At 33.0% G+C, this 144,179-nt stretch overlaps 7 protein-coding genes and 1 long non-coding RNA gene across 8 annotated transcripts in view; 4 read left to right on the plus strand and 4 right to left on the minus strand.

Annotated features, from left to right (window-relative positions):
* The window catches only part of LOC133171926 (serine/threonine-protein kinase TAO1-like), a 22,751-nt gene extending 17,856 nt beyond the window's left edge, over positions 1 to 4,895 (minus strand). Inside the window, exons 1-4 of the mRNA XM_061306718.1 lie at positions 4,785 to 4,895; positions 2,374 to 2,593; positions 1,780 to 1,851; positions 136 to 237 (exon numbers count right to left, since the gene is read on the minus strand). Coding sequence (XP_061162702.1) covers positions 136 to 237; positions 1,780 to 1,851; positions 2,374 to 2,505 — 306 coding nt within the window. The 5' untranslated portion in view covers positions 2,506 to 2,593; positions 4,785 to 4,895. The remainder of the gene's footprint in view (positions 1 to 135; positions 238 to 1,779; positions 1,852 to 2,373; positions 2,594 to 4,784) is intronic.
* Positions 4,896 to 15,623: 10,728 nt separating this feature from the next.
* On the minus strand, positions 15,624 to 33,672 carry LOC133171809 (myotubularin-related protein 3-like). The gene is made up of 16 exons (XM_061306609.1): positions 33,513 to 33,672; positions 29,731 to 29,841; positions 28,914 to 29,206; positions 26,855 to 27,027; positions 24,501 to 24,603; positions 23,778 to 23,891; positions 23,079 to 23,272; positions 22,808 to 22,909; positions 22,582 to 22,693; positions 22,274 to 22,469; positions 21,891 to 22,076; positions 21,513 to 21,686; positions 20,274 to 21,212; positions 19,636 to 19,869; positions 18,561 to 18,745; positions 15,624 to 18,090 (listed from the first exon to the last, which is right to left on the minus strand). Exons 2-16 carry the CDS (start codon positions 29,743 to 29,745, stop codon positions 17,904 to 17,906), a joined length of 3,207 nt encoding a protein of 1,068 aa, XP_061162593.1. The 5' UTR covers positions 29,746 to 29,841; positions 33,513 to 33,672; the 3' UTR covers positions 15,624 to 17,903.
* A 1,519-nt stretch (positions 33,673 to 35,191) lies between these two features.
* On the plus strand, positions 35,192 to 70,305 carry LOC133171769 (centrosomal protein of 192 kDa-like). The gene is made up of 46 exons (XM_061306567.1): positions 35,192 to 35,321; positions 36,767 to 36,903; positions 37,725 to 37,835; positions 37,964 to 38,043; positions 38,444 to 38,547; positions 38,679 to 38,919; positions 39,189 to 39,359; positions 40,043 to 40,134; positions 41,790 to 41,886; positions 42,037 to 42,169; positions 42,784 to 42,901; positions 43,351 to 43,422; positions 43,680 to 43,889; positions 45,572 to 45,835; positions 46,106 to 46,283; positions 48,521 to 48,691; positions 48,959 to 49,023; positions 49,369 to 49,554; positions 49,719 to 49,857; positions 50,391 to 50,558; positions 50,762 to 52,393; positions 53,435 to 53,694; positions 54,844 to 54,990; positions 55,140 to 55,271; positions 58,099 to 58,318; positions 58,448 to 58,808; positions 59,141 to 59,287; positions 59,464 to 59,548; positions 59,707 to 59,871; positions 60,704 to 60,884; positions 61,012 to 61,094; positions 62,461 to 62,582; positions 62,714 to 62,829; positions 62,986 to 63,193; positions 64,485 to 64,600; positions 64,764 to 64,824; positions 65,890 to 65,955; positions 66,077 to 66,182; positions 66,282 to 66,471; positions 66,620 to 66,699; positions 67,119 to 67,214; positions 67,424 to 67,525; positions 67,639 to 67,736; positions 67,924 to 68,044; positions 68,413 to 68,471; positions 68,828 to 70,305. Exons 2-46 carry the CDS (start codon positions 36,767 to 36,769, stop codon positions 68,958 to 68,960), a joined length of 7,824 nt encoding a protein of 2,607 aa, XP_061162551.1. The 5' UTR covers positions 35,192 to 35,321; the 3' UTR covers positions 68,961 to 70,305.
* LOC133172502 (uncharacterized) lies at positions 64,975 to 65,324 on the minus strand. Its single transcript, XR_009718945.1, has 2 exons — positions 65,284 to 65,324; positions 64,975 to 65,012 (listed from the first exon to the last, which is right to left on the minus strand). It is a non-coding gene; the product is annotated as an uncharacterized LOC133172502 (long non-coding RNA).
* Positions 70,306 to 72,944: 2,639 nt separating the features above from the next.
* LOC133205724 (voltage-gated hydrogen channel 1-like) lies at positions 72,945 to 78,826 on the minus strand. The gene is made up of 3 exons (XM_061341585.1): positions 78,675 to 78,826; positions 75,801 to 76,308; positions 72,945 to 75,671 (listed from the first exon to the last, which is right to left on the minus strand). The coding sequence occupies exons 1-3, from the start codon at positions 78,678 to 78,680 to the stop codon at positions 75,361 to 75,363; spliced, it is 825 nt and encodes a 274-aa protein (XP_061197569.1). The 5' UTR covers positions 78,681 to 78,826; the 3' UTR covers positions 72,945 to 75,360.
* Positions 78,827 to 109,513: 30,687 nt separating this feature from the next.
* LOC133205342 (uncharacterized) lies at positions 109,514 to 126,314 on the plus strand. The gene is made up of 9 exons (XM_061341132.1): positions 109,514 to 109,753; positions 110,028 to 110,576; positions 111,109 to 111,411; positions 112,324 to 113,919; positions 119,895 to 120,050; positions 120,625 to 120,971; positions 121,254 to 121,344; positions 125,228 to 125,310; positions 126,228 to 126,314. Exons 1-9 carry the CDS (start codon positions 109,705 to 109,707, stop codon positions 126,270 to 126,272), a joined length of 3,219 nt encoding a protein of 1,072 aa, XP_061197116.1. The 5' UTR covers positions 109,514 to 109,704; the 3' UTR covers positions 126,273 to 126,314.
* Positions 126,315 to 130,586: 4,272 nt separating this feature from the next.
* On the plus strand, positions 130,587 to 134,805 carry LOC133204773 (neuferricin-like). The gene is made up of 4 exons (XM_061340518.1): positions 130,587 to 131,045; positions 131,495 to 131,635; positions 133,664 to 133,850; positions 134,587 to 134,805. The coding sequence occupies exons 1-4, from the start codon at positions 130,739 to 130,741 to the stop codon at positions 134,789 to 134,791; spliced, it is 840 nt and encodes a 279-aa protein (XP_061196502.1). The 5' UTR covers positions 130,587 to 130,738; the 3' UTR covers positions 134,792 to 134,805.
* A 3,065-nt stretch (positions 134,806 to 137,870) lies between these two features.
* On the plus strand, positions 137,871 to 144,101 carry LOC133204900 (B-cell CLL/lymphoma 9-like protein). The gene is made up of 8 exons (XM_061340643.1): positions 137,871 to 137,931; positions 138,133 to 138,798; positions 138,838 to 139,116; positions 139,229 to 139,255; positions 141,264 to 141,560; positions 141,687 to 142,322; positions 142,374 to 143,726; positions 143,861 to 144,101. Exons 1-8 carry the CDS (start codon positions 137,871 to 137,873, stop codon positions 143,866 to 143,868), a joined length of 3,327 nt encoding a protein of 1,108 aa, XP_061196627.1. The 3' UTR covers positions 143,869 to 144,101.
* Positions 144,102 to 144,179: the final 78 nt, after the last annotated feature.

Here is a 144,179-nt window from a genome sequence, read left to right on the forward strand (position 1 = left end):
AATACAACTTCAGATCAATAAATATAATCATGATAATGAAACATTACTTCTGTATCAGTATTGATCTTAATGGGATGTTTCCTATATTAACAGTGACAATGCTCCATTAATGTAAACATAAACATCTCCCCTTACCCAGGCTGTGTGCTCCCTCAGGTAGCAGCCCTTGTAACTGATTGTGTGGTCATTTTTGGTTGAACACAGAAATGTCACCTCCTTGATAATATCTTGCCATTTCTGTTGGAATTAATGAAACAGAATAAGGATGTAATATATATGCAAGAATTAAACATTTATAACATATTACATATCAATCATGGAATTAACTTACTCAAATATTTATGAACTAAAACCTAATTAAATATACTGGAGTAAATTTTTGCATTAATTTAAAGAATAAAAATATTTGTTTCAAATACATATCTTCTTGCACGAATGTTCGACAGTACAATTTTTTATGATGAAATTCTCTACTTGTCAAACTGATGGAGGTATAAAAGATTTCCTTTTATCATTATCCATTACTTTGAATGCTGTAAAATAAACATTTAAGGAATATTCCAGCATAAAACCAACTAATAAGCTATATCAAAAACTTTTGTAACCCTGTGAAGTTAAATAATATATACTTGTGCCAGTTTATTGGCCAAAAAATGTGGGCATGATAATTCAATTTCATTCTACATGTTCTACTTTTGATCAATTTATTTTTTTTTTAAAAGGAACACTGGATAAAGACTGTTTCTCTCTATAAAGTGTATACATGTATAAAATTTGCATTAAACTCTTTTAGTCAATACCAGGGATTCCATATAAAAACTTTTTTTTTTTAAATGTTGGAATAAAATGAATTTTTTATCAATAAATATCTGTTTCATCATGCTGATACTGATGTTGAATGAATAATATCAATGGCATGCCATCTCTATTTATCATGAACGGATGAAGGATATTAAGTAGGAAGTGGGTGTCAGTACAAACGAACTTAAATCTTAATTCCTATTTACCATGTTTACTTTGTTTTACTAAAGTTCTTAAAAATAACTTGCAATATCCATCCAGTAATCTGTAAATTCCATTTTGTCAACAATATATTATTCATTGACAAGCATATTAAGATTCAGTTACTTTAGTATAGAATATGTAACCTTGACCTTAAATTATGTGGATGTGCAGAGTGCTATCCATACCAATAACCACATCACAATAAATTACAATATTCTATTCCTACACTGTGACAATGGTAAATATGTAAGATTCATGTTCATATACAAGAATTATATCAAATGTACTTGAATCAACATACTGTACTTGTAAAGTATTTGAAATTTTCTAGTTAATACTCTAAATTTGGTATTGCATAATAAACAAGGGACACAAGGGCAACATTGCTCACCTGAGCACTTTGGTTAGAGAAAATAAATCAGTTCAGTACTGAAAAGTTACCTTAAACATATAGATATATATATATATATATATATATATATATATATATATATATATATATATATATATATATATATATATGTGGTCCCACCCTATACCAAGGAGGGGGGAGGATAATTTGACAAACTTGTTTCCATATTAATATGACTAATAATCATGGCTTGGGTGTTCTTAAATAAAAAAAAAATTCCTATATATTCCCATGTAAGGCTTTGATTGCCTAATGTGGACCCACCCTACCCCTACCGGTTATTTTCATCATAGGTACATACCATAATAACAAAGGAAACATACATCTATTATGAGATTTAGATTCTTGCTTATAAAGTTTACCTCAGCAGCTTGCTTTCCACTGTAGGACATCTTTTTGATGGCCACAATTTCTTTTGTGATCTTATTTTTAGCCTGCAATTAAAAAGATATTGCTTATTATTATTTACTTAAAATTTTCATATATACATAAACTGTACCACTAACACTGCAAAAATCATATTAAACCACTGTCAAACCAAATACAAAACTTTGTTTCAATCTATTTGGCAAATCTATACTTTTTATGTTTCTAATCAATGGTCCACTGGCTCTAATCAAAATTAAAAAAAAACAATTAAGAATGTTTAAAATTTAAATTGGCAAGGACAGTGGTATACATTTATGTACAAACGTAGCCTTGAAACTCTGGTAGCTCAACTTGCAAAATAGACAGTAGTGTACTTGGTCACACTTTTTCTTATCATAGCATTTAAAGTAATACATTTTAATTTCTTCTTTCTTAATTTTGGACAAGTTTTGCATTTGGACAAGTCAAAATCACTTGCCCATAGTCTATCATGTCTTATCTTTGTCATGTAAAATAAAATACTCGCTGATCAAGTGCTGTATGGAAAACTATGTTCATGACAATGAAAACATCCTTCTTCTACTTACATAGTAAACTGCTCCAAAGCTGCCATGGCCGATTTCTCTAAGGTCATAAAATATACGTTCTGGGTCTTCTTGAGAAAACAATGCAGCAACCTCTGGGTCCTTGAGCTGACCAGGGCGTGGTAAAGACGGCATGGTTCTCTGTTATTTTTTCTACATATCTTACATATTTTCCAGCTTCCACATGATATTATTATATGGCAAGAGATTTATAGGGTTTACACTAAAAATGAATAAAAATTAAAATATTAATAACATGAATTTTAACAAATTAATTGCAAAGAATGGTAGGGTGCTATAAGTTCTTACAATAAAAACAAAATGGCAAATAATTGTATATCAAAGAATAACAGTCAGGGGTGAGACTGAAATCCGTCATTTCTGAAAAATGATGGATAATCGTCATATTTACTAACTACGTATTTTCTTCATTTTTGTCAATATGACTTACTATCGTCATATTTTCTTTTTCAACTTAATTCTTCTAACCTGGTTACATAAAAGCAAAATTTGAATTTACCGCTGAAAGAAGAGTGTTTACGCAAGTTTCATTTCATCCAGGTCACTAATTACTGCTGACCACGTGCGTTAGAACATCAACATGGAAGGTGAAAGTTATTATTTAGCGGTAAAATGTCGAATTTTGGTAGAACTAATTTGCCATTTTTACATGGCTTTTAGCCCTATAAAAACATATAGTACGCCGTCTGGAAGAAAAACGTACTTGTAGAGAAAAGTCTCGACAAAAAGTTAAAGCCATAAAAAAGAAGTGCACCCCGTAAAAAATGCGAGATATTTCAGTGCACCCAGACCCTCCATTTTGAAAAAAGATGGAATATTGTCATTTTTGTCTTCTTTCCTATTTAATGCAAATAAATTGACAAATAACTCTTCCACTCTTATTTTTGCTTGGGAAATTTGTACTGTCAACATAACCAGTATTGTAGTCACCTGTATTAGAGAAATGAAGTTTGTTTACAATGTTTTTTGTCCTTTTTTCGGTTGGTGGATCTAACATTTTTCAAAGAGAGGTAACTCGGTATTCTAGAAACACTCTAAATTTTTATGACTGTTTTTCATCATTTTCTTAAAAATGACGAATTTAAATCATAATAAAAATTTTATTTTATGACTAAAAATTGTCATTTTAAAAATGACGGATTTCAGTCTCACCCCTGACTGAATAAGGCATGTTATTTTCATCCGTTTACTAAACTAAGGATGAAATTATTCATTTGCAAATAGTACAATAATACAAGTGATTCACAAAAGTTCAAAATTCAAGGGACCCCTAAAGAACTTTGTGACACTGATAGTCCAACAGATCAAGAAGTCAAAATCTGCATCTTTATTCTGCTGGTTATCAATTGATATATCTGATTTTCATTAGGCTATTTATATTTCCTTTGTCAATTTTTCAGAAATATTAATTTCAATAAATATACAGATTCTTATAAAAAATAATTATTATATAAACAAAAGTGCTTCCTTCATGATTTATAGATAAGGATTCACACATCAATAATTATGACTAAAACACTCAGAATAAAAAAAAAAGATATATAATTACCTGAAGATTTGAGTGATCAAGAGTGAAAATAAGGCATTTTACAGAAGAGGACTTGGAAAATACTTTGAGAGATTATGGGTTTCAAGACAAAAGAACTGACGAGATCTAGAGTAAATTTGCTTAACTTTTCAATGGGAGAAAAGCTGAACTGGGACCCTAAATTCATTGCGATCTTTGTGAGATCAAAGATGATATCCAAAAATGAACTTGTTTTTTTTTTTTTCAAAATATGATCAAATTGTGTAAAATTCCTAACATGGGGTTTTCTTAAACTTTTTCTTATCAAGATGCAACATAAATTTGAACAAGTTTAATATTACTGGCTAAGAAATCTACCTATTCAGTCTTTCTTTCACACAGTTCACAACATACCAATACTAGTACCTCAAAAAAACATCATATGTTAACTTTATGATTAAGGCAAGAAGAAACATGTAATCATCTGCATTATAAATAAAGTTGACAGTAGGAGAAAAAAATGACATGTGTAGATCTGACTGCACCAAGCTCAATAAACCCGACAACATGCAGAGGTTACACTTCCTTAGGGCAAGCTTTCCCTCTGGGTTGGGAGAGGTTGATGTGTGTATTTATAGTAACAATTAGCATTTCAAATGATCTGTTTACGTATCCCATTGTCCTTTCTAATCATAATAGCATGACCAACATCCGTTAAAATATCCACACCTCTGCCTAAGCAAATAAACACATAAAATACACACAGGAGTGGACATCATCCAAAATTAGACGGGTCCCTATTCTGTCTATTCATCATATTCAAATCAGTAAATCCATGTGATGCACTATAAAGTTATGACATTTTGACACAATTGCTCATAATTACTTTTTATGGATAATTCTCACTTTCCTAGTCCAATGTTTTGGTCAACCCTCAAATTCTTTCGTTTTTCTTTTTTCCCTACTTCTAATATGGCCACACTTACGCATGCGCTAAACAGGCCGGGGAACTTGGGCAAAATATTAGTCAATAGTTCGCTCTATTTCAAGGATGCCATGCTTTACCTTTTATTCACAGCAATACCAATCTTCATAAGATAATATCACAACCGTGGAAATTTGCCGAAATGTGTGTAGACTGCCGGAAACACCAAATAGCAGGTCCGCACTGAAAAATATCATTATATTGGTGGTGGATCAAACATTTTTCATGTCATATGGAAATTTTGGCAACTCTACTAACTACTTGAGCTCCTGTTAAAATGTCAGATGCAATTAATCAGGAACAAATACGTAGCATAGTTTTAACGGAGATAGGGTCAGCCAGAAAACCTTGCAAAGAAAAAGATGCCTACAAATAAATAAATAAAGTAAAAATAATAATAAAATAAATACAATAATAATAATAGTAATAATTTAATGAAAGAAAAAATAAGAGAATAAATTAAAAAATAAGCTCGAAAAGAAACTTTATTTCGACCCACAAAAATGCAAGAGGATTTGATCGCACTCATACCAAAAAGTTGAGGGAGGGGGGGGGGGGAACTGCCTTTCAGTTGAAATTTTCGTATTAAAGAACAGTAAAAGATTACTTTAATAAAAGTGCAACAATATTTTCAGTGATATATTCTAATATTTAGAGGAAACGTTATTTAATATAGCGAAAACTATTATGCCTACTGTTTCATACAATTTAAAAGACAAATCAGTGGTATTTTCATATTAAAAATCCTATTGTCGAATTTCCCCCAATTTCTAATTCAAAATCATCGAAAATGACATTGAGAATGTAGATTATTAGTGTTAATATATGCAACAAAATGCCATCCAACAAGCATGTTATATACACAACTGTATGCATGGTATTATACATTTAATAACTATCCGTAGACGCGTATTATGCAACCTTGTAGCACTATACCAGCCCTGCAGGATCTGTATCAGTCCTGGAAGCTGAAACGACTATATTGTGATATCAGACATATCGCATATGACAACTTTGGAAGAAGCATCCTTGTTTATCATAATCCTGCACTTAGTTTGTTTACGTAATACCCGTGAGCAGAGAAGGGGATTTTCCAAAATAATTAATGCATTTTTACTAAATATATCAATAGACTCCCGCCCTAACACCAGAACCCCTGACCCAGGGGCCACGAAATTCAAAATTTTGGATCATAACTATGCATTTAATTTGTTTGTCTAATACCCAAGGGTACAGAAGAAGATTTTCAAAGAAATCATGCACCAACACTATGTGATCTATAATAGCACCGCTCTAGCACTAGAACCCATGAAACTGGGGCCATGAAATTTACAATTTGGGTAGATGGCTAAATGCTCATTACAATCATTAATCTATATACAATCGTAAGATTTCAAGATTTTTTCTTTGTATTCCTTTTTAAAACTTCGATTGCCCATAGTGGCCCCACCCTACCCCTGGGGGTCACGATTTGGAGAAAATTGAATCCACACAACCTGAGGATGTTTCCTTATAAATATGACTAATCATGACTTTACTGTTCTTTAGAAGAAGAATTTTAAAGATTTTTCCGAAGTATTTCTTTTTAAAACTTTGATCTCCCAAAGTGGCCCCACCCTACCCCGGGGGTCATGATTTGAACAAACTTGAATTTACACTACCCCAAAAGCTCTCACATAAGTTACGTCATTTCTGGCCCAGTGGTTCTCGAGAAAAAGATTTTTAAATTACCCCCACTTAATTTTCACTATTTCTTCATTATCTCCCGTTGGAAGAGGGTGTGGCCCTTCATTTGAACAAATTTGAATCCCCTTCACCCACGGATACTGCATGTCAAGCACCAAAAAGGAAATAAAAAGGGGGGATATGAAATATGTGGAAGCAAATAACTGTGAAATATTTCATTCCCATGAAATACAATAAAATATTTACCGAGATCGATTAATAATTTCCTAATAATTAAAAGCCATTCATTTATGCAATTATTATTTAATACCTCCTTTTGTACTTTAAACAGCAAAAGTGCAATACACGTTCATGCACAAAGCGGAAACAGATTATATGACTAACATAAAGCACGTTAGAATTTTCTTTACATTTATGATAGTATGAAATATACATGCAAACAGAAAGTGAATTTCTAAGCATTTACAAAAAACAAAAACAAAATCAAAAAAACATAAAAACATAAAGAGTAGTTTACAGCGATCATCAAGAGTGAAGTTTATTGTGACACTTCTGAAAAATAATAAAATATGACCTGAACAATACGTACCAATGTTAAAATAACATTCCGATTTAATCACTTTTAAAATTGATTTTTTTTTAATTCATCGTACGTGACGTTACACTGACGGCTGTTCACGCGCTATTGCGACGTCCGTGTGACGACAGGATGAAGGGTCTAAAATCTATCGTACAATATACATGTACGTTTACTTACATTTATGGATTTCATGGCAGGTACCTAACATCTTTTTTTTCAAAGGGGGGGGGGCAGAAAAGTTGCCTTAGAAGACTTTGAACCCTCCCCCCCCCCCAAAAAAAAACAGCAACAAACAATCAAAAAGCAAACAAACTATGTTGTCCAAAAGCAAGAGAAGTAGGATGATCAGGGATCAACAAAATAATTAGTTTGGTACTCAGTAACAATTAAATCTTAATGTAGATCTATTAACTTGCCTGATTTGCTCCCATTTATCACTATCACCATGTAAAAAAACTATAACTTTTGACCAATTTTAATTTAATGTACAAAGGAAAGGTAAATTTGTCTCGTTTTTTTTTTTATTTATCTAATTTATCTAATTAACAAGTTTATCTAACCATTAAAACTATGAAATTATTATTTTTTTTTAATATATTATAAAAATTCTTGTATAATTCTCTTCTTCAATTGACCTTTCAGTGATTAATTATCATAATGGGAATAATTTTCTCAGTAGAATACAAAATGGATCTCTCCCCAGCACCAGAAGGCTTCACCGAGTGGTTCAGAATTTCAAAAATCTGGTAAAATTATCCTTGCTTTTTACAACTCTGTGCTCTGTTTGCCCCCTAGATGCCAAGGAGCAACGAGTGAGATTTTCAAAGAAATAATGCATTTTCACTATCACCATGTAAAATACAGTCCCACTCCTACAATAGAACCCCTGACCCTGGGGCCATGGAAGTCACAATTTTGGAAAACATTTAGTTTAACTGATTAAAACCAGGAGTATACTGAAAAAAAAATCAAAGAAATAAGGCATTTTCACTATAGATTCAATACATTCCCATTCTTACAATAGAACCCCTGGCCCCGGGGACATGGAATTCGCAGTTATGGACGAGGCACACTTGCTTATCATAACCTATATTTAATTTAACTATTTAATACCCAGGAGTATAGAGAAAACAAAAAGAAATGATGCATTTTCACTACGTAATCATTAGAACCCCTAACACCTGAACCCCTGACCCAGGGACCACAAATTTCACAATCTTGAAAGAAGCATCCTTGTTCATCATAACTATGCACTTAGTTTATCTGCAAGGAACAGAGAAGAGGATTTTCAAAGAATGGATGCATTTTCACTATATAATCAATAGAATCCCATGTAACACCAGAACCCCTGACCCAGGGTCCAAGAAATTCACAATTTTGGAAGAGGCACCCTTGCTCATCATGACTCTACACTTAGTTTGATTATTTAATACCAGGAGCAGAGAAAAAGATTTTCAAAAAATTGCTTCATTTTCATCATATAATCAATAGACCCCCCACCCCACCACCACCAAAACCCCTGTCCCTTCACAATTATCATGCAAGAGGCACCCTTGCATTTTATAAACTTGCATCCATTTTATTTGCTAAATAAACAGGGGGAGAAAAGAAGATTTAAAAAATATATGCATTTTCACTCTATGTCATTATAACCCTTACCTAACTTAAGAACTCCTGATTCTAGGGCCATGAATTTCACGGTTTTGGTAGAGGGATAAATGCTTATTACAAGCATGCGAACAGTTTGGCTGCTAGATGTTTAGGAGTAAAACAAACGATTTTTAAAGATAGCAATTATTTTTATGGCTTTAGTCCCACCCCTCAGGCCCCAGGGGGACAGGGACCACGAAATTCACATTTTTTTTCACCCCTTCACCCATTGATGACATATGCCAAAAATTTATTGAAATTGTTTCAGTGGTTCAAGAAAAGAAAAGAAGCTGAAAATGTTCAAAAGTTTACGACCGTCGAACGACACACAATGTACCTCGCAAGACGGTGGACGAAAACAGATAGCAGCAGGTCACCTGAAAAAAGGAAAATTTTCCAGAATCGGACCAACTTTTTTTGTAGGAGGGGGGGGGGGGGGATGAAAAATTTTGTGCAAACAATAACGAGAGGACATGGCCTTATACTTTAACAAAAAGTGATGGTGGAGGTTATATGAGAATTCCCATACTAAATTAACAGCAAAAACTTTAACTCCGAAGGGGGGGGGGTTAGCCCCTCCCCCATACTATATGTGCCTGCATGGTAAACTGATAGAATACCTGTTTAACATGGGCTTATTTCTGCAAAACAGGATTCGTCCGTTATGCAAATTATCCCACATTTCCAACTGTCGTTATCCAACAAACTAGCAAGTGATTCCTTAAATACTTTATGTATAAACACACAGGACGTTTACTGGTGTTTTTTTTTTAATTTAGTTAGTGGGATCTGCTTACCGACTAGGTGCTATAAAGAATACAAAGTCAAATGTAATACGTTTATAGTAATTTCCCAAGATGCTGGCAACCCGTCATACCCTTTATTATGACACTGGAGTATATGGTAATTGCTTCTTAACAGCAAATAATTGTCGATATTATATAAACAAACATTTAAACAGTAAAATACTTTCTTTGTTTATACGGGGATATTACGAATATAACGATAGATTAAAGATGTTCTGGTCGCGCTTAATTCTAATTAAAATATTTTTGTGACGTCATTTTTTTGTTTCTACAGTCTCATATTTCAAAGAATGGATTAGACATAGTCCAATATTATTTTCAAGAGTACAGTATTAAATCTATTATTATATGATTGAATAATTCCCATCTCTCTGATTGGCTGAGATCCAACAATGTTAGAAAAATACTACGCTATATTGAACTGCACGTGACATTCCAGGTCAATATAAGGAATTATTCCAGGTCAATCTAAGGAATTATTTATTCTACATTGGACCAAAAATAGATAATCATATAATAAAACAGTTATTGCTGTTTCTGAGGTCAACACGATGATTTAGACACCTTCGAAGTACAATATTCACCTCGCCCTTCGGGCTCGGTGAATATTGTACTCCCCAGGTGTCTAAATCATCGCATTGACCTCAAAAAACAGCAATAATTGTATAATATTGTACTCCAAAATAATACTGGACTGTGTGAAACAAAGGCTGACGTCACCCAACTTTTTCACAAGGAATAAATAAGGCAACAAAAAAATATGCATTTTATATCTGTAGAAATCGACATTTCGTAATCCAATTCAAGCTATAAAGAAATCAACATTACGTAATCCAATTCAAGCAAAGAAACTTCCACAGTAGGAATATCCCAGAAATCCCTTAGAATTTACACTCAGCTCACTGATTGTGAAACTACCGGTATTGTAGCACATTATATGGTCGAGTTAACACTTAATATTAAAGTTATGATTTTTTTCCGAAAACACATCCAAATATTTACATTTCCAAATATTTTTCCTTAAGATTCTTTTAGAAAAAAATCACGTTCACATGAACTGCTATGGGATGAGTAAGAATATTTCCATTGTGATGTGATTGAAGTCAAAAAATGGTGCAAACTTTTTTTTTCTCCAAAAATGATCGTTGAATGACAAAGATATGTGGCAAATCATCAGAAAAAATAATCTAAATACATGTATAAGAGATGAATTTAATTTTTGAGAATTCATGAGGTACATGAACTACAGTAACTACGCTTCACGCCTGCATATTTATCACGAAGCGCTAACGCACGTCATGAATTTTGCCGGCGTCAAGCGTCGTAGTTCACGTCCTCATGAATTCTCAAAAATGAAATTCATCTCTTAAATAAATCTACGTAAAGTTGTTCATTTAAGGATGTTAGCATTCAGGGGAAGAAAAAGAGAAATGAAGACAAGTTTACACTCGGTGCTTCGCGCCTCATCCCAGTCCCTGACATATTAGACTATCTTTGTCTTATATCCCTTATAGAGATTTTAAATTTCTCTTTCAAAATGAGAGTGTGGCTATTCCAATCCCGATGCTTTGTGGCAAGTTTGATTGAAACTGATGGCCCAAATAATTTTTGAGAAGGTTCAAAAATGTGAAAAGTGTACAATATATACATGTTCCTTGATTTAAATAAAAACAATTTCAACACCAAAAACATACATGAAAGCACAATAAATAAGCATCAATAGAAGAGTAGATAATAAATGTATGGAATTAAATTCCAAATTATAATTCGTGTGGATCTGATGACTGGTTGCCAACTCTTCTTTGGGAAGTTTCACGTGTAATTTCTCCACTGGAAATTGAACGTATTTCTGACTTGTCAGCTCCCCAAACTTTTCAGGGTGCCTGGCACTGAATTCAACAGGGAAAAACGAGGTCCTTGAAATCCAGACAGAGAGTTGAAGGTCATCTATCCCCAGAAACTCCACATTAAAGATCCCATCAATCATTGCTACATCCAGACTCCCCGGATCAGATAAAATATTTTGATTCTGTTCGATTCTTCTGTCGATATCACGCAGTGTATTCTTACACAAGCGTATTTAATTCTGAAGAAAGTTCAAACGACACTGTTTCATACTGTCCAGTTTATCTTTCATTTCCTCAAGTAGCTTCTGCAGGCAGTCTTTTCTTCCACATCCTCCAGATAATCCAATCGTCTTTCACCTCTTTCTATTATTTCCTCCAACCTCGTTTTACACGATCTTTCATATTCATTTATTTCCTCCTGGTATAAATCGATTAAGGACGAATACAGAGGCTTCCTTCCTATCAGATATTTTGTTTGGCTCTCAAAATTCACTCTATTCTCCTTTACAAAATCTTGTAAATGCTGCACTGTTCCTTGAGTGTTGGAGAGGGATTCGTACATTATTTTTAAAAGAAAATAGAATATTTTTAAATGTATATTTCTACTTCCCTTTTTAGTATAGAATGTTCAGCAGGTACGGTATACGACTTTCGGTTTACTTTTGTGACGTTGTCTCTAAACCTTCGTTTGATTTCATCGGAAACCAAAATGGCAGATGTTATAAAAAAATTAACGTTATAGTACTAATTTATAAGGAAATAAAATCTAACTAGTAATTAATTCATCTTTTCCTCGTGAATTGCAGTTAAAGTAAAATGATGCTTTATTATAAATGGAGGAAATTATCCATGGTGAAATACATACGATGTTGACAAGCTCATTTTTAATGTGTGTGCGGCGTGCCAGAGAGAGAGAGAGAGAGAGATTCGTAGACACAAAAACTTAAAATAATCATGTCATTTTTAGTTCACCCGAGCAGTCGGCTCAAGTGAGCTGTTCTGATCAAAGAGTGCCCGGCGTCCGTCTGTCGTCCGACGTCTGTAAATTTTTCACATTTTCGACTTCTTCTCAAGAACCACTGGACCAATTTCAACCAAACTTGCCACAAAGCATCCTTTGGTGAAGGGGATCTAAGTTTGTTCACAGGAAGTGCCAAGTCCTCTTTCAAGGGAGATAATTAAGAATTCGTGAAAATTTGGTGGCATCTTTTAAAGATCTTCACAAGAACCACTGGGTAAGAAAAGATGAAAATGTGAAAGCTTCATTACACACTCTAGATTCAAGTTTCTTCATATATCGTTAAACTGGAGTTAGGGTGGGGCCACAAGAGGGGGTCGAAGTTTTACATAGGAATATATAGGAAATGTCTTTAAAAACCTTCTTCTCGAGAACAGCAAAGCCATGATTAGTCATATTATAACAGAAGTATCCTAAAGGTAGTGTAGATTCAAGTTTGTTCAAATCATGACCCTTGGGGGTAGGGCAGGGCCACAACAGGGGGTCAAAGTTTACCATAAGAATATATAGGAAATACCTTTAAAAAAACAGAGGGTCAAAGTTTTACATAAGAATATATAGGAATCATCTTGAAAAAATCTTCTGCTCAAGAACAGCAAAGCCACGATTAGTCATATTATTATAAAAGCATGCTTTGTTAGTGTAGATTCAAATTTGTTCAAATTTAGGGTGGTTAGGGTAGGGTCACAATGAGTGATCAGAGTTTTACATAGGTATACATATGGGAAAAATCTTTAAAATTCTTCTGTTTGCTTCTGAACAGCAAAGCCATGATTGGTAATATTGATATGGAAGCATGCTGAGGACAATAGTGTAAATTTAAGTTTGTCCCTCCTCCCTCATTGTTCAATGCTGAACTGATTTCTTCTTCTTTCTGCATCTTCCTAGCCAATGTGCTCAGGAGAGCGATGTTGCCCATGCCCCTCTTATTCAGATTGTCTGCTCAATGCCAGGAATAAAGTACAGAACTTCTTCAAAGAAACAATGTCCATTTGATTTCTGAGTAGATAGACTCCATCGTAAAGACCAGGAGGGCAGGAATTTCAATGTTGGTAGCTCATAGAGTATACTTGAAATATCACCATGCTTGCAATTAACTTGATTAATATAACTTAATAGAACTTCACAATCACGGTTCAGGCTCAGATCCCATTCATATTCTTTGTATGCATGCAGTGTCTTCTAAATGTCCACAAGATTTTTAATATAATGAATTTTCAATACACACTGTATATAACCAACTTGAACACGAGTTTGGTAAGAATTGTGAAGACTGCATTTCTAGCTCACCTGATCCGAAGGCTCAAGTGAGCTTTTCTGATCAAAGAGTGTCTGGCATCCGTCTGTAAACTTTTCACATTTTTGACTTCTCAAGAACCACTTTGCCAATTACAACCAAACTTGCCACGAGGCATCCTTAGGTGAAGGAGATTTAAGTTTATTCACAGGAAGTGTCCTGCCCTCTTTCAAGGGGAGATAATTAAAAATTCGTGAAAATTTGGTGGCATCTTTTAAAATCTTCTTTTCAAGAACCACTGGGCAAGAGATGAAACTTATGTGAAAGCTTCATTACATACTCTAGATTCAAGTTTCTTCATATCATAACCCCCTGGGGTAGGGCAGGGCCACAACAGGGGTTCAAAGTTTACCATAGGAATATATAGGACCCCCCCCCCCCCCATTAGGGGCACAACAGAGGGTCAAAGTTTTGCATAAGAATATATAGGAATCATCTTTAAAAAATCTTCTGCTCAAGAACAGCAGAGTCATGATTAATCAAATTATTATAGAAGCACACTCAGGTAATGTAGATTCAAATCTGTTCAAATTTACGGTGGGTAGGGTAGGGCCACAATAAGCAATCAGAGATTTACAATCTTTAAAATTCTTCTGTTTAAGAACAGCAAAGCCATGATAAGTACTATTGATATAGAAGTATCATAAGGAAATGCTTGTCTCCCCCCTAAAATCTTTTCAATACTGAACTGATTTCTGCTTCTTCCGAGCCAGTGTGCTCAGGTAAGCAATGTGGCCCATGGGCCTCTTGTAATGCTTCTGGCACCACTCTTCAGGCCTTAAGGGGAAGACATCTTGTCTCCCTTCATCCACATCATGCTACACACCAAAATTATTGGAACTGGTTTTGCCTTTTAAAGATGAACCTAAAGTGTTCAACAGTTGAGAAAAGGCATCAGGTTCAAATGAAAATAGTGACAGATGGCCTATTATTAAGGTCTCGCAGGACCTAATATCCTTTAAACCCATTAAAACATTCTTTTAACAATGAGTTCACATCTTTTGCATAGTTTCATATGCCAGGCAATGTAACCAACAGAATTCATTCTGTACAGTTATGACAACCACAACGGGCCAAGCCCCAAATCTTGTACTTACGCATCTATGTTATTTTGACAAAGGAAAAATTCCTTTCCCTCAATAAAACAAACAATATTTTCCCTTTAAATGTTTATGACAGTTTGCTTTATGCAGAAAATACAATTGAGAGAATCATACATAGCTTTGAAAAGGATCTTTAGCAAATCAAGCACCAAAAAAAAAAAGTCAGAAAATGTGTTAAAGCAAAATTTTACAGTGTGCATCTTACAAATCGTAAATGATCTCCCTCCTTATCTTTTTCACAGGAGAAATTGATGTTACCTGCCATTAAATCTAAAACGAATATTCTCAAGAACAGGTGAGTATACCAAAATATACAAATATTTTATGAATCCTTTTCATGAAATACATACACAGGTATATATTATACAAATTATATCAGAGATGTTTTAGTTACAAGATTTAGGATCTCATACTTAGTTTCTTATTTATGGACATTATTATTTTCCTTTTGCACTTTGAGCAACCATTGTACAAAACATGCAAATGTAAACAGTGGAAACATTATTATTTGACTTACACAAAATATGTATTATTTTACTTTTGAACAAATGATGGGTTTCATTTCTGTTGTATAAAGTGCAAATTTTTAATACTTACACAATGACAAAGAAGTATTTAAAGGGATTTTTAAATATCATTTTTTTGTTACTTTACTGAAAAATAAATGAACAAAAACATGAAATATGACTTTTAACAATATAACTGTATAGTAATAATAACAATTCAATGTAGAAAAAATAATTATATAATATCTAAATTAACATTACATTTATTACTTTACATGTACATAATACTTGATGAAATGTTCTCCTTAAAGTTCAACAATAAAAATGGCATATATTTATCTGGTCTCATCCAGAAATTAATAAATATATCTAGAAAATCTAGGTTCTAAACTTTAACAAATGTCTCATTATTTTCAATATTCCTGCAGATATTCTTTAGTTTTAGTCTTTCCTAATTTACCTTAATTCAGAGGGAAACGCTGTTAAATTCTTCAAATTTTGTTGTTTGGAAAAGTTATTTGGAAATATTTAATAGATTAAAAAAAAAAAAAAAACTCTCTGTTTAATTTGAGAAATACATGCTACACTCAATGGTATGTTAAGAAACCAAATCCTATCCTATTAACCGGTATACCACTAGCTTGAACGTCCTACTTCAAAATCCTCTAAGAAAATTTTGTAGATCTTTGGAATTATTACAATGAATTTGTTCCTAAATTTCACGATGAGAATCACATTCCCTTCATAATGAAATAAAATGGGACAAAATGTAACAGATGACCTAATCCAAATTTCAATGGTGTCATGAAAATGAAATGTAGCACTATAAACCAAACAAAAAAAAAAAAAATCAACTATAAACATATGTACACAAAGGGATAAAGAATTGTTATTCTGAATAATCAAAGAAATTATATCTGAATGGAAGGAAAAAATCCTTTTAGTATATTGGTGTCAAATGAGTCAAGAATGAAGAGAAAAACTGGGCATCTATAAGTTTACTGACAATATAGAAACTTTGATGATTGCACTTGGATTCTTTGTTCTTAGTAACTATACCAAAATACATGTCCTGGGTAAAACATCTTTCCTATTTATCCATTACGTTTGACTTCATTATACCCCTTTTCTATCTTTTTTAGTCTCTTACGGAAAAAGACTGACTTGGAAATATATGCATGTGAATAAGAAAATGTAACAAATAGTTTTGTTTTCTACATAAAGTGGATACTTTTTCAATCCTGACAAAGACAACCCTGGCTTCAAATTATGTTTTATCTCCATTATAATGTACATGGAATGCTCTGCTGGCCTAAACCTGCATCAGTAAAATAATTTTAAGCCCATTTTTGTTTCATGATAATTTTTTAATGTACTGCTAGTTTCTCTTTGTTGATTTTGTTTTCATTTAGATTTGCCTATTTAAGATGATAGTGAATATCTAGATAAATGCAGAAAGCATTGCAGTTAGTAAACATTCTCCACATACAATGTACCATTAAGTGATGTTTGTAGTGCATAACCCCCTTACAAGAAAAAAAAATGCTCCCAATTAACAGCCCCCCCCCCCCCAAAAAAAAACAACAAATAAACTGTGGGTATTTCTGAACCTGAATTCTGATCTATAGACTTGAGACCAAAAGAAAATAATCAAAATTTCTTGGCAGTAATATTACATATTGGAAAATTCCTATCAACATATTGTGTAAACTGAAGTCCAATTGAAGATTCACACATAGTCCAGCAAGATTATTGTATGTGGTATAAACTTCAAGCAGTCATTTTAAAGTGATAGAAAATGAACAATGATAACAAAGTTCTAGAGGGAACATTCTGATAAAAATTAATTTCAAATCTTTTTTTTTTTTTAATATCTCTTTTTTTTGTTGTGTGCAGGGTGCACCCAAAATTGAAGAGAAAAGAAAATATCTTGATTTGATTGATAGAAAGTATAGAATGTTTACTGCACACATCATAATTTATGTATCAAGTGTACATCAATACCTAACAGCTTAACATGACAAGATTGCTTTTCCACATGAGTATTTATTATTAACAGAAATCAACAGTACTTGAGATCATTTCTGAGCTTCAATCAATCAAAACAATGTTTGAATCAAACAAAATATCCTCCCTTAATTTTTGTCAACAATAGTATGCCATATGTAACTGTTAAATACACAAAGTTATAATAGCTTTAAAGGCAATTCATGGGTCTTACAGTTGTTTTTGTATAGTTTATTGTTCCCAAATAAACCATGTCTCCACTTACATGAAAAAAAATCTGTACCAAAATAGTCAGAGATGGCAAAGAATGGTAAGAAAAATACAGAATGAAAAAAGATTGACAAATGAAAAATGATAATGACCTATAAACACAGACAAATGTACACAAAATCAGACTCGCATAATTAGCATTAAATAACAAAGAATTCATTCAGCAAGAGAAAACATGTATGTTTGACATAACAATTTTCACCATACATTTATGCACACATTTAACAGAAAATAAAGAAATGTTGAAGCCCTAGTTTGAAGCCGCATAAGCCAGTGGCCTTTCATCAACAACTCCATTGGCCGTCCATGCATGTTTCGAAATCATTTGCAGGTGACTGAAGCAGCGATTACACACTCGTTCTGGTGTCATCAAATTTTGTTGAGGGATTGTGATGAAATTTTCTGAGCAATTCCCACAAAAGATATTTCCACAGTTCCTAGAAAGATTAAACATACATTATCACCAAAAAAATTTATTCCCAAGACTAAAAGTCAGTCACAGTTGGATGCTAAATGCTTACAGGAAAGGCATTGTTTTAAAAATTTGGATTTTTTTCATATCTTTATGTAAATTATTACTTTGTGCATTACCTACACCAAACTACATGTATTAATCAATAAATTTGTTATGAATTTTGCAGTCTCTAAAATCAGGCATTCAAACACTCCAACTTCAACATGATCCATAACAATTCAACAATTGATAAATTTATTAAAGCAAATCAGGTTAAGTTTGCATTGATCTTTAACACTATTACTTCAGTTAATCTTACTTCATCAGATTCATGTCAACTGCAATATATAAGTAAAATGCTCTAATCATTTACAAGATTAAACACCATAAGTATAAGTACAACTACAATAATTTTAACTCAGTTAAGCAAACAGTGATCAGTTGAAAACCCACCTGCAGTGATGTTTTCTGACTAGTAAGCTGAAGCCTGTCTCACATTCAGCACAGTGAGTGACGGCATGATCTGGTACCCAGCGAATCATCTTAGACTCGCTCTCATCAATGTTTTCCCAGCTGACATCTGATGCCGCATTACTTCCTAAAGAGTTGAAATCCCCATTCAAGTCTGGTGAGAGAAGCTGCAGAAATTTGAAACATGCTGTGAATGTTACTTTCTCAAAATTTAAAACAGAGGTATTGTATTCCCCACAAATCTTTAATGACACATATACTCAGTATTACAAGTAGCCCTCTAGACTTTAGTGTTCTAAGGAAATTACTAACGTTTTTAAAGGGATGAACTAATAGTAGCACAAACATATTATGATTAACACTTTTGTATCATATCTATCCAATGAGATTTTATGTAAATTATCATTTGGCAAGCATTTCAAGTCAAGAGGCCACGAATAGCAGGGATGGGGTAATTGAAATGAGTAATTGTAATTTACTGTATTTAAATACATTTTTTCAAAGTAATTGAAAGTATTTGTAATTGAGTTTGCTTTCAATCACTAGTAATTGAATGTATTTAAATACATTCCAAAAATGTCATGTATTTTTCAATTACATTTCAATTAAATTTCAAATACTTTATTTTTCAAGTTACATATTAAAAAAGGTGTTTTACCATGAAGCATACCAGTGCTGTTTGGCATGAGTTTTATGTTTACTAGTATTCAATAATTGAATGCCTAATAATGTTTATGTACAGCATAAACACACTGCCCAGGGCAAAAAGAAAGGTCAATTTAATAATAATGCTGCTTCAAAATATTCATGTACTTGTTCTTCAAAATTTTCGGAAATGAAACAAAGTAATTGATACGTATTTAATTACATTCTTCAAAGTAATTGAGAGTATTTAATTACATTTGTTAAAATAAATGTAATTGTATTTGCAAGTAATTGACAAAATTATTAATGTATTTGAAAGTATATAATTACATTTCAAAGTAATTGACCCCAACCCTGACGAATAGTCCAATTCTTCAATATATATTTCTTTAGTATGAAGTTTATAAATTACCATTTCTTCTTTTTCTAAAATGCACCTAGCTCCACCACTGCAAGCAGATGCATGTTGAAGAAGAGCTGCATTTGCCACAGCCAGGTGAGATCTGATCAACTTAATTTCTCGTTCATAATCTTCCTTTATTTTCTGGATGCCTTGTTGGACTGGATCACTAAAGGTTGTGAGTCCATCTGCGTCTAAATGCCGACTAAGACGCCCCATCTTGTTACCAAACTGGGATTCAATGGACTGCAAAATAAACATGGAACTTTGCAATACTCAACACATATTGGAGAATTTTACATTCCACTGGGTAATTTCTACAGCTCAAATTTGGAAAAAGATCATAAAAAATGGCATTTTATCATGTTTCATACTATATTCTTGCAATTTTTGAACTTTTAGATTTTGAAGTTGCAACTAAGAAGCCAAAGATAGGAAAGTGAAATACTCTGTGGCTTAGATTAGCAAAATAACTAAAATAACAAAAATAACAATTGAGCTTCTATAAAAATATAACCACAAACATCTCTATTAATTACCGGTACATAATACAATTTTTCAAATTTTAACAATCAAAATACTTTGGCATTGTAATGCATGCTCTCAATTTTTCAGTATATGTAATATTAATGAGTGTATAAAAATCTAACCTTGTCAGTTGCTGGTGTTGGAGGGCAAGTAGAACTCTGTGAATTTGCTGGAGTGGTTGGTGAAGTCTTGTATGTACTTCTGGACTGAATTGATCCATTGGAATTGCAGCTCAATCTAAGAGGAGTTGAACGATAAAGATATCGATGAATACTGTAAACGTTGTCCACTGGAAGTTTCAAATCCACACTAGAATTGGATATGTCACTAGTGCTGGTGCTGATACTTGCACTCTTTTCTAGTGTTTTAATTTGTTCCAGACTTAATTTGTGTTCAAGTTTTGAACCATTTATTTGAAGTTCACATTTTTCACCAGGTTTGCCTTCAGCATCAGTAAGGGTATCTGTTGAACATTCAATAGTTTGACTTGTTGATGGAATATCTACCTCGTGATGGAAGTGAGAATTTCCATTACACTGTTCACTCACCATACCATTATCTTCAGTATTTTCTGCATCGTTTTTACTCTGATTTTCATTTTGTCCATTTGTTAAATTTTCTTCTAAATCACTACAGTGGCCATTTAATCCATTAGAAACTAATCCATTCACAGATATGTCTCCATTCTGACCATTTTCCTTCAATGTTTCACTGTTCTTTTCATTACTGATATGGGTATCCTCTGAAGGAACAGTTCCATTGGAAACACAAGTATTGCTAGAAGTTTTATCACAGTCTTTTGTCAGATGAGAAGGGTCAAAATTATCTAAAGTAATGCTGGGGTCACTCTTCCGTCGACTGGGACTACTGATGGCTTCTTGTGTAGAGCCTGCCAGATTCTCACAGGACCGTGTTTTTTGTAAATTACTGCAAGTCGTTTCCTGTTGGATCTCTGGCTGATCACATCCCAAGTCTTTAAGGTCAGTTGAACATGTATAATTGGAAAAGTAAACTGATGTCCACAAAGTCAAACTTCGTACATCAAATTTTGGCCTCAACACCTGAAAAATAATGCCAGGATGTCTTCATTCAAGTGGCCCAAGTTATGTGTTAGCATCATGTTCAGGCAAACAACAGACCTATCTCTTGTTAAATGATTGTTACTGAAAACTTAGATTAGATTTTTGTACCTTATATTTTTCTTTAAAAAATATTTTGTCACAAGATCTGTATCAGTTATTTTATGATAATATGCATTACAGATTTCACCTAATGACTTGCTGTATAACCTCTAAAAATAAGAATGTGATACTCGTTAAGTCATTACTGTATACAATATTGGATACAATTTCCTTCCTTACCTGTTGCTCTGGATTAGGTGTATACAGGTGATTGTAGAAGTGGGTGTTACTGGGATGAAGAAGAGACCACACAGAAGAGGTCTGTATAGATAATTCTCCTTTCAATCTCTCCTGGACTGTGTTGCACAAGAATGTTCCAAACAAGTGGGAATAGGTATGCTGCACCATTTTGATCTATTTCAAAATAGGAGTTATCTACCATGATAATGGATGTGTGTGGGTTTTTTTTATGTGCTAGACAAAAACTTACCGGTACACTGAATTTTGATTTCAGAATTTCCACACATGGATATCATTATGGAGCAGAATTTAAGTTTCCTTATATTTTTAATAAAAAAAGCATAAGGACTAATCAGATTACAAGTGTGTATCAATTACCAGATATGCTTCATTGAACTGGAATGCACATGGGAACTGTTTATAAAGCTGAAACACACAGTCAAGCCACTGTAGGAAAACTGGTGATCGTTCATTAGGATCTTCACAGTTTACACCATTACCACATCTGTCTCCAAACTTGTGGCCAAATTCTAACCACTCCCTCTCCACCAGTACTTGAAAGCCCTGCAAAATAATCAAATTTTATTAAAAATTAAAAAACAATTCATTACCTATATTCAAGTTACCTAATGGCCATAAAATATAAATTTTCAAACCAGAAAAATAAAATCTGTCAATTTATTCACAAATGGACAAAAAACACCCCCTCATATTTAAACTTTTACAAGAGAAAAGACATTTCACATTGGATATACATGTACCTCAATTGTTCTGTAATATGGATCCATCATCAGCTCTGCTAGTGCCACAATCTGAGAAGTTCTATCCCATCCATCTGAGCAATGCACCACCACTGACTTGCCCTCCTTACTCATCACATTGACTACCAGGCTAGCCGTCCTCAAGAGGTTAGACAGGTAGGTCATCCATTTTGTTCCCTCTAATCCTGACAGCCAGCTATAAAAAAGGTGTCAAAAAAATTTCATAAAGAAATACAATCAACAGTCATTAATATTCCCTTTGAGATTTATCATCATTTGTATTCAAAAAATGCTAAATGAAAGCTTACTTGAGCTGATCAGAAGCTGTACTGCAGTGTTGTCGTAACTGTGTGAATGCTTTTCTTATGGCATGGATGTTGTCTAGATTCATAAACTGGATCTCACAGGATGTGTAATACTCTAAATAAAATAAATATAAGGCATGAAGAAAATATCCAGCAAAATGAACTAGTAGAGTAGGCCCCTCAGACTACCAGTTTAAGATGTAAAACTTTACAGACTTTGATCACTAACCTACACACTCTACACCTCCCCCTTTCAGTCTGTTTGCCATGGATGCTCGGTAAGATCTACAGTCAATTATCACAACTTTCTTATCTGCTTCATCTACGTCATCTAAATACAGTAAAATATATACATGTATATATATAATGCAAATTCAACATTGTTGAAACATTTTAGCCTGAAATTACCAAAAGCAATTTATGGCATTCAAATTTTTAACATTATCAGTGACACAGAATCAAAAATATATGGCATAAATTAATGAATGTATAATCCTTACCCCCGCTCTGTGACCCAGATTCTGAGCCACTGGAATCTTCACTGACTGGCAGTTTCTTCTGACCCTTCCCTGGATTCTGTTGACAAGCATCAGAGAAAGCTTTCATTAGATTCTCATCCTGAGTATTTCTCCAGTTAAAGAATCCGCTCTCTGGCTGACTACACCTTACAAGGACTGCACCATTTCTTTGGTTTCTATAAATTTTAAGTACCAGTATATACATGTATATATCTATTTTTAAAAGAAAGCTCAAATGAACATCATTTTTTTTTTGCACTTTACCAACTTCAAACATCTCTAATACTGTATAGCGGGTATTTTTAGCGGGGTGCTAACTTTGGCTTATTTTAGCAGTTTTGTAGGAAGCCGCTAAAATTTTAACCACCAAATTTGCACTCTTCTTTATCACTACTGAATACAAGGAAAATAACTTTGATTAGTCTATTATATAAGCAATATAACTTTCATTTGGTGTTTGATTTACTCAAACTTTTATGTAAATTTGTATTCAAACATATTTAAATGTATTAAACTACTGAAGCTTATCTAAAAGATGAATTTCCTCTCTTTTGCAATGTCACAGAACTCTGTCCGCCAAAATTATTGGCATATCTTTGAGCAAGCAAAATGCCAAATTTTACACCCACTAAAGAAACCTGCTATACGGTAGCTTCCTTTTCAAGTCTTTATTTTGTTTACCTCCACACTACAGAAGGAAATCTCTTGAGAGCACGGAACCCAGCTGAACTTTTGATGTCATCGTCTGTAATATCAGCTGGCACTATGTGATTCTTAGGGTATGTTGGACAGAGACTGTAGAAGAATTAGGAGTTTTACTGTCTGGCTTAAATTTCAGGATATTTTAAAAACAGCTACCTAGAACTACTTTGATCAGGTTGGAGCTACTGACACAGAAAAGCAATAAACATGCACTATATAATATATATATATATATACCGGTATATATATATCATACAATTGTAATAAAAGTACACTTTCAAAAAAATGCATAGAAGTACCGTATATACTCGCCTATAAGTCGGTCCGCCTATAAGTCGGTTGTATATTTCAAGCTTACATTAAATAGATTGACCCGCTATAATGCCAATATTCTTTATAACTCGCCTATAAGTCGGATAAGGACTTTTGGACCAAAGTTTAACTCCCAAAAAACCGACTTATAGGCGAGTATATACGGTAAACTGTTATCATGCATCAAAACAAAAAAAGTGCAATTTTAATTAAATATCTGGAGTGTTCTGAATCATGAAAAAAGATAAATTGCAAGTTAATGGGTTGTATGAAGGATATAAAACCAAACAGAACCAAGAGAGGTCATTTTCATTTGCGTCACTGATCACCTTTAACAGTGACAATGCAATGAGTTAGCTTCTTTGACATGTGGTTCATCATTCCACATACCTGAAATCTTCATTGACGTAAGTGATTCTCCAAGCTTTACCACTTTTTAAATCAAATTTTTGTCTCTCTACCTCCTTTCCAAAGCTATACGTGCAGTTCTCATCTGCAAAGAAAATGCAAGACCAATATCATTTACTACTTCTTTCCTTGTATCACTGATAAATTAAATTTTTTAAACCCAAAAATTTTAATTCTTGCAATTTTTTTTGTTTTATGGTACTTGATACAAATAATAAACACACATTTGTGTTCTCATTCAATTAAAGTAACATAAGATTAACATTTTATTATGCTTTCAGGAGAAATTAACAATTTATGGATCATAAAGTATGCAGAAGTCAGTTTGCAAATACAGTACTTTAATTTCTGAGTAACAAGTAGGAACTTAAGTGTATAGAAAAAAGATCTCAAGAGATGAGGTAAAATTTATGACAACCTGCCCTTTTGTTTACAGAGAATGAATGCCGATACAGGTAGACTAGAGTGACACAATTATTCCACAACTTACTACACATCAGTCATGCATAAGGAGGCCAACACAACTGGCTTAAACTGCCTGAACAAAAACAAATAACATATGCAGATTTGTTTCACTCATTGCAGGGCTCTTACATACTTTTTGGGACTAGGGCCAGGGCCACAAATTTGGGAAAATTAGTGACCTCTTGGAGAATTTTTTTGACAGATCATTATACATTAAAATTTTATAAGTTGGGTTTTTGGTGTCAATTTAACTTCTGTTTTTGCAATTTAGAGGAATATGAGCAGTAAGTTTAGTTATAATATATCCAACGATATTTTCTTTAAATTTTGGGGGAAATCATTACTGCAAAAAATTAACACATTCAATTGGAAAAAAAGTATCTTATCTGAATTGGGACTGGGGCCTCTGAATGGCCCTCAATTATAGACAATCAAGAGCCAGTTCATATTTAATTATAAAATTGCACAGATGAAATGCAACATGTATAACGTAAGATAAAATGTCTTCTAGCATCTTTAATTTCAATACCTGAATCTCCAGTTGCAAAACTACATAGATAGTTTACTGATTATCAAACCTTATACATATGGATGCATGCAGTTTAACAGGCCTTAAACTCTAACAGTGCACATTCAAGGTTGGACAGTTTGAAGAACCTTGAGTCCTTGACCATGCTGACAATACTATAATGACCTTCCCTCTTATGAACAAATAAAAACTCTGTCAGACTTCTTCAATCATCAAACAAAAAAATTATGGCCTTGTCGCAGATTTTATAATGATGCATATTATATCAAAATGAGCTGATTGGTAACAATTCTGGATGTAAATTTACTGTTCAGTAAACAAGGATTTCTAGAATTTATGTCTTACAATTCTTTGATTTATCTAGTGTGGCATTCACATCAAAATTAACTCAACTATGGTGCTAAGTACATGCTTAACATTTAAGGTCTACACAATCACTTAATAATTACAATTGACAATTCTGATAAACATTCAAAGATTACAAGATCACCTCAACAAGGATTATCTTTAAGTAAGTCGAAGTCTCACACAAAATGAATGTTCTGGTAGCGTGCATTGCAACATCCATACAAGTTTGGTCCAAATGGGCTTAATAGTAATTTGGCAATGGACTTGCTCCAAAACTTTGACTTGGTCACTAATGTAGAAAATTTAGGTCAGACCCAGCATCCAAAGCAAGTCTAGCAGTGTGCATCCCTAGTAACATTAGTCGTACAAGTTAAGTCACCATTGGGCTTAAAGTTATTTGGGAACGGACATGATCTAAAAACATTTACCTGTTCAATTATTCGGAAAATGTATATCCAAAGCAAGTCTAGTGGTGTATCACTAGTTGCTTCATCCATGCAAGTTTAGTCATGATGGGGCTTTTAAAACTTTAGTTAGAAATTGACTTTAACCATGATGCTGAATCCAGTGGTATAGAATAATCTCATACCAACTTTATCAAGGAGCTAAAAATAGCTTTCAGAGCCTGCAAGATACTATTCAACATGACCCTTCACTTGTCCAAATGATCTTGCCACATTACTTCGTTATAAGTGTGTCAAATATAAGGTTCTAATGACTTCTCCCTTACAACAAAATGGCCTAAATAGTGAGACACACAAACAGATGGATGTTGTTATTCTTCTAGCCAACACTACAACTATTTTTAAAACTACAAATTAATTCAGCATGCAAGTACACTGTATAAACAAACTACCTACCATATTATGATTATTTTAAAGGACATTGAAATTTCAAGGAAATGAAAATGCACCAATTCAACACAGTATTTTTTCAGAGAGTAATTCACACTTAATTTTTCTTCATCCACAAAAGACTTGTCAACTGTATTTACCTTTTTGGCACAGCTGAAAGCAGTTTTCTGGTTCTGTTGATCCAGGGTTACGGTCTTGGCACCAAGCATGAAAAGTAAAGGCGAAGAACTCATTGAGTTGTTTGGGAGCGTTCAGTTTGGCCATTATACGGAGAAACCAGGCCTGACAAGCATCATTGTCACTGAAGCCACATCTGAAAATTTGAAAGGTTGTTCAATCTAGTAACTTTTTGTTTTGTTTTTTTTTTTAACAAGAAATATAATTTTAACATCATTTAAACCTAATATAATAATGTACAATTATTGCATAACCTTTTTCATGCTAGGCTATTATACAATATCAATTTTGTTTATATCAAAATGTGATTTGTATTTACTTCATGATTAAACATAAATACCAACAAGCAGAATTTTTTATCTGTAAAATATATATTTTACAGCCATTTTAGGACACCAACATGCAGTTATAAAATCTTCAATTACAGTTGATAATAAATTAATTGTACATCAATGTATATACTGTGATAATATAATAAGAAAACATCCTTATATTTGATAGGGCAAGAGCCTTAATATTATTTAATTTCCTTATTAGATAAGTAATTTTATATATATATATATATATATATATATATATATATATATATATATATATATATATATATATATATATATATATATGACATTAAAAAGCAAAACTGTTTTTTTAAAAAAGAAGTTATAGCAGATAAGGAAGAAACATATCATATGTTAACAGATGGGATAATTTTTCAATAAATGAAAATATATAATTGAGAGAAAGTCAATATATTTATTTCCCTTAAAAATATAACTTTTGAAACCCATTAATTTCCATGAATTGCTTGCATATATGGCTAGTTATTTCATTAGAATTTTCTCTAGTTGTCTTGCTAAATTTAATTCCAGCTACAGTCTTCCATTTACAGGGTAAGAATCAATTTGAATTACATGACAGTTTTATAGTTAGTAACACAAGACTGTGTAGACAGACATATTGATTTCTCCTTGGTACAACGATCACTTCAGGAGCACTATTCCTTATACAGTATACTGCCTACAAGTATCTTATGAATAGGGGAAAAAACCCACAGTTTAAAAACTCTGACTAGTTAAAGCATTCGGCATGACACAGAATTTTAATTACCCTGTCAGAATGCATGAACTGGAAAATAATGTTCTGGAAAAATTTGTCAATGAAAGCCTGCAGGTTTTTATCTTGATGACACTCTTATAACAAGATTGAGATACTAGGTGGACTTGTATTTTTCAAGGCACTCGCAACCTAATGACCCTCAAGTCTAAGCCACACAAAACATATTTTATTTCTGCTCAACAACTGTAAAATAAAGAAATGAGTCCCTGTTTTGTCATTATATATGTATAATCTTATCTTTCAAGATCTCACAGACCATCTGTTGCCTTCAGCACAATATACCCACACCGTCCCCTGTCTAGGTTAGATATTGTTGACAAGCTATTACATCATCCTATCGATCAGTTTTACAAAACTCCTTACACTTCTATATAAAGTAAGTATGACTATGATGACTCAGCCTACTGATTTTTTTTCACCTGAAATTACGTAATTTCTGTCTATTGTCAATGGACGACATTTTTCTACTTTGGGACACATAAACAGAAATTGAAACTAAAATGATATCCATAAGATAACCTAAATAGGTTTTATTCTTTATATGCCTCTCCATTACAGGCTAGACGATGTCAAGTGTTTCCCCATTACATGTATAGATAGATATTACATGCTGTATTGCCCAGGATGTTTGTTTACTTTCGATGGAGATGTGTGTGTATTACCTAAATACAGAACAGAAATTGGCAAGATTTCCTTTATCTGTTTACAATTTAATCCTTTTCCCTTTTATACATATTGACTTATTCTTCACAATATAATCAGACTTTAAAATTCAATAACATAAATATGTGAGGGTAAAGTCACATCTTTATCCTTGTTACATTGATTAAATATAAGCCTGGCTACCACTAAAATGGATCTAACTAATTATGTTTTTAATTTGTAATAGATTCTCATATGCCTAACCTTGCCACTGTAGCATCTTTACAGTAGATGTTAAGGAAAAAGATGTCCGTCCTTTCCACAGAATCAATCATTCCAACTGGAACATTGACGAATGACGCCTTGAAAGTTATCAGGAGCCGATAATTGGAGAGGGCAATGACCCCATCTGTTGTTTTCCCCAAGAACTCAGGGGCTTCTCCAGGAAGAAGAGATATGGGGATTTGGAGGGAGTCATCCTCTCTTACCAGTTTCTTTTTGGGGAACAAGTCCGACTTGTTGATACACTCCAGACTAGTCGGTTCATCAGCATATGCCTGTATACACAGAGATAAAAGTTTCATCAGTTTCTTCACAAAATTACAATGAAAAGATTTTGTAATTCATGCATGTACTTCAAAATCTCCTTTACAAATGAAACATATTTCTTAAAGATAATCAATTGGTTTCTTTTGTACAAAAAACAAAAAACACAGTTCTTTAAGCATGGCAGGGATCAAGCTTCTGTTTAATTAGATCCCTTTATCCCCCCCCCCCCCCCTTTTATCAATTTCATTAATCTAATTACAAATACATCAAAACACCCACTACACCTAATGTTAATAAAGTGTATTGCAGACACCTGTTTCTACCAATAACCAAAAGATAGATAGCTATGAAGTACTTTACTGACACTAATAAGTGTGTATTTATGACAGAAGGCAGTAGGCCGTCACAACAGTGGTCTTGAATTGCTTTTCAAGTTATACTCTTACTCATAATGACAAGGTGTCAGAAATATGTCTTGCTATTAAATCTGGGATAAAAAAAAAGGTCAAAAAAGAGTACATGTATTACTCACCATTTTAAGATGCATTTGGCATATATATTGCTGATGGCACCGTCCAATCAAACAAAATCAGCACCCAAGATCTTCTCTTATGGACTCAACTAATTTCTGATGTTTTTGTTCCTGTTATAAAGCAATAAAACAGTTATTTACGAGCAATATGTCAATTTGTGAAAAATAGCTGAACTTAAAAATCCCAACAAGAATTATATTTGTACTGAAATGTCAAACCTATTAACATTTCTCCATTACGCCAGTCTTAGTAGATATAAACCTCAAACAATATGGTTGCCTATTTTGAAATTCGCTGCAATTTTGAATAGTATAATTATGAAGAGGTGAGAAACCTAAACGAAAGATTTTGTTGATACAGCACAATTTCTACCTGTCATTTACCATGTTTAAATCCTCTACTCCTTGCTGAAATTCATTCATAGCTACTAGGTAAATCAATATCTACACGTAAAGTCTACACAGAAAGTTATATCTAGACACGTTCTCCAAGGCCGAATAAGCAGTGTTGACCGAAATACAATATTTACATTTGGTGACAAACAATATTCAAGTTCCTTTTTTGGCAGATAAGCTGATGCAGGAAAAAATTGATATCACACGTCAAAATACATATACTGATGTGCAAAGCACACTTATCTGGTAATGACCTTGACAAGATAGATAAATATATATGTACTTTAAGTATACCTATTGTCTGTGGTGTTATTTATGTGCAAATTAAATTCCAGCGGCGTATATTCTGGAACATTACATATAGATAAATATGCTGTATATTAACCAATTCCATGAATGTATGTCCATTCCATAAATTAAAAAAAAACAGCACACAGAATCTATGGATGTTTTAAAGGAAAAAGAAAATTTAATCAACAATCAAGGTATTAGAGATACAATTTCATGAAATATAATTGATTTTTTTTATTTACTATCAGTTGTATGAACTCACTCTCTTACCTTTGGAACATAATACCAATCAAGTACTGTAATAAGATATTTTCCTTTGTATCAGAAAATATAACTATGAAAGGTTTACAAGAGGGTTTTCCAATAAGTGATCTGTTTTCTATTCAGGAAGTTCAAATTCTTATATCTGTATAATTGTGCATATATTTATTCTGTATATGATAAGAGTCAGAATGCATGTGAAATCCCGTGACACCTCTACTACTTTCATTTTGCCTAACAAATTGACAAGCCATATTACACTGTGTCTTACTTACCAACACACATTATTCTTACTCATTTTTCAAGTACTTGTGTATATCTAGGACACAGTTTTGTTGACCAGAAAAACAATACAAGTTCTCATGTCAAAGGAAATGCTGACACAAGCACACTTATAACATGATGAAAATCATAAGCATACAATCTGAGACTGATTCAGCAATTTGTTTTTTTCCCTTTCTCTCTAATTCAAACAGCTCAATGCATTAAATAACATTCTTCATCTATGATGTTGCCCAAATTAATGCAACAGAAACATGCATCTGGCATGTGCGCTGTCATTTTTGGATGCTCTGGAATTATTTCATGCTTAAAAATCCTACATTAAAGTTATATTTTTACTTGATAATTGTAATCTAAACTCTAAAGCACAAATCCTCTGCATGTCATTCTAAACAATTTAATAGACCTGATGAATTTAAGTTTTGCATGTCTGAAAATCCTTTTACATGTAAAAACTTTGCTCAACATGCCCAAAAACTACACTCTTGCATGAATATCAACAGCTACTTCCTAAAATACAAATTATACTGAGTACTTATTTGATTTTAAAAATATGATTTTGTTCATAATAACCATTTTGATATCCATAATTTGGTTGGCTTTGCTATTTGCAAAGCTTGGGATGACCGATTCCAAAAAGCTGGAAATCTGAACAATGTGATGTGTTGACTGCTGAGGTAACAGTTTTTAAAATAAAATGGGATGCAAAAAACATCTGAGTAAACTATGTAAAATTCATCAGAACACCAGTGGCTACCATGATTCACCTTACAGTGAACTTTTTCAATAGGCCTATCAAATTATCTTCTCATCTGTGGACACTATCATTACCTAGCAAATATCATCTTTATGGAAATAACATAGTATCAAGTTACTTAATCAATTAATTTAAAGTTTTTAAGTAGCAGTATTGTAAAACACTGGAACCAAGTTCTCATAAGACTAACTTTCTAAACAAAATGTTTCCTTACCTTAATGCATATATCTTTTTTTAAAAAAACCATCCTCAGAATTTACATATACATCAACTTACATGACTGACTTATTTGTCAATTGTAATCATAGTTTATTTGGATGAGACTAGTGAAGTATACATGCATAAACTACTTATCAGAAGTAGATTATATGTGGACAATCACATACCGGTATTTGTCTGAAATTTTTCACTGTGCAACATGAATGTTAGTTTTCATAATACAGTCATATACTAAAAAAAACCCCACTGCTATCAACATTTATGTCTCTCTAAAAAAATAGACTTAGCATATTTTTTATACACAAGACCTTGTCATACTAACTTGTAAAATGATGTGTTTATGCTTCAATACCCAGATATTCTTACTCCAGCATGCTAGAGGTTCAGGGCAAGATACTTTTCACTTGGGACTACATAACCTCTAGCATCCATTGAAAAATTCTCTGAAACTTGAATTGGAAATAAATTGTTTAATGGAAAATTAAGGCTTTGGACATTTATGAAAGACACAAAGCAATGAAATATTCATCATCTGCACTAAAACTTATAAATACAAAACAATGTTAACCTTTTGTATTAGCAATCAATCCATTATTTTAAAATCAAAGGAAAAATCAAAACAGACGGTCTATTTAAAATTAGGGAATGGAATGAAACAGTGTTGTGCTTTGCATGTAATAATTAGTGTCTAGGCACTCGCCTAGAAAAATTGACAAAATGAAACTAGTGTACCACTATGAAATAAGTAAAATTTTCATTTTCTGAATAGCAAAATAAATGTGAACCCAGTCAAATAAAAAATAATTTTTGTTAAAAATTGAAAAAAAATGACGATTTTGATTAATGAACACTGAAGAATACTGATTAAAGTAGATTTTATGACTTCTTGTGACTGTTATACCTAATGCAAATATGTAGGTACATGTACCTGAGAATTACTTATTTACAGTTTATTAAATCAAGATACTTCTGACTTTTCAGTCAGAACTACAGAAGCTCGTAAAAATGGCTTTCAGGGGTAAGAATCTGAGGTATATAAGGAGCATTGGAACGTTAACTGAGGCTCTTACTTGTAGGAGTACAGATACTCTAAACTCTTTTACTCCCTAGCCTACCCATGCAGGTAAATGACAGAATGAACATTTTAAAAGTTTGCCACCCCCCCCCCCCCCACCACCACACACACATCATGAAATGAAACAGAAAATTAAATTGAGATCTTCACCCTCCCTGTAACTTTTTTTTTTAAGTTGAGAAGCAGTCGCATAAGCTAAAAAACGTGCAAATATATAAAGTTAAATGTTTCTCATCACCAGTGACACATCCAATGCTGAAGCATTTTTGATGCATCAACAAAACAATATTGCCATTATGTATTCAATCGATACACACACTTCAATATTCAGTGAACATGGTGGGTGTGATTATTATTAGATAATATTGCTGCATGTTTATGTTGATGATAAACACAAACATAATCCATTTACACTTTGTCAAGTGTTTGTCATTCGTTGTCAAAATGAAAACTAGGCCACAACATGTTTCACAGAAAACGCCTCCATGCAAAATTGCTTACCTTTAAAGAATTAATGACCTATCTTCTGTGGAAATCCACAGACCCTGCTCTGGGAAACCCTTGGATAAATACTCTTTCAGTAAACCATCCAGACGTATTATTTCTTGCCCGGTGATCGTCATAAAAATGGCGGAGCAAAATGTCAACAACTAGTGACGTCACTTTCTTGGTCATATGATAAAGGTCAATGCTTTTCCATGCTCGCACTATTTACCTCGAAAAGTGCTTGCGGTTTAAAATACTTGTGATTTAAGTATAATTTATTTATATTACAACAATCACGCAAATTATCACGATTGTTGGCTATTTTTATGCGAAGCCAAAGATGTAGGCTCATATATTCCAGCTTAGATATTCCAGCATAAAACCAAGCATAGGCGTCGGAAGCAAATTGAAAAGGGGGGGGGGGTAATTGAAAGGGGGGCTAAACTAACAAAAAAAGGTAAGCCCTATATTTCTATCTTTGCAAAAAAAGATGGGGGGCTAAGCCCCCTTAGCCCCCCTAGCCCCCCCCCCCGGTTCCGACGACTATATATATGTAAAAAGTAACTCATTGTTTAAAGCACATATAATTAATGCTAACATAAAAAGTTAAAAACTGTATTACTGAAACTTTAAGTCAATTGGTTATCTATATCATAGATGAAAAAGCTGAATTATGCGATAATTTAAAATTCATTCTGGATGATTGAGAGAGAGAAAGATTGTGTCCGACTTCTTTTAACTCTCACGTGCAGCCGGGGGAAATTAACAGGCTTGGATTTTTTCCAGACAAATATTTGGAAATGAAATTTATATAAAGCTTTTTAAAGTTAATAAAATTATACATGTTTTAAGAATACAGCCAGTAATAACATCAAATGCTTAAAATGTTTTCATCAATTAAAAAAAAAAAAAAAAAAATATTGCAATTTTCATAGATCCCAGTACTTATATATATATATATATATATATATATATATATATATATATATATATATATATATATATATATATATATATATATATATATATATTCTATTTCAAATTATTTTCCAAACTTTAAAAGTTTAAAGGAATTTTAATTTTTCTATCTCCATTACATCATATAAATCAATAAAGTAAGTTTTGCTTCTGATAAAAATGTCAGTCAACAATATAAGTAAAACTGCATGCATGGTAATTCAATGTAAAAAAAAAAAAAAAAAAAAAGGGTGCATGATGAAGTGCACGGTCTATTGTAATGAAATTTATATATATATATATATATATATATATATATATATATATATATATATATATATATATATATATATATATATATATATATATATATATATATATATATATATATATATATATATGTTTATGAATGTAGCAGAAAGTGAAGGCAATAATACCATACAGGGACTGAGAATTTCCATACTTTATCAACTGAATAAAACAATGGTTAAAATACGATTTTGTTTCTTTCTAATTTTTTGCAAATAAATTTACACAAGTGCCGCGAGCAAGCAGTTTTAAACACTTGGATCTATTATATATAAAAACAGAATATTGATCTATATTTTGTTTTACAGAACTGATAACTAGTTCCAACAGGAGCAAGAGATTATCATTAAATGTCAATATAACTTTCCCGCCAACCCATGTTGATAAATTTTACGCATCAATGATCATATTTTTGTCCAATCGGAAAAGAGAATTTTAGTGTATCCTGGACGTGTGGAATGGCGGATTCACTTGAAAATGACCCAAAATTTTAAAACAATGCCTTATTTATCGTAATGTATTTACAAAAAGAATCAAACTGGACATTTCTTGTAACAGGTAAGACATTTATCAAGTTTTTCAGCACTTAATCAAGAGCATATGTGCAGTTGTAATGGTCAAGATTACAAGGAAATTTGTTTTGTTTACAACCTTTTGTGCATGATTTGAAATAATCTCAGTATTATTTGCCGGTTGTAAAGTTGAAATACCATATAAACTAATTTGAATATAAAGAAAAATTCTTTTCTTATTAAAAAAACGGCATTTTTACAAATGTTCAGATGTTGACGTTTGAAGTAGGTGGCATTTATTGTTTTCAAATTTCTTCTGTATTTCTTTTATTTTCACAATCACAGGGGCTTGCTCCCGGCGTGTAATAATGATTTATTAAAAAAATCATATGCATAATACTAAAACAACACGTTGTTTAAGTATAATGTATATGATTTTTTAATAAATCATTAATATGTTGAAGGTGCGACCGTTGGGGCGAGCGCATTGTTCACTTAATTTTAAGATCTGCCTCTTCAAACCGCACGAGACATTTGGAACGTCTAGACAGGACGTCACATGATGTTGTATGTTGTCAGCATTTCCATAAACAAAGTTTGAGAAGTGCAAAAATTTTAACAAAGAACGTTTAATCTACTTTTTGTATGCAATATCCATTAAATTAAGGTGAGTTTATTTTTTGTGAATTTTTAGTTGTTGTTACCGCATGACGAAGTTACAGCGAGAGCAACAAGCGATGCATTGTGGGTCCGGAATTACCGCGGAAAAAAATTCTATTGAATGAATGTGCAGTAGTCTGAATTTTCTCTTCGCCCAGGCGTTGTCATTACAGCTCGCAATGACGAGCGGCACTTTGCGCCACTTGCTGCGCTCGCTATTAAACGCCAGGAGCAAGCCCCTGTGATCACAATATATAAAAGTATTAAAATAAAAAAAATATACTGTTTCATGATGACTTTAAGAAGGGCAAATTGATATAGTTTGGTGAAATACAACAGCAATTGTTTAATAAATTCCATTTAATTATCTGCTAACAAAATACTTTTCCAAACTTTATTAATTTGCACAGCAACCCCCCCCCCCCCAAAAAAAAAAAAAAAAAAAAAAAAAACCAGTACTGCAGTTATTGTAAAAGGTGTAATTGAAAACAAGTTCATTTAGGCCTTTTCTCACTAGTAAAATATTTTATGTTGGAATCGATATGCTTTTTTTGCAAGGGGATACCCTGCTTTGGGGTGTCCTTGCTATTGTTGAATTTTCTTTGGTTATCACTAGAAAGTGGGCTAAAGAGCAGTACTGCAGTTATGAAAAAAACTGTGTAATTGCATTGCATTGTTGTTCCAGAGATTACTGCAAAAAAAATCATTCATCATTTGGATCAATGTGCACAGTTAAAATTTTCTCTTCACCTAGGCTAGATGTTGATGTAATCTAAACTTTAGATTTATTTATTATCTATTAAAAACTATAGTTCTGATGCCGTCTTGTAGATGTCTGGCATGGACTTGCGAGAATCTTTAGATTTTAAGGAGGACTCAACAGTTGCTGCAGATGGACTTCGAGAAAGTATAGAAAATGCTTCATTCTTTAAAAGTAGAGAACCACTTGCTGCTTCAACAGTTTCAAGGTATAATTTTCCAATCTTATTCAAATAAGAACGTCCATGCTCCTATCATTTGATAGATCATGCCTAAGGTCAACAGACTTGGGGAGCATGCAAGGATTTTATTAAATTGAAATTCTTCATGCTGTTTTTTTTTTTTTTTTTTTTTTTTTCATAGAATTTAGCAGTGATTATGGATAGTATATTGAGTATATTCATAAAAATAGAGGTAGTGCTAAGAAATTAAAAAAAAGTCTTTGAAAAATTATTCTGAGAATACAAGTAAAAAGACAAAGGGCTCAAAGACTGAAAAATGGGGAAAAAGGTTTCAAGATCTTTTGGAATTAAAGATTCACTTGAATGCTCTTAGTTATGTAGTCATGTTGGAAACTAAATTGCTAGTCAAAACTTATTCAAACTAGTAGCTGTGTTTTAGTAGTCTAACTGGACTTTACTAGAGAGTTTTTCTCTCACTGTGTAAGGTACAAAGTATTTGTACAATCTATGTGTAAATATGATATCTAACTTTAATGTGAACTGCTAACACAAAAATTTGAAGCTGTAACTAGAACCAGTTTAACAAAAGCTGTACTAAATGATGGTCAGAAAAAAAACTGAATATTTAAGATATTAAAACTGAATTTGAATGTAAGATCAATTCAAAAAGAAAAAATGAATCCTGAACCAATATTTCATAACTAATCTGAATCCTGAAATGATATTAAAAAAATTAACAGGAAAAAGGTCTTGTTGATCATGTATGTGAAAGGGTCTCTTAATTTATTTGAAATAGTCAACTTGTATAATAAATCATCTTAACATGCAAATTGATATCAAATATGCAGGCCACAGAGACCAAATACTAACCGACAAGACAAGGGGAACTGGAGAGAAAATGGATCATTTTTAGAAGATTTTAGTACTCCAAAGAGAGGGCAAGATAATGAATATGACAGGTATAGATACTACAGTAAAATTAATAAAAGTAATACAGACTTTCTATTAAATTTTTTTGTTGTTGCCTGAAATGTAATATTTTAAAGCCGGAAAAATGTCCACCTTGTGAGTTATGATTTTATTACAGACTTGGTGCTGAGTGTCTGGGGTTCAGGGGACAAAGTCGGGATTCCTCCCTGGGCCTGATTCCAGTAGAAGCAATGGATGGTATGAACTTATAAAGATATATATATATATATATATATATATATATATATATATATATATATATATATATATATATATATATATATATATATATATATATATCATATAAAGATATTTTTTCACATTATGTAGATTTTATATAATAATCAAAATATCTGGAGAGAGAGAAGGAAGGGGGGGGGGGAGATGATTGGACTATAACAATTAGCAAATGTTTAATATTTTAATAAAGATCCTGTTTTAATTTTACGTATACACATTCCTCATTAGGACATTACATCTTTAATTAATATGGAATACTAATCAAATGTAAAAATCATTAAATTATGTAATGTTTAAGAAGAATTTTGACAATGTTTTGTAAATAATTAATTCTTGTATGTGTTTGACTGCTTTTCAGATTTATCTGCTAGTGTTCTGCAGTTGTCAGAAGAAAAGTTCTTTAATTCAGAAACTGCCACTGTGAAAAAGAGACCATCTTCTCCAAAATCAAGAGAACCAACTGTAATATTTAACTCCAATTCAAGTTATTATGTTAAAAGTGATATTTTTCTGAAAATTAAAATCAGTAATGGAGTATTGAACAAAAATAATAGGACCTGTATTTCAATCTTCTCCGTAAAATAACTTTTCAGGGGGTCTTAAAACAGAGTTTGTTTCCCACCATGTCAACTGGACAAATCCCGGGGATCATTGCAGAGGAGGAGGGGGATGTGACAATTCCAGATATCCAGTTTCAGGAGGGAGAGCTGGAGCAGCTGGACGAAGACTTTGACCTTGATATGACAACCAATGAGAGTGCTCTGGAGTATGCTGGGATACCTAATCCAGAGGAATCGGAGATGATGCTCCATACTACCAATGATAACACAGCAGGTCACTGGTATTCTAATTAATTGACATTATGTGACCTTAGCTGAAACATTTGTAACAAGCTATTAAAAGAAGAGTATTTTTGTATAATAACAAACAGAAACAAACTTTATATTGTCACATTATATTAAGTTTTGTTGATTTTACTCTGTTTTAAGTTTTATTCTATCCTCTAACATAGATAAAAGATAATAAAAAATTCTCAGTGTTTTCCATTTTCTGATATTGCAAGTTAAATGTTTCATTTCCTAATTGAATGCTTTATTTAACAGGTGATGACATTTGGAACTCTGTATATTTGAAATCTGGCTCCACATTTTCTCGATTTGTCACAGCAGAAGAGGCAGAAACGTCAGATAAACAGGACACTTCTAACTTACAGGGGGCAGCAGGCAATTCTGAGAGAAGATACCCCAGTCTCAGCAAAGTCACGCTCTTTGATGGTACATTTAGTTAAGATCTAAAGAAAAGTTATTTTAATGATCAATTTCAGTGCCTTGCTGAACTGACTGAATGCATGTCGTAATTGACTTGTCTGCCTGGATTTATTGGTCCCAGTGAAGTGAAAGTACTAGGTGTTTAAATGTTAATATCAGGAGACACATTTAGCTCAGTTTCAAAGCAACTATTCAAGATATTTTTATCAAACCTTACATGCTGATACATATTGGTGAGAGCTATTAAACTGCATCAAAATTGGTTTACCATGACATTTTCTTTGACCTTACTGTTCTTAAATTTGTGTTAGCTCAATTTCAAAGATTTTTATCTAAGCACATATACTGATACATATTGGTGAGACCTTATCAAGTGTGTCCATTTTTTTTTACCTTGACCTTCTCTATGACCTTTGATTTTGCTAATTGGTGTATTTAAATATCAGTTTTAAAGAAATTCAAGATATTTTCACCAAAGTTTTTATCCTGATACAAATTGGTTAGAGCTATTCAATGGTATCATTATTTTCTGACCTTAACCTTCTATGTGACCTCACTATTCCACATTTACCCCAATCTTAAACAAAGAAGCAAGGTACATTTCTTTTCATGGTGCATAACTAGTGAACCCTGGGTGGGGCACTCATGACACCGTTCTTGATTTTATTGATGCTGAGTATATGTTGTAGATGCTGGAAGCTCTGAGGATGTTAGCCAGCCTTTATCAGCCAGGACAAGAGCTCAGTATCCCAACTTAGCAGCTGTAAGAATGGACAGTGAGGTAAAATTGGGCTGCTTGCTCATTCTGTTGTTTAATTTGAGGCAACAAGTTATAGTGATGGGAATCGGTAAGAATTTCATGATCGATGATCAGGCTACTGTAACTAACTAATTATCAATTATAATCGGACATTTACACAGTGATTCATTTTGGTGTGCGTCCTGCGTAAATTACGCACAAATTTTGCTCAGGACGCATTATTTCAATAAATGTGCATCCCAATGGACGCAATAAATTTATAGAAGGACCTGTACTATTTAAAAATTATTTCGGTATAATCTGATTCAAAACTTGACCGATTGCATCATATCCACGTGCTAAGTGATATGCATGAACGATCTTAACATGTATAAGGTTGCCAACAACAGGTCAGATTTCACAACTGCAGTTAAATGCAATTATCAGAAAATATTTGAAGGTTAGATGGCATAGTTCGATTATCACTGATTATGTCTATACCGTGGAATGTTTCTGAAGCGAATCACTATACCTTTGTATTTAAGCTGTAACTTGTATCATTGTTTTTTTTCTTTTCGTTTTTCCTTACAAGCTAAGAAGTATAAAATTTAATCATTTTTATTTCTGACTATTTTTCATTTCTTCTTAAACTTTTTTTTTTTTACTTCATTCTGCTTCAGTGTATTTTATGACTGATACAATGTGTGAGATCGTATGTTCGATCTAAAAATAGAACCAAGGTGCACAGTGGACAATATATTATTTTTATGACACAAAATCATGTGCTCTTACTTGGACAATTAATAGTAAAAGTATAAATCACTTACAGCTACAATAAAACATTTGCACTTTTGTGCAATACCCTTTTTTTATTTCACCAGAATTTCCTCTGTAACATCTAATATACGGTACCCTAGCTTGGATTTGGACGCATTGATTTTGGCACGGGACTCATTCCTGTCATTAAGAGGGGTCCTTTGGACCCATGATAACCATTTTCAAAATGAATCACTGTTTACAAAGTCTGTCAATTTTACTTTATTAAATGGTAAGAATGGTTGAATACTGTAACTACTTTCTGTGGTGGTCCAGCTGTAGTTGGAATAACTGTGTCTCGGAACAACCCCTAGTCCTTAGGACAATATCATTTTAACGATAGAATGTTCTATCTAGTCAAGCTGGTTCTACGCTCATTTTGTAGAATCCAAAGTACGTCCATACCCCAGAATGAGCGTTGTTACCCGGGTATGAATACAATGTCTCTTCGTCTACACCATTACAATACACAAATAAGTTAATAGAAAAGTTGCGGCTGGAATATTTGGCTTAAAAACTATTACGCTTTTAAAATAAAATAAATAATTCGATTAATCAGAATAAAAAAATTGTAATCGAGTGCTTGGATTATGCCAACAATCGACTGATTTTCGATTATAATCGATGACTGGAACACCACTAACAAGTTAGCTTACATTTTTTTGTATACAAAGTGATATGATTACTGTAGATTCCTAAATATACGCGAGGAATAAATTATCGCATGATAACGCGGGAAGCACCACTCTTGAAATAAAATTACTCGCTTTATTTTTTTTTTTGTGCTTTAATGTATGTAAAATCACTAAAAGAATCACCCATTTAGTGAGATAATACAGGTAATTCAGATTTTGACATGTTTGATATAATTTCTTTTTCAGGTGTTTGATCAGTCTGTAGATGTGGACAAAAGCATTTCAAAAAGAGGCTCAGGAGCAGGTCAAAGTGCAGACTTGGAAGTTAACCCACCAAAGAGAGGTTTTTCTATCCCTCATTAACCCTCTCTGTTCTTTGAAACATTTATACACATATGATTGGAAATTATAGAAATGAAAATGGGATACAAATATCATTCAAGTTATGATTATTATTGTGTATATCATGTCATTTCTTTAATTATTGTCACAGATTTGGCGTCAGTGAATGGAGGAACTGACAATGTTTCTATGTCTATGAGGTACTCAGCTGAGGGTGATGTGGTTAACTCACCTGACAGGACAGGTGCAAAAAGTTTTCCACAGAATGACTCTGATTCAGAAGAGTAAGTAAAGTGCATCAGTAAACATGTACAGTAAATCTCAATTATAGGGAGCTCCTAGGGACCTGTGAATTTACTTCATTATATCCGTTATTCATTATATCCATATAACAAATTCGTTAAAATAAACTTAGCAAATTCGCATTATACATATTTTCCTTCAAGATGACTACTAAATATGTTTGAGGAAATATTAAATTCGAAACACCTTAGAGTACAAAAGTTTTCAAATGATTTAAATTTCAAACAAAACTTACCAAAAATAATGTCAGTTAGATATTTTAAATTTTGAGAACTTAAAAATTTGCCATAAAAGATGTAAATTTAATTATTTTTAACCTCTACAGGACACAGAATTAGTTTGCTGTATCTGTAAATTTGTTATATCAAAGTTTGTTATGACTGTAAAACTTTACCAAGTGTTGTTAAGAATTTTGCGGGGATCCTCAATCGTTGCTATATCCATTATTCGTTATTTGTCTGTAAATTTGCTATGTCCATGTTCATATTAAACATGTTTTACTGTATAGGTGGAATTCTCACTATGAATACTTCTTTCATTGAGATCATTATTTTTTAGAACAGCTGTTGAAAATGTGCTCATTTTATTTTGTAAGGGAAAAAACTGTTCCCATACAGTCAAAAAGTTCTCCAGCAAAGGAATTCCTCAATACCTTTAAAGAGAGTTTTAAATCTCCAACCCACAAAAGCAGAAACCTGGGAGTGGAACCAGAGGTACATCTATTATATTTTAGTTGAATGTTTAATTAAGGACAGACGATACGTTCCTCAATAATATATAATTTTTTCTATTAAAGATTTTTTCATTGAAGTATTACTACTTTCATATGTTTACTCGCAAAATATTGAGGTACCTTACCAGGCATTTGTGCAAGATACCGGAGGATGTTGTTTCCTATAAAATCCTTTTGGAAAAAACTTAATTTGCCAATATCACGTTTTTTTAGTGTTTCAATTTTCAAAGACAAATAGAAATCAGTTTAGAAATCTGAAAGTATTTAAGATTTTGAGTATTTTCCGTACAATACGAAGATATACAGAACAGATATTTGAGGAACGTATCGTCTGACCTTAATAGAGTTGTGTTTTGAAGGGTTGAATACTTATGATGATACTTAATGTGTGTGTATAAGTGATATCTAATGAACTGTATGTGATTTCAGGAACAGAGAGTAAAACCAATGGGGGATGATCTGCTGACAGAAAAGGGACCCAATAGATATCAGGAACAACAGGTGTTTATTTCTTGGGACCTGAGTTTGTATTGAACAATTTATTTAATACTTTTGTCTCCCTTTGGCTTTTTTTGACACTGAATCTTAATTTTTTTATGTACTACAAAGAATTCTTTTTCAAGGTCTATAATCCTTTGAGTAACATTGTGTGATTAAAACATACAGATTTGATAAGGAATTATGAGTGTTATTTATTGTTTTTTTTTAGTAAATACTGTACATGTGATGAGAAATTTATGAATGTTGAATATTATTAGGGAGAAAAATGTGAAGGTGACATGCCCTCTCAGCTGAATTCCATGTACTTCAAGCCTTCATTCCCAGACGCCTCCCTGCTTCCCCAGGGACAGAGGATGGACATTACAGATGACATTTTTGGGGGGACAGTTAACCCAGAGACCATGGAGGTGTTTGAATCTCCAGGTGATAGACTGGAGGCCTCGGGCTGCAATGTTGATGATGTTCAGGTTTGTAAATCTTTGTTTTATATAGGACTTTTTAGCTCACCTGAGCTGAAGCTCAAGTGAGCTTTTCTGATCACCCGTTGTCCGTCCGTCCGTCTGTCCCTCCGTCTGTAAACTTGTCACATTTTTAACATCTTCTCAAGAACCACTGGGCCAATTTTAACCAAACTTGATACAAAGTGTCCTTGGGTGAAGGGGAGTTCAAATTTATAAAATAAAGGGCCAAGTCCCCTTACAAGGGGAGATAATTAAGAAAAGACGAAAATAGGGTGGGGTCATTAAAAAATCTTCTTCTCAAGAACCACTGGGCCAGAAAAGCTGAAACTTATGTGGAAGCATCCAGGGGTAGCGTAGATTCTAAATTGTTCAAATCAGGACCCCTGGGGGTAGGGCAGGGCCACAATATGGAATCTTAAGTTTTACATTGAAATATATAGGAAAAATCTTTTGAAATCTTCTTCTCAAGAACCACTGAACCAGAAAAGCTGAAACTTATGTGGAAGCATTCTGGGGTAGTGTAGATTCTAAATTGTTCAAATCATGACCCCCGGGGGTAGGTCGGGGCCACAGTAGGGAATTCAAGTTTTACATTGAAATATCTAGGAAAAATCTTTTTAAAAAAATCTTCTTCTCAAGAACCACTGGGTCAGAAAAGCTGAAACTTATGTGGAAGCATCCTGAGGTAGTGTAGATTCTAAATTGTTCAAACCAGGACCTCCAGAGTAGGGCAGAGCCACAATATGGAATCCAAGTTTTACATTGAAATATATCGAAAAAATCTTTTAAAATCTTCTTCTCAAGAACCACTGGACCAGAAAAGCTGAAACTTATGTGGAAGCATTCTGGGGTAATGTAGATTCTAAATTGTTCAAATCATGACCCCTGGGGTTAGGTCGGGGCCACAATAGGGAATCCAAGTTTTACATTGAAATACAGTATATAGGAAAAATCTTTAATAAGCTGAAACTTATGTGGAAGCATCCTAGGTTAGTGTAGATTCTAAATTGTTAAAATCATAACCCCCAGGGGTAGGGCGGGGCCACAATAGGGAATCCAAGTTTTACATTGAAATATATAGGAAAAAATCTTTAAAAATTTTCTTCTCAAGAGCCACTGGGCCAGAAAAGCTGAAACTTATGTGGAAACATTCTGGGGTACTTTAGATTCTAAATTGTACAAATCATGACCCCCGGGGGTAGGACGGGGCCACATAAGGTATTACAAAGGGGGAAATCTGGTAAAGAACAGCATGGCCAAAGTTACTCAGGTGAGGGATGTGGCCCATGGGCTTCTTGTTGTATTTACTCTGTGTGACCATTCACCAAAGGCTATATGATCAGTATATAGATTGGAGAATGTATGGTTGTTGATAAAACTGGAATACAGTCAAACCTCATTATCTAGAACTCCTGAGAAAAAACTTCGAGATATCCAAGGATTCGAGATATCAAGTGTAAAATACTAAAGGAATATATCATTGGGACTTCCAGATCACTTCCACATATCCATGATATTCGAGATACATATGTACCTGTGTTTGAGATACCGAAGTTCAACTGGGGAATTAAGTATACCAAGTATTGATGAATTAATAATGATATGAAGATGTATCTTTTGTAATGTCAGAAAAAATTAAATTTACTACTTAGTTACCAGAGGTTCATGTATATACTTTGTTTCAGCAGGCATTAAGCAATCCATTTGATGGTCTGGAATCATCTTTTGGATCTTTTGGACTGAAAAAGGAGTCTAACACGGATGAGTCGCACAGCAATGTCAACCAGTGGTTGCAACTCAATGCCAGCCCTATGAGCACACGAACTCGAAATAGTGCTCAGTCTCAAGCAAGTCAGAGACTCAGTTCTCAGTCAGGACAGAGTCCAAAAATAAGTCAGGAATCTAGTAAATCTTTACATCAGGAAAAGCAACCACCCAGAGACATGGAAGGGGTTAGCAAATATTTGTCAACCTTTTGAGATGAGTTATGGATATCAATCTTTTTGGGGCAATGTTCTGAACTAATAAAAGCAATAAAGCACGGAATTATAATAGATTTTTATGATGCTGATTACTAACAGTAAAAAATATGACAATATGCATGTTCCTTTATGATTAAAATGATGAGTTCTTAAACTCATTGGCTGATGACTTACTGTACATTGGCAGATGACTTACTCTATGGGCAGTGCATTATGAATCAAGGCTAAGTTTCTTTTCAGAGTGAACACCCCAGCCTGCCTCAGAGATTTCCAGATTCTGATAGTTATGTGTTTATGGAGCCCAGACTGAGTCAGTACTATGGGGCAGACAAATCATCTGTTAGGAGAAGCTTTCCAGAAGTTTCTGTGTCACAACCAATCAAAGCTCAATACTCACCCAGGCTTTCCAAAAGTCAAGGTAAATGTAAATTGAAAGTAAATGAATAGTTAACTAAAGGACTCTGATAAGCGTTAATGAGATATTGGTCTAAAAAGTATGGAATATCAGAACTCCAGATAAGGTGTGTATTTGCAGAAATACGCATTGAATTTTACAAAATACGCATTGAAAATTAAAACTGGACGTACAGTTACGCATTAGTAATCGTAAATAAGCACTACACTACGAAAGTACTGCGTACGACGGATTGAATAATACAAATACGACTTAGCTAATGATATGGATTGAGGTTAGTTCAGTGTTTGTTTTTTTTCAAAACGAAATGATAATTTAAAAGTGTTTTAATAACCAGGAAAATGCTAGTTATGGTGACGACGATTTCCAGTTCGGGAGAAAGAATTCAATGATTTAGATTAAAATCGTTTTCTTTATAAAAGAAAGACTACGCACTAGGCATAGTTACTTTTAAGCACACAAAAGCTTGTGTCGTCTATGTGAGATGACATTGTTCTGTAACAAATGTAATACATAAGTAATAGAAAACAATGTTACCTAGAAAACAATGGATAGTTGGAGGAAAAGAAAGAGTCCTAGCCGGAGAAAAAAAGTTTATATTGCAATATATCAAAGAGTACATATTGTGTAAAAAAGCAGTGAAGACCATATTGAAACCATATCGAAAAAAAAAGCTCTGTTTTTAATTCAAGACCAATTAAATAAACTGCTGTACAGAGACATTACGCATAATATGTATTTGTATTTAACGATAAAGAGTTTTCCTAGATTCTCTAGAGTTCTCTATGGTTCTCTGTTTAGTAGGACGGTTACCCATGGTTTGTACATAACGTTTTTTAAGATGAGTTCATTGACAATTTCTGATTTCTCTCGTTCTTTTTTTTCTCGGTTTACTCTTCCTACGATATCATCTTAAATAGAGAAAAAATTATATGTGCCTATGGTTACTTTACCTACTGTATGCTCTTCCTTGTCAAAGAAAAAAAATGTTTCTCAGGTTATCAAAAATCTTGTTGGCATTCTTAAAAAAATATTTAAATAAATACAGGAACTGTCCTTTGTAGTTTTTTTCTTTCCTTTTTAAAAATACTTTTATTTGGATAACAAGCTCAAAATTACAACAGATGTCAAAACATTAATATATTAACAAAATACTGTTAAATCATTGTGCTGAATATCAAAATCTGCATTGATTTGAAAATCAGGGAGTAAATACACTTTGGGCTAAAAAATTATCTGGAGCTCTGGAATACAGGTAACTCTTGATGGCTCGAACTTCGATCTCTCGAAGTTCTTGATCGCTCGAAGTGAGTCTCCGGTCCCGAATTTTTCCCCTATATAAGTAAGCAAATTTACTCTTGATTTCTCGAACTCTTGATCTCTCGAAACCCTTGATCCCTCGAAGTCAAAATGCAGTCCCGCTATGCATATTCTATTAGAATTTACCCTCGATACCTCGAAGTGGCTATGTGTACACAAGGTTATATAATTAGCACCTTTACCTGGACATTTAAATGGCCCCAGGCAGAAGACGCAGGTTTCGAGGAACGGGATGTTTATTCAGTTGACATTTATGCTGCAAGGTGATAACTGATTTATAATTAATCATATTTTGCCTATATGCTATTAAAATAATTATCAGCAACCGTCTTGCGATAATTTAGAGACGCAGTGTCAGTGAAAAGTAGTAATTGATTAAAAGACAAAACACTAATTTAATTATTTTGAGTCAGTGTCAAAGTTAAACGAAATGTGAAAAAGCAGAAACAGCCTCAATGTCAATATGACGACTATTATTGGACAAATACTTACAGAACTGCGTTCAATTATCATGTTTGGAATAGTCAATGCTATGTACGACGCTGTAAAATGTTTTCATGTAACGAATGCGTAGTATGATGTCCGTATTACAAAGATTAAATAAATATACATGAAATGACGATATACACTTTTGCTTCACTCAGTTTAATGAAATATTCATCTAAATTAGGAAAAAATATCGTTGTCTTATAAAAACCACGTGTAAAAGGTTAGCACTGCATGAAAATCATTACATCCGGTAAGACTAATATTAAAACCTGTCAACAAACCCGGAAAATTCCGGACTCTTGAAAACTCGAACTCTTGATCTCTCAAAGTTTTTCCTCAGTCCCGCGGACTTCGAGGTATCGAGAGTTACCTGTATGTTGAGAATTTTCATGTACAGCTATCATCAGAATATTTATGGTTTCTCTTTTCAGATACAGTTGTTGTATATAAGGATGGTACTGGGGAAATGGTGACAGATTTAGCTTTCCAGACAGATTTTACAGACATGGTTTCAAGTCAACATGCAAAACTGCAGGAACAGTTTGCCAAGGGAAGTCTAGATTTTGATGTCACCATGGCTGATGATGAATTTAAGTCTGCAGGTACCCAAGGAGTTAGACTAGCTAGCATTTTTCTTGAAAAAGTACATTTTTATTTGTACAGTCAACAATACAAACAAATTTTTATCAGTCAAAGGGAGGAATCAAAATGATTAAGAGAATAATAGCACCAGTAAAAAGGCCTTGCTTAAAGTTACAGCCATAAATATTAATACATCAGATGTACACATAAGAAGTACATGTTTATACATGTACATGTTGGTGTGAACAAAGTGTATAGTTGCTGTACAAATGGAATCACTATTGTAGATGCAGCTAAAGCAATGCTGGATGAGGATGAAGAACAGTTTGAGAAGGAGCATGTGTTTAGAGAGGTATAATTTAAACCAAATTTCTTTCATGAAGAAGGGAAGGTTTGTCACTGTAAACCTGTAAACATCTTAACATCTACACAATGAAAAATTGGGATATTGAAAACAAATATTGACTTGTAAACTGTTTATTCGTAAAAGAACTATGTGTCAGAATTGTTTGTCCCATCAAAGCATGTTTTAGTGTACTTGCAAGTTTGAGTGACAAGACCTCATCAGAAAAAAGTAGTGAAGGAAAGCTGAATTATAACATGTATAGTTTTGACTTTTCCATGCATTAAAAATGAAATAAAACATTCCTTTTCTTTATTTTGAATTGTCTCTAGGATTTAAAAAATTTTACTTCAGGATGCAAAGATTGTGACCCCTGTTGGTTCTCCAGATTCGTGGGGATATTCCAGCAAAATGTCCATCTCTTGTCCCTCATTCCTTAAACCTGAAAATGGAGAAGACCTTAGGATTTCCATTGGAACTTTCATGAAGAGTCGCTCAGGTGCATTAGGGTGTCTAGGAGGAGAAGGCGAACAGGAGAGGGTGAGTAGTTCTCAGAATTCTGAGTCATAACCATTTAAATAATCCTAACAAATCGGTTGTTTGTTTCAGTGATACTTAGTAATGTACATGTATACTGGAAAATAGTTACAAAGCAAATTTTATAGCAGTATTGTATGCATCATATCAAGTACATCTACTTTCAGCCTGAATTTGGAATGAAAATCAAAACACCACCCCAGAATAGAAAACCAATGGCATTGATTGAAGCTTCAGGAGAATATGAATCTGAGAGAAGTCCTCAAGCCACAAAGTGTAGGACTGAGGGTGTCGGCAATGAAGATGGTATGTACCTGTACCTGTTTGTATGAGATGTTCCAATTAAATGTACTTCAAAGAAAAAAAAATGGGGGAATACATACATGTATTTTAGTGCAAATACACTTGTGACAAAACAATTCAAAGATAACTGAAAGTGTAGAAAAACATGCTAGGGGGCACCAATTCCTCACAAATACTTAAATACAAATAATAGAGGAACAAATATAGTACATGTACAGTATGTTATAGTTACATAATACAAAATGTACACAGAAAAAAAATCAAAGCTGGAAAAAATGAATACACATTATGTGCAGTGGGTATTGCCAAAGGCAGTGAATTGTGCACCAAGTACTGCATTTTCATTTACAAAATTTGGATCAAAATGTTTCATTTCACTTTTCTACAGTAAAATGGTTGTGTGTTGATTTTAAAATCTAAAGGACATGACAATTTTTTGCATCAGTCTGTCCCACACAAAATTTCAAAATGTTGTTTCTCATTTTTAATAGAATCAGTCTTTTTTTGTGTCATGATACATTCCATTATTTATTCAGAGGACAAAACTCTGTTGGACGATGCAGTGACCCTGGCTGATCTAGAGCCATCCCCGGCATACCAGGAGAGCAGGGACTCCCAGTCTCAGCCTCCAAGGAGTAAAACCCCAGTGATGCACTTATCAGCTGAGCTGTCTAAGCTACAGGACTCCCTTAGGGATTCTGATGGTACAAAAAATGTTCAAGTACTAAATTACAGGATCTCAAGAAGCTATTTGTTTTAAATTAATGAAAGTATAATTTCAACAAAATTTATTACAAAAAAAAATTGCACTGAACATGCTGAATGGGAACAAGGATCTGATTTAGTAAAAAAATATATACAAGTAGCTTTAGGAGTACATTTACATGTATAAAAAAATCTTTTTCAGATTCTCTTAGTATTACTCTGCTACATTCCTTGCTACAATCTGTGCCAAAGGACACAAGACCAACAGAACTGTCTAAAATGGTCATGGCATTGTCTCAGAAATCTTCCAAATCCATTCATCATCCTGTCAATAAATCAACCAAACTTCCCATCAGAAGAGGGTCAGATGTGATCAATAAGATCAAAGGGTCGTCTCCAAGGAAATCATCCCAAGACTCGCCTGAACATGACAGGAGTCAGAATTCAAACTCCTTTACTTCCAAAGGGTCAGATCCTCAGAGAGAAGATGATACAGAGCTGAAGAACATTCTGCATAAAACTAGGCCTGATGGAGAAGAATCAGATGTGTCGCTGTCTCCCATCAGTAGGAGTAACAATGTGACGCCCTCAGATGTAATGTTAAAAACTTCATGTCATAGTGATACTGTAGAGGCCATTGATAGAGGGGCTGTACATGCTAGCCATCAGATGGATAGAGGTCAACAGTATAATGTATCGACCTCTTTACATAGTCATGGAGGAAGCCATAGATCATCTCAAGAAAACATTCGCCAGCCTTCAAGTGCGTCAGTCAATATCTCAGATTACAGGGAGAGGTCCAGACACAGCAGCGCTAATAGTGAATCCAGAGAGAACCGGATTAGGTCTCCACATGGTAGCACTAAAGAAGACTTAACAGGTCATCATATTCCAGATGGCACAGACTACAGTCTTAAAGCAGACTATCCACATCAAATAAATATGGGAATGTCAAGAGAAGATTTGGTAGGCACTGAGGATATTCAACTTGCAGATTCAAGGGGTTTTGATCTCATTGCCAGTGATATGGGACTTGAGACTGATTCCAAATACCAATACCATAGGGTCAATAGAGACTCCAGTGACCAAAGAAGCAGGGAAAGAAATAAAAGTAATTATCACTCAAGAAATGATGATGACATTGATTGCAGTGAGAGATATCATGATGTTAATGAGAATTTTAACAGTGGTAGGACTTCTAATGCAGCTAAGAAGTATGAAGTGCAAGAAGAACTCGCTGAAGGTGCACACAACAAAGAAAATGTATCTAATGTTCAGAAAACTCAGGAAGACAGGGACTTAATGCCACCTCCACCTGTTCCAAGTTTTCACCATAATCTTGTTCCACATCACAAAACTTCAGATCCACCCATGTTACTTACAAGACAGTCTCTGTTAAAAAGCAGCTTTGCTCAACAGTATCTACCACCTCCTGCCACCAGGAAAATTTTATCCTCTAAACACTTTTCTCAGTCCCATGGGAATATTTTCACAATGAGGCAAGACCACCCTCCCACCCAAGACCATGCAATGAATAAGAAATTATCTCACTCACAAAGTGACATTCAAGAACATAGTATAGCTGATCTTAGTCAGCACAGTTTGGTAACACCAGACCAGTCAAGACATCGGAGGATTTTGTCTGAACCAATGACTGATGGGAGAAGACTGGCAGATGAGGCCAGTATGTTCAGACAACCCCCTGCATACCACAGCACACCATTCCAAAGGGATGCCACTAATATGTCAGAGACACAATTTTATGAATTAAATCACTCCATGCTGTCTGTTGTGGATGGAGAAAGGTCTATTGTTGATAAAGATTTCAAACCAGGTAATATTCTATGATACTGTCAATTTTGACAAATCTTTTATGGTATGTCACTCGTCAGCCTTTTAGAAAAGTTCATTCAGAACCTCTTACTTAAAAACTATTTATTACAATTCAATCTTTATAACATATTTAAATTAAACAATGTAAAATGTTCAACATTCAATTAAAAAAACTGCTCAAAAATTCATAAAGAAGCAAGATTTATAAGGGACTATTTCTTGTGGTGGAAGGATATTTAGCAGAAAATTCTGCAAATCTACACATTTATTGAATTTAATATCTTGGAACTTTAGCCTCACATACTTTTACTCGGAGAATATTTTCTGTTATGATATGCCTGGAATATTAAATATAGATCTCAATTTATATTTTTATAACAAAATTTACATCTTCGCCAACAAACTTTGCCAAGAAATGAAGATAAAGAAGTCAAGATAAAATTTACACAGTTTTTTGCCAGAAAATGGCATATTTTGACAAATATTTCAAAATTTACATCACTGACCCTTTTTCTTTCATTATTTTAAACTACTTTTCTACTACTACTACTACTTTCACCAATCAGCACTTAAGTCGTAAAAAGTTTGATACAAGAAAATATTCTATTGCCTATTTAGATTTTTAATACCCCAAATATGAGACTTTTTTAGTGCAAAAAGGTCACAATAATTTACGCGCATTAATTTGCATGATTTGTTCAATGATAAATATTATTCAAACTATTTTACGTAAAATAAGATTATGTTTATTGCCATGGTTACATCTGATAAAATATGATAACGGTTAAAGTGATTAACCAAAGAGTTACAATTTAAGTTCAAAATGGTCAACTTAATTGTACCGTAGCTCAGTTAGATGCACACTGAACCCCCCCCCCCCCCCCCCCCATTATCTTTGCGATTTTGAGTCATACTATACGAGTACTTATCCAAAATATACATGTACTTCTCAAAAAATCCTTGATATAACAAATTTCACGAGTGACATACCTTAATATAGAAATTCTTCAGTACCATAGATTTTTTTCCTTTAATTTTCAAGCCAAAACCACCATACCAGAATACACAGGACTAGCTGCCATTAAGGCCCCTGAGATTCTGGCCTTCCCTGATGTTTGTTGTGTGGGAATCTCTGTAAAGACTACCCTCCCACTGACCAATCCGACCAATCGCTGGCTAGAGTGTATCCTTCAGATCCGACAACTCTCAATGGATGGACAGGCAGTGGGCAGCAGCATTACAGTGCCATTTGAGATGAAGCAGAAGGTTATCATTGAACCTAACACCATGGAAAAGATAGAGGTTTGTTGTATTATTTGATAGCTTCATCAGTATTTCATCACACTGTTCAGTTAGGAAGTAAGACATTATAATAGGATTAAAAAGAAAAAATTTATTTCACTCTGGCATTTACAAGAAATACATATACGAGTATGTATATCAGAGATGCAGTTTTATGAACTTAGATACTATTTTTGAATTGACCACTTTATGCAGTTTATGATGAAGGAGAAAGGTCTTCTATTGAAAAGGATTTCAAACCAGGTAATACTCCAGAGTATTAATTGCATCCATCTTGCATTGTTGCAGATGTCTTGAGTCTGGCAAAGCTAGAGAGGGCAATGTCTATTTACTGATACAAATTTGGCCTGAGGCCATAAGTTTGTCAACAGCTATTGGAATTTAATTCTTTACTCTCTGTTTATTATACACCTATTTACTGGGTATGAGGACAATAGCAAGTTTATTGTCCCCTAAGACAGCAACTATTTCCCGAGGCACAGCTGAGTTGTCCGAATAGTCAGTAAATAGATGCTTTATCATACCAGAGCAGACTTTGTGTCATGTCATGATCTGGATAAAACCAGAAAAATTCCGAGATAAAAAGCTCGGGAAATTGAATGCTGCTGGTGAATAGTTCAACAACTATTTCACAATGGGCAAATAGAACAAAAAGTGTTTCATGGTAGAGGCCATTTAGAAAAAATAGCAAGTATATTAGTGATATTTTACATAGAAAAAAAAAATACACAGAGGTATAGTAGTAAAAACAATCATAGATCTTACCTGTTGTCCTTTTTACTAGGCCATCTTTACAGGGAAGAAAGGTGTCAGATGGACTAAAGCTTTGTATCAGAGAAATACTGTCGATTCCTAAATATACGTGAGGAATTAATTATCACGTAATTTCGCGAGTAGCTCCATGCGCAAAATAAAATTACTCGCATTTATTTTTATGGAGCTGAAATCCGTATAAAATCTATTGATCAACCGTCCACCCGCGATTTAATATTCTTGCGATTTGACGTCTAAGAGTCATTTCGCAATACATGTATTAAGTTCTCGCGTAAAATAAAGAATCTACAGTAGTCCAAGCTTATACCTAACCCAAATGTTGCATATGACTGTTGATACATGTACATGTATTACAAAATAATTTTTGCATTGTAGGTAATCTTTATTCCTAAATTGGCTGGTGCATATGTAGCTGAACTGTTGATCCATTCCCACAGATTTACCCAGGATAGGGCAACTGGATCTACATCTTATCCCACAGTGGTCACAATCCAGGCAATAGCAGAAAAACCCAAGATTGAGGTAACTTAGGACAATGTTTTAACCATACTGGTCAACTTTCTAGACCTAGAGAAATGTCTTAGAAGATAATCTCATTCATGTATGAATTTCTACATGTCAATTTCATTTGAGGTCGCTATAAGCAGGTAACACAATTCTAATTTGGACAGGTCCATGGCTATGGTTTGGAGAATCGAGTGCTGAACTTTGGCCAGGTGACCTGGGGGAGTTGTAAATCCCTGACCCTGGGGATTGTTAATTATGGACAAGCCTCTCTCCCACTCAGGCTCTCCATCTCATGTGTAAGTATATGTTCATGTATAAAATTAAAAAAAAATTACTGTATAGGGGGATTAAATTTGTAGGTGTATAATTTTACATACTTGTCTAATATTATCCTTTGACACCTATAATCATGGGTGTTTGAATTCAAGCAAATATAAAGTATGTTTTTAATGTTGAACATTTTTTCTTCTTCTTAAATTCTCCACATTATTAGGAGCACAAAGATACATGTAGTTAAAATTAATACAATGTGTTATTTCCCCCCTGTGTAGTATAAATCATATTCATGGGGGGAAAAAACTAAATATTGTTTACCAAAAATGTTATGTCTTGTTACTCAGTGCATGAGTCCTATGCATGTACTTCTTATGTAAATTTGTCTGTATCCCTTCATACATTGTAACTTCAATTTACTGTCAGATGACATAACGAATGTTTTTAATATCTTTCTGTTTCAAGATGTTAAAATACTGGACTGTTAATAAAATTCTAGTGGATCAAAGATAGATTCATATTACATTTTGTGTATTGAATGCTTTTTGCTTCAGCAAATTACTTTATTTTTAGAACCGTATGATTTATCTAATTAACAAAGAATGAGGTAGACCAAGTGTGCTTATTGTTCCTATTTGAAAAATGACTCAAAGAACAATACATTAGTTCATAATTAAACACTGATAATTGTGCATGTTAATATTTAAGACTCAAATCTTTTAAAAAAATGAAGGAAAAAAATTGATAGTATACTTAAAGGTTAGTTGAAGGCTGGAAATTTGCTACTTAAGGATTTCCTCAGTTTCATTGATTTTCCATGGATTTAGAGCTACATGTACATGTACATTTCGCTGTAGTGCACCAATTATAAAATTTACAGCATTCTCTGAACAAGTATTCATGACATGTACAAGGGCTTATAAAGTTCTTGGACTGGTGTCATAAAAAGTACATCAATGAAGTTTTACACATTTATTCAGCATCATCTTTTCTGTCTACAGATTGAACTTTAAGACATATGGTTATCTTAAGTTCAATTGTCAGTGTTTTTATAATTGATATTAAGACCAACCTCAAAATACAAAGGATTTCTACCATGAGTGTAATGGAAACAAATATTTTTACATGTATAAGCATTTGTTGTCCAAAAATGTTCATTCACTCGTGTGATGTGACGCAAATCTGAAATTTTACAACTTTTACCTTATTTTTTAAGTTTTTGACATCGTTAATTAAATAGATAATGCTTAAAAAAATTATTGGTTAAAAATGACTGCAAGGGGGGTTTGTGTGTGTCTTTTTGCAGAAATTTTATTTTCACTTTGGAAAAAAACTCCCATAGACCTTGGAAATGTTTGAAAATGCCAGAGAAAAGAAGTCTTAGATTACCTGTTTTTAAATGGCACAAAAGATTCAGAGAGAGGAGAGACACATTAAATGCTGATTTGGGGTCAGGTTGTCTTTAAGTCAGTCATATCAAAAAGTAACTCTGCTCGTGTGTGGTAAAAATTGAACAACAAGTGGATTAAGCTGACAAAGTCAAGATATTTATCTTTTGTATAGATCTATTTACAATTTTGAATTTTGATATCAGCTGTTCTTGAAATTTTAAAGTCAAGATGAATTAATACCAGAGTAGCCAAACAATAAAAGTGTACTAAGGCAGAGGAGCAGAAATTGAAAAAGCAATGATATTGTCGAACACCACAAAGGTCAACATGACAGCGTCTGGTGATCAATTTATGTCTCAGATGGACATTTTTAAACATATCAAACTAAATTTTAAACACTTCTCTGGTTTTTTGTTGTTGTTTGCCTTCATAGTATTCATTTTATTGCATCAGTCCACAAACTTTTTGAAAACCCCCTTGTACACCTTGTATATGTCAGCAAAGATATGCTCACTTGTGCTCAGAAATATTCCCATATCAGAAAGATTCTAAAATTCTAATCATAACAAAATTAGGAAAGTTGTCCTATTTTGTCACCTTCTTATAACCTTTGTGTATGCTGTTAATTCAATTCAGTATTGATTTTAATGCAGGTATCACTTTTTGTTCAGAAATACAAACTGTGATAATTTTAGCTGTTTTGATTTTTTTGTCAAAAAGAGAGTCTTTACTATACCTTGTTATTAATGGTACCAGTTAATGTAAGACAGACAATTTCTTCTATCATTGTTTTTGATACCTCTGATCTGTTTGCCTTTATGATTATATGAATTCTATTAAATCTGATACTATTGCTGGTGATTTTCAGACTAAGAACCTTGGCGTTGTAGGTATCTTTAGTGGGTGCTGCACTTCTCTATATTGTGCACTCGTCATATTTACCTAGCATTTCATTGTATACTTCCCTTCCCTTGTCATATTGTGTGATTTATAACAGAATTTTGAGATTCATGTATTCTAAGATTTGACCAAAGTAACTGCTTCAGCAGCTTTGTTGTTTATTTCTCTGTACTTTTCCTGATAAACTGTCTACTGCTTTTCAAGCAAAAAAAATTGTTAGTAATTCTTGTACAACTTTTACATATAAGTAGCAGTTCGTTAATTTATTTGTATTCATGGAACATTTCATGATCCTGAATTTCCTTCATCACATTTTTCTATCATTTGAAGGTTTTCTAATCCAACACAAACTTGAGAAGTACTAAAAAATAAATAAGCAAATTTTCAAATAAAGAATTGACTAATAACACACAGACTAACAATTTCTGTATATTTATCATTATGGAGAATGTAAATTTTCTTCTTAGTCTTTGAATATGTAGTTATTGTATGTCAATTTAAACTGATTGTACATGATTTAGCAAGTAATTAATAATAAATTTGTGTGCATCTCTGGCAGAATAACATCCCTTGGCATTGCTTCTCCTTTGATCGTAATGGACAGAATTCCACACTGGGAGATATCTCCATCATCTCTAGGAGTAGCCGCCCACAATCTCCTGCATTAGGAAAGACGGTCGTCACACTATGCATCCCGGGACGGTCAGCAAAGGATTCTGGGATCACTGAACAGGAAGTAAGAGTCTGGTGTCGACCACCAGACAAGAGAATAGACAGAGGTATTTTGTACTTATAGTACATTCCTGAAAGTAAATTCTGTTTCATGTCTCATTTTGCTTTGCTGTTTAAATAAGAGGCTTTTATGTTAGCCTTAGTTGTAAATTGAGAACTATCGATTTTATTCACAGCATTGGCTCAGAATCCTCCTGATGAGATGACAGCTCGGATTGACATTGATGTGGACACACCCACAGCTAATATCCCTCCCCTTAGAACAATAGACTTACAAGCCATAGTGGGGGTAGCTAGACTTCACATCCCTAAATACCTTGAAATGCTCAAGTTGGAATCCACAGTGAGACAGGCTGCTAGGGATTCTATAGCATTGAAGAACTATGGGAATATAGATCTAAATGTGTCCTTAAGTATTCCAGATCATGAGGATTTATTCAGAGTCCGTCCAAAACAAATAACAATCCCTCCAGGACAGGAAAATGAGGTAGTGGTGGAGTTCTTCCCCTTGGAATCTGGGATAAAATCACTAGAAAGGTAATCTTGCAATAAATTTTCCCATTAAACATGAACCTACTCTTATTAAGTAGAAAAAAAAATCTGTTGAATGAATATGATGTGATCAGAGAGCTTTCATTAAAGGAAGGATATATTTCAAACTAACATAACAGTGTTTCTAAAAGATAGTGAAAGGATACATGTATATGATACATGTACATATCAGAAAAAAATTTGCAATAAAAGCAGAACAGCAATTTATGTTTATTTACCTATCAATGTATTAGTTATTTCATTATCAATTGTCTTCATTTAATGAGCATGAGCTTATTCTTTGTCTTTATACTATATATTTGTTGATTGTGTTTCAGTGTTCTGTTGATGAATGTGGAGCCTGATGGACCTCTGTATGAGCTCCCAGTTCTGGGTAGTGTGGTGGCCAAGAGGCAGTCTACTCCTATAGTCCTCAGTGATAGGTGTTTCATCTACTTTGGTGGTGTGGGTATTGGAAAATCTATGTAAGCATCACTTTGTAAATGTTTTCTGTTATGCAAATCCGTGTACTTAAAGTTCATAAATCTAAGCACATGTATGTGCAGTCCCCCCCCCCCCCCCCCATTTAATATTTTTATACATTTACTTGTTCAATATACATCATTGGTTTCTTAATACCTTAAAGTGTTTATCATTCTAGGGAAAATAAGTTCCGGTTGAAAAATCAAACACAGTATCCTCTGAAATTAAAATTGGAAGTTAGAGATGAAGCACATGTTTTCAAGGTAAAATATTCCTTCTATTGAATCAGATGTCACTCCTTTGATTTCCTGTTCCATACAAATGAAAAAAAAAATTCTAGCATTTTTAGGTACTTGTATGGATGAAATGTACATACAATGTATTTTATATATAGCATTTAAACTTTTCTTTGGTATTTCAGCTGAGAACATCATCTATTCAGTCTAACAGTTTAACAGAGATAAGAGATGTCATTATCCAACCTCTAGAGACCTACCCTGTATATGTTACCTACTCCCCTCTCTCGGCAGCACTGAACTCGGGGAAAATTGTCATCAAACCATACGATACAGCTTACAAGTTCTCTGTAGGTGATTTAAGCTCTTAAAAGCAAAATATGTAACAGTAACCCACTGTGCCCAATAGAAATACTGTAAACCAATGATTATCATGATTATTTATCACAACTTTTATTCACAATTTGTAAGTTAAAATCTATAATTTTTGTGATTGAAGAAATATTCTACATGAATAAAAAGTGAAATAAGTAGTTCATGGAGAGAAATATTTGTGAGTAAGGGAATGTCGCGAAACTCGACAAAATTTTTCGTGAATGATGGTGGTTTACAGTAATTAATGTGCATTTGCTTTTTAAGTTTGAATACTGTATACAGAGAAATTTTTGGCCTTTCCGCCTCGTTTTAAGTAGGCAAATTTAAAACAGGGTGAATTCAAGAAAGACAGCATTATTTCTTAAACACAACAGAGTCTGAGCAAATTTAAAATGGGGCAAAATCGTTTTCAAGTGCAAAAATAACCAGGGGGGGGGGGGGGATAAACCTGTTTACAGTATTTATTGAAATAACAGTATTCTAAGCTGATATATACATAAATAATTGTATCAAAGTAGAGACAAATTGAGTGTTTTAAATATTGTAGCTGAATTTTTCCCCCCCTTTAGAGACATTAAGAGGTGTATTAATGTTCATTTATCTTTTAAAAATTACAAAGCTACATTACTTTTTATGAAATATTCAAAATTGATATATATCTCTGACATTGCCTGTCAGGTCATTGATAATTTCTAGGATGACATGTTATTTGTACTACACAGATGTATGTAATCAAAGATACATGTACCTATCATGGTTTATTTATTGCATGTGTAAGATGACATGTTGTTTATATAATTACCATAGATACCTGTGACTGGTTATGGAGGAGTTGGTAAGCTGGTTGTAGAGGGAGCCAGCATTGCTGACATGAATAGATACTGTCTGGACATGGGGGATATTTCACTGGGACAGGAGACTGGAGAAAAAATTATTGTACGGAATGTCGGGTCAAGACCAGTCTTTGTCAAACTAATGGCCTACACAGGTTTGTATGATTAAAAATGTTTGATATTCATCTTTTTCTATGGGATTGGGGACACAGTTCTCAAAATAAGAACTGTAGATATAATCACAGTGTGGCTTACATTTAGTTCACCTCTGTGTCATTTCAGGGTCACAGTGTAGAAAGGATAATATCTCTAGTAAAGTGTTGGTGGAACCCAGTGAGTTTGTCCTAGAACAAGAGGGAACAAAGGTATATTTTGCCAATTTATTTTGCAAACAAAGATCAAATGTTATGGGATATAGATACATACATGTACAGGTAAACTTCGTTATCTTGACATCGATGGGACCATCGGAAAATGTCGAGATATCCGAGGTGTCGAGATATCAGAGTTGAGACTTGACGTCCAAGATTTCACTGCATAACCAAACACATACATGTGTATAAGCTTATCATAAGTACATGACTTCAATATAGACTGTAGGTCAACTTATTTCAGCAATCCCTCTATTTTTATTAAAAATCTAAGAAGTTATTTTTAAAAATTTTATTTATAAAGCCTGTTCTTTCTCTTTATCGAAATCATTCTAAATTTTTGTAGTTTTCCATCCAGCATTCGCGTGTTACTTGATTTTTGTCAGAACAGGATACGAAATGCGCTCTATAAACTTCGAACCGAACCGTATAAACATGATAAAGTCGACATCCGAGATACTAAAACATAATTAAATGCGTAATTATTTTTTTTTCTTATTTCATTTAGGAAGAATGTGCATTAATATTAATTTTTTAAGAGATTTGTGTATCTGAACTAACGTAGTGATATTACAGATGCATGAATTACGGATGATTCGGTTAATCGTGTCGTTAATCGGATTATTTCCTGTTCAATGCATTTTAAGTACAAAATATTATTAGAACATCGTTTAATTCTTTAGTTTGAATTTATTCAATATGTTTATTATTCTTTGTAATTTAGTTATCTTTTTCAATTTTAAAAGTTATGTTAGGTTTCGACATAAATAAACACCTGTAAATTTAAGCAGAATCGTGTAGATTTATCAGTGATATTACCCAAACTGAACATTAAGCAATTAACGTTTCAAAGACGCCGAGGGGGCTTTGGATTCACCTACAAACACAGCCTATAGAATTAATTAAGCAGCATGCAGTCATAACATGGGTGTGAAAGGTGTGAATTTTTGACGACGTCGAGATACCCGGAGCCGTCCGTGCGTGACGAGCGACCCTATCTGACAAACAGTTAGGTTCAGTGGAGCAGAAAATTGCCGATGTCGACATATACCAGGTAAATTTTGCTTTTGGGACCGTGAATATACGTCGAGATAACCAGGGTTGTCGAGATTACCGAGGTCGACATATCAGAGTTTTTGCAAATCATTTATATAGTAAATACTGCCGGGACCGCGGACGGACGTCGACATATCCCAGGTTGTCGACATATCCGATGTCGAGATACCGAAGTTTACCTGTACTTTCTTCATAATACATGTGTATGTAGTTACATTGTAATTTGTTATATCTGTATTGTGTTGTATTGTTTTATCTGTATTGTATTGTACTGTATTGGTGTTATTATTTTTTTTATTGGCAGTCTGTGATAATTGTGTTGAACCCTTCTGATCGAGAGACATCACTGTGTACCAACAGCAAACAAATTGTGTCTACAGTTGTGGCCTTTTATGGTGACGAAATTTCCAGGCAGCGATTTAGAAGGTTTGGATCTTAACAAGATTTTATCTACGGATTGCTCTGATATTTTACATGTGATTCAATGAATTCTAAATAATACTACTTCAGTTTTGAGACTTACAGGAAGGTTCCTTACTATTCTTATTTCTCATCAGGGCCTTGAGATCTTCAGCAAAACCTTACAAACCAAGCTCTTCTATTGATGCATTAGCTCTGACACTCAATCTGAATCACGCCTTCCCAGATGAGAACTTGGTTCCTGAATTCCCAGGTATTGTCCTTAATAGTACTATAGTATAGATCTCTTGTTATTCCTTCCTTTTTGTCTTATTTTAAAAAGATTTACAAAGTTTATTACTTTGCTATTATTTTTATAATTTTCAATAGCCTCTTGATATTCTTCACTGAGGATTTATCTTATTTTCAGCACCCCAGGAAGTGAATATGAATTCCCTGATTGACACATTTTACAACTCCATGTCCAGGCTATATATAGCTCTTGTAGGATCACCCTCAGAACTCTCCCTCACTAAAACTCCACAGATTCATCACTCTGGAAAATCTCCCATCAGTGTAAAGAAAGGGTTTAGAACCAGTGGCAGTCTGACTGGAATACCCTCCAAAGATCCCAACAGGTAAATGGGACTTCTATCTATAATTCTTATTACCGTAAATTTTGGAAGATAGGACGATACTTTTTTTCTCAGAACCGCTGGGGTAGTCCTATTTAACGAATCGACCTATCTAAGACTCAAGTTTACGAAAAATGCCCCAAAATCAGTAAAATATAGTCAATTTTATAGCAAATCTGTGCCATTTTCGTATTTTTTAAAAATTTTTTACCGAGAAAAAAATAATAAACAATAAAGAATTATATATTTATTCCATTGATTTCTTTTAAAAAAAGTTCCATTAAATATCCGTTGATGTACAAAAAAAACTTATTATGTAGTAAATAATGTCTCAAAAGATATTTACAACATGCTGTGTCCATCTTGTGGAGTTGGAAGTCGCAATCGTTTACTAAAAATAAAACCGCAACCGTATCAACGTTTAAAATACGGAAGAGTTTTCACAATCGCAATTGTAATCTTTATTTTTACCATTTATTTGTACCAATTAATTGAAATAGTATACCTGAATATTTTTTCATTGTCTTGTGATATTTATTTAAATGTAAAATGCGTGAAATAAATTGTTACCAGTAAATTCCTAAAATTATTTACCAAATATACCGCTAGTCATAACTATTTTGTTTTATATCCCAAGGGGTACACTGAATTATACAAAGATTGGCTTCTAACAGAATTTTAATTGTGTGACAGATAAAGGGATATATACTGTGTATACAAAGGTGTTAACACCTGTGTTGGTTTAAACACCTGCGGGGCATGATTAACAGATCCACGTGCCATTACAGGGGTATTAGTGTTATACATCATTGAACAAACAAAACTGTGAAATTCCTGATGACTGTTAAATTGCGAATGTACTCTCAATTATATTTATTTTTTACAACAATATCTCAAGCAAAATTATAACATGTAACAGTATAGTTTTTATGCTTAGATTAATATTTGATTTGGAAGGTAAAGTGCTAGTGAGCAATATCAAATGAAATCTCCATTTTGATGAGATCTTTAACATTTCAGTACTGAATATACACTCAAACTTTTATGTACATGTATAAGAGATACCTGTATACACACATGGCATGTACACATTTTTTTTGTGTACATTTGCAAGATATGTCATCTATCGGACTTCGTACTGTTTCTCACATGTTAAATCATGTTCATTTCTAGTCTTAACTGTCAAGTTACTGTTCTGTACAGTCAGAGAATTCATATCATTCTGTGCAAAGAAGAAAAATAAATGGCAGTAGTTGCAAACAGATTCACTAGTAAGAAATAAATTTCTTTGCAGGTGTATATCTCCCCATAGTAATACCACGCCTTTACACAACTCCCCTTTGTTTGTACCGGAAGAGGAGGATAAAGACTGGACGGTGAAACCTACACAACTTATCTTCAGAGTCTCTAGTAAGCATATATTTCTTCATTAGTTTAACAGAGATACAATAGCTTCAGTAGTTTGTCAAATTCAAACATATATACTGAATGTGATCAAGTAAAACATTTTTTGACAAGTGAAATGATGAGTGAAACATTGTTTTTGTGAAGAATTAGGACTTGTTTATTTCAGAAGAAGGAAAGCTTCCGATCCTGAAGTTTCAGATCAGTAACTTTCAAAGCAAGTCAATTTCGTAAGTACATTATTGGAAAATATTTACATTTGTAAATATTTTCCCTTATATACATGTAACATTATTTGAGCAATTCATATTTATCACTGCATATATACATGACAGATGTGCTGCCTCTAGGTAAGTTTGCATACAGCTAACATGATGAACAAAAGTGTAATGATTCCTTTATTCAATCAGGTGAAAAACTGCAAATGAAAACCAAAATAACATGTAGAAATTATCTATAACTACATAAAAAGATACAAAAGATTTACAACAGCCAATTATTCTCGCACATAACCAACATGAAAGTTATCACTTAATTCGTGTGACAGAAAATGCGCACCATACATTGACAAAATCAGCCCTCAGTACATAACAGCTCAAATTTGCATTTATGAAGCGGCACATAACAAGAATGGCTTTAAACTGTTACACATCATAAAAATAATTATCAAAACATGTTTGCAAACTTACACTGTCGTCTGATAGAGACAAAACAGCCAAATTTCATGGATAAACAACTTGCTGATCTCCACACAGGAAATATGAAAGCGAGAGTAAAATTAGAACTATAACGAATAAATTCCGGATTGAGTTCCGGCACAACAGATGATGACAAATTTATTGTTAGTCATAAACGGTTGTCTTAATTTCACTGTGACATCAAGTGGTCAACATGCTCAACACAATCAATTTATACCTTGAGGTTTGAAAAAAAACATTTCATGGGTTCCAAATTATGATACACAAACGTGCTATATATCAGTCACAAATGTAAATATAAGTATTAAGGTATCATGTTTAAACATCCATCAGGATATGAATACTGGTTGATAGGTAATCAAATCTACAGAAGAGCCCTTCAAGCTTTATGGGATTTGATCACGTGACCAACTCATATTTATATCCTGATAGATGTTTAAAAATGAGAACTACCTTGTTTCTTAAAGAAGGGAGAAATACATGTATTACAGTTTTTATACATGTAGGTATATATTCAAGTAATTACATTATTGCAACAGAAACATAAAATCAGTAATTACAGCACTTTTATTCAATATTTTACAATTTATTTATTAGATATGAGTTGACATGGCCAGGCCAGAAGTTAAAATTGACTCCTGAGGGTGGAGTTGTTGGGCCTAAGTAAGTACTTGACGTGCACCAATCTCACTGAATGAACATGCACTGAAAACTACATGTAATTATATGTATTTTACTGCAATATATAAATTCTTCGTTTTCTTTAAATGTACTTATTTACCAGGGACAAAGTGACCGTGTGTATCAGTCCAAGTCCAACTGTGTACAAGTTAATTAATGAACTTCCATGGAGTGGATGTGTCCATGTCTCCTGTGGTCAGAAAACCAAGGTTTCTTCATTACTTTAAATGTTAAAAGAAAAAAAAAATTCTCACATTATACCGGTAATCAAGAGGGTAGTTTTAATGATCATGACTTTGCTATTACAGAAAGTGCAGGTCCAGATTAGGACGGAGCTGGAGGACAGCCAGCCGGCCCTGACTCAGACCCTTGTCCCGGTGTTCAGACACACTGTTGGCCCTACAATCAGTCTGCCTTACGAGTCCAGCATAGGGAGTATGATGCAAACCTCGGCTCATAAGATTGAATTCCCCATCACCAAAGTTGGAGAACAATCTGGTAATGGAACTCTTCTGTGTTGTAGTTATATTATATCTATATACATGTACATGTAGTTTATTATTGAATATTATTTGATTTTGATTTTCACAAGCAATGACGTGTTTGATATTGTAAAAATTAATTGCTTAATAATGAAACATTGTAGAGACCAGCTTTGAACTAACTAACACTTCTGATGAACCCATGCAGTGGATTGTCTCCTCTTTTGCCCCACCATATGTCAAGGTACTATCTTTGGTTTCTAATACGTCTAGTGTACTTTTATTTACTGATAAAATTCACTTTCACATAAAACAAGTTACCTTTTGATCTTTAAATTCACAGAACACCAGGCACTGCTTTCAAGTAAACATGCTGAACTATATTAAAAATTTTCAGATTATATTTTATATTAAAATTGTATCTTTATATCAATGTTCTGTAACTTGTACTTTTTTGTTACTCAGAAATTTTGTCACAGAAAATGGCCATTTTGCACTACTTTTCACACCATACTTTTCATATATGTTCTATAAATGTTTTTTGAGATTTTTACACACTGTGCACTTAAACTTCACAAGAACACACTCATATTTTTATGCCAGGTTTTAAGTTGTCCATGTAATATTGTTTTATGTCAGTACTGTCACTATAACTTTGAGCAGGGGGCAGACAGTACTAAAGATGTTTTCCGAGTCATGTATAAAGTTTTTGACTTCACCATCAAGTCAGGCAGTTTACCACCAGGAAAGAGTGCTCAGGTAGACAAAGGTCAAAGGTCAAGCCTTTGTGTAACTGATGAAAATAGTAAATTCTAGTTAAGTCATTCATTGTTTGATGTAAGAATGCTTAAGGAAGTATAGTTTAATGAAACATTTTCCATTAATATCCTTTAATCTTCCTATGACTAGAAATTTATTTATCAAAAAATGGTGGGAGAATTATTTTCTATCTATTATAATTAATGTAGGTAAATGTCGAGTTTATGCCGAGATCTAAAGGAACTTTCACACAACACTGGGATGTACAAAGTGCAAAGGATAAACCAGTCCGATTGCAACTCACAGGGGAGGTAACTTAAATGATTTTTCTGTTATTTAACATACAAGTAGATTTATTATCTCTTTTGATGTAAAGTGCTTGAGAAATCATTTCAGAAAATACCAAAAATTATCTTTTTTGTAGAGCATTGCTAATGATGATGTGCCTGGTAGTCAGTTGTCTTCATACAGAGAAGACGCTACAGAGAGATTTCAGGAAACTGGCCACAAAACACATAGAAAGTAATGTTCTTGGTGTTGATTCATAAACATCTGAAGTTTAAAATTAGTGTCAGTGTTGGATTATATATGTATGAACAAAGCCCTGAAATAACTTGCCAAGAAAATCCTGCAAAATCGTGAATGAGACAAGTGTATAATGTGTGTATCAGTGTTTTGTTGTTTTGAGTAGTTTCTTTTGTATTGTCAGGAGTAAGGATGATAGACCAGTGATTCTGAAGAATGAAGAGCTGAGGTTCCTCCCCTGCTCAGTGGGTCAGTCACAAGTGGCCAAGTTACAGATCGCCAACAACTCCTCATCACCACAACCAGTAAGTAATCAGATAAAGTGTGACATTGTAAAGTTTATATGTAAAATTTTAAAATAATTTGTACATCACATCTACGACATGTGAATAAGATATTGAACTGAGGAGTTCTTGCTACTAATTGTAATGTTGGAGGTAATAAAGTCAGCAGAAAGTATGCAATATCATTCCTGGAGAATTTTACTTATTAAATTTTCGCAAATTGATATGAAATTAGCATTTGATTCTTTTGTAAATTATGAATATTGTGGTTCAGGACAAAAGAGGATCTTTGATGTTGAATGGTGAGATGCATTTAAGCTAATGTTGAACTTAGATGGGATGTTTCCATGTAAAAAAAAAAATGGTCATGCTATCATTTTTTTCCACAGATTGAGGTGATACCCCCACAGCCACCATTTTACGTGAAGCATATGAGATTTGAAGTGAAGTAAGTGTGATCAGCGTGCAGCATCTACAGTGTACCAGACCCCCCCCCCCCCCCCCCCATAATAATAATATGATTGTGCATTATGAGTACATGTGTTCTTTAGTATTCAAGCAGGGAATATATTATTCCACTGAGGATGAAAGCAGAAATTAACAAAAGATAGGGAAGGGGTGGGGGATTTTGTAGGGTCCAGTATTTTTCAGTGAATTTTATTCAAAATAGCTTTTATAATGTATTGGAAATGTACACTTTTAATATACAATATTTTAATGATTACCTACATTTGACACTAGTAGTTTTCTTGCAGTTGACATCCAATTATACAAATATACATGTACAAATATATATTTATACAGGAGTAAGAAGTACCTTATGCTCCCTGTGGAATTTCGACCTTCAGAGCCAAACAATTATGAGGGACTGATCGTGTTGAAAACCGGAATGGGGTATAGTTTGAGTGGCAAGTTACTTGGTCAGTGTTCATCATAACAAGCCCATCAAAGATATTAGAGGGAGATAAACATAACAACTAGTTTCAAGGACATTGTAGGAATTTGTTATGTGTTTTATAGAAAGGCTTTTGTCTCATTCTTCCATTATAAATTACTGATTTAATATATTTATGAAGAAGCTTTAAGATAGATGTAGATACTTGTACATGGATTTGAATCATGGATTGCCAAGTTCATTTGCTATTTTGAAATGTCCATTTTATGAATATTTTTCAATACAATGAAATTGATAATAAGATATTGTGTAAATAATTTGTCAGAAAATTGCATCAGTTGAACTTTGTTTTACATGGTTTGTTGACTACTTATATGTACATTTATATTATATCTAATATGATTGGTGTGGCAGCTTCCAATAGGCTCTATTTGCTACTTTCAAATCTGTTGTCCAGTTTCTCATTTACTTCAGGTGCTGAATGTTACCTACTTTGCATTTAAATATTTATCTAGAATTAGAAGCATAATCATTTTTTTTAATATTATTTTGTTATTAAATGTTCTATCCTGTAGGTTGTAAGTCGTAGGATATAAACATGTACATGTATTTATCTTTTGATTTTCGTTATATAGTTTTGATTACATTTTCCTTAGACAAAATTTCTCTCAAAAAGCTTGTTGTTTGTGTAAACATGAAAGCATGACAGTGATAGGTTCTGTGATAAACATGGTGCTTCATTAGTGAAAGCATTTACATTTCTTAAAATCTGAGAGAGAGAGAGAGAGAGAGAGAGAGAGAGAGAGAGAGAGAGAGTTGACTAAATTTTGTGGTAGAGAGAGAGAGAGTTGACTAAATTTTGTGGTAGAGAGAGAGAGGAGAGAGAGACTAAATTTTATGGTACAAAAATTCTCCTTGACTAGTGTTGTCTAATTTTTCAAAATATCTGAGTAAACCTTCATGTGTTCACAGACATACCTCAGTGACATTCAGTATTGTATAGGGTAGAATCAAAAATACTTATAGTGGATACAGTTATTTAAATAATGCAAAAAAAAGAAAGGATTGGACAGCAGGCATTAGATGTCTGTTTAATCTATCTCCATGTATACAGTAAAATAAAATAGTCAAGAAATGAAAACAAAAAACAAGGTAAAGCAGAATTCTCAACTACCAGTGATAATTTTTCTTAGCTAGTCCTATCAAAGTGTGTGTATGAGAAACTTATGGATATAAAATATTGAAACTTTTATGTTGATCTAAGATCTCTAAATGTTTAGTAAAAACGACCTATTTATTATGATATTTAAAGTGAAGTAACACTTTGTAGAACATGCTTGTATATTTATAAGGTTGAAAGACTGAAAATAAATAGAATTACACTTGATTTGTTTTCCATCATTATTTTATAGGTGTTCAAATTTAAAAGTCTAAGTCTTTATTTGATGGGGATATTGGATTCTCTCAGACATTAGTTGGTTTGCTTGAACAAGTTTGACCCAGTGATTGATGTCTTACCCTTACAGCATTAATCTTCACATTAGTTGTAAATCAGGCCTTCAAGTGGATTTTGATCCAAGAAAACGGCTTTCTATTGGATCAAGTTTCTTTATAAATGGAGTAAAATAGGGCAAATTTGTAATTTATAGGGAAATTCAAAGGGATTTTTACATGAAATGTATGGAAATTAAGGTACATAAAATGAAATCATACAAGGAATACACATTTAATCAAGACTTGAAGATGACTGCACTTGGGGAAACCAAGACAGCTTTGTTATTACTTTAACAACCAAGATTAGGGAACATTAGTAATGATTAGGACACCTTGATAATGGATACCAACTACATCAATGTTTTGAAATATGATATCACCATGTAGATACAAGACTGATCTAAGGTCTTATTATTTTTATATGATTTTTTTTTTCAAAGAAAATGGAAAAAAGTTTTGGTTGCAAATTTCACCTTGACCTATGAGTGACCCCAAATGTCAATGCAGTGAAGTTTTGACTATGTTCAAACCATAGCTCTAAGTGTTGGACCAAAAAACAAATATGTGAAGAAAAAATTCCTTTAACATTGTACTTTTACAAAAAATGTTTAATTCCTGTACTGACTATATCTTCTAACTGTGAACATTAAAAGCTCATACTTACCATAAAGACTGCTTATGACCAGATGGTAAGCACTGACCTTGACCCTAGTTCATTCCAGCAAGTTTAAGGTCACTGGCAAATAAAAAGTATTTACATGTCCATTCCATATGTCTCTAGACTAATGGAGGCTAATTGGAAGTTGATACTTGACACAAAGATTGCTTACGATTTAAGGGTGTGTCATGATCTCAGGCAATTTTGTCACTGAAAAACAGTGTTAAGTCTGTGTCCTGTAACTTTCTAATGGGAAAACACTGGAAGTTCATACTTCACATATACATTACTTATGTCCTGAAGGTGTGTCATGACCTTGACCCAAGGTCATTTTGTTAAGTTCAATGTCACTCACAGAAAAATCATAAAATTTGTATCCAATTTCATAATTTTCTCAAGGATAAGTATTGGAAATTGATACCTTAACAAAGATTACTTACAGATGAGGGTATGACATAACCTTGACTCAAGGTCATTCTGGAAAGTTTTCACTGGTAGAAAAAGTGTAAAATTTATGTCAGGTCTTTAACTTTCTAATGGAGAAAATTTGATGTCCATATACCACTAAAAGATTACTTATGACTAGAGGATTTTTTTAACCAAGGTTATTTTGGCAAGTTCTAGGTCATATTTAAAAAAATGTATATGGTCACTTAAAAAAAAATGCAGCAGGGCCATCTTCGAAAAATTGTTTACCTTCTCCCAGCTGACTTTCTCTGGACTCAAACTTTTTTAAATCTCCAGGAAACCATTATTTTTTTTATTTTTTCAAGATTTTTTTCATCCTGAAAACAACTATATTTTGTTAATACATTCAATTTTAATATATTTTGAAAATTAAGAATTGATGTTGAAAATTTCTGAAAATTAATGTTTTTTTCCCTACCTACCTACCCAATTTATTTTATCCTGAGTCGGGTGAGGGCAAGCAAACATTTTTTAAAGATGCCCCAGGGGTTATAATTTTGTGAGCTTACTCAGAGCAACTAGTTTTTTCTCTAGGAACAAGGATAAAACTTGTCAAAACTTATCAGCAGTATTATGATAATGGCCTTGTGTGAATTCAAAGAACAAAGTATGTTATTGGCTGTATACACCTGAGAAATTTTACTATTTTACAACTACTATATTTTGTGCAAGTCTTTTATGTTTCGTTTACAATGGGATCAAAACTAATGCTAACCTTGTATGAAAATGACGTAATATGCAATAGTAACATCGGAAAGCCACAGCCAAACACCAGGTGCTCAGCAAAATTCATTTATTTTTTATAAAATATCAGCAAACTTTGATTAAATATTTTCCCATGTATAGACCACTTTTATATTTTGTATGTTAAATTGTTAGCTAAAAACTCCCTTCCATTATTAAATTCGTGTTGGTTAATGAGTGGGAACGGTATACACTTTTTAAAAATAATTAGTCCGGAAATAAATATGCATTGTTAGCATTTATGCTTTTACGCAATTTTATGATGAACAGCTGTATATCATGAGATCACAATTAATCTCTGCCTTCTGGACTGTGCAAGGCTACTATTGGGTTCTAAAGATTTACAACATGTCTTATCAGTAATACTAAGTAGAAGGCTTTGCAGGTGACCACTTAGGCCCATGGGCCTCTTGTTCTACAAGACTTCGGTATATAATAAGAAATAAATATTTAATTAATATCAAGGATTTAGGTCCTGATATGATATTCATTCCTCATATTAGTGATTGTCAGATTTGTCAACATCATATTTTTTTGATTGATTTGAAATTTCCTCCAATCGTACATGTTGATATTTTTTTTCCTGTTGTGAATCTCAATTTAAATGAAGCAAACTGAAGCACTTCAACAAAAAGATTATTTAATTCGTATTTATTTATTTATTATTAACTTTTTTTTTTGCTTTCAAAACTTCTATGTATAAAATAATTATTGTAACACAAAAAAATTTGACATTAAACATGATGTATATCTCATGAACATATCTCTCTCAAAAACTGGTAGAATTTAATACAAAACTTGCTGTAAATATGCATTCTCTGTAAATAAAATTACAATACATGTACAAAAGAAAATCAATCTCAGTTTCATAAAGTGTGTACTCCCCTATTAGTAAATGCATGGGAAAATTGAGGTAAACAAGAAAAATGTTATGTCCCTTCAAAGAAGCAGGGACATATTGTTAAAAATGAATAATTTGGTATACATCTCCTTCTATATCATATATCATCTAACCAGTATTGGAAAAATGTTTTACTTCAAAACAATCATTAAACAATCACAGGAAATGTGGGCATTACTACAAGACCATCCTTCTTCATTTTCAGATACCAGTAAGTAGGTCAAAGGTCACCCATAAATACCCCAAAAAGGTTAAAAAAAAATTTAATAAAATTCTAGTGAGGATCAATCAATCTCGATATAGATAATTTAAAGGAAAAAACATTAATGTTTACAAACATTTTTAGTTGACACAAACTTAGAAATATTGGCATTCTTTTTATTAATACCCCCCCCTTCCCCAGAAAAAAAGAATCTTTTTCATCACTCTGAATTTTTCGGCAAAAAGGATTCATTTTAGTGGATGTTTCAGTAACAGTGGTGGAAGAACCATGACACTATTGTATTTCAGCATGTACAGTAAAACTTGTCTAATCTGAACATTACTAGTTCTGTATAAATTGGGCAAAAAAGCAACATTATAAAGAACTGAATTTAATGAAAGGGACTTAAAGTTTATATCATATTAGACAAGATTTCGGAATATACAACATCCAGATTAGACAAGTTTCACTGTAGTAGTGTGGCACATATATTATGTAACTTTAAGTACATGTAAATGAAAAAATAATGAAGGGTTCTCTGTTAGTAATGTGAGTAGACATAATGGAAAACAGATAAGGATGTCATAGCAGGAAGAGGGGGCCAATGCGTGGGTGTTGGGGGGAGGGGGGGGGTGTAAGACAAACTCCATGACTAAAAAAACAGCTATTTGAACCGATTATCTGACAACAACAAATCCAAATAAATGGAAATAAACTAAATAAACTATGGCAGGCTTAAAATTAATTACAAATACAATATATATCCTGACAACAATTACACTAAGTGTACATCACAGATCTAGAAGCTGTTAACATCAAAACACAACACAAAAATAAATAGGACTCTTGTAATAAACATTGCAAAAATATGCACTGAAGACTTTAGCAAAAATTAAGATTCACAAAGGCACTAGTTAAAAATTTAAAAAATAAACTTATTTTTAGTTGTTACATGAGTGCATCATTCTTATTAAAATGAAAGCATTCTTTTAATCTCATCAACATATAAACCGAAAATTTATCAACATTTTGAAGCTTCAGAAGAAAATGCAGGGAGAATCAGCTTCAACTAAGTGATTAACAGATCAGTTTCAGGAGGAATGGCAACTGTAGCAGCAGATGAAATCATGAAAGAAGCAATAGAAAAGCAATATAAAAGGAAAACAAGCATGGTAATGTGATTAGCTGGGAAAAGGAAAATGCATACTGGGGAATCTGTACATGGTAAATGAGATCCACCAATGACAGATTGTGTGGAATGTTTGCAGTAGCATGTGATATATTTCCATGCTTGCCTTGACCTAATGATAAACTCCACTAAGCCCATTAATTATCATTATGTGCTGGAATAGAATCTTCTTCTATATATCACACACATTTATTGATTATTCTGCTATCAAGTATTCTTAAATAAAAGTTTGCTTCATTTTTATTTTTTTTCCCCAAGGGGATGTTATTCCAAAACAGGATACTTTAAATGAATTTCGATTACATGAATTAACAACCATCAATATCTACTGCACTATATCAATGTTCAAGAAACAACAAAAGGATAAAATACAGGAGATACATGTAGTTCAAAGGTATCAAAACTTCAAAGGGTGGATATCTAAATATACTGTACAAAGATTGTTTCAAAATGCAAAATAAATGGTGGGGTGGAGGGCGCATTGTCGTCTGCGCCATAAAAGTGAACAATTTAGAAAAATAAAAATTTGAATGTGGCACCGATACAAATAATGTAATGCAGATCAATATCAATTATTATACACTTTGTTTAACTGTGGCACCTTTGTCACTACAGAAGCACTACAGAAAAACTAACACATTTTTTTTAATATGAGTGCTTGTACAAATCAGAAATACTGGACACATTTGCTAACATGTAGGATAATGTTGGACAAAACAATGCCATAGAAAATTTGTATACAAATTTCACAAAAATACAATATTTATCTTTTTCCACAAATAGGATTTAATTTGAAGGGGGTGTGTCTGACTGCTCCTGTTTAGGAAGAGTTTCTGGAAGAGGCGGAGCCTTCTCTTTCTCATCCACTTGATTGATGTCTGCTATGACATCAATCTTACTGACAACAGGACGCTGAGTTTGTGATCTGTGCAGGTCTATTCCATGTTTGACAAGCAGGCCTTTTAAAAGTTCTATTTCTTGTTCCTGTGTGGTGCAGTATTCTCTATATTTAGCCAGTTCTTTTTCACAAGCCAGACGTAAACGTTTTTCTCTCTGAATCTTCTTTTCTGCTTGTTTTTTTACTGACACAACAATACCTGTAGTGCATAAATAAAAAATTAAATATGGAAATTTCTAGAAATTTTCCACATATTAGAAAAAATTGCATATTAAAAATTAAAAATTAAACTTGCTTCAACTTTGATGAAGCAACATTGAAGACTTACCATTTAATATCCTAGTAACCCTCCACAATCTCAGAACAACTAAAAGTCCTGCACCACTTTCAGGTCCCTCCTTGTTGCGGAAAATAATATCAAGCACAAAAGATACAACCACGACAAATGCATCAAACAACTCCATCTTGTGGCGAAAGAAACTCAATCTATAAGCATAAATTTTAACAAAAATCTCTACCATGAACACACTTAGTATGGCAAGACTTGAGTAGTGCAAGATTTTAGGAGCAAGATCACTCCCCTCCTTATGCTCAGAAACTTGAATGATATTCATGTCTAGGAGGAGCTCTGCGATCACCAAGAGGGAATCAAGAACCACCAAAGCAACAACAATGATGTGAAACTTGTTTGTGTGAAGTATGTAGACTAGACGTTCCCGCATATTTCGAAACTCCATCTTTTCATCTGAGTCTGTTGTGATTGAACTGTTGGAGTCTTCTTTTTCTATGACTTTCTCCAGATCATCTTGAAGCTTTTGAAAACCCTCCATCTGAATCTATAACAGTAAAAAAAGTATTTTAATATAATGGATTTTTATGTTTCATATCTAATATATACAAAGTTAAAATGTCCCTTGCTTGTAGTCTGCTGAGTATCGGATATGTTCTTCATATACATTGTACATTACATGATACAAGGGCACACAATTGGAAAATACTACATTTACTACCATTATTAACCTAAACAATTTTAAGGTACTACACATCCTAAAGTTATATTCTTTTTTTCAAATTGAAGAGTACAGTGGGCTATTGAATTTAGAAAAAAAATGAGATTTAAAAAAAGCGCAGATTAATCTTCATTTTTCCTCGGCACCAAGGATACAATTTCCCCAATTTTCAATGTACACATATATACTGGCATTTTTTTTTTTTTAATTTTTAGCTCTTCTGAGCCAAAGGCTCAAAGAGCTAATGCTACGACTGTTCGTGTGGTGAGGATAAACTTTTTAGAATATGGGCCATATCTCAAGAACCCCTTGGCCAATATTTTCAAATTTGTCATTTTAATAAAACAAGGGGAGATAATTAAGAAAATAAAAAACAAAGTACCAGTTGCTTAAAAATCTTCTTTTCAAGAACCACTCGGCAGATTATCACCAAACTTATAAATAAGGATGAAAACATGTTGTAGATTAAAAATTGTTCAAGGCATCACTCCAGGGCAAAGGGCATGATCTCAAGGTCACTTCAAAGTTGATCAAAAATTATGTTTTGTTAAAACTTTGATATTTAGATTACTATAAGGACTAGGCTCATCAAATCTTGTCAGTTGATGCATCTCATGACTTCATATCATGTTGAGTTAAAAGTAGGTCATGGTGACCTACTTTTTGAATTTTGCACGTATTCATTTACAATTTGATTTCAATGCATATATTGGACATTTTGAAACCTATGATCATCAAAACTTGTCAGTTTATGTATTATGGGGCTTTGCAGTGTATCAATATATGACCTACTTTCCCAATTTCATGGCTAATCATTTTTAATACATTTCAGGTCATTATTTCAGATAATGAGAGGTTTAGAGTCACCAAACCTTGTAATTGATGCATCTTGGGGCCTAAAGCATATTTTTCAAAAAGTAGGTCACAGTGACCTACATTTTTTTTTCATTTTCCAGACATTCATTTTCAAATAGTTTTAGACACTCTCTACCATCGGCTCATACATTCACTTCTGTCGTTGGCTCATGATATCACAGTGATAAGCACGAGAAATAGTGCGTTTGTTTTAATTCATAATTAAATATCTGAGCTAATGATAGTCCTTAAAGATAGATATTTACTAAATAGATATAAAATTATTAGTTTAATTTGAAATAATCCTTGAAATTTATGTTTTTTACGTTACCTCAAAAATCTTGACACGAGCCCATTACAGAGGTGTCTGAGAGAGGAACAAATGACAACTCTGCATAGGAGATTGAGTTTTAGAGGCATATTTTGGACATTTTTGAAGCCTATGATCATCGATCAAACCTTGTCAGTTGATGCATCCTAAGGCCTCAAAATATTTAAACCAAAAAGTAGGTCACAGAGACCTTTTTTGGAATGTTATGGCTATATTTAAATATTGAGATACTAATAGACATAGAATCATCAATCTTTGCCAGTTGATGCATCTTGGGTCCTCAGAGTATGTTAACTGAAAAGTAGGTCACCTTGACCTACTTTTGAAGTTTTAAGGCTATTTTAGTATTTCGGATACTAATTGACTAAGAATCATCAAACTTTGTCAGTTGATGCATCTTGGGTCCTCAGAATGTGTCAACTAAAAAGTAGGTCACTTCTAGTGCTAGGCGTTTGGCAAAGGAACAGTCACTACTTATGTTTATATCTTAGGTTGATGTGGCATAGCAAACAAGAATTGAACTTAGGCCTCCCGATCATGAAGGGAGTGCCCTACCACTAGGCTACCATGACCAATTTGGTTACTTGCAGACAGCCTGGGTTATACAAATAAGTGTCAGAAAACAACCTCCCTCTAGCTATGTTGACAGAGGTAATAAGATCCTGTGAAAGGCACTTATGGAATCTTTCATTGCTTTAAACAAATGTATGGGGACAATTTGTTCTATAGAGTCAGTTGAAGATTGCATTTCCATTTGACTGTCTATATCATTCAACTTCATACTCATAGTGAGTTCTTCAACTTTCAAAATAACTCAATCTTTGCTATCCTTCACAACATATAAAAATGTGATAAATAAGAAATACCTGCATCATAATATGGTATTTTAGGAAATATATATATATACTCTCATCATCATAAACAGGTCACAAAAATTAAGATCTGCACGTGAGGTTACACCCCCTTCTTAGTTGGCATACTTTTTAACATGTTTTCTCTTACTTACCTTCATATCTGTAGGAATTACTCACAAAATAACAGAATTAACAGGTTGACAATGTTATCCAGAACAAAAGAGGCAAGGTACAAATGATAACCATCAATATTGTTTATTTACAACAAAGAACAATATTGTGGTCTCTCAGTTCTCGATCTGTACGATAGCTTGACGAGATAAGAGAAAATAAAATCCAAACTAACCTGTTTCCGGATTAATCAGGGCTCCGCCCCCTCACTTACAATATAGATGTGGGAAAGAAACGAGTTATTTGACTCAAGGCAGATATAAAAACAAATATGAAAGACTCTCCATTTTAATTGCTTCAACCATAGCTAGGATTCACTGAAGGCCGTAAATAGGCCCATATCTATAGTGAGACGAAGGTCTGGGAACCACGCCCACTCGGACTTCGTCCCCAGCAGGTCCAAGGCAAGGTCCTTGTGGGGGACCGGGGTCAAAGATCCACCTTCGGAAAATCCTGGGTCTTTGAAATTGAAGTTTTCATTTTTTTCTGTTATTTTTTTTTAATGTTGTTATCAATACCCTATGGAATTCCATATACGACAGCCAACTGCTTACTGCCAACTGCTCACTGCCAACTGCCACTGCGCATAGATTATATTGCCTGTTTTATTCATAGGCACTCCCCAGCTTAATCGTTAAAAAATATATATCTACTAGGGCCTATACTAGTTTTATAGTATAGTAGATATATATTTTTTAACGATTAAGCTGGGGAGTGCCTATGTTTTATAGTATAGTAGATATATTTTTTTTAACGATTAAGCTGGGGAGTGCCTATGGGTTATATTTGTTGGTATATACATTTATATCAGAAATACTAATAAAAAAAATCATAAAGGCCTTTTACTTTATGTAAAGAGCAATTTCAGGGTAGAGAGAGAGGGCGCACAACCCAACATAATTCCCTTGACAATTAATTTAAAAAAAAGTCACAGGCGTCTTTACTGAAGGTAGAACTACTGTATATATGTTGGAAATTTAGTGGTTACGCCCCCACCACCACCACGAATGTTTTTACAGATCTAACGATTTACATAAGACACATATAAAAATTCCCACACATAAGTACTTTTCCTAGGGTAAAAAGAAACACCGACAGATATTACTAGATATTTAACCTAGGCAAAAGTTATTTGTTATTATAACTTTCAGTAATATTTCTAGTATAAATACATATACCAACAAATGTTACTCAAGACTTCGAAAGCCCATTGAGCTCATTTTCGTAGGTAATTTTTTTTTTATATATATTTTCGCGTTATAACGCGAATGTTTCGCGAATAAACGCGTAACTTTCCCTGTAAAATAGAAACATTTGCATAAGTCTCCATTTTCTTTTACTTTAATGATCTAGTTTATTCGTTACAATGAAAAACGAAAGACTATTTTGAACTTGGATTATCACAAGCTGATATTTTATGTTTTTCACGCCATTGAATGTCTTTCCTCTTTCTAAATCTTTTTTGCCGTCACATTTTGTTTTTCTCAACGCTGTTCAAACATTTTCAACGTCTCTGCGAGTTTTTCCAAATTGAAACTTTCGGGAAAATGACCCCCCTTTCCGGTGTAACGACGGAAACTGACCCTCGTAGAATATTGACCAGGGGGTCAAATTTGTACGTAGAAAAATGATCCTGGGTCAATTTTCCACGACAAGTAGGGTCATTTTTCGACCGTAGAAAACCCTTCCAGGCCGGTAATTCTACAACTCCTCTCACGTTGAAAAATGACCCCCATAGAAATTTGAGCCCCCTACTTTTTCACAATATTATATAATAAAACCTGTTAAAAACCTTTAGAAATGAGATATGATACGCGTTAATTTTTCCCAAGAAAATTTCAACATACATCTGGACGGGTGAGAAAAGAAAAAAAAATTGTTTTCTGGGAAAAAAATTGAGTCGGACCATTTTAGCCAGTCGGTCGGGAGAAGGAACAAACTTTTTTTAAAGATGGCCTTGGCTTGTCTCCAAATCATGCACTGCAGTTATAGAATTTCTAACATGTTTTCTACCTCCTTCCCCAGTCCTTTTCATAATTTAAGGAGGAATGCCACACCAAAATTTTATTTAATAGATCTTTAAGACGTCCCTTTTAAACTATGGTTGCAGCACTGAAAGACTGATATTAGCTCTTAATTATTTAATACGATTTTTGGGGGTATTTATTCTGAGAAAATGAAAAAAAATATGTTTTATTTGCAAAGCTTATTAAATAAAAATCAAATTTGTTGTAAATCGGAAAACTCTTTTACTCATGTACACAACCTTTCTTAGACCCGAATTAGAATATGCTTCCTTGGTGTGGGGTGGATGTAATGTAGGCGATAGGGAAAAATTAGCTCTTAACTCTATTAGCTTCTAAAGATGCACTATACTTTGAAACTGGATGGGAACCATTACATGAAAGAAAAAAAATACTAGATTAACTACAATAACCAAGTTCCTGAATAGCTAACTGATATAATCCCCAAATTTGCGTTGTAATTCATCAAGTTACAGTACGAGAAATTCGTATAAATATATAAACATACCTGAATGCAGATTGCAAACATATAAGTCAACTTTCATCCCCCTTGTTATTGACGAATTGAACTCATTACCTCTTATTGTAAGAAATTCTTCCTCATTGTCTATCTTTAAAAAGTCCATGTCTTACAATAAACCTATGCCACCCTCTTATTTCAGTTACGGGATTCGACGCTGAAATCTATTACATACAAGGCTTCGACACAACTGCTTGCTTGATAGCGATCTTTTTCGATGTAATGTAATTTTGAGTCCCCTGTGTTCTTGTAGAAGAGTGGAGGATACTCCTCATTATTTCTTTTCATGCAAAAAATATACAGAGGCCAGAAAAGAATTTTTTTGACTCATTTCTGCGAATGGGAAAATTACATACAGTTGATACTCACACTTTAATGTGGGGAGATGAAACGTTAAACGATGTTGAAAATGAATACCTATTTTCCATTGTACAAACATTTATTAAAAAGTCAGGTTGTTTTGGTTGATACAATTATTACTTTTTACGAATTCTATACAGCTTGTGTATTATTTAAGAAATATATTATATTGAATATTGTTCCTTTGATTATTATGCTTTTCTGTGTTTATTTATTTTAAGCTTAAACCCATATATGTAAATATGTTAGGTATAATTTATATGTAGGGAAAGGGCGTATTAATTTTTTTTTTAGAACTTTTGCCCAGTCCCATTTGTAAAGTTTATAGATAATACGTTCAAATCAAAGATGCTTTATGGTTTAAAATTTGCTATTAATAAATGCATAATATGAATGTCTAATAAAATGTGTAAAGAGAGGTTGGACAGACATTTTAATTTTTAAAATTAAATATCATTTATGAATATAAAACACAAAATTTGTAAATATTTTTTGTACCTATGGATAAAATCTTCTTAAAACTAGTCACAACTGGGAAGAATATGTTAGTCAATCATATTTTGAAAAGACTAAATTAAGGGAAGATAATTATTTTAATAGAGCTGTATGTGGATTAATCCCAATCAAAATCAAACTGATCCCGATCAAAATTAACACAAAATAAATAAAATAATAATTATCGTCCTCTTTATGTATTTGCCTCTAAGAAATCTACTTGATTGTCAAGTTCATTTACCTTTTAATCCGTATTACACCTAAACAAACTAGTATTCTTGTGAAATGTTATCTATTTCCAACTATCACAAAATTCTGGTTGGGATCAGTTTAAATTTCGATCGGGATTGGCCAAAATTAAAAAAAAAATTTTTTTCTAAAATTTGGCATTTTCATTTTAATTTCTTTTAAAACTATGATTGTCTAGCATATTCATTGTAGCTGTGACTTGTTTTTTGAATATATTATCCATAGGTTTCGAAAATATTCGCAAATACTGTGTTTCATTTTCCTAAATAATTTTTTTAGTAAAAAAATTAAAATGTCCAGCTTGCTTTTGTTTATATATTTTATTAGATATTCATTTTCTGCATCTATTAATAGCAAATTTTTAACTATAAAACTTCTTATTTGCAAATAATTTTTTTTTCATTTTCTATGAAAAATTGGAAAAAAAATCTTATAAAATAATTGAGAGCTAATATCGGCCTTTTAATGCTGAAACCATAGTTTAAAGGGGATGTCTTAATGATCTATGAAAAAAATAAATTGGTGTGGCATTCCTTCTTAAATTCTTCCTTCAGACTTAGAATTAAATGCTTACTTCAAGTGTTTTACAATTAATAAACTTTATGTACAGTACATGCAGATTGAGGAGGGTTCCTATGCGTGACAGAGGCAACTTTGGTACAATTTTTTAAGCCCACAATTTGCTTGAGTTTCTTTTTTTTTTGATTGAATGGCTCTATTACTTAAGTGAATGATTTTAATTTTCCCAGAGGCTTTGCTAGCACCTGTAATAAGCTGAACATTTACTCAAATTACGTTGATAGCCCAACGGTTAATCATTTAACGGTGTCCATTCAAAACCGTTTAGTACATATAGAAATCTATGGTTAGCAGAGTAGAACCATGCAACAAGTAAAGATTATACATAGTTTTATTAAGAGTACGTATTTGAACAAATACCAAACGAACGTTTATATGCAATAAGGAAATATGAAATGCCGGGTAATCCGTAGAACAACGAGTGAGTCATGATGCAAGTGCATTTTGGTTAACATTGAAAGCAACAACACGGTGTCTGAACAAGATAAAAATTATGAAAATATAGTAAACTGAAAGCTTACAAGGGAAAAGGATAGTGAATGTCAAACCCTTATTACATACTAGATCAAATAAAGGATATTAATAAACCTCCTCTCTGCATGTGGATAAATTAGGGCATTAGCCGCACATCTATTTTTCATAAGGGTACAACAAAAATAATATCCAACTTAGATTTCAAGCTTACATATGTTCCTTGCATGTAAGTAAGCATATGAATATTGTTTTCCAAGCATATAAAATTAAATGCACAAACATATAACGCAATGGACAAATTGTGAACAGGGAAGCAGTATTTTCTGTTGTTTTAAGTTATCGCCCTTATAATTTTAAATTACATTCATTTTTTTGCTAAAATGAAAAAAATTTGCCAAATCCAATTTAAAGTAAAAAGATCAAAAATAAACATATTATAATTTCTTTTCTACTAACAGTAAGAATTTCGTCTTTATTCTGAAATAAGTATTTTTTCCATTAAGTTTATTGTAAATAACTTTGAAACATCTATGTATTATGCATATATATATTTTTTTCCACAAGGCCTAATAATAAATGAGTCAGGCGGTCAAAAAAGAAATAAAGAGAGAGGGAGATAGTGGGGAGAGAGAGAGAGAGGGAGGGAGTGAGAGAGTGGGGGAGAGGGGGAGAGAGATTGTGTGGGGAGAGAAAGAGTGGGGAGGGAGGGGAGAGAAAAAGGGGAAGGGTTAGTGGTGAGAGAGAGGTAGGGGGAAGTGGGGAGGGCGAGAGAGAGAAAGTGGAGAGAGAGAGGAGGAGGGATAGATTTGGAGAAGAGAGAGAGAGAGAAGAGAGTAGGTAGGGGAGAGAGTGTGAGGAGGGAGAAGAGAAAGTGTGAGGAGGGAGAAGAGAAAGTGGGAAAGGAGTGGGGAGAGGTAGGGAGAAGGATAGAAGATGCTATTACCGTGTATAGACTTGTGTTAAAAACCCCTTTCTTTGTAAAAAGCCTTATTTTGTGAAGGCTTTGTTGACACTAGCAAACAACAAAAGACACTGGTAAAGGTTTTGAGCTTATCACCTTTTGTGCCCCTGATATCGAAGGTCAGAAGCATATTGATTCAGTCCTGTGTGATATTTTTAAGATTTATATATTTCACATATTTAATCTTCCCTATATTTTTATGAGAGGAAGTTTAAGACTTCATTCATAGAAATTAAAAGATAATTATGAGATCAAATTTTCTTAACAATCGCTATTTTTAAAACTAATTGGGAAGAGTTTTAAAATGTTAATCTTTCTAATAACTTATGAAGAAGAAAGAAGACTTTATTTTCATTTTTTTTTTCACATTTAGATAATTAAAACTGTGGAAACTGAAAATTTTTAAGTTATTATTATTAAGGTATTCCCATCCCTAATAGCAAAAGATTCAATGAAATTGAATACGTATCAGATGTGTAGGTGTTGAATACTCAGTATATTTATACATAATTCCCATTTATTACTATAAGCATGGAAGGGTGGGATCTGTCCTATTTTATGATCTTGAATTTTGGCAAGAGTTATCTGTTTTTAATTAAGAAAAAAAAAACTTATCTGGTAAAAATACCGTTTTCAATTGCCATTCTATTTCTAATGTTTAATGCATCTTTCTACCACAATATTCATTGATATTATTATTTGAATTTTCAAAAAAAATCTTGTCCCCATAGACTTCAAAGCAATTTTTGTTAATTACTGCTCAGTAAAATACATTTTTGAAACTTTCTCTCGGTAAATCCTTTTGTACTATAAAATGCTTAAAAAAATATCAAAGTCTTTTGTACATGATGAATATTTAAGGATAGAGAAATTGGTCCTACTAGGGATGGAAAACCTTAAATGGGATAAAAGAAATCAAGGAAAGCGCATATTCTTGATCTTATAGTCAAAGAACATCATTATAGCCTTGTTATGTTTTCCTTTAATAAAAACCGAAAAAAAGCCCCCCCTCCCCCCCCCCCCCCGCCGAAATAGGTTTAGGAAAGGAGTTAGCGTTTTTGTTTTGTTTTGTTTTTCCTTGTGAAGAAGGAACAAGGTATGGTAACAGCCGACTTTGGCCCCTTACTTGATGTAAAAATCAAAACACAGTTTAAATTGTGATAATTTGCAGTTGAGAACTTAAAATGTTGTTTGTTTTAAAATCAGTAATAATTTTGATTCAAAGAGTGCAGGAAGGCCACAAGAGGGTGCCAAAATTGGACATTTTTCCGAATTTTCTCAATTCTGATGGAATTTTGTCAAAGTTGAGATACTTTTCACTTTGGGAAACATAGAGCACAAGCTTGCTTATCTGAGATTTTTATACACAAAAAGCATCTGATACTAGTGCATGAAATATATAAATCTGGTAGATAGGCAAGCTTGTGCTCTGTGTTTTCTGAAATAAATTGTGCAACAAAATTGATGAAAATTTGCATAAAAATGAGAAAATTCGGAAATTGACATATTTTGTGATCTTCCTATAACCTTTGTGTACCAATAACTTAGAATCAATACTCATTTTGTAAGAGGGATGACAACAAGTTAGTAATGATGACCTGTTGCATCGCTCCTGGAAACACCAGAAATCAGGGGCCAAAAAGGGGTCTTAGCCTATCTTGTCCTTTCTGGGTTGGACTTTTTTTTTTACTGGGGTGGACCCCTCCTGTATAAAATTCCTGGATCCGCTCCTGGTTTTATGAAAATTCACATAAATATCAATATAAATATGAAAATTTATTTAAATATGTGTGACAGTTGGCAGTAAGCAGTGAGCAGCTGGCAGTAAGCAGAGAGCAGTTGGCTGTCGTATATGGAATTCCATAATTGGCCTAATCAATGAACTTTAAATCGACAGTTTATGGAATTCCATATGCGACAGCCAACTGCTTACTGCCAACTGCTCACTGCCAACTCTGCCAACTGTTTACTGCCAACTGCCACACATATTTGAATAAATTTTTATATTTATATTGATAATTATGTGGATTTTCATAAAACCAGACGCAGATCCAGGATTTCTTTTCAGGAGGGGTCCACCCCAGTAAAAAAAAATCCAACCCAGAAATTTATTGACAAGAAAACAAAACAAAACAAAAACAAAAACGTAAACTCCTTTCCTAAACGTGAAAAACTTATTTCGTGGGGAGGGGGTTGACTTCTTATGCTTCATATCTTCATATCTATGACTTTTCATACAAACTTAACACGGATCCGCTTTTCTAAGGGGGGGGGGGTCCAAGGTCACTTTTAGTTGGTATAGTATATATATACGTTAAATAACTCTACAAATTCCAAGGGGGGTCCGGACCCCCCCCCCCCCCCAGATCTGCGAATGTAAAACATAACTTATTTGGGAAAACAAAGAGATATAAGTCTTTAATTTGAGAAAAAATTTCACTACAGAAAGTAACGGAAAATGGAAATTTATTTTCAAAACGTCTTCCCCCGCGAAACAACAAATCCTTTTTTCAGTTTTTATTCATTCCAAAGGTTTTGTCTTTATCACTTTATCAATCTCATATGTTGAATTTTACATACCTGGGTAAGTTAAACATACGGTGAGATTTAAGAGTTATTTATCCGTTTTCATGAGTATTTAAAAGTCTGGTGATGTTTTCAGCCCGATTTCAATTGATAAAATTTTCTACCCCCTTATGAAAGGAGTTGTAAATAAGAGCAATTAACTTTTTGTTCACGGGTTTTTAAAATAAGTACTTAATACTAATGAACTCTTCTTTGAATTCAGATAAGTTTTAATGTTCAAATTGCCATTTATATTGAACTAAATGGATGGAAAATGTAGGCGGGAATCGAGAGTAAGTGTGCGCAGTTCTTACAATAACAACAAAATTTGGCGGATTCAGGAATTTTTAAACTGTAAAGGCGAGGACGGAGTAAATCGGAAGAAGGGACATTTCCTCTTAAAAACAAAACATTTAATTTCTGCATTTCGTTGCAGGCAAATAATTTGTTTTTTTTTGACGCGGGAAAAGGGGGGGGGGGGGTCACATACGACAAAAGAACAATCTTCTAGAAGGGTCTTGAGTAACATTTGTTGGTATCATATATTTTTACTAGAAATATTACTGAAAGTTATAACATAACTTTTGCCTAGTGTAAAATATCTAGTAACATCTTTCGGTGTTTCTTTTTACCCTAGGAAAAGTACTTATGTGTGGGAATTTTTATATGTGTCTTATTTAAATCGTTTTAATGGCTAATGTTATAGATCTGTAAAAACATCCGTGGTGGTGGTGGTGGGGGGGGGCACTAAATTTCCAACATATACTATACCTGTGATTTTTTTATTCCTTGTCAAGGGAATTATGTTGGGTTGTGCCCCCCCCCCCTCCCCAGCACTGAAATTGCTTTTCCTTGCCTGAGATCAACTGTTTTTACATAGAGTAAAAGGCCTTTATGATTTTTTATAAGTACTTCTGATATAAATGCATATACCAACAAATGTAACCCAAGATCCTACTACAAAAAATCCATTGAATTATTTGCCTGCAAGGAAATGTGGGAATTAGATGTATTGTATGTGTATGTATTTAAGAGGGAATACTCTTTCCTCCTATTTATTTCTTCCTTGCCTTCACTGTTTAAAAATTCCTGAATCCGCCAATTTTTGTTATTATTGTAATCTATCATAGGGTTTATTCAATTAAGCATGCGTATTAAAGATATAAAAGTTAACAAAACAGGCAATATCATCTATGAGCAGTGGCAGCTGGCCGTAAGCAGTGAGCGGTTGGCAGTAAGCAGTGAGCAGTTGGCAGTAAGCAGTGAGCAATTGGCAGTAAGCAGTTGGCTGTCGTATATGGAATTCCATAATACCCAAAATATTTCTATCATTCCTGATTTTTAAAAATTAATTTCCGAATAAAAATTTTGCTTTGTGAACGTCTTAAATTCGTAGTACATATGTCATTGACATAAGTAATAAACTATGCTCTTTTATGAATGTGGTCATGCCATTAATTCAATCAATCAAATGAAAAGTGGGATAGATCAATAATATAAATGAAGCATAATTGAAAACGAAGACCATCAACTCGATAAAATACGCTGTTGCATACGATTCTTAAACACCTTTTAAATACATGTAAAAGGAAATGAAGGAGAATTGGCAATTTTGTAGAAATATATATGCAACCAGATAACTAGATTGCCAGTCTCCACAGAAACAATGTACTTCTTTAGATTAATGAAAGAAAATTTTTGGCAAAATTTTTTTAGATCGAAACTTTTGCCAGTTCACTAAGAGAAAGCAAACAGGGTAAAATAAGGGTTAAGGAAGAGAAAAGAGGAAGGGAAGAAGAGGGGAGGAGAAAAAATTAAAGGGAAGATGGAAGGGGTACAACAAAGGTAGTAGAAAGAAGGGAGCTAAGCCCCCCCCCCCGTCCATCCCATGCACTAAAATGCACTTAAATGACTGTGCCAAAGCACATCAAAGCTTTCCAACGTAAAAATTAAGTAAATTGTTACTTCATGAAAATCTTACAAATAAAGATACATCGTGGGATCTAGTAAATTTTAGCATCTTTCATCATCCCTCAAAAATTATTAAGATCCCTCTATACACTGCACACCAAAGAGTTCTGATTTTCTAATATTTTATGCAGATAGAGTAATCTGCCCTTTTATCTAGATAAAATAAAATTGATATGTACTGTTTATGAATTAATTTGTAATTAAATTAAGCATTCATAACATTTTAATATAGGCCAAAAGAATGATAGATGGAAGCTCCATTTGCAGATATTTTGTTCACTTAAGGTTCATAAACCCTCTGCTTACTCATATAAAATGTTGCTTAAACTTTTATGATTTTTCAAAAGAATGTATTTTATAAGTAAAATAAATATAACTATAGCATAGCTTGCGGGGCAAAATTGGACAAAAAAGACATTTCAACTTCACAAATTCATAAAGGAATAAATAGACATTATGACATTAAGAGTTATCTCTCTTATCAGAGTATCAATGAACCTTAAGTAAACAAAAGTGATTTCTGTTCATCAGCACTTCATTGTCTTTGAACATTTTTCCTGGGCTACACTATGTTGAGAAAGCTTATTATTAATTCGCCAAGGAAGCGTACGCTTTTTATTTATGGTAAAATGGTGAGGTGTGCGATGAGGCTAGGGAGCATTAAAAAATTCTTATATATTATATATTAGTATCTGTGTGTGTGTATATATATATATATATATATATATATATATATATATATATATATATATATATATATATATATATATATATATATATATATATATATATATATATATATATATATATTAGGGATGGCAATTTGCAACCAGTTAACCGATTACTCGATCGGAACGATGGTAATCGGTTAGAAATCTATAATCGGTTAGTCGGAAAAAAGTAAAATATGTAAATTTGAACGCAATTTTCTTACAAATCATTTTTAAAAATGAAACTTCTACATACACGTTTGATAATTTAGCGTTTTCACAAATCTATTTAAGCTGATTTGGAGGTAATTATTGTTCTTCTGATTGAGATCGCGGGGTAATTGGTCAGTTGTGAAGTGTTAATTACTGTACAAACATGTTACCCCGACTGTCCTGTAATTTTTTAATGATGTTAAATAAATCACCGTTGAGCACTGTGAATCATTATGTCTATCTTTTGCAGTTATCTATCAAATTATATAATTAGACAAACATTGTATATTAAGTAAAAGTTCAGACTTAGTTTTGATTATGGCGACAATGCAGAATGTGTGACATCTGCTCTAAAAAATTATCAACGTCTGATTTCTCAGGCATGTTTCATGGTTTTCATAATTTTTTTCCTATCTATTGCAACTGAAATAAAATACATGTATATGTACATGTAGTTTCCTGATCAAGAGATAAACAGATTGTTTCTAACATCTTACTATGAGTAGAGCTACTTGAAAAAAAGGTCAAGAAAATGTGTATTTTGATACGATTATATATATATATATATATATATATATATATATATATATATATATATATATATATATATATATATATATATATATATATATATATGTGAAATTTAATTTCATCTTCGCAGGGAAAGCATTCCTGCACTAAGATCGACAAAATTTAACTCATTTACATTTGTCCTATACTCCTATATAAAATGTATTTAATGCGTAGATATGGAATGAAATTTGAAACTTAAAAGGAAAAAAATCTATAGTCTATTTGTTCCTCCTCAAGTTGTCAATACATGGACGAATTGTTTCACATAATTGGAAGGGTTTGTGGTCTGATAAAAGTGACAACAGAACAAGATTTTATATATGTACAAGTATCAAATTTTAGGTCAAAATATATAAATATTTAACAATTGCCACACTTTCTAAAATGCTAAATGTTCCTATTTCTCGAAAGAACCTGTTCTATACATATAACAAGAAAACACATTGACGTGTTAAAACCACATCCAATACAGCGTCAGAGAATTTAATTAATAAAACTTGCAATAAGGTGGATATCAAATGATGGCTCACTAATTCTTTTATCATACAAGTTGATAAACATGTAAATTTCGCCCGGTCAAAACAACTTGATCATTGTATTATAACTAATTTATTTTCATTAAAATGGTTTGATGAATTAGCTGTACATCCATGTTTATATTTATTTAGTCTATACCCTTGTCCTTATTTCCTTAATTTTGTTTTATTTCCTCTTAGTACATGTGTCTTTGGCAATGCAAGTGTCGATTACATTTAAGTATAATACTAATGCAAAAGTATTGATTTAGATATATTTTCTCCTGAAAATGATGCTATGAAAAATGAATATCGACAGTACACCATGAAAAGAATTCTTTCTTAAAATTTACTCTCTCTCAATTTTGAAACCCCAATTTACTACAGTAGCTGGATAAGACTTGGCACATAAATCCAAAAATTAAATATCAAAGAAATTGGAGCTTGTTATTCAGAGGTCATAGAAACTTTGTCGACATACGAGTTTACCCGTTTAGCATATTGCGACCCAAGCATTTCGTTCAATCGTAATCAAAGATTTCTTCAGGAGGAAAAAAGTCATTTAGAGATCAAAATCTCGTTACTAATGTGTTATCTTACGTATAATTATAGGTCATAATTTTTCCGTGAATTATCTTTCTGTCAGTATGAAATTACATTGTTGTAAGCAAGAACAAGAAAACAAAAAGGACATATAAATTGCGCAACAATGATATAATCTTACATCCTAATAGTTAAATATATATTGAGTTGTTTTCAGCTCTTACAAATTAATTATCATTGTTCCCAATGAATTCAGAATGCATGCTGTTAATAAAACAATAATACAAACTTAACTTTAGAATCATGATATAGCTAAACTAGTACGTTAGGAACAAGAACACGGTGTTCTCAAAGAAGAACTTGTTGGAAAACCGTTCTAGCATGTCTGTTCTATTGATGATGTTTGCAGGATCTAAATATATATGTTGAAGGTTTTAGAGAAAACATTCCCTTGATTGCATTTTTCTACAAAAATAGCAAAAGAAGAATGTAATATAGACTTTAAAAAAAGCGACCTGAAAACCGAAAGAAGTACAGTATCTGGAAAATGTCTATGATGCAAAAAAAAAAAAAAAAAAAAAAAAAAAAAAAAAAAAAACTCTCACTTTTAAATAACTAAGTTTTGTTACTTTTAATAAATTTAAAAAATATATATCAAAATGAATGATAATGCTTTCGATAACAATATTTCGTTTAACATAGCAATTAGTAACATTTTATTTACTTTTACGCTCTAGTAAAATGAATATATAAATCTACAGATTTCTGCATGATTCGTGCCTTCGAGGAGCTATTGATAATCAGGGATTGTTGTAAAAATCAAGGACTTTTTATCTTAGGTTACTGATTCCTCTGCAGGTGTAAAGATTTGTGAGATAATTTGTCCTCAAGGGATAAGTACAGTAAGGGTAATATGGCTCTTCTCGAAATCGAAACAAAGTTAGAATTGATGGGGTTTTATAATCAAGAATAATTTAAAAACAAGATGTGTTTGTGAAACACTTATGCCCCTGTATGACAACTCATAACAAAGGTTAAGCTTTCTCAAATGCAAATCAACTATGATGTTGGTACCCAAAGTAAGGTCTTGTCTCGAGGAATATACCTCTGAAATATGAAAACCCTAGCAGCAACCATTGAATAGATATGGAAAAGGTTAAAGTTTTTTAAAAGTAGGTCAAACATCAAGTTCAAATGGTCAAAATTAATGGTGCCCAAGGAAAGGTCTTCTCACAAGAAATACACATTTGAAATATGAAAGCCCTAGCACCAACCTATCAAAAGTTATGGCCAAAGTTAAAGTTTTCCAAAAGTAGGTCAAACTCCAAGGTCAAAGGGTTAAAGTTGTTGGTATCAAAAGGAAGGTCTTGTCACAACAATTACATATGTGAAGTATGAAAGCCCTAGCACCAACTATTCAAAAGTTATGGCCAAGGTTTAAGTTTTGTAAAAGTAGGTCAAACTCCAAGGTCAAGGTCAAAGGGTCAAAGTTGTTGTTATCAAAAGGAAGGACTTGTCACAAGGGTTACAGACGTGAAGTATGAAAGCCCTATCACCAACCGTTCAAAAGTTATGACCAAGGTTAAAGTTTTGTTATAGTAGGTCAAGGTCAAAGGGTAAAAGTTTTTTGGTATCCAAAGGAAGGTCTTGTCACAAGGATTACGTGAAGAATGAATGCAATAGCACCAATTGTAAAAAAGTTATGGCCAAGGTTAAAGTTTTTCAAAAGTAGGTCAAACTCCAAGGTCAAGGTCAAAAGGTCAAAGTTGTTGGTATCCGAAGGAAGGTCTTGTCACAACAATTACATATGTGAAGTATGAAAACCCTAGCATCAACTATTCAAAAGTTATGGCCAAGGTTAAAGTCTGAAAAAAATTGCAAAAGTGGGTCAAACTCCAAGGTCAAGATCAAAGGTCAAATTTTATGGTATCCAAAAAAGGTCTTGTCACAAGGAATACACATGTAAAATATGAAAGCCATAGCTTCAACCAATCAAAAGTTATGGACAAGGTTAAAGATTTTGTGGACAAACAGACAGACAGACATATAAGATAGACAGATAGACAGACGGACGGACAGGGCAAAACTATATTAAAGATTTACAAGATCTTATAGTCAAGTCAAAACCAGATTATGAACCAGAGTGAGCATTAAAAACAAAGAGCTCTAAAAACACAGTTGTCTAAAAACATAAAATGTCTATTTTTTACACGTAAAATTTGATTTGAAAAAATTTAAAATACATCTTGAAATTTGTAAACGAAATAGATAGATTCTCTTGTGTTCTTTTCTGAATTAAACATCTTGGCTTTAAAATTTATTGCGAACTTAACGGATACAACAAGCTACTTTTATAACGAAGAAAAATCATTTGTCCCTGGCAGTTCATTATAATAAAAATGCCTAAATTTTATCAAAGTGCATTAAAGAAGGGACAGTTTGTGAATTAGACAAATTCGTGTTGTTCATGTGACTTTCATTTATGCTATCTCCTCTCAATACTTATTTTTTCATCTGAAATAATAAATGGCCCATTAATTGCAACACTCCCCAGCAACAAAATGAATGGGAGGCAAAAGAGCGAGTGCATCTACTGTTCGACAGGAAACACACTCTTAATATAACATTATTTTCAGAATGATGAAAAAGTAACCCTCCTCCCTCCGGGCATCATTGGATAATAAAACAAAATAAGTGATTCTTATTATGAGTTTTTAATTTCTTTCATTCAGGATTTGTTTGAAACATATTTATACTTAAAAAATTCTAGTCAATAGGTATATTTGATGAAGGTAAGTTTAAGAACTTCAGTTAATATTATTTTACATAAGCATAATGTCTATGTTAAGTTTAATTTTCGCAAAGACAAAAACCCGCGATGTTTTATACAAGTATTCAAGTATACGGTTTTTATATGATAAAAATAAAACTGCACTAAAAATAAAATAATAAGAAAATGTCTATTTTTACACGTTATATCTATTTTTAGTAAACGCACTTGGTGGGAGTCCAAAATAATCATAATTTTGAGGACATAACAATTACCAAAATTTTCATTTCCCTGGCTATTTTTGGGATTAAGTAATTACTCTCTATAATTACTTTACGACTGATTCTCCCATTACTTTAACCTCACATTTAAGATACAAATGTTATGTTCGATTCAACAAAGAAAGGCACTGAGGGTTAGCAGTGAAAGCTGCCAAGAAAATATCTGAAAAGTACTTGGCTGCAATTGACATTGATTACAAGACACACTGCACTAAAAATAAGATGTGCATTACTTTCTATTTCTTAATCTCCCATATTCTTTTAAATCTAATAAAAGGTACATTCCAGATCGTATAACTGGTTAATAATAAATTTAAGGTTTAAAATACAAATGGGAAAAATTAGACATATATACGGTAGAAAACAACTAATGAACATTGATTTTTAAATGTGACTTTTTCCAGGAAATTGTTCTCTCCTATAGATCAATTCCTTTATGGGAAATTGTGAATACATCCTTTACCATTTGAAATTGTTTCTGTCATTTTTGCAACAAATAATACATACCACATGCACATGTATGTATGAAGCACTTTTTCTATGTAGTTCATTCCTATATGTGGTACAAATTTATGAAATTTAGCAGTGGAAAAAGACATATCATAACCTTGCAAGGATAAAGTGGGCTTAGCTGAATTCATCATTAGACCAAGAGAAGCACGGAAATGTATCACATGCTACTGCAAACATCACACACAAAATAATGTAAAGACGAACTGCATAGGGTATCTAAATTACCATGTAGTATATTGTTTATTACCAAAGAACCATACAGTTCATAGGTTTAAAGTATATACATAAATCAATTTGTACAATATATTTATAATCAATTCATTATAATTTGTAAATTAGGTAAAGCAGGATAATATTAAAAGTATTACAAACATCTAATCATTCTGTACATATTTCTAAGATGGCATTTTCCTCTTCCCCATTGTTTTCCTTTTACATGTTGCCTCTCTTATAACTCCATCTCAGCTGTGTACTTATTCCACTCATCATTGACCTATTTACACGTCATTTCAAAATTCTGTTAAGGCACGAAAAGGTTTGCCTCCTTCTTTTTTTTTTACTTTGTCACTTAATTTCCAAATTGATTGTTGATTTTGCTTGGAAATATGCTAATTGTTTTGGTCACTTCTTTTTTAGCTTTTGCAGTGCAAGTTAAGGTGACCACTCTCTCTAACTCAAATGTTTTTGTGAGTCTAAAAGTTGAAAGATCAAGTTAAATTCTCTTTTTCCCTAACTATCTGTATTTTATGGTCTTTCACCTATTTGTCCTGGATCAGTTTGTTACTATTGTTTGTTCCATCTAGATTTGATATATCTTCATTTTCAAATTATTCAAGTTTTGAGAAGAAATTTAATTAAGATTTCAAAATTACTTCTGCCATTTCTCCAACAAATAAAACATACCATATGTATGATTAAACCATTTCTACTTTCTTAAACTTTTTTTTTCAGATACATGAGTAACAAACATTATCAGAGTACAAGATAATTACAAATAATATGTCTTAAAATTAGCGAGTATCAAAGATGCCAGATATGTTAATAGCTTTGATCAAACAAACAAACAAACTGTTCTTTCTTTTTCTGGAATAATATTGATAGAATTCTAAGAACATGTACCATTTGTTATTGTAAAAAAAATATTGGTGATGTATTTCATTATGTTATCAAATGTAACTCGAACGACAGAAAAATATTTCTCCAAAATACATGTAGATATTGTAAAAATCTTAACAGTTTCAAGTTTAAAGAATTAATGAGTACAAACAATGTAGAAATACAAAAAAAAAAAAAAAAAAAAAAAAAAAAAAAAAACAAAACAAAACGATGTCTTATTTTATTAAGAAAATTTTCAAAACCGTCTGTGTCCTTCTTGAATCCTCTATAACTGATTATATGTTTACTCTTTTGTTTTTTTTTCTTTATATATAAGTGTCTATTTTTTATCCTTGATTGTTATTTATGTTTGTATATATTATTTGTATGTATGTACCTTTTGTACCAAATTATCTGGTTTTGAGAGAATAAAGAATTGGATAATAATTGTCGTGTTCGTATTCTTGTCAATATAAACATCTTTTAAAAAATTATTAGCTGTCACCACAAAAGGTGTAATTATACTCCTGCAATTCTTCAGAGAAGTTAATTAATCTGGCTGGCATTTTACAGCTGTGATAAACATTATATTTATCTTCAAATGCTCACCAATTTATTTACGGACTTGAATTGTCAAAAGCCTTTTTCAAAATGTCAGATACAAATTTTCTATAAAATATATCCAAATACATACGAAGGACGACAATAATATCTATTCATGCAGTATCCGTTTGAGGATCAGAAGATAGATTCTTTAAGAATAATATTCACAAAAGGCAACCCCATTCAACAAATTTGTCTTTAATATGAACATTAACAGATTTAATTGTATTATATACCCTTGTCTATGTAATTGACTAATTAATATGCAACAAAATATTGAGTAATTTGAGAAGTGAGAATTTTAAGACAAGCATAATGCAGAATTTTTTTGCTTATCGACACTCTATACTTTTTGGTGAAATCGATGGTGATTTCTATGTACTGTTGTCCTTTTTTATTTTATGATTAGTGTTGTGAAAATTAAGTTCATCTCCTGACATGTATTTACACCTCTATGGTGATTAATTATCATTAATTTAATACTTATTTGTAATAAAAGTGCAAGGCATCATATTTATCTTTTTGGCAGGTCTTGGTACAGCATAGTTATGAATAATCATTCAACATTAGAAACTATTTTTCAAAGGTTTATCAAACATTTAATAAAAATGTTTTTTTAAAACAATTTTACAATGTTACAATGCAGTCTGTAAAAACAAAAATAACATTTGAATTTTAGTCGAGTATTTTACAAAACAGATATCTAATATCTTCACTTTCGATACAAATCAGTTTCATATATATATATATATATATATATATATATATATATATATATATATATATATATATATATATATATATATATATATATATATATATATATATATATATATATATATCTGATTTGTATAGTTGGCAATGCTGAATGTAACAAACAGAACATTTGTTACTTAGAATTTCTTACTACGTATTTAAAAAATATTGAATTAAACTTTTTTAGTTTTGAGACAGTTACACTGTCAAAAAATCATGAAATCCTAAGTTTTGTGCACCTGGTAAAATTTAAGCTTGCTTCATATAACCATAAAGTTTTGTATAAAAGTAGAATACTCTTTCTTTCACAGCCTCGCCCAAATCTCGCTAAGTAAAAAAAATCTTTAAAACCAAATAATGGAGAATCAAAGCATTAATTTTGTGGTTTTCATCAACCATTCAAAATCAGAAAAAGATATGCTTAATCTTGATAATTACGTCCTCATTCATCACCATAATAAGACACAAATACATTTTTACAGAATTAATTGTTATTTGAGTAGAAGGGCTAATACCACGCATGTATGATGTAATTTAGCATGCAACAAACAATTCGTTCAAAGATGTGATTGCATAAATGCAATGTTGTTGCTCGTATTACAAGTTCACTTAATTAAATTGAAAATTTTATTCCTCCTACACAACAAAGCAATCAAATTTGCTTATAATTAATTTACTCATTTTAAGATTTTTTTTTTATTTTTAAAAAGTCTGTTGGCTGACTTGATTCACAACTAACCATGTCAATACACTGTTCAGCACGTATATACTGTAACAGTACATGTCTTGTCTTTGGTACCTTCCAGTGCTTTGCGCTTTAAGACACAATAGTTTTGGTGAAGTTGTAACAATCATGATAGGGTCTTAAACTTTTTGTTTTAAATTAGTAATAAAGTACACTTCCTATCAAAGGATGTACTTTTTTCTCTCGTTCCAATTTTAATAGCGTTGTGTTTCGTTTTTGTATTATGATAAATCTGTAAATCATTCTTCTTGAATCCATTTTTTTTGGTCAATGAACTAGTCTTCTAGACTTAACAATTTAGGCAATAAAAGCTCTATGCACGGTATATACTCAAATGAAAGCATTTGCTCATTGCTTTGATCGGTAAATCTTAAACAAATATTTATGTGATGAAATTTCTAAGCAGTTAATTGAACACAGATTTAGCATGGACGGCTCTGGAGGGAGGCCAGGAATGAGGTGGGGGTCCGGACCCCTGGGATTTTCAAAGTGTTAAAAATTCTATTTTCTATGTGATATTAGCAAAAAAAATGACCTTTGTCCCCTTAGAAAACATGAACCCATCTTAAAAATGGTAAGGACAGTCATGTATCTGAAGGAAATTAACTAAGAAATGTGTCTTCTCCTACACCCCCAAGTCATGCTAATTTCTGGCTTTTTAGGACCTGGAAAAAAGTTAAGCTCAAATACAATAACATAGACATATGAATTTGGCCTTAATCTGATTCACAAAAAAAATGTCTTTGTATAAAGCATCAATTCATTATATTTTCTTATTCTGAATACATGAAGTAAGCAATGACAACTATGAACTTGACCTTTGATATTTGATCGTTAATCAAAACATTTTTTAACGAGTGAAAATATTATCAATAAATTAACATTTTAATTATTGCAAAACACTGATTGCAATAAATTGGAAATAAAATTGTAGAATATCTTTCCTATATTTTGCGACACAAATATTTTGTAAAATATCTAGTAATTTCTTTTTCCTGCTCCTATGCTAAAGACCAAGCGAGATGTTTAGCTCACAAATCTCATGTCCCTGATATACAAATATGTCAATAATAAAAAGGGTAAAAATAAGGAACAGTGATCAATCTTAAAGAAATACAAATCTGTTTTCAGGGCGTAAAACACGGAACCTTGGAAATTCCAGAGGTCGGAGCAGGAGGAGCAAGCATCCCCATGTCGACCGGTCACACCCGCCGTGATCCCTATACATTGATCAGGTAGATGGAATATTCCATAGTAAAATTTGGTATAAAACAAAAATCTTGCAATTGTTATGAAATATGTAAGTTAAAATACGACCCAATGATAGGTTGTATTTGCTAAAAAGGTCATTATAACGACCATAGAATTTACGAAATGCTTACTTTTAAACGACATTGAAATCCCTGTAACAAAAATCTTATCTGTCAGTAGCCTGTCTCGGTTTAAAAATTGATCGTACTCAGAGCATGCTCTTGAGTATCGAATGAGTAAGGAGACATAATTACCATATGCAGGTGATAGCAGAATATTTCTACATGAATAAGGATAGTTGAGGATGGAATAGCTGAAATCATTTAATTTGTCATACAACCACAAACATCCAATATGTAATAGATGTGACAGACTCCGTTGTGTCTTTCATTTCAAGTTCACTAGAATATATCGAGTCGACAAGTATATGAATGGAAGTGACTATTGTTAATTGACAAAACATCGTCGATATATCAGAATGTTGAGTTGATGGCTACAGGAAGTGTTTTCTTCTTCTCTTGTAGAAGTTTTAGAAAAAATTCTTCTTCATAGGAATATAAATCAGGTCGGCTGATAAATAAGCACAGTTAGTGTCCATCGAAATTCCAACAGTTTGTTGGAAGACCTGGTTTCCAAAGACCACATAGATATTTTCAATGAGGAATTCCAGCATCCTTTTAATATCAGCTTCAGAGTACTTCTATGTAGGATCAGAGTGATTATTAATAATACATAAAGAGAAAGACACACAATCTAAGCAGGACCGATGTTTCTGCATCAAGTCATTTTAGAGAGATGAATCAGAAAAGAAGTCTATGTGCTTTAAAAAGGGCAACCATTTCTATGGCCCTTGCAACAACTGCTTATGGAAGTTGTAACGCCTGGACTTTTTATCAAATGACTATAATGGGATAAATTCGTTACATGGCGCTGTTTTCTGAATATTAAGTTGAATTTGTCATTACGAGATGTGCTTTTTTTTTTTTATCATAATGAGATGTGCTTTATTTGTCATCTTGAAATGTACTTTATTGTCATCATGAGGTGTCCTTCTTTGGTCATCTTGAGATGAACTTTTTTATCATAATGAGAAGTTTTAATTTATCACTATCAGATGTGTCTTTTTGTCATCATATGTGCTGTTTTTAATTAATGAGATGTGCTTTTTTTCCATCATGAGATGTACTTTTTTGTCGTTATGAGATGTACTTTTTTGTCATCATGAGATGAGCTTTTTGTCATTATGAGATGTGCTTTTTTGTCGTTATGAGATGTACTTTTTTGTCATTATGAGATGTGCTTTTTTGTCATTATGAGATGTGTTTTTTTCCCATCATGAGATGTGTTTTTTGTCATTATGAGATGTACTTTTTTGTCGTTATGAGATGTGCTTTTTTTATCATTATGAGATGTACTTTTTTGTCATTATGAGATGTGCTTTTTTGTCATTATGAGATGTACTTTTTTGTCGTTATGAGATGTACTTTTTTGTCATTATGAGATGTGCTTTTTTGTCATTATGAGATGTGCTTTTTTCCCATCATGAGATGTGTTTTTTGTCATTATGAGATGTACTTTTTTGTCGTTATGAGATGTGCTTTTTTTATCATTATGAGATGTACTTTTTTGTCATCATGAGATGTGCTTTTTGTCATTATGAGATGTACTTTTTTGTCATTATGAGATGTACTTTTTTGTCGTTATGAGATGTGCTTTTTTGTCATTATGAGATGTACTTTTTTGTCATCATGAGATGAGCTTTTTGTAATTATGAGATGTGCTTTTTTGTCGTTATGAGATGTACTTTTTTATCATTATGAGATGTACTTTTTTGTCATAATGAGATGAGCTTTTTGCCATCATGAGATGTGTTTTTTTTTTTTGTAATTATGAGATTTGCTTTTTTGTCGTTATGAGATGTGCTTTTTTATCATTATGAGATGTGCTTGCTTTTGACATTAGGTAAAGTGCTGGAATGTGCTTTTGTCATGAATTGATAAGGAGTTAAGACTATGAAATATCACTTGCTTGAGAAGACCTACTCTAGAGGCAGACATTTTAATTGGGGAAAGATTTCTCTTCCAAAGTTAATCTAGGTAATATTTTTGGTAAAATTTTGTCAGAGATGTAATTTGCTGAAGGATACGTTTAAAGAAATAAAATAAAATTGAAACCCACTGATATATTTAACAGTATTTCAAGATTGTTTATGTGCTTTCAAAGATATGGATTAGAGCTAAACAGCTTTGCTCAACGTCTAAATTTTTCTTGATCTTTTGACACATGACCTTAAACAACAATTGATGTTCGAGATATGTTAATTTAGTGAAACATAAAACGATCAGAGAAGATAAGCCAACAAAGGCATGCACGGATAATCTAACTGATAAATGGACGTGAGGAAAAAATGTAACGAGATTGTAAAGTTTTCTTGAGGGGAGTAGGGTGCATGAGGATTGATTTTATAAACCTTATATCTTTGTGTAAACCTTCTTGTTTGAGCTTTACAAACATCTAAATGTTAACAAATGGTAAAATATGTCCATAAGTTCTCCACCATGTACGTTCACATAATCGTCAAATTTCAATTGTACTGCAATTACAGGTGACGTCCAGAGTCGTCATATTTATTAGTTCAAAGGTGTTTGTTTTATTACAATATCACAAGGTGGTTATGTGTCGTTCATCGTGTAATTTTGTAAATTTATGAATAATTTCACCTATCAAAACACCAGCTTAACAGTAAGTGCAGTTTATCTTCAGGTGCATTAGAAGAAGCAATGTACGTAAAGGTTTTCAACCTTATCAGATGAAACCAAAGCAAATTTCATTCTTATAATCATGTATCATATTCTTACATTTGGATAATATGCAGAGAAACTTCACATATCAATAAAAAAAAAACACAGCTATTCAGACAATAATTCTAAATTGATTGTTTCAGAGTAAGGGACGGGATACAGCGACCATAGAATTTGTAAATTGCTTACTTTAAACGACGTAGTTGGAATCACTGTAACGTCAACTTATTTGTCGGTAGCCTGCCTTGGTTTAAAATTTATTTGATCGTACTCAGAGCATACTCGTAAGTATCGAATCAGTTAGGAGACATAAACACTAAAAGCAGGTGATTGTGGAATATCATTTCGAAAATAAAGTTGACAATGGAAGTACTGAAGTCATCCCGTTAGTCATATAGTTTAATTGACCATTAATGTCTATTGTCAGTAAAATATTCAAGTATGGAGCAGATGTGTCGGACTCTGTGGTGTCCTTTATTTCGAATTTACTAAGATTTATCGAGTTGACATATTAATGAAAATAACTATTGATAACTGATAAAACGTCGTCGCTATATCGAAATGTCGAATTGAAATCCACAGCAAAATTAAGTTTTCTTATTTTCTTCAGGACTTTATGAATAAACTCTCCTTCATAAAGTTTGGTCCATGAAGGAGCGCAATTATTTTCCATCGGAATTTCATCAGATGGTTGTAAGATCTAGTATACAAAGATAACATAGGTTTGTCATTGAGGAACTCCAGCATCTTTTTAATATTAACATTAGGGTACTTGTGTGTAGATTCGGAATGATTTTAAACCAAGTAATTTTGTATATGACCAGTCATAAGATATAAAATTTACGAGATCCATTTTATCGAAGAAATAGTCGTCTATGATGTCAATTGTGAGGAATGGTTGCATAAAGTGTTGAAAGTCATACGTTTTGTTGCTATTGATTTTTGAATTTTTTTTTAGGATTATAATTTTTTCAAAAGTTCTATAGAGTTTTTGAACGTTAGACATTTCCTGTATTGATATTTTTATGATGTCAAGAGAATGCTCAGACTCCAGAATAAATTTCAGAAATTCAAAATTAGAACTAGAAGAACATATGCCAAAAATAAAGGCAATTACATTTTGTTACATTAGGCAACTGTTTCAAAGGGCATGTTTTGCAAGGTTGATTTTTATTTTTATGACCCTCATTAAGATTAAATTTGTATTGAAATATGCTTCAAGTTATTTTTAGAACAACCTTGCATTAAATTTTAAAACATTTATCATACTTTCACATTGTTAGTAAGATTAAAATAAATTAATGGGACAACTTATTTAAGTTCACTAGCTGAATGGCACTATAGGTGTTGATAAAACGTTATCTAGCATTCTTTTTATTTGGTCTAAATATAAGTATTTTTATGTGATTATAAAGCCATCAGAGAGTTATTTTATATTCTCTGTGAAAATTATCACTGAAAACAAACCATAATTACTTACTTAGACAGTTGGTGATAAAAACAGATTTACATAACTCTCCAAAGGAGAGGAGACATAATTATGAATCTCCAAAACGGAGGAGATATATATTGATTTTGGCATAGGAATCTGTCAGTTACAAAGTTGTTGCGGGCTGTATCTCTCGAATCCTTCATTGGAATTTAATAAAACTTCTTGATGTCGTTTGTCAATGACAGAAAATGTAATTAATAATATTGAGATAAGGTCATATTTAAAAGGTTCTACTCTTTGGGCAAGGAAATGCTGAAGTCAAACCTCGAACATCATAATTATACTAGTATATTTTTTTTTAAAATAACGGATAACGGGATCCATTCTACCCCTAACCTTCATTATCTGGACCTTTCAAATGTCATTTAGTCAAGTGCATCACACAATTTTAGGGCATAATTACAAAGAATTCAATTATTTTCGTTAAAAAAAATCAAGGGTTCAGAAGTTGTCGCCGGGGACACTATTTTTCCTCCCAGTGATTGATGCCTGTAGGGCATGGCATTAAGTGAAGATTACGATACACGTGTATATTTGTCATTAACAGCAATATACTAAATTTCTGAAAACACATTCAAATCATAATCTTTGCATGCACACTTTTACACTCGATCTTTAAGATGTACCAGTAACCTTGATGGAGATTAAGACATACATGAAATATGAAGAGAACGAAGACAGTGATGATCATTCTCAAAAAGTCCATTTCCATAATAAAGATAAAAAAGCATTTCCAGCATGGATTTCTGAAAACTGAGGTCGGATCAGGTGCCATGGAAGAGTCAATATTTGATTTACAACGTTATCACATTTGAGAACTTTCCAAATTAGGATCAAAGAATAATGATTTGGACACGATTTGTGACAGGCAGACAAACGGCTAAACCAAAACCAAGTATATGTAGTCCCTTTCCTTTAGGAGAAACATAAATATTTGTTCTATATTTAATTAGATATGTTTTTATTATAATTACGGGAGAGAGAGAGAGAGAGAGAGAGAGAGAGAGAGAGAGAGAGAGAGAGAGAGAGAGAGAGAGAGAGAGAGAACAAATTTGACTAGAAAAAAATATTTGCAGATTTATTGTTGAATTTTACTTTTCACTATATACAAAGCACAGACACTTATATTAACAGGAACCAGCACGCAATCATAATCTATAGCAAGCATAACTTGCATAACTATATTCAAATTATCCTAGAACCCTTGACGCAATGCTATTTATTTTTTAGAATCTATAGTTTAAAATGTATGTATTTATTACTAGTATTCAAAAACAAAACTTGGCATGCCGAAATTCAAGATATCTACGACGTATAACATTGTTACCTGTAGTTTTGAGCATCAGAATAAGGAGACCATGTATAACAGCCATTGAATTCAGTAAGTTATGCATTTAAGGAAATCAGCATTGATGCTGTAATTCGGAAAGGGTCATCGCTTCACCAGGGTATGCATTTCAGCTCGAGCAGTACGAATGAAAAAGAAGAAGATAACGAACGGTGATCAATCTTAAAAAAGAACTAAAAACAATACAAATCTATGGACAAGGCATAAACCATGGACCGCGGAAATTCCAGAGATAGGATCAGTGCCTAAGAGGAGTAAGCATCTCCTGTCGACCGGTCACACCCGCTCTTTGTATGGTCAGGTAGACGAAATATTCCGTAGTCAAATTTAGTATAAAAACAAAGGCCTAAAATTGGTATGTAACATGTAAGTAAAAATAAGACCCAATTATAGGTTATATTTGCTAACAAGGTAATTATAATGACCATATAATTTACGAAATGGTTTCTTTGAACGATTGAAATCCCTGTAACATCAACTTATCTGTCATTAGCTTCCTAAGCTTAAAAATTGACAGTATTCTTGGGTTTCAAATACGTTGGGAGGCATAAACACCAATTGTGGGTGATAGCTGAATATTACTACATAGATAAGGAAAGTTGACGGTAGAAAAGCTGAATTCATCTTGTCTGTCATTCAATTTAGTTGTTAGCTGGCTCTTATCTTCTATAGTCAGAAAGCATTCAAATATGAAGCAGATGTGGCAGATTCTAAGGGGTTTTTAATTTCGAGTTCACTAGGATACATCGAGTCGACATATAAATGGAAGTTAGTATTGTTGATATTGTCGGTAATGTTGTTGATATATCAGAATGTCGAGTTGAAGAATGCAAGTGTTTTCTTCCTCCAGTGTAGAAGTTTTTGAATAAGTTTTCTTTCATAGGAATATAAAAACCAGTCGGCTAATAATGGAGCATAATTAGTGTCCATTAAATTTCCAACAGTTTGTTGGAAGATCCTGTCTCCAAAGACTATATAAATGATTTCAATGAGGAACTCCAGCATCCTTTTAAAATATCAACTTTAGAGTACTTGTGTGTAGAATCAGTGATTTTTTAACAAAGTAATTTTTGTTGATGAACAATCACAAGATATTAGAATTTCTGAGTTCCATTTTTATTGAAGAAGCATTTCTTATGATATGAAAAAGCCAAGCTTTTAACTTATCGTGAGAAATGGTTCTATAAAGAGTTGAAATGTCAATGTTTTGATGTTACTGACTTTTGAAAATTTTGTAAAATTTCATTGGAGTTTTTTGAAAATCCACATTTGATTTACACCTTCTCAAAAATGCTGTAACACAGTTTGTCTAAAATTTCTCCTTCACAGCAGTTCATATTTTTGTGTGAAGTAAATCGATAGAGGCTTGTTAGAACATTTGCTGGACCCGGCAATGTATATTTGTTTGTAAGGATTTTCATGAAATTTAGAAATCTAGTATAAGTAGGGCAGATCAAACTCATCTTCGTTGACTGGAATATTATTTTGAATATTGAAATCAGAATCTTGTTATCGTCTTATATGACTAGCTTATTGTTCTATCAAATCACATTTGTTAAGGTTGGTGAATGAAAGTATCATTTTATATAACTAGAAAATTAAAGACTTAAGATTAATTATGTAATTTGCCCACTTAACCTTCAAACCAGATCCTTTCAAAAGGTCAAAGCCATTAGAGAATGATTTAAAGGATACAGTTCTCAAGTACGAGTCATTATTAATTATGCATCTTAAAATGAATCATTAGGGTAATTACTTTTTGTGTCAAGAGATTATATCTTTAATTGTACGACATTTGAAAAAGTAGACCATTTGTCATACAGACGTGATGCATGGAGATGATTTTACGGATGGTAAGTGATACATCTCGTATTTTGTCAGAAAATAATTGAAAAAGTGCTTTAATCTTCGAAAAAAAATTAAATAATCTTTGTACTTGTACAATGATGACATATTTAAAAGAGTTACAGGAATGGGGATTCTTGCCATTTTTCACTGTAGACATATGGTAATGTCTTCTTTTTTTATTAAATATATGAAATAATATACTGGTATATAAAACAGACCACCATCTTACGACTGTAATGGAAAGAACCAAAGAAAGTCATTCAAAAAACCTTTTTCCAACTATAACCAAGTATACTATATAAATACTGCTTAAAAGTCAGAGTGAATTTAATAAATCCATTATCTCGTGATTTGTCTTCTCTCTTTGATTAAGCTTGTATCTCTGTTTAAGTAGACCAATTAATTGTACACGGAATTTAAAGTAACAACATTCATATCAATCAACATAAATGGAACTTACTACAAAAAAGTAATTGAAAAAAAATTGCGCAAATTTCAATCGGAAGCTAGAATAAACAATATGTACGTATTTGATCTTTGGTTTCTAAATTATAATTAATTCTTCAAAGGAGATATATCGAATAAATTACTTAATACAATAAGCTCCTTAATACAGAAAAACAAAGTAGATTTATATAAAGGAAGTTTTTTGCATTAATTCACACATTTTGTAAATGTTAATAATTAATTGTTTTTACATAAGAACACTCTGAATACAATATAGATGAACATTCATTTCCTGTTTGTTTTAAATTTGAATAATGGCTGCTGTCAATACGTCAGAAGATTCTGAGCTTTTTTCTAGATAATCTTTTGATATGCATGTCATTATAACTTGTGTTATCTCCGACCCTTATTCAAGCCAGAAGGATTTCTCTTGTTTTCTTTGCATTACCTTTATAATTTTTGTAGAATATTAATTAGATTTACCTGCAGCTGACATAACATTTTGACATCTGCAAACGCACAGTTTTACAATTATTTTGTCATTCTATAGATCTAAAGATTTTTTTCTGGACAATTTTGAAATTAAACTAATGTGTTTGACTGTCAGAAAAATAACTCCTTGATTGTCTCTCTTGAAGTACAATCTAGGAAAATACCAGGTAAATATACGATCGCAACCGTTTTTCATGAGAAAAAAAATGCATATACTAAAAACTGCATTTAAATGACGCTTCTTATTCATTTACTATTCCAATGCCTAAAGTTCAAGGCAGGCAGACAGATGCTATAGTTTTTTTTTTCATTTGACATTATTTCGCTGCTTATTTTTCATTTTTTGATAACGTCAGTATTTTTCAGCAGGAGAATTAAGAAAACTGATGTATATTTGCTTTCTGTTCTTTTTAGAGCTAAACAAGGAAAATATTTTGCCAAACCAAGTAAGTTCTTAACTATTTTTATATATTTTGGTATGAAATCAATATAATTTATTTTACAGGTATTTTCTGTTTCAATCAAAATCTTTGAAAGTGGAAGACAGCCAAAATAAAATAATAATAATAAAAAAAAATTACAGAAAGAAAAATTTTACTTTCTAATATCATTACCTCAGAAGTAGAACTGGACACTGTGTGTTCCATTTCCAATGTGAAATTTAACATTTCTAAGTAAAAGTACTTATATTGCATGTAAAAATGTGTTGCAACTTAATGCAGTCTGATATCTGCCTTTTAATGACATTTTCAAAACTCATGTGTGGTGAAGTTTTCTTTAAGGAAATATTTAAGAAAAGGGATGTGCAATAATTGGTATGACATTTTAACTGGATGAGAGATTATAAGTAATTTTAAGCATAACCTTAATTATGCTATGAAAACTTCAACACAAAGTTAGAATTTAATTCATTGCTTCACTAAACGTCTCTAAGAGAGAATTTATTTATGAAGGTACACTGTATTTATTAATTCCACGTGGAATAGATGAATGATTATAAGAAAGAGCAGATTTATATACATTTAGAGCACAGATATATTTATTATTATTATAATTTTTTTCGATGAGCTTAAAGAATTAGAATAAATAAATAGAGTTTTCCCCGACTATTGGTCAAAGACGGAGCTTAAGTATAATTTTCATTAAGATGTTTCTGTAATAAATGTCAGCTCTGACAAAATCCCGAGACAAGTAAACATCTAATGCTGCCATCCAATGAGTAAGTGTAAAACAAAAGTAATGTCTCCCAAAGGAAAATTACTTACACTCGCTTATTTATTTAATTGATGTAATCATTAAACCAAACGAAATGGACAAGCAAAAAAAGACTCTGTTTCGCCCCGTTGTACATATCTTTTAAAATAAATTTATTAAAAAAAAATAACTTTCTGAATGTTTTTGTTTTGTGAAGTTTTAATTGACGGTTTCGTGTAAATGATCTTGAAGCCACAACAGTCTTTATTATGTCAGCCAGGGATAGTTAATAAATCAAAGCCTTATACAGACTCGGAGGTATTCAAATAACCCTCAGCATATAAAACAGTACCACCGACTTTGATGGCATTTGACAATGTGAATGCTAATCAGAGAGAGCGCTTTCTTTAACGTTATATACAACAGGAATGAATATTTTTCGTAGAATACGAATGAGATTCAGCCTAACATTAAGGGAAGAGCAGGATCTATTTCTTCTCTTTGAAGTGGACTATAATGAAAGCTTTTCATTATATTGAGCATGATTGTAGATTAGCATAATGAGGAAGGTCTTGATGCTGGATTTCAGTTGTGATATGAGATGATTATTTTCACAAATAAGAATGAAGTTCCTTTATATTTATTGGCTTTCGGTGACTTCAATCTGTTTAGGTAAGATTTATCATTTTTTTAATTTGTTATTAGTTTACAACTTTTTCTTAACTGTTTTTAACGTTTAATTATTATAACATTTCTTTAAAATGTTATGTACATTTTGAACCAACAATTAGAATGCTGTTACTTTCGTATTGCCTCTGGTGTTTTCAGAGATCATTTACAATACCAGTAGTTTTTTTTTTATATTTTGAATTATTTTATACTTTTCATTTCTATGACTGTATTTTATAATAATACCGATTTGATAACTCTATGCATTACTTTTTAGGTTGTTATCAAGTCGCAGATGTAATTTTCGTATTAGACGGTTCAGACAGTTTATCTACAACAGATTTTCTGCATGAAGTTAGCTTTGTAGCATCAGAACCTGCTCAATATCATGTCCTCTCCGGCCATGTCCGGTTTGGGGCCATCCTTTACGGGTCCCAAGTGACCAATAAAATTAGCATAGTCCCAAGCATAGAAAACAATCAATTTGTGAATAAAGTGACAAAGTTAAGACAAACAGGAGGAAAACCTTTACTTTTTCGTGCCTTAACAGAACTTCGAAAAGAATTTTCAAACAATTACCGCCATGGAAGTAGGCGGGTTGCTATTGTGATAATAAGTGATAGAGTGCATAATAAGAATGTTGTGTTACGAGAAATAAGATACTTAAGAAGTGCGGGAGTAATAACAATTCCCATTGGAGTGGGACCAGATACTCAGGAAGGGGATCTAAGAGACTTGCTGACCTTCCAAAATCCAATATATCAAATAAATAACTTTAGTGAGATATATCAGCTTTCCAAAGTCATTTACAACACTGTATGTACAGGTAAGTTATCATACAAAGGACGCTAACCATCAATAGGTAAACTCTATTAACTTTATTTTTTTCACGAGATATATAAATATGATTGATCAGTATTCTTTCCTTCACGCAGTATGAAATCAATTAAAAAGTAATTATTCTATCAAGGAATTGTGGTTTTCATCCTCATAGCAACCTTGATGCATTTATACGACCTGAAATTTCATTATATCATTAAACTTTGTAAATGCTTAAAATCAAAATATCAGTTATCAACATATAATTGAAATTAATTACAGTAGAACGTGTAACAGTTTTTCGGTTCAACAATCTGAGCAACAACATGGAATTTAAATTGCATTATCTTTTTAAACATGAAGAAGACTTTTGTCATAAATCACTGTCATGTTGACAGGTTTAATGATAGAAATATCATCCAGTAGATTAAGAGAGTTTATAATGTTAACATTAAAGGAGACACAGGATTATCTCCTTACAGTGCATTCATTAGCATTATACATGTATTTTGAAATTATGAAACTTATTTAATCTTCAGTGAAAACAACACTGTCTGAGACAACTTCATTTCCACTACCTGAAAGTCATTCAAATGTCGGTGCAAACATCGAGAAAGAAAATTTCAAAAACAGTACTGTTTCTGCAAAACAACTGTCAAAAGCAAAGCGACTCAAAAATGAAATACGAAGAACTCCAAACCTATCACTGAGTGGTTTACAGATAGAAGTTCCAGAACTGAGAGAAATGGTTGACAAACGCCCATCAATGAGGCCATATTTCATCAACTACTCGCTGCTTGGCACCAAAGAATCCAAAATGAAAAACAAGGAATCAAAACATGGTAATGTTTGAAGATTAGAACAATATCTAACATAGACAGTTGTAGAATCTTGATTAACAATTCCATCTTCGCTAGCAGTTTATTTTAGTGGTGGAACTAGTAGCTTCTTCAAAAGAATAAACGATTATAACATATCCTTAGCAATAGCACATCCATTTCTTCTAGAGTTTAAAAAATTTAATTTTCAATGTTAAAAGCAACCTTATTTGATATGTAATCCTCAAATGGAAATGTTTTACTCGTTAGTATTCATTTATTTACAATAAAGAAATTATTTTTTCAAAGAATTCATTCGAAGGACTTCGAATTACTTAAATGCAGTATAACACTGTAATTTAACCTTGGATTTTAATATGAGGATCAATTCGTGAATTCGAATGGTTTAAATTATTCCTTCACATAATTGCTAGAATCTTGATATTTGCTTTTCTCTTAATTTATTTTGACATGACATCTTACAAGAACTGAGACGAAAAGTTATAGCTACATTGACTCATGTGGTTCCACAGAAAGAGCGAAATTATAATATTTATAATTCATCAAGACAAATCATATCTATATCTGTCTAATATGCAAAGCACTAAAAACAAATGTATAAGAAAAAGAAAACATGATTCAGCATTTATCCGGATGAATGGTACGAATTCTCTTCATTTGTTGCCAATTCTACCATCATTTTATGAAATATAACATCTAACTTTAAATAATATAAAGTGAGGCGTACTTTGTTTTTGGAAAGATAACCATTTCGATATTATACCAGTATATAAATCACAAATGCAAATGAGAAACCCATACATTTCAACTTTAAGGTTTATTAATGGGTGATTATAATAAATTTACGTATTTTCACAAATGCATTATTTATGTGTTTTATGATAATTAATACGTCGGATCTCTTCCTTATTTCAGACAGTGCAAAATCATTCCATAAAACAGGGAAAAAAGTAACAGGGATAATTATCAAGAACGAAATCTGGGCATCCTCATCAACTCCTGCAACCAAGACAATTGCTCGAGAAAAATCATGGACAACGAAAATTAGTGATAAAGCAGTGGACAGAAAACCGTCTCTGGAGTGGATGGCTAAAGGTTTGGATGATTTCAAAATGTTTCTTAAAAAACTTGAGAATCCAAAGCAGAAAAACACAGGTGGTTCTCAATTCAACTTACTATATACTACCAAGAAAAAAACAGATGTAGATGTTAAAATTCCTAGCCAATCAAAAACGACCAAGAAACAACGCACAGATACTACAAAAGTGAAAAACTTTGTCATAACGCATTACAATAACAGCTTTTCCGTTGGAAACCCCACGCGGAACCCAACAACAGGTAAACACAGAAGTAGCTCGAGGACTGTTTTTGGGACGAAGCCTCAAGATGGAACGAAAAGGAAACCCTATCGTGTTCAGCAACCCACGCACCCTAGGAAAGTGAATATCAATTTATCTAGAAAGCAACAAACATCTCTTAGAAGACATAAAGATGTAAATTATAAAACTCAAAAACCTTACACTCAAACGTACAGAAAACTACCGATAAGAAATCGAGTTGGTATTCCAGTTGTCAATACTATTTCAAAACTTTCTGGAAATAGTATTTCATCTGAAAAGACTGTCAGTGAAAAAGTTCAAGCAAAGATTCCAAAATTAACTAGTCAGATTTCAAAAGATCGCTCAATGTTTACAGATAGCTCTGTGTTGGGTAGCCACCTGCGACCCATTTTCACACTTAGTGGCTCGATAGAAAACAATGTGTTTTCTGGTGGAAATAGTCTCCAAGTGTCATCTACAGATGGCAAACAAAATCGAGGTCAATTATCTAAGAATGGACTAAGCCAGAACCGAATTGTTCATGAAAGGCCTCAAATTACTAGCAATTTATATAGTCCATCTAATGAATTTTACATTGAAAATGGAGTTAATTCAATATCATACAAGCAACATTTCAAGAAACTTTTCAATCCAGATGCAAAATCTGATGATTCAGTTAAAGCACCATATACTTTTGATGGTTCCAAAATATATGCCACCGGAACTACTGGTCCCTTATTTCTCTCACATGAGAAAAACTACCACCAGCCTGAAACACAGTTTCCCACAACACCTGTTCCAAAAAGCCGGGACAATAAACGGCCGTTCTATTTGACCGGACCAAACCAAGGTCATCTTACTCCGTCCATTGTAGAATCTTCTACCCAACCAAGCATGTTTAATACAGAGAAACTGACGACCAGGCAATCTAACACTTTTCCACCAAATTTTCTGGAGCTGTTGGGTATTTCATTAAAAGGAACTAAAAAACAAGCAGCAAATTTGAAAAGTTCTCCATTTTCTTCGTTGCCCCAGAAACCCGAAAAATACCACCAACAAGACATAAACGTTCACTTTTACCGCCAATCCCCGTATCTTCCCTCACCATGGGGCGAACCTACAGGTGCCCCACAAGATCTTCCACTCCGCCCGTTTCGACAAATCCCAGGAGATATAGGATTGAGTTTTAGTGGTAATTTCAATTGCCAATATCCTGATTGTGGGGATGGAACTGTATAGGAGGAAAGTAATTTGCGTTTTATTCATCGCGAATTTCAATTTCGTATCGGTCACTCGCTTTATTCGGGTACTAATTAAAATGTGTGCGTGTTTTTGTTGAATTGATTCATATATTTATTGGTATTTTTCTAGTCTTATTACTGTTGGTTTTTTAAGTGTATATATTAATTTTCATGAAACATATCTATTTACATTTGATGTATTTCTTAGTATACATCAAATGTGAAAATCTTAAATAAAAGAATAAAAGTAGAAATACATTAAATATGGTTTCATGCCAGTTTGTTTTTTTTTTAAGCAAAGAAATTCCAGGACACATTATCACAGTAATAATGTATTTTGATTGCCATATACAACGTATTCGAAGGTTAGAAGAAAACCAACAATTTAAAGGAATTGCATTGTGAACAAAACATTCTTTGATGCACAGACAATTGTATTTAGGTTACTGTAAAACCAACTATTATTCGCGTCATCCTTTATTCGAGATTCGTCAGTTTGAAATCAATCCGAGACGATTAATTTTCGCGACTGAGCTAACATCCTCTACAAATACGAAGCAAAATAAATGGTTCGCGGCGATTAATATTTGCGAGTTAAAGTAGGTCACGAAACTCGCGGATATTTCTCGTACGCGAATAGTAGTTGGTTTGCAGTATATTCATGGATCTGACAGATTCAATGCAAAACGTGTAAGTTTTCTTTCAGCTTAATCGCGTCGCCTTGTAAGAGATGGAAGTACATATTACTATATCTACAGCATGGAAATGATTTTTTTAAACTTTCTGCGACGTTCAATTTTAGAATTAAAATATCTTTAGGAAAAAAAATATTTGTCTAATATCAGACACTCATTGAAACATAAAATTTTGATCTTTCAGCTATTAACCTTGATACTAGTAATCAAACTGGATGATGCTATTTCAAGAAATCGATGCTTGGTTTGCTTTTAGAGGTATATATGTATACCCTATTATTGTTTAGAGTTACATATGTATACCCTGTTATTTAAGTTGGGAGACATATGTGTGATAATGTAGAGTTTTTCGTGTTCGTCGATTTTTTCGCGCATGCGTTTGTCAGTTCTGCTTCATTATATATATTTATGCGGTATATTCACATATCTATTTCATTTACATAAAATTTCTAAATGGTGTGTCACAAGTTTAATGCATGTTCCTATTTCCTATTTTAAAGATAAGGTCATCATGGCCTTTGACTTAAATCTTGTTTGGCACAAAGATCTTATCCCATAAAAAGAATAATTAACTCCTTACATTGAAAATTACAAAGTGACCTTCACTTCAAAAATTTTCGTGGTCATATCTGTTAGGCTTAAATTTTTGTTATTTGAAAACTTCACATATAAAACGTTCTTGCTTAGGCTGTGTATCATGACTATGACCTTTTCATGTAACAAAGACCAAGAGCATTGCAATTGTTGAACTCAACTTTTACCCAAAGCCAGAAAAGAGAATGATTTGATTTAATTTGATTGATATTTCCTTCCGCTGTATGATGAAATGTTTATTTCAAAAAGACGCTGTAAAATCTTTGCTTAAATCTCTGATTTGGGGGTGGGGGGTGGGGGGGGGGGTCAGTGTTTATCTGTAGAACTATGAAGGAAAGTGAGGGACATTCCCTATCATCAATACGTCGATAATTTTTTTTCAAAAAAAATATAATGAAGGCTTTGATTGAAAGTGCAAGGTAAATTTTGTCATTTTAACAGATGACATGCGAAGCGAATTTTGTATTGCATGTCATCTGTTAAACAAACACTTTTAAGGTACAATGACATATACATTTACTTAACATATAACCGTTTTACAATTTCATATAGAATTGATAGCAAAGCTCAATCTTTCGTATGCCATATATGAAGAAAATCATCCAATAACCCAAAGGCACGCTGTGTACGAGTTGAATGAAACTTTTTAGCTCAGCTGATCCGGAGGCTTAAGTGAGCTTTTCTGATCAATGAGTGCCCGGCGTCCGTCTGAAAACTTATCACACTTTCGACTTCTTCTGAAGATCCATTGAGCCAATTTCAACCTAACTTGCAACAAAGCATCATTGGGTACAGGGGATTCAAGTTTGTTCACAGAAAGTGCCACGGCCTCTTTCAAGGGGAAATAATTAAATATGCTTGAAAATTTGGTGGCAATTTTTAAAAATATTCTTCTCAAGAAACCCTCTAGGCAAGAATAGATGAAACGTATGTGAAAACTTCATTACATACTCTAGATTTATATTTGTTCATATCATAATCCCCCGGGGTAGGACGGGGCCACAAGAGTTTCAATCATGATCCCCGGGGGTAAGGCAGGGCCACAACAGGGGGTCAAAGTTTACATAGGAATATATAGGAAATATCTTTAAAAATATTCTTCTCAAGAACAGCTGAGCCATTATTAGTCATATTAATCTAGAAGTATCCTTAGGTAGTGTAGATTCAAGTTTGTTCAAATCATGACCCCAAGATGTTGGGCGCAGACACAACAGGGGATCAAACTTTTACATGAAATATATAAGAAATATCTTTTCAAATTTTCTTCTCAAGAACAGCTGAGCCATTATTAATCATATTAATACAGAAGTATCCTCAGGAAGTGTGGATTCAAGTTTGTTCAAGTCATGACCCCTGGGGTAGGGCGGGACGACAACAGTGGGTCAAAGTTTTATATAGGAATATATAAGTGTAATGGTTAAGGGGCATTTGCGTAAAATGCATTGAAGACTTTAAATAGTGGAATGACCTGACAACCCTTGGAATGTACTAGCCAAAGGGTATAAAAGGTGGGAAAGTCAGGCATTCAGAAGCTAGCTGAAGAAGTTGGCCGTTGAATCAGCAATAAAGAAAATAAAGGTGATAGCAAAATAAAAGTATAAAAGTTAAAAGCACCAGTGGCAAGTATCATAGGGAATTAATGTTAAATTCTGGGTGTAGTAAATCTGAAGAAGATTGAGACACCCGGTCCTTATCTTTCAATAGGAACCTAAGGGAGAAACACGGTGCAAGTGGTACCTTACCCAGTCCTCGTCTCTAGATAAGAGAAAATTTTAGTACTGTGTGATTTACTCTCAGGCAGAGCGGTCTTGATAACCATTCTAATCATTAACTCAGACAGAGTAAAAGGAAAACGTATATATCCCTTGTAAGAACCTGATTATACACGTTACATAGGAAATATCTTTAAAAATTCTTTTTCTCAAGAACAAATGAGCCATTTTAGTCATATTTATACAGAAGCCACCCTAGGTATTGTAGAATCAGGTTTGTTCAAATTGTGAACCCTCAGGGGTTGGGGGAACAACAGATGGTCAAAGTTTTACATAAGAAATATATAGGAATAATCTTGAAAAAATCTGCTCAAGAACAGCAAAGCTATGATTAGTCATGTTATTTTAGAAGCATCCTCAGGTAGTGTAGTTTCAAATTTGTTCAAATTCAGGGTGAGTAGGGTGGGGCCACAATAAGCGATCAGAGTTTTACATAGGAATATATAGGAAAAAAATCTTAAAAATTCTTCTGCTCAAGAAAAGCAAAGCCATGATTAGTTATATTGATATGGAAGCATCCTGAGGTAGTGTAAATTTAAGTTCCCCCTCCGTAAACTTTTTCAATAATGAACTGATTTCTGCTTTTTCCTAGCCAATGTGCTCATGTGAGCGATGTGGCCCATGGGCCTCCTGTTTTTAAGTCATCTGACCACTTTTATATTATAATCCTCAAATGAAAAAAAAATCATAAATTTATTCAACAGTTATGTAAGTAATGCTAGTTATTCTGCTGTCAGGTGTAAAGAATTTGTGACTAATCTCTATTTTGCATAGGGAATTCTAATATTGGAAACATTAAAATCAGTTTTCTCCTTTTTAAATATACAGGTATGTTCCAGTCAAATTGCATTTCTTCATGTTGTATATATATATATATATATATATATATATATATATATATATATATATATATATATATATTGTAATTATTATAATTATAAAATAATTAAATTGACTTTTAACAAGATTTTCTTTAAAAAGGAACTTTTGCTCACCTGTGCAGAAAACTAAGGTGACATTTAACATTAAAAATTGTTTATGCTGTGTCTGAATATATATATATGGGTGGTGGATGAGAGGGTGTGTGTATTTAATTTTTCACATTTTTTTCTCTAGAACTATTGCATAAAGTTTTTTTTATCATGTATCTGTTTGTTCCGCTTCTCTAATGGTTTTGCATGGACAAATTCTACAAGTTTTCACAAACTGTAAAATAATATGTACATATAGTTTCAACTATATTCGCTTGGGAAGAAATGTCCTTTTTGAAGCTCAAATATTTGAGGATAGATGAAAGTTGAGTAGTTAATTTAAAAGCTAATCTTCCAGAGACCATATTTGCAGGGGGAAAACACGCACATATTCATGCATAGAAATTACCACTTTCATAGCAGAATGACAACAAGGGTTTCACATTTTGATTAAGGAATCTTAAAAATATTATTTTTGTCACGGGAGTAAGATCGTTACATATTCACAGGATTAAAAGCTATTTAATGAGTGCAGTTTCTTACTTGGTCAAGAAGTTCAGAAAGTCAAGAATCGTACAGTGGTAGTATAGTATTGTAATATAATGAAAAAATAATTGAAAAAGAAAACAAAATTAAGCATTTCTTATATATATACTCATCACAAAGCAAAAATTTAAAAGAGTTTACAATGCTGTACTATATTCATTTCTTTGTGTTTTCTATTTCAATTATTTTCCACTTTGTATATATAAATAACACCCGTCCCAACGAACATTTGTCACTTTCAGCAATATGTGCATTTATTAATAATTTCTTTGTGTTATGTTGTATTAATTACATCGCAGTTTGACATGGTAAATGAGTTAATATATATATTTAGATAGAGTATATAAATCATTGTTATATATAGAAATCCCAACATATTTTTTTATATAGAAAATTATATCGACAGTTCTGATATAGATTGCATTCTAATAGAAAATGAAGTTCATGTAAAGCATATCATAGTAAACAAGATCCAACTGAAAATTATAGGAGTTTTCTAAAATGATAATCCTCATCATCTTAAATATTTTCTTCCTTACAGCAACAAAGCTAGCAATAGTTACAAGGAATTTATAGGCATTTTTCTGAAGTGTCTCAAAATACATGTAAAAATCTATTCATTATTGAAGCTTAAAGTCTTTTTTATTGAGTAACACCACCCTACCAACATGGCCCTTAGATTAATTATTGTAGGCCATATAGTCTTGATAGCTTCAGTCAAGTAAATCTTGTCCATGGGTCTCAAATTGTCGGCACACAGCACATTGTGGTCCCAGATTTCAATCTCTACCAGGGCGCTTTGTGCTGATTTATTAATTAGCAGGTTTGTTTTGGGTGTGTTTAGCTTTAATTGTTCGAAAGACGCATGCAATTAATTTATATTAATTAATTTAATAACCGAAAGCGAGTGACAGATCGTAGCAAAATAACAGAAATAGTCAAAACCAAACATCGCTGGGATTTTTTTTTATGATTAAGCGTACAGTTCCATTTCCAGTATTTTGCACTATGTATAGCCTCTTGATAAATGCGCAGTGCTAAAGAGGTAAGATGGTACGACCTCGTCGTCCAATTACAAATACTTTTTTAAGTACTTATAATATTTTTTGGCTATTCTGCTTATTTCTAAATGAAAACTTTACTACATAATTAAAACAGTTTCTCTTCTGGACACTTTTCAAAATTCTGCTTTGTGTTTATTATACATGTATTAGAAAAAGGAATAACGAACATTTATCCGATCATTCTTGGAATCAGTTTTAAAACTGTTTGTTGTGTTCTTATGGTATACATATGACTTTTATTTGAATAATAATTGAATATGTTTTATAAAAATTCCTCATTTTAGATCAAAGCTGCACAAAGAATGCCCACCCCAGTGACCCGAAGTTTTATATTGAGAGGCTGACATTTGGGTCTGAAATCAGACCATGTCCACCTGGGACGATTTTTGACTTAGAAACCTGTGGCTGTACTAAATCGTTTCTTGTCATTAAACAGTTCGGTAATTCCACTCTTCTATCACTATGTTAATACAAAATATTAGAACAAAATAACAATAGTTTTGAAACCTGCACATAAAGTCTTAATGTGCGATGATTAATTGGTAAGCTTAAAATAAGCATAGATATTCTATTCTCAATCTTTATTACTTCCATGTCTGTAAAGCTAGGAAAGTGAAATTGCATTTAGTGCATTTAATTAGAAGAACTGAATAATCATTATCAAGTATAATGAGAGAAAAGTTCCAAGTTATAAGATGGAATTTCGGATAGGAAAAGAAACCATATGTATTTTCCACATTGATTATTATTTCTTATAAGCTGTTAACTTTCGAGCTTCGGTCTGACTTCGAAAGTGAACCCGCCTTTCAAATTCAAAGACAAACGATGGCCCGTTAATAGTACTACTTAGACCTAAGAAGGAAAATTATTTCATGTACATCAATTAACAAAAACCACATAATGTATATGGAAATCTGTTGAGAGGTCAATTGATTTTTATAAACTACTAGTAGTAAATCATTTCATCATTTTTTTTCTTTACCACAATTAACTGTCTATTCTCTTTTGTTTTAGATTGTACTCCAGAGTTGCAGTTGACCTTTGATAGTGACTTCAGTGACATTTCTGGGAAAAGCACCATTGCAATTAACAGAGTCCAACTTCAGAATAGCAGTGCTGTATTTCATGGCGATGGAGAACTTCTCATATGGCGATTTAGTGGCGGTTATATAGGGAACCATTTAATGACAAAACTAAGATTTAAACCAACAAAGTTTCAGGAACAGAGACAGCTTCTGGTTGGCAACTGTGCCAAAGGGTCAGCGATGTCTTACGGTGTTGAAATTGATACCAAATCCCGCGAGCTTGTTGTGACCATTAAAACAGTAAAACAAAGCGTAACAATTAAAATGCATTTTAAGGTTTGTTTAAATTTGTATACCTTTTTTTTTTTTTACCAAATATGAAATGAAAAATACAAGTCATATACCTTAGTTTTAGCTTTGCCAATTTTAATATAACCCTCATACACATGTGTTTGTACAATACCATCGACATGCTTATCCTCGGTGTGTTTAAATGAAGCTTTAAATTGAACAGATAGTAATGGCATTTTGAATATCTAGTATGAAAACTGCTTATTAAGCATATAAAGCGTATGAATGGTCACAAGTTAATTTGTACAATGTCCACTTCTATTACAGATGTTCCATTGGAATGATCTGGTAATGATTTATGATGGAAGTGAATTTAAAGCAATCCTGAATGGCAAAAAAGAAGTTATTCCACTAACTGGTATATAAATTTAATATTTTTTTGCTTAAATACAAAAATGCACATACATAATTATTATCTTAACAATCTCTGTAGCCAATTTGTTAATACGTTTTCTAGTTAGAAAATATATATTTCAATTCAATGCATGATAATGCTATACTTTTAATTATCACTCATTATTTGTTTTAATCATACTATTAAACATCAGTATGTGCTTACTAGACAAAAATGTCTCCCAACCGATTCGATACGGAAAAGCGTGCTCTGGGTACAATCAATTTCTTCACAGAGGCAGGCTGCTGACAAATAAAGTTGATGTTACACGGATTTCAACAATCTTATTAAAGTCAGCATTTCGCAAACAATATGGCTGATATAATGATCTTGTTTGTAAATCCAATAACCCGGAAGTTGAAATTGAATTTGACACTGCCAATCACCATTTTTTTTTTTTAAAGAAAGCGGTTTATATAAATTTAGAAAATATCACAGAAATGATAGAACATTTATGCTTAGTATAGATATTTACCTTGACAAATTACTTTATCCAATATCGAGGGATACTTTTTTCTGTCTTCATAATTTTGGGCTCTGTGACAGGTTCATCTCAGAAGCTGCAGCAACTTGATATTTGAGATATGTTAAGACAAAAATTGCAGAATCAAATTAATGACGGGCATCGGCTTCGTTTGGTCATTCTCATTAATGGCTTAACGCTTGGAGATATTGGCAACAGAAAAAAATATTCAATTGCCCCAGCAACCTTGTACTTTTAAGCAAGATTATAACACACTGCCGTTCATGTTGCATTTGAAATATGTTCAGATAATTCGTAACAGCTAAAATGAACCTACCCTTTGAGACTTTGAACTCAGTTTCACGCCAACTTATTAATAGCAAATTTGGTATATAATATATAAAGTTTTTGGTATTATTTTTCTCTGCCTCAGAAATAAATATATTGGCCTTAGCTAAGTTAAGTCAAAGCTTTTGTGATCATGACCTTTTAGTTGGGACTTAGAGTCAAAATCATCCAATTAATGACAACTTTTATGCATGATAAGAATGAAATAGTTGAAGATAACAAACACTGAGCAATCTCAAAAAACTGTGAACGGGGCAAAAAACACGGACTCCTGGAAATTCCAGATATGGGAATAGGAGCCTAAGAAGAGTAAGCATCCCCTGTCGACCGATCACGCCCGCCGTGAGCCCTAGTAGTCAACTTTAGTATAAAAAACAAAGGCCTAATAACTGGTATGAAAAAAGTCATCTAAATACGATCCCATGATAGGTTGCATTTACTAACAAGATCATTATAACGACCACAGAATTTGCAAAATGCTCACTTTAACAATTTGTTGAAATTCTTGAAACATTATCTTATTTGTAAGAAGCCGCCTTCCTCGGTTTAAGATTGATCGTACTAAGAGCATGTTCTTGGGTATCGAATTAGTTAGGAGACATATACACCATATGCAGGTGATAGTGGAATATTACTGCATAAATAAGGAAAGTTGACGATGGAAAAGGTGCAATCTCGTTTGCCATACAGTTTTGTTGCTAATTGGCCTTTGTCGTCTATAGTCAGTAAAACATCTAAATATGAAACAAATGTGGCAGACTCCGTGGCGTCTTTTATTTCGAGTTCACTGTAATATATCGAATCGACATAGGAATGGAAGTAGCTATTGTTAATTGATAAAACGTCGTTGATATATCTGAATGTCGAATTGAAGGTGTTGCAAGTGTTTTCTTCTTCTCATGTAGAAGTTTAGAATAAATTTTGCATCATAGAAATATAAAAACAGGTCAGCCAATAAAGTAGCGCAATCAGTTTCCAACAGATTGTTGGCAGACCTGGTCTGCACAAACTACATAGATGTTGTCAATGTGGAACTCCAACATCCTTTTTATATCAATCTCAGAGTACTTATGTGTAGAATCAGAGTGATTTTTTTTATAAATTAATTTTGTAGATGACCAATCACAAGATATATAAAAATTTCCGAGTCCATTTTATTGAAGAAACAGTTGTCTATGATATCAAAGTGCACAGTTTTTCATCTATCATGGGGAATAGCTGTATAAAGTGTAGAAAAGTCACACCTTTTTGATGTCACTGACTTTTGAATTTTTTTATTTTAAATTTTCTAAAGTTCATTGGAATTTTTGAGAATCCACATTTGGTTTACACCACTTTTCGAATATGCTGTAACACAGTGAGTTTGAAGTTTCTCATTCAGAGTTGTTAATATTTTTGTGAGGAGTAAAGATACGGACTTGGTAGAACAGTTGCTAGACCCGGCAATTTGTTTTTATTTGAAAGGATTATTAGGAAGTATAGGAATCCAGTATAGGTAGGGCAGATCAAACTCACTTTCGTTAAGTGGATTGTTTAAAGTTTTAGAGACCGAAATGTGATTTTGAAGAATTTCATCCTTTGAATGTGAACTGTGAGTATAAGTTGGATTTCCAGATGTTTCATTAAAACCAAGTTACTCTAAAATACAGTTTTAATAATGATCCTAACAAACAAAGACGATATTGTTTTAAGCCTTGTCTGCTGAAACCATAACATATTTTCATACAGTCTTTTTAGTTATTCTATCACTTCCAATTAGTGAAAAAAAGAAGAGATATAAGGTTTGCATATTGCCTGTCAACTTCCTAATACGATTCTTCAATATATTTCTATATTTCATTATGATGAAGTGTTCAGGTCTTTCCCTTCCTGTTTTGCCCATGAAGTCATTTTTATTTGTAACCTTAAAGATATGGAGCAAACAATTTTTTCACGCAATACAACATTGGCATTGATTTGTCAAATACAATATTTTTTGTCTTTTGCAAATGTTTGAAATAAACAAAAATTTAACTCACTGACCCTGACATTTCAACCGTTGAGAGATTGTAATTCAAAATTTTGAAAAATCAGTTTAAAAAAAATCAATCGAATAAGATTTATCTTCAGTTGCTTTTTTGGTTTGAAAAAAAGACTGACAAAAAGTTGCGCTCAACTGCAACAAAGAACTTGGTCATTATACATGTATCCTTTAATCAAGGACATATTTTCTTTATCAGTACTGAAACAAATTGAACGAGGATAAAAATAAGATTCTGTTGAAGGCTGTTGTATTGAGAGAGAGAGAGAGAGAGAGAGAGAGAGAGAGAGAGAGGAACTATACTTTGCTTTAACAAGTGACACCCAATTCATTGGAATACTACTTTTAGCTTTGCTTTCCAGGCCGGTAGAACGCGGAGGACACCCCCCTTTTTTCTGAGTATAGTATTTTGCTATAGTAGATATTGGTTTATATGCTGACCCCCCCCCCCCACACTTTTTGTTGTTAGGTCGAGCACTGGCAAATTCCATGATTTGGACAGTAAATTAGGAGGTTTTCTTTCCCCAAAAAATCGGACAAGCAAAAAAAAAAGAAGCTAATTTACTGTCCAAATCCTAGAATTTGCCAGTGCTCGACCATACAACATCAAAAAGGGGGGGGCAGCATCTTAAGGAAAATTTACTACAGCAAAATACTATACTCCTGGCCCCCACGTTCTACGGGCCTGTCATGGGTCATGCATCTCATACCAGACTATACTTTCTGCCCTGGAAGTTACCGGGTTAATGGTCTGGAAGTGACCAGGTTAATGTTTCTCAAAATTTTGGACCAGTTTCATTCTCAACTTACTATAAGCCCTTTTTGGACTAAAAGTTCATGCATGCATCCAGTGTTGAGTGCTTTATCAGTTTTAACTGCCTAAGATGTTGTCGATTACCCCCCCCCTCCCCCCAATCAATAATGATGACATCACTATACATGTACATGTGTACTTCAATATTCAGTAAGGTTTTGTCTTACTTATCGATAATAATCTTTGATTCTTTTTTTTCCAGGAGTAGTGGAGGAACGTTTAAATCCATTAAATATAGGAAGGTGTGACCAAACTAAACTCGGATTTCAGGGATATATTGATAATGTAAGTTTGTGGTGCACGAGATCAGGTGATGCATGCCAATATTGTAGCAGAATCGTCAATCACATGACTCAAAATTGATCACTTTAAAGCATGCAGCCCACATGACTATCAGATCGAATTGCTTTTTTTATGTTGACACGCAGACGATTGATCACAACTTCAGTAGTTTGCCTCTAGTATTGAGGTATCTTCATTTAGATCAAATAAACAAGCGTCTCTAAGGTATGGAGAAAAAAAATTCCATAGGTGCACTCTGTGTTCTTTCCTTTCCTTTTTTAACTGATGAAGTCAAATAAGACCCACCTGAGAAATCAAAACTTCATTTTAGCTGTCATTGAGACGTGTCAATGTCTGTCAAGAAATTCACTACATATATACATGATTTGTAATTCGTGTCTGCTTCTGAATTCAAATCTTGTTTTGTTGAAAATGATGGCCATTGACTCCAACGTCAGGTTGTGAATTTGAATTTGCCAGAAGAAATTTACATGACATCAGGGTGAAGAGATAAAAAAATGTGTGTCAGCAAAGGTCTTTCTTAGCGTTTCTTAGCGTCTCCAAAGCGGAAATTGTCTATATTTTATTACATAACGTAGGTAAATCTTCGAAGCCTTTTAAAAACAGACAAATAAATACTAAATAGTGAAAATAAAGTACATGAAATGAGAATTTACATGCAGATTTCGACTGCGCAGAACATTTTGTTTTCAAATAATTGTAAAAAGACGACTGTCTTATTATCTATTTTTGCTTACATATACTAAGATGCATGATTGTATATTAATACAAGTTTAATATTTAGCGTACACTCTTATTTTGTCATATCAAAATAGCTATTCTTTTTATGCACCTTTGAAAACAGGTGAATCAAAATATTCATCTCACTAAAATCGCACATAATATTTTCTTCATTTCAGGTAGAGCTTTCGTTTTGTGTGCCAGAAATCTGGAAAAGTCTTTGAGATCCCATTGATTTTTGTTATTTATTATTTTATGAATGTGAATTTGATGTACATTGTATACATGTATGTCTTTGATATAATAAAGATCTTTATTAAAAAAAAGAAGAAAAAGATCTGTATTTTAAAAATATTCCCCTTTAAAAGGAGGGGGTAATCAGAGCTTGAAAACAATGAATATTTTTTCAGAATTTTAAAAATATTCTTAAATCAGAATAATTCGGCCATCTTGAAAATATTTGGTTGCCCTCTCCCGATTCAGGATAAAAAATTGGGTAGGTTGATAGGGGAATTTTTTTTTAACTTACTAATATGAGGTCAATATTATTATTTTTTATAGTGATGTTCTTGATTATCCTTTTCAGAATTCGGAAAAACATTATGAAATATTTTTTATTATCACTAAAAATATTTTTTTTTCTATAAATCAAAGTATATTCTACATTTTTAAGTGCTAGCTGTAGATAAATATACTAGTATTTTAAAAATATCAATGTGTGGGTTAGCAAGATAATGATTTCTGGTTTTTTCGACATCAGATAGGCTCCCTGAGGTGAAGCAAGGGGAAATAAATCTGATCAATTAAAGGCAAACCAGATGAATTTTGCTAAAATGATGGACTTTGAATTATTTAAACCAATACAATAATTAGCCTTGGATCAGGGCTCCGTAAATTTTTGTTTGAAAAAAAAAGGGGGGTTGAATTCAAGCGAATATGAACGAATTACTCTTATATAGTCGAAAATCGGTAACGGTATATATAAATAATTGTGTGTTTACTTCTTTATGTCTGAAAGTATATAACATGCAATTTACTGAGTAATTAAAATTAGATGTTTAGAATCTTTTCTAATATTTAACATCCCATACAGGGTCACGTCGTTTGAGAAGTGCTAGTGGATTCAGAACATCTGATTATAATGTAAAAATTTGTGTTTAACATGAACTTTTGAGACAATATTTTCAATAAAATTAACTTGATTTCCTTAAAATATGAACATACGAGGGGTTATCAAAAAGTTCGTGGACTGATGCGATAAAATTAATACTATGTAGTCGTTGGTTACAAAATTTATAGGGAACAGAAAATAACAAAAGTTTAAGAAGTGTTGAAAATTTCAGTTTGATATGTTATTTGCCAAATTATCATTAAATAAAAAGGGCATTATATGATCACCCGGCGCTGTCGCCTTTTAGTTTCATTCATTATTTCTCAATACCTGCTCCTTCTGCCCCAGTACACTTGTCTTGATGAGATTCTCTGGAGTAAAGACCTAAATCCGTCTTGTTTAGATGACTTTACAATGTCATGAACACCTGATTTCAATGCATTAATATTGTAAATATTAAATCTATACATAAGAAAAGATCCTCGCTTGATTTTGCAAACATAATTTTCTTGTCGGAGTCCAATGTCAACCATGCAATGATCAACGTCACTGTTCGACGTGACCGACTTTGGAAACCATGACTACAAATTGTCTTTTCTTGCTGAATCTGTTTTGGTATTTAAAAACAAGTACTCTGGATGTATTTTATTTTTCTGTAGCCTGTTTAAACATTATATAAGTCTATGCCAGGTTTTTCAGGGGCTGAAACTTTTTAGAATGTTGTAAAATGACATCCTACTCCCTTTCGACGTCATTTTAACCCCTTTAATTATATTGTTTGTGCATCCAATATAAAATTTACTATAAAATTTCATATAATTTACAGAATGAGGTAAAAATTGCAAATTTTACGGGAAAATTGTGTCATATCACATGAGTGAATTAATAGGATTTTCGGATGACAAATGCTCATATTAGAAGAGTTTTTCTCAGTTTCACTCAGATAGAAAATACGTCATGTTCGAGGTTGCGCCTGGATATACCATCAAAAACATTTACGATTCACTAAAAAATAGAACTTATGATAGAAAAAGATGATGATTATATTTTAAATATGTTAAAAAATGTATTGATGTACATATAGTGGTTTTACTTTTCTGGTGCTAATCCACGAACTTTTTGATAACCCTTCGTAGTATTGTTAAAGGAGAACGAAAATTCTATGTAAAGTACACGTGTCACTTGATATGTTATTCTAAATTTTATTATGTAGGTGAGAAATCTATATAAAAATGTTATTAGGGGTTGAAGTTTATTAGCTAACAAGGGCTCCAATTAGCGTTTAATCTATGCATCATTACTGCCAAGTTACTCAGCGATTCATTATTTTTCAAAGTTTCATTTACAATGGAAATTAGAAATTATCGTGCTATAAAAGTTCACTATCTCGCCTCTGTGATGAATCCGGCTTTAACAACTTTTGGGTTATTGAATCAATATAGTTGTTTAAAAAAATTTTTTAAACGAATTGTGTGTATTCCTATCCCCAACGTTTTGTGTGGGAAAAGAAAATGCACAACTTAGTGAATAAAACATTGTCTCAAAAAAGGAGATCCATTTTTTCCCCATTTGTCTTACTTAAATTTTAGTCCTCTTTCGCTTTTTCGTTGGTGCCTTCGGCCCCATATCGATGTTAACAATGTAAACACCTCTACAAACCAAAGAAATGTATTTAAATTAAAGGAAAGGAATGTACGTTTTATCATTTATGTCATTAACTTGATTACCTGAATAATTTGATTTTCGATTCATCTATCACACAGTGCATGTAACGTAGAGTTAAAGTGCTAAGTACAATGTGTGAAAAAAATTATATACATGTACAGTAAGATAAATCTATTGGATAAAGTATTGGAAGCGTGTGCTAAAATCTGAAATAAAATTTAGTCAAGGGAATTCACATGCCAAAAATATGATGAAATAAATACCTAGAATATAAAAATTACAAAATTAAGTTTTCAACTATTCGGATGTGGTCGCAATATATACACGCAACCATATCGTTTTTATATTAATATCTTGACAAAAATAAATGAGTTAAATTATATGCAGATTGCTGCCCAAGGAAAAATAACACTGTCTTGTCAAATCATCCCGAATAAACGAAATATTTATTAGTAGTCCTTCGTGTTCATGCGGAAAACGCGAGGATGTGTATCATTTCTCTTTTGCATGCAAAAAGTATTCCAATGCTAGAAATACTCTTTTCAATCGCTTGTTCATGCTTGAATTTGTCAATACTGATTTAAACCTATTACTCTGTGGTGATGAAAAATTTCTTTGAGTGTATCTCGGAGCAATAATTTATCGTAGAACATTTGTGGTTTCAAAATGAACATTGCTTAGAAGTGATATGGTACACAAAGGACACGAGAATGTTAATACAGTAGGACAAGTTAATCAATTAATTTTCTTATTTCATCCATGGCCATAGGAACCCCCCCCCCCCCCAATAATTTTGCCGATATATAGAAAACTACAGAAAACATAGCTACTATATGCTTGTGACACCTCAATAATAACGTCTGTTGACTTTTTTTTTTGGCATGTCAAGGAAGTTTGGTAGTTGATAGTGCCCCCTCAACAGAAAATGTATGGTTGTACCCCCTCAAAGTGAAATTGCTTCCTACGGGCCTGTCATCATTGAATTTTTATCTATTTTAAGGTACATATTGTTTCAGAAATCAAAGAGCTCAAACTATCATATTGCCTAAATTTCGTTTGTAATGCTACATTTGAGTTGTAATAGATTCAAAATGCATTATTTGAGATTTGGGAAGAGGGTCAGGGGAGGGGGGGCATTTAAAGACAAATTTCGGTTTATTTTGCCTCGGAGTGTAATGGATTGGGCCGTGAATATCAGCCTGGGTAGCTCAGTCGGTAGGGCACCTGATTAGTGATGCAAGGGTCCCGGGTTCGATTCCTGGTCCAGCCATACATTTTCTCCTTTCCTGTTACAGATTTGGTGCCGTTGACCACCCCTGGACTTGCAGGGACAAGTCCTGCCAGGGGCAATAAGAACTTGGGTTGTGTCTTCGAGGGCGAAGACAATTTAAGGAGGGAGAAATGTAATGTTTTGGGCCGTGGATATTGACCTAGGTAGCTCAGTAGATAGAGCACCTGACTAGTGATGCAAGGGTCCCGGGTTCGATTCCCGGTCCAGCCATACATGTACACTCCTTTCCTGTTACACGAGTGTGCACCACACCGGTCAAGTTATATATATGTCACCTATATATGTCAAATATTCTGGTATGTCACCCTCAAAGCCATGTGGTACGTATATACTTTTGAGTAATTATTGAAATAAAGGTAATAAAAAATGAACAAATAAAATAACAAATCATATAACTTCTAGTCGGAAATAAAAATTGTTAAGTCAAAAACTTGATTTTAGGTAGCGTTTCTTGTTTCCGGTAACGTTTAACACCTGTGAGTGTAACTGTCTACCGGTTCTTATCTACCTGTCTGGTGTTAAGATGACCCTTATTTCATGGCAAATTATCTTGAGCGTGTAATGAATAGAATATGTTATCATATACTTGAATTTTTTTGGAAAACAAGAAGAAAGACATAAACATGTCCTTTCTTAGAACTTTGTTTACATTTTCCTGTGTCGTGGGCGGGGTCGCTGTGCTGTTATCCCTGGATATTTTCAAACATCAGAGAGAACAGCTGTTTTCATACATTCCAAAAAGTCTTAGGGACCGCTTATTTGGTGGCTCCGGAATCCATTCCAATGACAAACTTTTCACAGTTGTTGAGTTGGAAAAATATCGGGGTGTTGACGGAAGCGATATTTACCTGGCCGTTCTGGGACAAGTCTTTGACGTCACAAAGGGTAGGAAACACTATGGACCAGGGGGAACCTATCACTTCTTCACAGGTGAGTAAAATTTGACTTTATAAAATGCACTTGTCATTGTTTGGTGACAATGAGGGTCGATCACGATTTGCTGTACATCATAGCATGTGTCGATATGGTATTGACATTTTGTGTCGCTTGTTGAACTCATCGGCAATTTAATTGACAGATTATACACATGACAACAAATAAATTAAAAGATTTTTCTTTATTACTTCTTAATCACAGTGCATGGTTCAATAAATCAATGGAAAATATATGTTAAGTGATGTTTAATTACAATACATGTATGAACCTTTTAGAATTACCCTCTCAATTTATTACTCACCTTTACCATCTTGAAGGTATTTCCTGGCTTTGTATTGGCATTAATCATCTTCATCAGAAATCACCTTCCTTATGCCATGTGTGCAGATGGTTCTGAAAAGTTTATACATGATACCTAATAACCTCTTGACTTTTCCTCCCAGGAAATGCTGGCACGAGGGCCTTTGTATCAGGTGATTTCACAAAGGAAGGATTAAAAGAGGACCTCACAGGATTGTCCCTCCAGGAAATCCAGGGAATAGCAGGCTGGGTCGACTTCTACAAACAGCAGTACACATATCTAGGTATGATAATCTTACATTACCTATCAACAGTACACATATCTAGGTATGATATACCTACATTACCTATCACGGTACACATATCTAGGTATGAGGCCAAATTAAAGTTATTATTTGTATGGAATTGCCTCCCGACTTATTGAAATGATTCCTCCTGAAACAATTTTATTGACCAAAAATGAGATTTTTTTTATTAATCAGTTCTTGGCCTGTTATCACAAGCACAAAACACTTTAGAGTACTGTCAGGTCTTAGCAAAAACAGGGTTCTTGGTTGATTGGAGATACTTTTTACAAAAAGTCAGAAAATAATGTGTTCACTGTTTACTGAGATTTTTATTAACAATTTTGAATTTTACTTCACTTTAAAATAAAAATAATTTACCTCCCTCCATCCTGGATATGACCCCTCGCCCCTCAATTCCAAACAAACAATTTTGATACACTTACATGTATATTACCTATCAACAGTATTTCAACAGTACACATCTCTAGGTATGATATACCTACATTACCTGTCAAATTAGGATAATTAAAAGGAAAGAATTTGCCACCATGCATTTGTATGTGACATCCAAAAGTGCTACCTTTGACATATAAATGATTGATGTAATTTAGCATTTCTAGTATAATTGATAATTTGAGGAAATACATATTCTAAGAATATACAATGAAACATACATCTCCTGACATAACAAGAAATGTGTAATATCACCCACTCCATATAAAGTAGTAATAGTTCACTTCAATTCTTAACCACAGAAAGTTGTCCTAGACTAGCATTGTCCCAGAGGACCAATACCCCCCCCCCCCCCATCCCCACACCTTGTTGGGGCATAGAAGAAAGCAGGCATTTCATTAAGTATCTACAGATGCACCATATCTGCAAGTTTGTCAGCATGATTATTGTATTTATTATTTTTATACATGTAATTTTATTTTCTTAATTATTTCTATCATTAATATAATACACAGTAAAACATTTCATTATGTTATGTATAATAGGGTTGGGCAGCAGACACACTTCCTATATAAGCCCTCTCCATAAGAATTACAACTTCATTGCTGGCTGGAGTATGATATTAAATATATTAATGTTTTATAAAACAGTGCCTATACTTACATTTCTTTTCATTCACAATTAATGTTATATTTGTAAAACTTACTTCTGAATGAATGTATGTGACTTGCAGGTCCATTCATCTGCATAATTAGTATAATTATAAAAAGTATAATTACAAGTAAAAGCTATAGAACCGTTTAGAAAATTCATCCTAATGTTTGACCCTTGGATCTTTGGATTCAATGACCTTCAAAAATGGGTATTAATTAATTAAAACTAACATTTTATTGGAGAGAAATAGAATAAGCAATTTTTAATTTTCATTTTCAACTTTGTCAAAATTGATTGAATTCCTTCAATAAATTCAGTGTATATATGAGGATTATTAAATTAGAAACAGGGTACAGATATATCCAGAGTGAAAATGTCTGAACGTTTACGGTATACAAAGACACAATTTAGTAGCCGTTAAATCTTTCATTAAAAAATGTAATGGAAAGCAACATACAGTGTATTTTAAATTTTGTTTTGATAAGAAATCCTCTTCTTATAAAATGTAGTAATCAGCATAATCCAGCTGAACTATGAAAAAAGAATACACGTCTCACAAATACTAAAATTGTAAATCTTTTGAATTCATGTGTAGTAATTTTTACAATTAGAATAAACAAATGCAATACTGGTACTTTTTCTGTAAAGAAGTTCAGTTTTAAAAATATATAGTCGTAGGATTGTGGTTTGATGCTTTGAGAACATTTTTATTTTATAATGATACGTTTTATACAAAAGAACTGGAAACAAGTTCTCTTAGGACTTATTATGCGTGTCATTTGGTTTTCCTTTGTAGTTATGATTTACTAGAAATATAAATTTCCGTAAACACATAATTAAATATTTTCGGTACACTTTTTATTACCATTTCCAAGACACGCAATAAATCGGACATAATTGACACTTGTTAATTTATAGGAAAACTAATTGGGCATTTTTATGACGAACATGGCAATCCAACCGAAGCCCTGGAGGAATTCAAGGGAAGACTCGTAGAAGCCCAAAAGAAGCAGGATGAAGACAATGAAGACTTACGGAGATTCCCGCCATGTAACTCCGAGACAAAAGTCGGGATCAGCAGACGATTGTGGTGTACAGAGAACAGGTAAAAATAAACAATTCAATGATCATGTCATTTACTTATAATCGCTAATACTCCGTTATATACGTAGAATCTTATTCTTTTCCCCGTTTCTTTCCATTTGAACAAGTAAAAAAGCAGACAAGTAATTAACGTACTTTCTGCATGACATTGTCATATAGTAAGTTCTGTATTAATTAGGTGGCAGTAAAAAAAAATTTCAATAATTTGTAATTTTTTCTATTACTGCCACCCAGTTCATTCAAAATTTATATACAATATGGCAATAAACGTGTATATGTTACTTTTTCACTTCCCCTCTAATTGCTAATCAAATGCACGCGCGATTCTACAGGGGGGAGGGGGTCCGAACCCCCTGGAATTTGCAGTTATTAAAAGGATATACTGAAGTAAATAAAAAATGACTTTGGACCCCTGTAGAAAACGTGAACATCACCACCACGAAATAGATTTTTTTCACGTTTGGAAAATGGATTTTACGTTATTTGTTTTTGTTTTTCCTTGTCAAGAAATTTTCTGGGTTTGATATATTTGGGAAAGGAGTGCAGAGTTTTTTGGTTGTCAAGACATTTCTGGGTTGGAAATATTTGAATGGGGTGGACCCCCCCCCCCCGGAAAAATTTACTGGATCCGTGCCTGAAATGCATTTATGAATAAAATATGTCATGTGCATATTTTCTTCAGTGAAGATTCTAAGTTTATCTCACTGTTTTATGCATACGAATTGTGTTTTTTTCAGTGGTGGCATAAAACGAGATTGGATCGGAGTTCCTAGACAGTATTTCCAGCCAGGTCATTCACAAGCACGTTGTGCGTGCGTCAGAGATAGTGGCCCGCCTTCTTTAGGAAGCGGTTCTTCCAACAACGGCGACTTAGATAATCCAAATTTGAAACTATATGACGGATGCGAACCAACAGCAACATCCTGTAACTTTAAAGATTAAACAATTAAAACATGTATTGCTCTTTGTCTCTTTATATATATATATATATATATATATATATATATATATATATATATATATATATATATATATATATATATATACCACAATTTGATAACAGGTCCAGAATAAACTAAAATTGTCATGCTTAACACATTTATATGGACAGACGACACTATACTTTCTGATGAAAAGCTGGCTCTGTAAAACAAAGTCCAAAAGAGGGTGTTGCAGAAACTCGCGATTATTCCCTATATATCGAGAAGGACATCTAAATACCCACGACGCATGAAGAGTTATCTCTAAATATAGATAATGCTACGTAGATGACTTTATTTAAACGGTGGGTATGTCCAGCTTGTTACAACATTTCACATTTTACGTTTATTTCATGCATAGTTTTTCCTATCTTGTTCATTGATCCGAATTTAAATAAAAGTGTCCAATAATCACGCTGTTGATGCAATATTGAGTCATTTCAATTTAGTTGTTTCAAGTCAAATCTGAGCCACTAATTAACAGAACAATAAGGAAACGAAATGAGTATGAAAAAATTAAATTATTTAAAATGATAGTACTTTATTTTTTAAGACATCGCCATAAATAATAACATAAAATGTATGTCTTATTAGTTTTAGATCACAAAATCAAGGAAAACAATTTAATTCTGGAGGCATTTAAAATATTACCCATTAACTTTCTGACATTCTCGACCTCTCTCTTTTTCTCTCAAGAGAGATTTTACGTTGAACTTCCATTATTTAAGGAAAAAAATATGTATACACCAGGCATTCCAGGATTCGAACCCATTCTCAGGTAAAAAGAATCTTCGCAAAGAGTCCACACGCTTTACCACTAGACCAGCTACGACACTGAGGTACCTGGTGCTATTTTATGTGCACATTTTGCATTTCGGATGGATAATAATTTTTATTCGATTTTTGTGATTTTCAAAAATATGCCTATTTGAAACAAAAATCGGAAATGGCAGTTTTGTAGAAAAATCCTGTCTCTTCATGCGTATATCAAATTCATTCTGTTTCAAGGAGGCAATTTTACAGAACAATGGGGATTCCCGATTTGAAAAACGGAAACTTGACTTATTTTGCTGTGTGACTAATTTACGCTTCGTTTAATGGCAAATTGGTAGTCGATATGCAGTTTCTAAATATTGTTCTGCACTGTGCTGTATATACCGTTGTATCTGAAAAAATTTAAGACCGTTTTCTGTTACTTAAATTTTTTCTTTTAAACTGCTACAACCTTAGGGAAAATAACAAAAGAACTGAAACACCCTCTTTTCCGAAACATTGATTCATTCACTGGGTTGTTGTTCGTGTTGGTTACAACACCTGTCTTAAGTTTCTTTTAAGTCAGTCGTAATTACTTTTTAACTGTTTAAGGAAAAATTATATGTGAGTTATTACGGCCTATGTTATAATTAGGAAATTGTAAATACAACTACAGGTAAAACAATAACAATGTCCTCCGACTTCGTTCTGGGTGACAAGAAAATGATTGATGAAGTTTTAGTTTATTTACCTATATATTTTCCTAATCCGTCAAAATATATATAATGCACTGCGCATTTTCTGTCTCATTTTATTAAAATTTTCTTGGCTATGATAAAGGGAAAAAAATATTTGCAAACTGACATAAACATTTAGCATTTCATTTAACTTCTAAATATGCCAACATGTTTACTTTGTTCAATTTTATGGTATACTTTGTTACGAAATAAAGTGAGCCATGCAAAAGCAAACAAAACAACAGTCTTTAGTTGTAGAACGAGCATTGAAATGGTAACCTTTATGTTTTGGATTACAAAATTATAAATTGAAGATTTAAAAAAATGTGTATTTTTTTTTCTTTTGAATCTGAATACTAACCTTTCATTTTCTGTTACCGTAGATAGTTCATCATGGATGGTACCGTTTACCTACTAGATTTTTGAGACGAACGTAGAGGATATGTCAAAGTTTGTCTTAAATAGATTTATATAATTCCAAACAAACGCTTCCTCTCTGTTACATTTATGTCTTTTTGTCCCCTTTGATGTTCAGAATAGATAAATCAGTGAATGCTACATTGCTTATGACTAATTAATAAAAAACACGGTTGAAGTTGAAAAAAAAATCTCACCTGGACTTTTTTGGTGGTTAAAATATTATAGTTTGCGTTACAAGAATAATTAATGTACCACACACATATCCGTTTTTATATCCCCGTTTTCCACATAAAAAAAATGCAATGTTCGTCACATTATAAAATAAAGTGAAATGAATGGATTTTTTCCTAGAATTTCCATGGACATTCGTCTTCAAGTATCTGACACAATTTTGTCCAGATACAGTAGAAGGTATTATTTAATGAATTTAGAAGTGTTCCTGATTCCTCTTATTGCATCATACTTGTAACATACACGTGAAGATGTTTGTACAAGAACGAGACGATTATCGAATGATTCACAGATTTCTTACAAGAATTTAACACCTTGACATGGTCAAAGTGCACCACACTCCGAGAAAACAGGCAAAACAACAGACTAACTATCATGAAATGTTCATAAAAATTTCACCTTTGGCAAGAAAAAGATACACTGACAAGCAAAAAGCTAATTCCAGGAGCGAAAATGTGTTGGACATGTCGATACACATCCGATGAAGTGTACTTAACATTATTGGCACGTTTGAGCATTTTGTGGGTTGGTCGGACATTCACGGTATCCGGCGGGAGGGGGTATAAAACGAAAAGACAGGCCCTTCTTCAGCGCAATTCAAAGCCACTATTTGCCGAATAACAGAATTAGAAGGTAGGAACAACAATAGATGAAAGTGGAGAAGGACTGACTACAGTTTCTACATTTTATTGAATACTTTCGTTTCCAAAATTCTTAAATGAAGTGTTTGACGATCTTTATTAATAATGGATAAATAATTCTGTTTTATACACTTATATGGATTTATAATTTTCAGAATCTTCTCTTCAAAGACAAGTTGTCTTCTATAATTAAAAAGCATACCAGAAGGTTGTGATTCTTAATGTATCTGTTTTTTTTTTTTTTAATTACAAAGGCAAGATGACTCCTCAGTTAAACCTCCTCGTAGTTTTAGCGGCCATTTCCGCAGTTTTTGTGGAAGGTATGTATTTATAAATAAAATATTTTTATTTTTATATATTATTTCAAATTCATTTTATTTTATTTTTGTAGCTACAAATGAAAGCATGAATAAAATGATACATTGAAAGAATTTGGGCTTCGAAATAACTTATATTAGCTATATTAATATCCAGATTATTATTATAATGATGGTGTTGCAATTTGTCTTATATGTGTTTAGCCTTACCTCCTGGAAGACGGGGACCGATGGCAGAACCTGGTCCTGCACCGGAGCCAATGTCAATGGGAAATCAAATGACAAGACCTGAACCAATGCCCATGGGTGCTATGCCAGGGGGACGTCTTTCACAAAGAATGCCTATGGGTGCAGCACTTATGCCAATGAGAATGATGCCCATGAATGCAGTACCAATGAAGATGGCTACAGGTGCCATGGGTCAAATGCAAATGGCTAAAATGGCGATGAATGCCATGCGGATGCCAATGAGACCTATGCCTATGCCCATGCCAAGGAAACAGATGCCAATGAATGGAGGAGCGAACGGAGCAGGAGGTGCTGCTGCTGAAGGTGCTGGTGCAGCAGGTGGCGAAGGAGCCTCATCTGGTGGTCCACCTCCTCCCGATGATCTTGAGGGAGCGGCCGCCGCTGCCGCTGGTCTTCCACCAGATGATCCTCTCCCACCTTCAGCTGGATCTGGATCAAATGCTCAAACGTCCATGCCTAGAATGCCTACACCCATGGTTGTGATGCCAACCCCAATGATGACCCCAATGACCATGATGACAATGCCAGGTGCCATGGGAATTCCAATGATGCCAGCTTCAGGAATGATGTCTGGTGCCAAAGTCATGATGATAGCACCGGGAATGATGTCTGCTGCTGGGGGTATGATGCAAGGACCAGGAATGATGCCTGCTGCTGGAGGCATGATGATGCCTGCTGCTGGAGCCATGATGCAGGCACCAGGAATAAAGCCTGTTAACGGAGCCATGATGCAAGGAGCAGGTGCTATGATGATGCCTATGATGGCTATGATGCCTGGACAAGCAATGGTTTCAGCTGGTGGCATGAAACCTGCGTCAACTGGAATGATGAGTGGAAGCAGCGGAATGCCAATGGTCAAGATGCCTATGGGTTCAATGATAGGTGCCGGAATGATGCCAGTTGGGATGGGAGGAAAACCATCGCTTATGCACAGAAGACGTTAGTACAGTATTTGCTGACAGTTAATTTGTTAAACATTCCAATATTGAATAGTTTTTTTTAATTGAATCTTTATTTAACGTAATCTATTTTGGTTATCTTTTATTTACAGGATACAGAAGGGCAGCACACGTTAACAGTGAGTGACATTAGAACATCTTGATATACATATTGATACGAATACTAGTATATTTACAAAGTAATCATCAAAGTTTCTGTTAATTTATTATTTCCTATTTAGAATCTCAATAACCCCAGTATGAATTTTTTAATCCATCCAACATACGAATGGTTGTTAGGGTTTGTAGAATACTTTTATGTAGGATAGTTGAAATGATAGGATAAATTCAAAATCAATTCAAAAATGAGGTAAGTTTATGACTACTTTCGAGACTCATTACTGAGCATAAAAATAAATATGAGTAATTTCAGTGTGCAACATATTGAATACAGTGTTCTTTAAAGGATTTTTTTTCAAATTAGTATTTCACATTGACAAGGACGCTCTGTTGCACAAGAGAAATGATATTTGAAAATGAACTTCATCTTATAGAAATCCTTCGTTCGGTGGCAAAGATATATACTTTTTAGCTCACCTGAGCCAAAGGTTCAAGTGAGCTTTTCTGATCAAAATTTTTCCGTTGTCTGTCGTCGTCAGCGTTGGCGTCGTTGTTGTTGTCGTAAACTTTTCACATTTTCATCTTCTCCAGAACTACTGGGCCAATTTCAACCAAACTTGGCACAGAGTATCCTTGGGTGAAGGGAATTCAAGTTTGTTCAAATAAAGGGCCACGCCTTCTTCCAAGGGGAGATAATTGCGAATTCATGAAAAATTTATGGCATCTTTCAAAAATCTTCTTCTCAAGAACCACTGTGTTAGAAAATTTTAAACTTATGTGGAAGCATCCTCAGGTAGTGTAGATTCAAGTTTGTTCAAATCATGACCTCCGGAGGTAGAGTAGGGCCACAGTGGGCAATCAATGTTTTACATAGGAATACATAGGGAAAATCTTTAAAAACCTTCTTCTCAAGAACAGCAAAGTCTTGATTGGTCATATTTATATGGAAGCATCCTCAGGTAGTGTTGATTCAAGTTTGATCAAATCATGACCCCCGGGGGTAGGGTTGGGCCACAGTGGGCGATCAAAGTTTTACATAGGAATACATAGGGAAAATCTTTAAAAACCTTCTTCTCAAGAACAACAAAGCCATGATTGATCATATTTATATGGAAGCATCCTCAGGTAGTGTAGATTCAAGTTTGTTCAAATCATGCCCAGTTGGGGTAGGGTGGGGTCACAGTGGGCGATCAAAGTTTTACAAAGGAATATATAGGGAAAATATCCAAAAATCTTCTTCTCAAGAACAAAGCTATGATTGGTGATACTTATATGGAAGCATCCTCAGGTGGTGTAGATTCAAATTTGATCAAATCATGACCCCTGGGGTAGGGTTGGGCCGTAATGGCCGATCAAAGTTTTACATAGGAATATAGGAGAAATCTTAAAAAAATCTTCTTCTCAAGAATAGCAAAGCCATGATTGGTCATATTTATATGGAAGCATCCTCAGATAGTTTAGATTCAAGTTTGGTCAAATCATGACCCTCAGGGGTAGGTAGGGGCCACAATGAAAGTTTAAACTTGTAGGGAAAAAAGTCACAGTTAGTAAAAAAAAAATGTAAGCATTCTTAGTTAGTGTAGATTCAATTTTGTTCAAATCATACCCCCTCCCTTTTAGGGGTAGTTCAGTACCACTTATGCATTTAAGCATTGCAATACTAAATTGATTTTTGCTTGTTTCCTAGCCACAGTGCTCAGGTAAGCGATGTGGCCCCTGTGCCTCTTGTTTCAAATTTGTATGTCTTGAATTTAAACTATTTTTTTCAAAATATTATATTAGGATTAGTCAGATTCGTCGAAAATATTGACGATCTGTCAAATAGGATCCTTCATTCACTCATTATGTCAAAAATTTCTTAAATAAGCTCTTTTGATATGTTCTTTTTGTATCTAAACGTATTATTGGCGCATTTTCACAATACTCTTTTATTTCTTTCGAGTCCCCCGAGAGCACCTTGCGTTGAAAGTTTTGCCAGATTGGGAAATATTAGGCTAATATTAATAAACATATGTTATCTTAATACAGAGTTTGCTCCGATGCAAGGAATGATGGGCAACAACATGGGTACTCCTAACGGAAATACAGGGTCAATGAGTATGATTCAAGGAGCTATGGGAGATATGAACATGGCAAACGTAATGAATGCAATGAAAATGTCCCAAACAAACAAAATGGACGATATGACAAAACAAATGAACAACATGATGAATGCAGTCAAAGGTTCGCCGAACATGAATATGATGGGTTCACAGATGGATGACATGATGAATCAAATGAACATGATGAATGCTGGAAAAGGTTCACAGAACATGAACATGATGGGTTCACAGATGGATGACATGATGAATCAAATGAACATGATGAATGCTGGAAAAGGTTCAAAGAACATGAACGTGATGGGTTCACAGATGGATGACATGACGAATCAAATGATAAATGCTGGAAAAGGTTCACAGATAGATGATATGATGAAAATGTCCCAAATGAACAAAATGGATGAAATGATGAACCAAATGAACAACATGATGAATGCTGGAAAAGGTTCACAGAATACGAATATGATGAATGCACAGATAAATGATATGATGAAAATGTCCCAAATGAACAAAATGGATGATATGACAAAACAAATAAACAACATGATGAATGCAGTCAAAGGTTCACCGAACATGAATATGATGGCTTCACAGATGGATGATATGATGAATCAAATGAACATGATGAATGCTGGAAAAGGTTCACAGAACATGATGGGTTCACAGAGGGATGACATGATGAATCAAATGATGAATGCTGGAAAAGGTTTGCAGATGGATGATATGATGAAAATGTCCCAAATGAACAAAATGGATGATATGATGAACCATATGAACAACATGATGAATGCTGGTAAAGGTTCACAGAACATGAATATGATGGGTTCACGGATGGATGACATGATGAAAATGTCACAGATGAATAATATGATGAAAATGGCAAATATGAGGGATCAAATGAATGACATGATGAATTCTGCAAATGATCAGTCTAACATGAATACTATGATGGAAATGGCTAATAATGTTCAAGATTCAATGAAAATGAGTGACATGATGAATGTTATGAAAGGTTCAATGGATGCAAATATGGCTCCAGAAATGATGAAAAATGCCATGAATATGATGTCAATGCCAAACAGTAACATGGGTCAAGGTGCTATGGGGGCTATAATGAGGGCTTGTATGACAATGGTAAATGGAATGAATAATGGTAACATGAAACCAGCAACCAATGGTGAAATGATGCCTCCAATGCCCGAGCCAATTTCAATGAATGGCATGGCTTCATCAGTGAATGGTATGAACATGAATAGTATGGGGATGGAAATGCCATCACCCTCACCGTCTCAAATGAATGGTATGGATATTGGAAACATGGGAAATATGAACATGATGCAACCATCCAAAGGAAATATGATGCCTGAACCTATGCCAATGAATGGTAACATGGGAAATATGAATGATATGTCATCATCAATGAATGGAATAAATATGATGCAAGCATCTAAACCTGACATGATGCCCACAATGCCAGAACCAATGCCAGTGAATGGTATGCCATCTTCAATGAATAACATGAACATGGACAATATGGTAATGAATAAAATGATGCCAAACTCTCAACCAGACATGATGCCCATCATGCCAGAACCTGCTCCAATGAATGGTATGGAAAATGGTAATATGAATGGTATGCCATCAATGATGAATGGTTTAAATATGGGAATGATGGCATCTATGAATAAAATGATGCCAAACTCTCAACCAGACATGATGCCCACCATGCCAGAACCTGCTCCAATGAATGGTATGGAAAATGGTAATATGAATGGTATGCCATCAATGATGAATGGTGTAAATATGGGAATGTTGGCATCTATGAATAAAATGATGCCAAACTCTCAACCAGACATGATGCCCACCATGCCAGAACCTGCTCCAATGAATGGTATGGAAAATGGTAATATGAATGGTATGCCATCAATGATGAATAATGTAAATATGGGTAATATGGGAATGATGCCAGCACCAAAAGACAATATGATGTCTGCTATGCCAGAACCCATGCCAGTGAACAGCATGCCTATGAATACAAACAGCATAAACATGGGGAATATGGGAATGATGCAATCTCAAATGAATACTATGCCAGCACCTAATCAAGCCATGCCACCAACTATGTCTGAACCCATGCCATCAAATAGCATGCCACCTTCAATGAATAAAATGAATATGGGTAGCATGGCAAACATGCCATCTATGAATGGAAATAGCATGGGAAATATGGGAATGACATCATCTACAGGCAATATGATGCCTCCTATGCCAGAGCCAAATGCAATGGCAATGAATAACATGCCAACACCAATGAACAGAATGAACATAGGTAACATAGGAATGATGTCAAATCAGATGAATGGTATGCCAAAGATCTCCCAACCGAAATCTGGTATGTAGATTATTTTCCTGAAATTCATATAATAGAAGACATTTTAATCAAGTATACAATGAAATAGCAGTATAGTCTTCAAACATAAGCAATAAAAACTCCTGGGTTAATAAATCAAAATTTTCTATTTTCAGTCTATTAGAGGTATTGCTTGTACCTGTATAGTACCAAAGAGCTTTCAACTTCTCTACACAACAAAAGGAGCCTTCATAGTATTCTAACTCATGTGTGCATGATGTGACTGTACATATCCCGTTTGTGCCAATCAATATAAAAAAGTTATCACTGCTTACAATGTGTGCCATTGCCATATGTACCACTGTTCATCATCTTGAACTGTGGCTTTTATGATTAAAAGCATTGTTATTCTTGTGGACATAACGTTTTGTGTTTCATTATGACATTCAGTCATTAAGAAATCACAATAATCTAAGATAGTGTACACGATACCGA

This window comes from Saccostrea echinata, unplaced genomic scaffold (assembly GCF_033153115.1).
Source record: "Saccostrea echinata isolate AGI-Se365-2 ecotype Australia unplaced genomic scaffold, CSIRO_AGI_Sech_v1 ptg000054l, whole genome shotgun sequence".
Lineage (NCBI taxonomy): Eukaryota > Metazoa > Mollusca > Bivalvia > Ostreida > Ostreidae > Saccostrea > Saccostrea echinata.

What these genes read in the sequence shown, in the direction of transcription:
- LOC133171809 (XM_061306609.1), bottom strand. An exon ending in CACCTAATCCAGAGCAACAG is followed by an intron (nt 21,213 to 21,512) that starts GTAAGGAAGGAA and finishes ATTATTTTTCAG; the next exon opens with GTGTTGAGGCCAAAATTTGA. An exon ending in TTTTAGAAAAAGAAGAAATG is followed by an intron (nt 18,746 to 19,635) that starts GTAATTTATAAA and finishes AAATTTCTGCAG; the next exon opens with CTTCTCTCACCAGACTTGAA.
- LOC133171769 (XM_061306567.1), top strand. Translation starts at nt 36,767, where the DNA reads ATGTCTGGCATGGACTTGCGAGAATCTTTAGATTTTAAGGAGGACTCA. An exon ending in CTTGGTTCCTGAATTCCCAG is followed by an intron (nt 62,830 to 62,985) that starts GTATTGTCCTTA and finishes TCTTATTTTCAG; the next exon opens with CACCCCAGGAAGTGAATATG. An exon ending in CATATGAGATTTGAAGTGAA is followed by an intron (nt 68,472 to 68,827) that starts GTAAGTGTGATC and finishes ATATTTATACAG; the next exon opens with GAGTAAGAAGTACCTTATGC.
- LOC133205724 (XM_061341585.1), bottom strand. An exon ending in GGTTACTAGGATATTAAATG is followed by an intron (nt 75,672 to 75,800) that starts GTAAGTCTTCAA and finishes TATGCACTACAG; the next exon opens with GTATTGTTGTGTCAGTAAAA.
- LOC133205342 (XM_061341132.1), top strand. Translation starts at nt 109,705, where the DNA reads ATGAAGTTCCTTTATATTTATTGGCTTTCGGTGACTTCAATCTGTTTA. An exon ending in AAACAAGGAATCAAAACATG is followed by an intron (nt 111,412 to 112,323) that starts GTAATGTTTGAA and finishes TCCTTATTTCAG; the next exon opens with ACAGTGCAAAATCATTCCAT. An exon ending in TCTTGTCATTAAACAGTTCG is followed by an intron (nt 120,051 to 120,624) that starts GTAATTCCACTC and finishes CTTTTGTTTTAG; the next exon opens with ATTGTACTCCAGAGTTGCAG.
- LOC133204773 (XM_061340518.1), top strand. Translation starts at nt 130,739, where the DNA reads ATGTCCTTTCTTAGAACTTTGTTTACATTTTCCTGTGTCGTGGGCGGG. An exon ending in AACCTATCACTTCTTCACAG is followed by an intron (nt 131,046 to 131,494) that starts GTGAGTAAAATT and finishes TTTTCCTCCCAG; the next exon opens with GAAATGCTGGCACGAGGGCC. An exon ending in TTGTGGTGTACAGAGAACAG is followed by an intron (nt 133,851 to 134,586) that starts GTAAAAATAAAC and finishes TGTTTTTTTCAG; the next exon opens with TGGTGGCATAAAACGAGATT.
- LOC133204900 (XM_061340643.1), top strand. Translation starts at nt 137,871, where the DNA reads ATGACTCCTCAGTTAAACCTCCTCGTAGTTTTAGCGGCCATTTCCGCA. An exon ending in ATCGCTTATGCACAGAAGAC is followed by an intron (nt 139,117 to 139,228) that starts GTTAGTACAGTA and finishes TTTTATTTACAG; the next exon opens with GATACAGAAGGGCAGCACAC. An exon ending in AAGGGCAGCACACGTTAACA is followed by an intron (nt 139,256 to 141,263) that starts GTGAGTGACATT and finishes ATCTTAATACAG; the next exon opens with AGTTTGCTCCGATGCAAGGA.